The following is a 121,896-nucleotide window of genomic DNA, read 5'->3' as shown; positions in this document are numbered from 1 at the left end:
TCACATCCCTCACAAACACTCACTCACTCCAATGCTGTCTCTAACTCTGGCCTAGGCAGAGTTGCGGAGGCCGCAGGGCTCCCCTCTCCCCCCTCGGAGGGGGGGAAGAAGGAGCCCAGCCACCCCCTGGCCTCCCACACCTACACACAGCAGACACCAACAGAAGAGTGCCAACAGCTTCTGGTGCTGTGTATATATGATTTTGAGCAGAAGCGAACAAGACGAGTGGTGATTTGCCCTCCAGGGAACACTGCCCTGGCACCCAATCACCTCTGAGCCCCCGACTCCCGGGGGGGCCATCTCAAACTATGACACTTCTGAACTTCATCCTCTTATCAGCCAAAGAAAAATGTTGCGCTTCATTTTGCAGTATAATCTACATGGAAATTATAACTGTAGATGAATTGTGGAAGTCACAGAAATGTGCAATATTTTAGAAATTTTATGAGCAAACTATTAATAGGGTAAAATGAAAATATTAGTAGCAAAGCTTTACGTATCAGCTAAAATTTTCCTAGCAAAGTACTCCCTAATAACAAAGGACCAGCCCATACATCTCTCTGAAAAGGCACCCTCTGCCATCTCAATTTACTGTGAACCACATAGGTTCCTCAAAAATTTGTCTCTGCAGGCAATTCCAAAGGTTTTCTTGCTTATTTCTTAAAGATCTGATACAGCAAATCCTTAGGATTTTCTATAGCACCTCAGTATTTGTGCAGGGGCTGAAGCTGGAAGGAGAAAGCAAGATATGCTTGCCTATGGTGGGGTTCATGTATCTGCAAGATGAATATTCCCATTCTGTGGCTTACTCCTACAGTGTAAGATTTTCTAGGATTCAGCCTGTCTTTCTAGTCTTGTTTCTACTTATGGACATCAAAGGAAGGAGGGCTTCCCAGAAGGTGGGAAGCCAAAACTCTGTGAGCTGGTGGTTTTATTTATTTATAGATTCCAGAAAGACATACAATTGCTGTCAGTGGTGATTATATTGCAAGATACTGTATTGGAAAAACAATTTTAATCAACAATCGGATTCATCTCTGACTCCAACAGATTTCTAGTGCTCCTGGCTAGCAATGCCTGGCTGAGAGCTGTGCACAGAGGGGACAAGCTTATAGATGGGCTCTGCAGAGCAGGGTGGCTCCTGGCAGCAAGCTAGGGAATTACTAGAACAGGTAGTGTGGATGGATCAAAGAGTTGTTTGAGATTGAGTTTTGCTGCAAACAGACTGCTACCAGATATCCTTGCCTTGGTCAGCAGTGAGGGGACCTACAGCAGCTCATGGGTTCTTAGAATTAAAGATGAGTCACTTTAAGGTTATGGAATTTTCTTTCCTATTGCTCCACTTCCTCTGTTTTCTAAAGATAAATAAGAAATGAGAGCCTGGAAATTCTCTTGAGAGGTCCTGCAGCTTGTTTGTTTTGTAAAAATACTTCTTGTTATCTAATTTTGTTACACTTGTTAACAACAGCAGCAGCTTTCCCATAAAACTTGCCCCAAGTAAACTAACCACAACTTTGACAACTGAGCTGCAGAGCAGAGAAGATCATCTTGGAAACCTGAAGATGAAGTACTTTCTTCTGCCAACTCATTTAGCATTTCTCTATAGCTTTGCACTAAGTAAACCTGTCCAGGTGTGTCACTGCTCTGAGATGCTGAGAATTTACATTGCTGCTGCTGAGTTGCTCTCTCTTAAAATTAGTTACAAACTCCTACTGCTGTGATTCTACATGATAGAAGTCTTCTGCTATGGAGATGAACATGTATTAAAATATATGCTTTTTTTTCAGATAGCTACAAGAAACAATGACTTAGGTGAGTTTGATTGTAATTATTATATAAATAACTGCAGGTTTTGGTGGGGCTGGATCTATATACCTGAGCATCATTGTCTGGTACTTTTTTCTCTTTGAAAATGTTTTTTGGCATCAGTGGAAGGCAATTCACAGAATTCAAGTGTGTTTTAAAGTCATATTCAGTGTGATTATTTATGCTGTTTGGATAAAGAAATTAAGAAGACTTATAGAGCAATTGCTACATGAAATGTTCATTTCTATATGTAGTTTCAGCAAATCAGATTATTCTTCACTTTGTTTTCTTTTCTATGTGATATATAGCAGTTCCCTGCCTGCTATACCCGAGACTGTTGTACTTTTTTTGGCCTAATAACTGATAGCTCTTGTCTGTGAGAAATGTATTCCAAGTATTTTGGAGTCAGAATTGAGGTGGATGTCACAATGTCTTATGTCAAATTAACAGTTAACCTGGAAATTAATAGCTTTCATGCATTCAATATGCATGATAAAAATAGTAATTTCTTTTGTATGATTCATCTCATTTTTACAGAGGTCACTTTGATTTTTCTTTAATTCCACAATCTCTAATAAAGAGAACAATGACTTATAATACTTAGCAGTCCCCTCTGAAAGCTCCCAAAGCTTTTTAAGCTAAAATATATTTCGTCAGGACTGATTACAGCTGCACTATGACATCTATATTAATATTAAACTTTTCTACCCAGGAAGCAAGGCAAACCTAACCAGTCTTGGCATACTAATCCTTTCTCACATTATTAGGAGATGAACTTCAGTGAAAGAAATTTCCAAAAGCTTGGTTAGTGTGTACCTCTTGTCTCCCTTATTTATGTGTATTTACCTTCTCAGTGCCTTGTATGTTCTTTATCTTCTTCATCTGCCAGGTAGTGAAATAGCTGTGTATGAAGGAGACATCCTCTTGAAAAGAGGACGACGCAGTGCAATTAACTGTGAGAGTTGTTTATGGCCTAAGTCACAAGATGGACTAGTCAAGGTTCCAGTTAACATCTCTTCTGATTTCTGTGAGTGTATGCAAATGGATGCTGTAAAGTTATGTATATATACATATAACTTTATATATATATATATATATATACTCCCTGTTATTTTATTTTTCTGTGGCATGCACCAAAAGCAACCTCTGCACAAGTGAGAGTTTATTGACACATCTCTTTTGCTGTCCTTTATCCCTGTGGTAGTTTGGCTAAGACTCCAAACATTTCAGTTACAGACACTAAAATATGTGGTTAATTGGGCTGTAGTCAGCTGATTAATTGTAATTTCAAATATTAGCCCATTCCTGCTAACTACAATGCACTTTGATATTTAGCAAGTAGAGAAGAAAAGGCATAATTTATTCACATTATGAATGTATTTTTGTCAAAATTACCAGTAGGAGCACTTTTTTGAACTCTATAATTTTCTTTCAAATTTCTCATAGAAATATTCCCACACTAGAAACCCTGTAGAGGCAAAAATGGAGGAAAAGATATCCTTGAAGATATTTTTTTCTTTGTTAATTCCCTCTAGTCAGTCAATAGCTCTGTCCTGTGCAAAAGGCTGCAGGAGTGATGCCTTAATCTGGACTGGGGCTTCCATACAGACCCTTCTTAAAAGATCTTACCCAGAGAGAAAATGTCATGGAAGTGAAATACGGCCTGTGCCTGATTCCCGTTCCTCAGGGAAAGGAACTGAGGAAAGCCCAGTCTCTGCGTTATCTAGTCTGCTTCTCTGCCTATGTGCTGCTTCCAGAACTGTGGCATATACTCTTGTAGTTAGGTGAGGGTTATTTCCTTCTCTCCAAACTTTAAATGTTAGGAAATTGAGATACAAATCAGTCATAGATGATTCATAACTAAGGAAGCCAAATTAGGCCAAAATGTTCCAAAGTAGATAAACACTCTGATCTTTATTTGGTAGCTGAATAGAAACACCACATGTGATCATCAGAGCCTTGGCTGTCTCAAGTGATTCCAGAGGGGCTGTGGCAGGCATTTTTTTTTCTGATAAAAAATAAGGTTTTGGTGCTTAGCTACAGTCAACTGGCTCATTTGGGATATTTTAATCTAATTATTTATATCTGAAACTGTCTCATTTCTTCTGTCCTGTCTAATGGAAGAAACAATGTAAATCTTTTGCTTTCCATCAGGGGTTTCCTATAGAATATGCATATGGATAGCTGTAATTCTTATACCTCCCCTTAAAAGTCCAATCAACTTGAAGATCTCTGAAGGCTTTGTGCCCTTTTTTTACCATACTTGTAAGATAAAAAGCTAAAAAACGTTGTGAAGTTTTAAAGGAATGCACCCCATCAATGCACCTTGGTTTTTATTAACCAAGAAAGATTTGTCCTGGCCCCATTCTCTTTCTAGCCATAACAGAGAGGTCTTGGATTGTTGATGCTCTGCAAGAGATCTCCACACTGACCTGTGTGCAGTTTGTAAATCGCACTACAGAAACAGACTACGTGTATGTCGAACACGGGCAGAGGTAAGCTCCCTGTCTCCTGAGAGTGGAAGCACTCAAAAGGTCTTTCAGATTCCTTTCTGTTTTGTTCTGGACTTAAGGAATTGCCTTTTTTTTTTTTATCCTGGGAGTAAAGATTCAGAGAGCAGGTGCAATTTTTCATTTTTCTTCAGATATACTGATAGTTAAATCAGTTAATAGGCTGCAGGAGTACATGTGTGTGTGGACTTAAAAGTAACAGGGTGTAATTCAAAAATGAGACATTTTCTTTATTGTTGTAAAAATTTTATCTCATGCCAGTGACTATTTGAATGTCCCCTTCTGTGGCTGCATATCTAAAGGACCTTGGTGACATAAACAGTACATCTATTTATTTGTATTTGCTGAATATAATAATTTTGGTTATTGATTGCCTATTCTTAGTTGCTGGTCTTACTTTGGAAAAATTGGAGGACGTCAAGCAGTAGGCCTGGTGAAAAATGGTTGCATGGATAAAGGAGCAATTCAGCATGAAATGAACCACGCGCTGGGTTTCATCCACGAACAGGCACGGAGCGATCGGGACAGATTTGTCAAGATTATGTGGGAACACATAGTGGCAGGTATGTCCACTAAATCTTAAGAGAAAATATATACTTTCAGATAAAGGAGAATGTTTGTACTAGGGAAATTTCTGTGGCTACACCTATGGTAGTGTGGAAGATACAGTCTAAAAGTAGCTCTACATTCCTATTCTGATTGCCATCAAAATACCAAGATCATCAGGAATGCAAAATGTTATAGATAAGACTTGGCCATGAAGTAAGACTAAAGGACTCTTAGCTGGGTGAAACATGACATTCGAGATCATGGTGGGGAATCACGTAGCAACTCTATCCTGGGGAAAATCATGGAAATAGGGGAAGGCAGCAAGTAGACATCTTGTCACTGGCAGTGAGTGAAATGCACATATCCTAAAATGTATATGAACGAGAGACTCAATACTGAGACAATGGAAGCACATGCAACCACTAGCATGTGCAAAATTCTGGGACCTGGTGTGACGTGAGAGGAATGACTGCAATTATTTCCTCCTTGTGGACAGAATAATATACGCTCCCATGAAAAGAAGGAGCCATGGGGAGCAATCAGGATAGGTAAATCTATAGAGGAAAAACAAGTGGATGTTATTTAGGTAAAGGAATGCAGGATAAATAGTTTGGGCATGTGCCCATGGTCTGTGTGCTGAAAACGTGGGCTCATATACACACCTCCAGGGTCTGGGCAATAAAGGGTAGAGAGAACAGCAGGAGATCAAAGAGAAAGTGAGAAAGTGGTACACAGAAGGAAAATATCAGAAGAAAGTATGGAGGGAATCACTTATCTGACAGCTGTGAGAGAGCTGGACAACTCAAAACAATTGTAAAAATAAAATAGTGTATTTAGTTCATTATAGAAAATAATAGTAAATGGGGCTGGACAATCAAATACCAAATTCTCATACACCTCTTCAACAAATGAGTTATTCAGCTCTTCACTGTCAGGCACAGCTGAAAATATATCTATCTTTTTCTCCAGATGGAACTTGATTGTTTTTATTGAAAATTCCTAACACGCTGTTCTCCAAACTTTTTTCAGCTATTCCCATGATATCCTAAATAAATTCCATTTGTGCTGTTCTTTATTAAGGTTTCAGCTCTAGTGTTAAGGTATAATTTTGCTGTGAGTTGTTTGCCACTGTACAAGGGTGTGCCATGTTTGAAATGCCAGCAAAGGATATACTAGAAAAGAGGAATTGAAAACATTAAGTTATATATATTAGACACACAAAATCTTACACTAGTTTTGCAGAGGGAAGTCCACAGGTACAGATGTCATAATTTCTGAAGGATAGAGAATCACAGACTATGCTGAGTTGGAAGGGACCCAAAAGGATCATCAAGCCTTGCACAGGACCATGAGTGATACCATGTACTTGAGAGTATCATCCAAATCCTTCTTAAACTCTGTCAGAGTTGGTGCTGTAACCACTTCCCTGGGGAGCCTGTTCCAGTGCCCAACCACCTTCTGGGTGAAGACCCTTTTTCTAATACCCAGCCTAAACCTCCCCTGGCACAACTTCAGGCCATTCCCTCAGGTCCTGTCACTGGTGTCCTCCAGGCTGAACAGACCAAGTGACCTCAGCTGCTCCTCATATGGCTTCCTCTCAAGGCCCTTCACCTTCTTCATTGCCCTTCCTTGAACACTCTTTAATGGCTTAATGTCATTCCTATGTTGGGTGCCCAAAACTGGACACAATATTCAAGATGAGGCTGCACCAGTGCAGAGCAGAGCAGGACAATACCCTCCCTCGACCACCTGCTGATGCTTTGCCTGATGCCCCCCAGGACATGGTTGGCCCTCCTGGCTGCCAGGGCACTGCTGACTCAGATTCAACCTGCCTACAACCAGGACCCCTAGATCCCTTTCCGTGACATTGCTTTCCAGCATCTTATTCCCCAGTCTGTACAAACATCTGAGGTTGCCCCATTCTGGGTGCAGTATCCGGCATTTCCCCTTGTTGAACTTCATATGGCTGGGGATTGCTCAGTCCTCTAATTTGTCAAGGTCTCTCTGCAGGGTCTCCCTGCCTTCGAGGGACTCAACAGCTCCTCCCAGTTTTCTGTCATCTGCAAACTTGCTTAGTATCCCTTCCAGTCCTGTGTCCAAGTCATTTATAAAGATGTTGAAGAGCACAGGGCCTACAATGGAGCCCTGTGGAACCCCACTGGTGACAGGTTGCCAGTGTGATGGTACCCCATTCACTATTACCCTCTGTGCTCAACCCCTGAGCCAGATGTAACCAAGCTCTGATTCAGGCACAGTATCATGAAAGGATAAATGAGGGGAAAGACGTAAAGAAGACAAGACTATGCAAAAGGAGATGGGCTATATCTTCAGTGTTTTAACAGTGTTCACCATGGGTGGAGAATGAGACGATTTGTGTGACAAGGGAGTTAGAATGCAGTGTATGCAGCTCAAGCACTGTAGGGAAAAATGCCAAGATATAAAGGGGAAAGGAAATAAAGAAACACAGTTATGTTCATGAGGACTGTTAGTGTACATCTCCTCTAAAAACATGCTGCAGTGCTCATAGCAGAGCTCCTCCTGATTTTGGTGGTGCAGAAGTAGACCTCAAGACCTTTTGCAGCTTCCCAGCTCTCTCACACAAGCTGTTCTCTTGCCAGGACTTCCGTACTGTGGATGTTTTCTGGATTTTGTTTTTATCCAGTAATTTACGTTGGAAGCCATCCTACTTCTTTGTTTTGACAAAATGCAGCCCGATTGGTTGCTGTCCACTTAGCTACTTGAAACTCAGCTTGTTTTTCCCAAACTTTTGGGGAAAAAAAAATATTCAGAAGAGTCATTACACTTAGATTCTGGCAGAGGTAGATTTTATTATTTTTTTTTTAGAGTGGAAAAGATAGGGTAAGTCCCCACACATGTGCAGGTCTAGACAGCCAGATCTCTCTGGCATGTGATGAGGGAGATGGTTGTTTGCTGGCAGCACCTCAGTCCAGCCAGGATGCCATTACTTTTTCTTCATTTAGCAAAAAAATTCAGCAAAGCACTTCTGTGCCAAACAGTAGCCACATGCTCAGATGTTCACTGCATTTGAACTGTGTTCTCTGTTCATCACCTCAAAAGAAGCTGTGCACTTGCTGATAATTCTTTCTGAAGTCAGTATAGCAGATAAGAGGAACTGAGATTAAAACATAGTCAGGGGAACCAATGCCGTTGAGAAACAGTTTAAGCCTTAATGAGGCTTTGATCTATGAAAAGCTCCAAAGTTGTGTTTATCCCCAAATTTTATATGACTGAGGATTTTGAATCTTCTTTTTGCATGTCTTTGCCCTCAGCCCAGGACCAGCACTGGAGGGCATTACTGGCTGAGATTTCCTCTTGTTGCAAGCCTGCTGAGTTGTGTAGGCTGCAAAGATATCCAGTTCTGAACTCTTGTCCAGATGGTCCGTGGTTTACAAACCACATTTACGGTTACAATAACGGAGTACAGAACTGGAAAGGAGTGCCCAGTGGTTAGGGCTTTAGCTTCAATGCCAGACTGACTTCATTCAGCTCCCTGCTCTGACAGTGCTTGCTTGCCTGCCTGTCTTACCATGGCCAAGAGACCCAGAATGCAATTCATATTCACGCTCTACAGTCCATGGAGAGAACGAGGTGTCTTCTTCAGACAAAACTCCCTCTAACTGTGTCTCTCTTTCTTTCCGTCTCCTCTGACTAACCTGGAAGCCTTGAGGAATAGCTTCAGTGCCTAACTTAGAGAAATAAAGCTAGGTGACATGAATTCCCGTCTCTGTCCCTGGTCCCCAGTCCTGTATCAGTGTAACACTTTTTTTATCTCATATTGGCTTTTTAAGGTTAAACAGATGAAAAGCAGCTATATTCAGACAGAATTTGTTTAGCTGAGTTTCTTTGCTTCATGTGAATCATATCTCTCACTGTAGTCATTGCTGATGGGTTTGATAAGAGACAAGGCCAGAACATGACTGATAACATGGCCTCTGGGGCAAGGAATCCCTTTCTTTTGTGGTCTTATAACCCTGTGGTGAAAGGACTCAGCAAGACCCATGCATAGCTCTGAATTTTTTACCTACGTGGGTAGCCAGATTTCCCTCTAAAGGTATGGATGCAGCTTTGGAGACACAGGTTGGATGTTTATAATATTCAAGATAATGCTCTGAAATGTATTCGGAGACATTCTAAAGAAGATGGACAGATGAGTAGTTTTGCTTGAAGAGTGTAATGGATTAACTGATTATATCAAAACTTTGACTTACTTGATTCACTTTATATTCTGAAACCTACTAGACTGTAAAAACGGATTCCCATGGGCTTCAAAAATCTCAGGTGGTTTTGCCAGATCCGAGATCTCATGAGAACAAGTATTAGTATCCAAAGTTGCTCTTAGGATTATGACAGCAGGCAGTGTACTATTAGAGCAGCAATAATTGTTCTGACTGAAATGTTGCTTTCCTACCTTACAGGGGAACAAGGGAACTTTGGAAAAATGAATTCCAGAAACCTGGGTCTTCCCTATGACTACTCTTCAGTGATGCACTATGGCGCGTAAGTTGTTTTCTGAAATGTCTTTTCAAAGGAGCAAACAGCTTTCGGATCTAGGAAGAAGCAGTTGCTCTGTGCAGGGAATTAATTTGCTGTTCATTTAAAATTGAGTGAATGGACATAATTAAGAGCGAGCATACTTCCTTTGTCAGCAGGAGTCCTGGAAAACAAGAATTGATATGGACAGAAGAAAAACATAGGACAACATTTTCTTTCACTGTACTCCTGCCTCTTGCTAGCAGAGGCCTTTGACATGGCTGTGGTCCAAAGTCTAACTGTTTTGAGTCACTGATCTAAAGCAGTTCTGAAGTCTAAATTATTTCATTAATATAGTAACAGCTGATCATAGACAATAACATTTAAGTATAGAGGCAAGAAAGATGGATTTATTTTTTTATATCATTAAAATGTTGTATGCTGCCTTATACTCATCTGGGAGCACTGCCTAAGGCTGCATTTTAGTCCATAATGTACAAGCTTATATTATGTGCCTTCTCCTTTATTTCCTTGAGCAAGTAACAACTTCTGAACAAAACTGTGAAATAAAACTTGCTTAGCCAAAAGCAGGAAATTGCAAACAGCAAATAGGCAATTAGTAACTGAGACAGAACTACTTCTGCTCCTCTGCCTCAGGAACCAAGAATGTGGGATTCAGTTCATTTTGGCAGGACATTGGTGAACTCTCTTGACTCAGGACAGTGCAGCTTTTTCTGCTTCCTTGCCTTCAGCTGCTGCACACTAAATGGCTGCCACACTGATCCTCTTCAGGGAAGACGAGCTGGTCTCTGAGAAGCTTCTTGTCCTTTTCCATTCTGTTCATGTGGTACATGAATATGATTATGCAGTTAGAGAACTTCACTGTCTAGGAGAAGTAATCTAGAAATGTGATTTCCTTATTCCTACAGGTACGATTTCTCCAGCACTCCAGGGAAACCAACTATTGTACCAGTTCCTGACCCCTCTATACCCATTGGGCAGAGAGAAGGGCTGAGTAACTTGGATGTAGCCAAAATCAACAAGCTCTACAAGTGCAGTAAGTGCTGTAGATAGAAGGCATGTGAATCCTTATACAGATGATGTCTGTGGGCACTGACAGACATCCCCCAAAGGAACTCAGCCATCAGTCCCTTCAATACATCTCTCCCTCACTCTACAAGAGGAAACAACTATCCCTGTGCCAAACCCCTGCCTTCTTGGAAAGGACAATTTACTTTCAATAATTCACTGTCATTCTGAGGTATCCTCACCTAATCCCTGCTCTTTGACATAAGCAAAATCTATTAGAGAAATCACGGGTGCTACTTCTGTCAAATTCTAATTTCAGGAGAGCTTGGAAGGTTGTAAAGCATGTAACCTCTCCTCAGCCATGATTATAGCTTAGGGTCATGTGCCTCAGTAGTCCCAGCAGGTTTGTGATTTCTCTCAACTAGAAAATGACTGAAGGGTTGTAAGTATGGGTGCCATTCAGAAATCTCTTTGAGGAGAAAACCACAGGCTTTTTGTATAGCTATCTAATTCCTCGCTCCATCCATTTCTTAACTCATCCCTGTGGTATCTTAAGGTCTAGAAATACCTAGCATTCCTCTGTAAGCAGGAACTCTTCAGCTGAGATGCACAAAACAGGTATAACATCATGCTCCTGTAATGCATGGGTTTTGCCTGAACTCCCAGTACACAGGCTAATTGATTTATATGGTATTTGACTTTTATGGCATGTTATTCAATTAGTTTCCACCAAAACAGGAAGAAACATTAACAAGGCCTAAATAGTAGTGTACTAAATTCTGCTCTGAATTGTGTTAGAACTTAGTTAAATAATTAGAAATTAGAAGGAAACAGCTTTCCTTCCTTTGGATAGTTAGGTACAGAAATCATTGCAGAGAGTGATTCCTCCAAATCCTAAATTTCAGATAAGACAACTTTACAATGGCTGTCATGGTCTCAAAGATAGTGATAAAAAATATTTAATTATATTCATTCTTGACAGTGGGACTGGGAATGAATCACACTTCAATACCATTATTATGTAATTTCATAATTAGATCTGTATGCTTGGAAGAACTAAATTAAATTTAAAAAAAAAAAGAGAAAAAAACTCAGGTGCAAAGCAAAAACCAAACACGAAAAAAGTCCAGTTGTCTAAGGAAAAGCAGGGAGCAAGAGAAATATGTCATAAATTCATATGATCAGATGTCATATATTCATGTTTTGTAATTGAGGGAGTTACACATAGTGCAAAAAATGAAGACGTGGAAAGATGAAAGACAGATGAGATCGGACTTTGTATATCAGTCACTAGGTCTGTTGCTAGACTTCAGTGCTGTTACTATTTTCCCCCAGTGACTACCCCTCTTTGATTTGACAGTGTCTAGTTTTCAAGCTTGATTTTTGCATACACACATTTGCTGATGGGAATTGATATACTGATTTCATTGAAACTAGTTCCGTCATTGAGGTTAAGGAAGTTCACAGCTGATCCAGGCCTTTTTCAGTAAATTAAAATGTGAAAAGAATGAAGCCCTACTATCTTTAAAAATCATTAGTAGCTGAATCAGATAAGTACTTTAACTACCTTTATTTCCCTTGCAGTTTTTCAATAACTTTCACACTAGGAACATCAACACAATTGTAACCATTATAATTAATTTCTCTTTTGCAAGCTTCATTGATGCAAATGGTTGGAGAGGCTTGTCAGGCATTCCGGGAAGATTTCTGTGCAGTTTTCATTCTCTTCAACACTGTTTGATTCTTCCCTTCAGATTGCTGTAGTTCTGTGTTGCCTAAATCCAAAGGCTCATTCTCCTCTGTCAATTACCCATCTCCATATCCGAACAACAGCAACTGTCTGTGGTTGATCCGCATCCGTCGAAGTAAGGTAACTTTTATTAGGAGAGAAGAGGTTTGAACCTCAGTGTCTGGACTATGCAGCATTATTTCATTATCGTGAGTACCCCCTGGGAGTCAATTTCATGGATCAAGACATTTATTTTGTTATGCAGTGAATGAAAGACAGTCTCAACAATTTTCATAAGACTTAAGACTATGAGATGCCTTATTTAACTTGATTTTTATCCAGTTCAGATTGGATGGCTTTTCAAAGACAAGCAACAGTGAAAGATCAATCTCCGGGAGCTCAGTAATAGGATAGCTAGGTGAAATTCTATGCTCTTTTAATAAAGAAAGTAGAGTTTCAGTGATACATGGATAGTAAAATAAATATGAAGTTCTGGTTCACTTAATAACCATTAGATGGTTTGAGGCTTTCCCTGTGGATAGCATTAAATCCCACATCTGCTTTCTTGTTTCTCAAGGTTTTCCTGCAGTTTGAGGCTTTTGATCTTCAACCCTCCCCAGACTGTTCTTCTGACTATATAAAAATTTACAACGGAAACAGCAGGAATTCCCCTGTCTTGCTGGACAAGTACTGTGGGAAGGATTCATTGCCCTCCTTAGTGGCATCTGGATCAACAATGCTGGTAGAGTTTGCAAGTGATGAGAACATTACAGCCACAGGATTCAGAGCCTCCTACAACAGGGGTATGAACACTCCTTCACAAAGTTTATAGAACAGCATTATTAGTATTTGTATGTAAGAATTTAAAATTTTTACTATATATTCCAGAGTAGGTCTCTGTCATACTTTAGACTTTCCCAGGAATTGCTAATGCAGGAGGCCAGGCAATGATGGGTCTGAAGTCTCATAGGAAACACAAAATGGGATGTTGCATGGATCTCATGTTAGTAATCCTGAGATCCCACTCACATTCTTCTGAGAGCCTGTGTTAGGCTTCTTCATATCTCCAGAACCATTTCTTTAAATAAAAACAATGCAATGACTTTAATTAATAGGAGTGGTGCAGCCAAAGAGCACAAAGACTGCAGAACTCAACAAGAGATCTCAACCAATGAGATATAAAGCCAGTAACCAGGAAAGATGTTATGCAAGATTTTGTAGGATTTTATGCAATGGGAGAGGTACTGACCTTGGGTAACTTACACTTTCTGAATCAAAAGCTTTTGTTATGTGCATGAAACACAGTGCTTACTGTAGTCACTTGAGGGGTGTCTGTTTTGCGAACGCACAAATGCATTATGGACTGCCAGACAAAATTCTGTTGTGCTGCAGCATGCTTTCAGTTAGGCAGTAGCCCAAATAACTTGCTGCTGCTTTGTTTCAACTGAAACAGCATAAATTGAAGAAGTCTTAGAAATGTGTCATTTTTACTCTTTTTGCATTATTTGATGGAGTCATTTTTAGAAAGCACTAGATCTAGCTTGATAATGCAATCTTGAATACTTGAGCTAATTCTTTTCTGAAGTGCAGGTAGGGCCATTAGAATGCTAGGCTAATATGGTAACACTCAATTTTAAAGACAGATACAGCTTTAGATGCAGCTGTTCCCTGTTTTCCAAAGGTTATTTATCAGATATGTTTCTAAGTTCCTTCAGTACAGCTGCTGAGACAAATATTAAGCAAAGAAATAAAATATTTCAGCAGTCGATTTTCATGGTAGTACATTTTTTTCTTGGCTTGAAGAAATAATACAATAGAGTATATGCAAGCTCATTTCTACTGACAAAATGCTCTTGTTAATATATCTTTCACTGGTTTTCACTCTTCAGTGAATTGTGGAGCCACTTTCAGAGATTCAAATGGAGTTATCACTTCTCCAAACTACCCTAATAAATACCCCAAAAACAGAGCATGCTTCTGGATCATCAGTTCTCCAGTAGGATACAAGGTAAGACACAGATGAATTCAGTTATGGGTTTCATCACTGTTCTCTGATGCAATGTGTTTCCCTTGGAGAATAAGAGCTGTAATGTCACTTTTTCAGCAGGCATTCTCAGAGTAAAAATCTGAAAGCAAAAATTCATTTTAAGAACTTATACTGGATCTTGGAATCTGAAGTGCTCAGCAAGGGAAAACCTTTACATGTGCATGTGAACTCACGAATTTAGCTTGTACCAGTAGGTACAAGCTTTGTTCAAAACAATCCCTAAGTAAGAGTTCCCACTAGAAAACTCAAACATTGCACAGGTGTTGTTTTTATATTTCTCTAGAGAAAAGAACATAAAGCGTAGAGGATCAATCTTATCCCTTGCTTCTTCTTCCAATCCAAAGACTGATGAACTAAGCAAATAATTTGATACTTATTTGCATTGCTGTATGGGATCAGGATGTGGTGCAACCACAGAATAAAAAACAGTGCCTGCACACAAGGATTTTAGATTATTTGTCCTTGTTAATACAAAGGGTAAGAGAAAAGGCTGTAACCTGGAAGCAAAGTGCTTTCTTTGTATTTTCTCCAGATATCTCTCAAAATGTTATCCTTTGAGCTGGAATATAGTGACAGATGCACCTATGACTACTTGCTCATACATGATGGAAGCCAACCTACATCACCTGCAGTTGGCCCTTACTGTGGGACAGAGAAGGTTGCAGACTTTACTTCCACTGGGAACTTTGTGCTGGTTGAATTTCACAGTGATATAGTTTGGGAGTTGCCCGGATTTGTGATGAGTTATACATTTGGTAGGTAAGTCCTATGGATGGGGGTTGAAAAACACAGGATGAAAATAAGAGTCCAGCTAGCCAAAGGTAAAAGTCAAAATGCCACCAATTTCAGAAAAAAAATATAGCTCCCTGATACCTTTCACAAGCTTGAAGCTTGGTCTCTTAGTCTTACATCTGCAGTGATGTAATTTGCATGGTGAATCATGGACAGAAATGTTCCTGCCCATGGGATGCTTCTGTCTGAGATTGTAGGCTTTTTGTTTTACTAATCCCATTGCTGGTGTTGCATGGCCAAATACAATAGCAGAGCTGAAACTATGTAAACAGATTTTTAAGAACTTCTAGTGGTAGAAACTGTGTCCATAAAAAAATCCAGAATATGGCTATGTAGCAACTTTAGCCTGTATTCTGGTAAATGTTATTACCCAACTCTAATTTGCATTCCAGCATACATAACAGAAAAACCTTCAGACACATACTTATTTATGCTTTGAAGCCAAGATCACTTACACAGTTCCTATAAGTACCTGAGCTTAACCTAGAAATCACCATTTTACACTGAAGGTGCAAACTAGGATGTTTGTACAGCATCTCAACTTGAAGAATTGCACTACCCTCTGTGAGATGAATGAGGTCAGGGAACAAATTTAACTAAAGAAACAGTTAAGAGTGGCAGGAACAAGCAGTGAGGGAAAGGAAATGGAGTGAAGCACCTATTGTTGCCACTTTGCTGTGGCCTGAGTCAGGTATTGAAATTGTCCACGGGGTATTACCAAAATACTTTTTAAAAATGAGGCCTGAAAACTTAATGCAAAGTGCATTTATTGAATGTTCTCTTTGGAGAACATTTTAGGTGTGAAGTACCTTGTCTGTAGAGAGAAATCTTCCTCCTCTGAGAAGACAGCTGAAGAGGAGAAAGAAATCACCACCATAAACACTAGCACTTTGCCTTGATTTGATGTATTCAGAATTAAATGCTAATGCCAAACTGAGAGATACCAAAATGTAATAAATAATAAAAGTTTTTGCTGAAATTATGCCTTTGTGAAGAAGAGCATGTGGAAAATGCCAATTTGCTTTCCTGGTGCTAGGAAGCCAGCCAAGAAAATTTTGAATTATGATGACTTTTTTGTGTGTGTGTGGTTTTGGGGTTTTTTTTAAGGATCTGTAATGTCTTGCTTTTTAAGCACCGGTTAATTTTGACCCACGGCAGACTGATAATTGATAAATTATGGACATCAGGGTCTAGAGCTTTCTTGCATCATGGTAGGAAAGTGCATGCATAGCAGGCAACAAATACTTGTAGTTCTTACAAGTTCCTGTCTTCTATTTTTAACTTCAACTTCAGACTGTAAAAATGCTAATTCTTCTCTCTGAGTCTGAGGACTTTCATGGAGGTGCAAAAGTAATAACCCTGTGACAAGTCTCATTGTATAACAATGTTGAATGAATCCCTATTTTAAATAGATAGTGCTGAATGGCTTTGTAACTTGAATATTACTTTAGATTCCCTTCCCATGGCCTGATGTGGGGCCCTACATAGGTCCAGTGTTTTAGGTGTTCACCCATATTTAGTAAAAGAGCATGAACAACATGTCTAAACAGCAATATACCACATATAGGAATACTGGTCTTGCAATTTGTTCCTAGAAATATGGTTTTAAGTAAATATGGCAATGTGACTGATGCCTTAAGCCCCTAGTGGTTTTTTATTTTTCTAATATTTGTAAGAATTGTAAGTTTTAAAAAGCAGCAACCTTCCTCCCCCCACCCCTTGTCCCTTGTTCCTTTCCCTTATTTACATTCCCTAACCCTCTTACCCCATTCTATGCTCCCCATATCAAACCTACCCCTGAATTCAGTGGCAATGTTTTGTCTTTTGTCAAGGCAAGACCTAGACTGTTTAGAGAATAGCATATCAGGGCCTGAATAACAAAACGGAGTCAAGAATTAGGTAACTATGTACCCTTTGTGCTCTGAGGATGATGAGACTGATGAAGTAGGTGGTCCCAAAAAGTCCCCAGACCCAATTCTAAGGGGGTGGGCCCAGGGCGGACCAGAGGAAGGGTCGCAGGGTGGACACATCTGGGATTGGATGGATAGTGTTATAAAATGTAACCTCTCAGGCACGGCAGGTGCCCGCATCATATAACATCTTAGCCTTGGCAAATAAACCCGTTCTTATCTCACCCCTAATTAACTGCTCTGGAGATTTTTTTTCAGCACCAAAATACACCGGCAACATGACGATCAGGGTGCTTTATTTGTAAGCAAGCTCTTCAACAGTAACAGTGTAGAAACACATTCCTGAATGTGCAGACAGGCTGAAATATGATGAATAAGTTCTCTCTTTCACAGAAAAGACTTTTCAGCTTGAGATCTAAGGTTCTTCTTTTAATGATTTCTGTTAGGGGTCCTTGCTAACTGCTTTCCTTAAGGGATATGCACATTAGCTGGAGCTTCCACACATGCTCCAAACCACCTCCCAACCCTCTGCAGATATCAAAACCTCTCATTATTTCTAAAATCTCTGGTTTCCTGACAGTAGTCTCTACTTTAGGTTTCCATTACTCATCTATAAATCTGTGGCCCACCAAACAGGAAAATGCAAGATAGAAAACATCCTCATGAATGGCATCCTTCCTTCTTAAAATGATGGCCACTCACCTTGATCCACAGTTACTTGTGAATCAAAAATGGAGAAGCTGTAGGATTCACAAACCTTCCTAACAGCTTAGGTGTAACCCAAATGCACAGTGTAAGGGGACTTGCATCTAACAGACAATAAATCCTTCCACAAAAGGCATTGCCCATATATATATAAACATTATATATAAGCTTGCTCTTAAGATTTATAGTCTGAGATGTATGAATTAAGAGTAACCAGCCAGTAGAAACAATGGACAGTATAGCCAAAAGCTGAGGATTCAAATACCACCATAAGAGGATTTTCAGAGGTTCTAATGAAAGTTCAGCACTCACTTAACACACTTTTGAAATCTAACATGTAAGAAATTAACCTTAAAAACCAGAGGTATCTAGCAGTGAGGAATTTATATATGTATTCCCATAGAGGTACATACCTCATGGCACAAACAGGTATTACCTTAATTGCGTACAAACCCAGACCTATTTAAAGAGAGACACGCTTCCAGAAGCCTGTGTGTGTAGAAGAAACAAGAGTGTTTGTGTCCATATGTTCTGCTCTTACCAGCTTTGAGACTGTCCTGGTTCCTATCCAGGAGGCAAATCAGAGCCTTCAAGTGTTATGCTTTTGTAGTCTGTAAGAATCAGAACAGTGATCTGTCAATTACTGCTGTAGGAGAAAAACAGCCTGGAATAAAGCACTACAAAAACACACAAAAATGTGCTACTCATAGGCCCTTTTTTGTGTTTAATTTAAAACACGTTTGCCTTACATAAGTAAGTGACTGTGGTTGAGACGACACTTGCATGACTACAACCCTAGTCATTGAATCATAGAATCATAGAATAGTTTGTGTTGGAAGGGACATTTAAAGGTCATCTAGGCCAAAACTCTGCAATGAGCAGAGTCATCTTCAACTAGACCAGGTTGCTCAGAGCCTTGTCCAGCCTGACGTTGAATACTTCCAGGGACTGGGCATCCACTGCGCAACCTGTTACAGTGTCTCACCACCCTCACTGTAAAAAAAAATCTTCCTTATCTCTAGTCTAAATCAACCCTCTTTTAGTTTAAAACCATTGCCCTTTGTGCTATCACAACAGGCCCTGCTAAAATGCTTGTTCCCATCTCTCTTATAAGCCCCCTTTAAGTACTGAAAGGCTACAAGAAGGTCTCCCCAGAGCCTTCATGTCTCCGTTGAACAACCCCAACTCTCTCAGACTTCTCTCATAGGACAGGTGCTTCAGCTCCACAATCATCTTTGTGTCCTTCCTCTGGACCTTCTCCACCAGGTCCATGTCTTTTCTCTGCTGAGGACTCCAGGCCTGGGCATAGTACTCCAGGTGGGGTCTCAGCAGACAGAGCAGAGTCAGAATCACCTCCCTCGGCCTGCTGGCCACACTGCTTTTGATGAAACCCAGAATACAATTGGCTTTCTGGGCTGCGAGTGCACATTGCTGGCTCCAGCTTTTCAACCAGTAAATACCTCAAGTCCTCAGCAGGGCTGCTCTCCTGTTCACCACCCAGCCTGGACTGATACCTGAGGTTGTCCCAACCTAGGTGCAGGACCTTGCATTTGGTTTTTTGGAACCTCATGAGATTCACAAGGGCCTACTTCTTGAGCTTGTCCAGGTCCCTCTGGATGGCATGTCTTCCCTCAGGCACGTCAACTACACCACTCAGCCTGGTGTCATTGGCAAGCTTGCTGAGGGCGCACTTGATCCCACTGTCTATGGCATTGATGAAGATATTAAACAGTATCAAACCAATATGGACCCCTGAGGGACACCACTTGTCATGCATCTCCATCTGGACATTGAGCCATTGACCACTACCCTCTGGATATGACCATGCAACCAATTCCTCATCCACCGAACAGTCCACCCATCAAATCTATCTCTCCATTTTAGAGAGAAAGATGTTGTAGGGGACCATGGCAAAGACCTTACAGAAATCCAAACAGACAACACCTGTAGCTCTTCCCTTGTCCACTGATGTAATTGCTCCATGATGGAAGGCCACTAGGTTGCTCAGGCAGGACTTGCCCTTGGTGAAGCTGTCCTGGCTGTCTCAATCACCTCCCTGTCCATCTTAATCACCTCCCTGTCCGTCTTAATCACCTCCCTGTCCCCATGTGCCTTAGCACAGCTTCTAGGAGGACCTGTTCCATGATCTTCCCAGGCCCAGAGGTGAGGCTGACAGATCAGTAATTCCCAGAGTCCTCCTTTTTACCCTTTTTTAAAATGTGCAGTGTTTCCCTTCCAGCCACCTGGGACTTCACCTGATTCTCATGACTTTTCAGATATCATGGAGAGAGGCTTGGCAACTACATCTGCCAATTCTCTCATGTCTCTGGGATGCATCTTCTCAGTTCTCATAGACAGGTATGTTCAGATTCCTCAGGTGGTCACACAAACCTGGTCTTCTCTTCTGGACTTGGCTCCCCCAGTCCATGTCTTGCAGTCCCTCCACTCAAGAAGTGCAGGAAGAGAGGTTGACAGTGAAAACTGAGACAAGAAAAATTTTGTTGGGTATTTCAGCCTTCTCCTTATCCATTGTTGTGTTCATTAGAGTCGTGTTCATTGGGGGCGATGCTTTCTTTGACCTTCCTTTTCTGGCTGACATACCTGTAGAAGACCTTGTTACTATTCTTTGCATCCCTTGCCAAGTTGAGCCCCATCCACACCTTAGCCTCCCTGACCCCATTCCTATACAACCAGGCAGCATCCCTATGCTCTTCCCAGGATACCCTTTCCTGCTTCCACTGCCTGTGCATTTCCTTTTTGCCCTTTAGTGTCAACTCAGCCATGCCAGTCTCTTGCCTTCTTTTTCTGATTTCTTACACCTGGGGATCAAGAGCTCTTGTGCTTTATGATCTACCAGACCTTAAAGATCTACCAGCTTGGTTCTGGTCCCTTGTCCCAGAGGGCAGTTTCCCAAAGGGTCCTATTAACTAACTCCTTTAAGAGCTGGAAGTTTGTTTTCCTGAAATTCAGGGTCCTGACTTTACTCTGCTTGATCCATATCACTCAGGACTGCAAACAATGTCTGACAGAAAATAAGGGCAGCTTTTGATGGGCTGTAATACAGTTGGTTCCTCATCTAATAGAAGAAAATGAGCCTATTGCAACAGCAAGAGAGTACTGAAACTCAGTTTTCAATTTCACTCTGGTGATGATCTGCCCTATTTCCCACACTGAACTGCAAGGAAAAACATTACAGCCTGGGAGACTTAGTAGGCAAACGGTCACATTTTTACTTAATTTAAAATTTTTCAGATCCAAAGCTTTACTATAATGTTCCATTATAGTAATCAAGCCCCAAGATTATCAAGGCCAAGTCTAATACACTGGGGCACAGTTTCACAGCGAGTTAGAGAAGAGCACAGCTTTTGCGGCTATAACTGTGTAGGACAGAGAATGCAACAACTGAGTTTGGCAAGGAGAAGACACATGAACCAAAGACAATTTAATCTCTCCTGGACTTCAAATAGAAATTGAAAACCTTACAGGCTAAGTTGTCACATAGGATTTTATAATCGAGTTCGCTCTATCATGGGAAACATCAGCGGGTAAGAGAAGAAATAAAGGAAAGCTCCTGCTGTTCCGTTGCCAAATGGCTTTTGGTGTAGGAGCTGGAGAACTGCGGGGGCCGGGCCCCCTCTGGCGGACACCTGCAAGGGAAAGGGAACGGGAATGGGAACGTATCGTACCTCTTCTCCAGACACGGGAGAGTGAGCTTTTCTCCTGCCCTGGTCACGGCGCTCAGTTCCATCCGGCAGATTTAGCCGAGGCGTTTCTCAACAAGGATGTTCAGTTTCTCTAAGTTGCTTCCTCCCGTGCCCCTCTGTTGGTGGTGCTGTCTGGTTAGGAAGGTTCTTTCGTTCACTGTATTTTTGTCTTGAGCGGCATTCCAAATTCCACCTGTCAGTCGGTAGGTTGCACTATAACATTAAGATTCAAACTTCCTCTTTTCCTATTGATCAGCTCAATAGCAAAGACAATGAAGTCTTTTGTTTGAGTTTATATTTGTGTCGATTCCCTGCTTTATGCCTACGATACGTGGAATTTCCGGGTGATCTCTAGCATAATTGCTGAACAGGTGCGAAGTTTAGCTTTCAAGTTTGATACAGTCGTGTTTCCAATGTTTTTTGAAAACAAAAAACCAACCAAAACCAAACAAAAAAACACCCACCTAACTAAAACAAAAATACAAACAAAAATTAAACAAATCAAAAATAAAAAATTGAGAGGGGAAACCTCCACTGTTTTTTTCTTTAAATTTAGCTTTGTTCAGGTATTAACAAGTCTTACTTCCTTGAATAAATCAGTCAGTTTCCTAATTTAATTGTGTAGGTTTTTACTTATATATTAAACTGAAAAGAATGCAAAATGTACCTGCAAACCCACGCGGTTAGCGGGATGACTCATAGTACACTCAGTAACTCTTTCTGGAAACCCTGCAGGACATTCTGAGGGCACCTAGACCAACACTGGCAAGGATGGGCTGGAGATAACAGGAGTTTTGCAATTCAGTCGATTCTTGCTGTTCTGAACCAGGATCTCACCACAGGTTTAAGACAAAAAAGACCCCAAAACCAGAGTAACTCGGGGGCAACCCTGTCAGCATTAGAGAAGACACTTTTCGGTCCAATTAACACCCACGGCTAATGTCCGCCGGGACATGGCGCTGCCGGCGGCACCAGACTACAGGTACCACAATGCATCGTGCGGCGATGGTGCCCTGGCTGGTGGCCCGGGCGGCCCGGCACTGGGACCGTGCGGAGCCCTGGGCAGTGTAGTTTATCCACGGAGAGCTGCCCGTCGGCTGGCGCCGAGAAGGGCGGGGCGAGGGACTACAACTCCCGTCGGGCTGTGCGCCCCCAGCCCCGTGTGTTGAGGACGGGCGGGCGCTTTCCGCGCCTCCCCGCTAGTGCCAGCCCCGATCGTCGTCGACCCTCGAGCCTGAGGCAGCCAAGGGACCTGGGGGGAGGACCATGGAGCTTGCCTCAGCGGGCGTGCAGCGCCGCGCCTGAGGCTGGGCCGCGCCTCCGGTAGCGCCATGGATAGCCGGTGCTATGGATGCGCGTCCAAGTTCTCTGTCTTCAAGAAAGAGGCAAGTCCGGCTGCGGGGGGTCAGGACCGGCCGGTCCCGGGGGTGACACCCCACAATGCGAGGGTCTGAGAGGGGAACCGGGAACCGCCTCGCCCTGCGCCAAGACATCTTCCTGGCCAGCATCCCGGCGTTGGTGTCCTTGCTTACTGAGCTATTGTGGTGCCTAATTGCAATATGTCTTCAAATATGGGAGATTACTGACAAAAACAAGAAAAAAGAGAAAAAAAATCATCATGTCATCCCTCTAATCCAGCATTCGGTCATTGTCTCAGACAATTCCCACGCACACACTTTGTTATACTATGGGATGAAGTGGTGACTCAGCTCCCAGCAGGAGTTACGTGCTGGTTCTCGAAAGTCTCCATATCTTCATCAGCAGCTGGCGATAGAGTTCTCTTACAAAAAAATCAGCACGGCCCCAGCGTTATTTTGTGTGTGCCTTGTCACGGGCACTGTGCCTGCGTGCGGCCGGGCGGAGCGGTGGGGGTGTGCGATGACGGGTTGGTGAAGCCCTGCCCCGCCCCTCTCTCTGTCTCTGCAGTGTGGCTGCAAGAACTGCGGACGGTCGTTCTGCTCGGGCTGCCGGAGCTTCACTGCTGTTGTTCCCCGCTGTGGAAACACGCAGCAGAAGGTGTGCAAGCAGTGTCATGAAAAACTAACTGGGTAAGGCGTGAGTGCTTCTTCACCCAAAGACAGTTTCCTGCTTTGTATCTTCAGTTTACATCCCAGTGTTGTGTTGCAGATTTATGCATGAGAGCTGTGCCTTCCGTTTGTGCACGGATGCTGCCTGTACCCTGGAGTTTCAAGCCAGGCTGTTTCTGAACTGTTGTTTTATGAGCTGTGTAGTCCAAAGATACGAATCAGGATTTGTGCCTGTTTTCTATTATGACAGAGTAGTCAGAAGGAAGCAGGTTTAAAACTTCACAGAAGGACACTGAATTACTGTGGACATCTTAGCTAGATGAGCCCAGGTTAAGCCCCACTGTGTTTTTGCCCAGAAATCTACACCCCTCTAAAAGCACTGGCAGTCTTTTCAGAAGTGTAGTAGTTTAATGGGCTGACAATAAGATTTTCAAAGTGTTATTACCTCTGTGGGCAGTGACACAAATCGTCAGTGTTGAGGGGTCTCTGCTACACATAGCCTGAAGATTTAAAATTTTGTAGCATAAAATCAGTTTACACAAGTGTACACCAGAATCCCTCAGTTAGCCAATTCTTTTGTGTCCTCTTCCTTCTCTTACTCCTCTTCTCCACTTCTCTCATATAGCAAAGAATTTTCACCAATTAGTGGGGAATTTTCTGGCTCTGCTGGTGTCTAAAGGAGAGGAGCCTCTCATTAGCGAATGTCTTCATCTTCACTGGCTCATGGAAACAGTGAAATACAGTATTCAGTCGTTTCAGTTTTGAAATTTTCTGATTTCTCTTTACAACTGCAAAGCCATTAAAAAAACAGGGCAGCCTTTCTCCATGTTTCTTGTGGGCCTTTTTTTCTCATCATTTTAATATCAGTACTATAGAGTTACAGAAGAAAAAAATTCTCCCTGAGCAGATAGCAGGTAGATCACAGAATCATAGAATGGCCTGGGTTGGGAGGGACCTTAAAGACAATCTCTTTCCAACCTGCCTGCTGCGGGCAGAGGCACCTTCTGCTAGACCTGGTTGCTCAGAGCTCCCTCCATCCAACTTGTCCTTAAACACTTCCAGGGATGGGGCATCCACAACTTCTCTGGGCAACCTGTGCCAGTGCCTCACTAACCTCACAGTTAAGAATTTTTTTCTAATATCTAGTCTAAAGCTACTCTCCATTTGAAAACATTCCCCCTTGTCCTGTCACTACATGCTCTTGTAGGAAGTCCCTTTCTGTCTTTCCATTAAGTTCCGTTCAGGTACTAGAAGGCCGCAATTACGTCGCCCTGAAGCCTTCTCTTTTCCAGGCTGAATAATCCCAACTCTGTCAGCCTTTCCTCATAGGAGAGGTGTTCCATCCCTCTGATCAACTCGGTAGCCTCCTCTGGACTTACTCGAACAGGTCTGTGTCCTTCCTGTGCTGGGAATGCCAGCCATGCAGCATTCCAGGTGGGGTCTCAGAAGATCAGAGTAGAGGGACAGAATCCGCTCCCTAGACCTGCTGGCCACGCTGCTTTTGTTGCAGCTCAGGACACAATTGGCTTTCTGGGCTGTGAGTGCACATTGCTGACTCATGTCCAGTCTCTCACCCACCAGCACCCCCGAGTCCTTCTCAGCATGGCTGCTCTCGATTTGTTCATCCCCCAGTCTGTGCTGATACGAGGGGTTGCCCCAACCCAGGTGCAGCACTTTGCACTCGGCCTTGTTAAACCATGGGACCCATTGTTTAATGAGAGTCACATGGACCCACTTACTGAGCTTGTCGAGGTCCCTCTGGATGGTGCCCCATTCTGTAAGCTGCATATGTTGTTATTCACGCAAATAAATTTCAGAACTGAAACCTTAGAACCGGAAAACAGTTCAACAATGTTACATTCATTCATTATTATACAGGCCTTAGCTGTGTTTGCAGCTGTTGCTTCCAAGAATGAGTGAAATATGCCAACTACAACTACCTCACCTAAGTGTGTAGTTTAGCCCCTCAACCTGAATACAGTGAAGTAGAAGATAGTTATACAATATGTGCTTGTGGTGTGCAGTGTTCAAGTGTGCTAGAAGATGTCATTATGATGGCGGTTATATAATAACTTCTGTAACATTTTGTTTTGGTTGTGCATTATATAATTCTGTTTTTGTTGCATGCCCCAGCTACTTCCAGAGTGTTCTGCTGCATGGAAGCTAGTTACACTGGGAGTCTTACCTAACTACTGTCTACCTGCTTTCTGAAGTGGGAGGTGCAGGCTGTGGGAGGCAAGGGTATTTCAGCCCCACCTCCTTTGGATCACTGGTGACTGTATTAAGTCACAATGCAAAACAGTTGGACCAAAGGACTAGAAATGAAGTCCCCTGCTGTCCCAGGCAGTTATCTTATCTTAATCCAGTTCATAAGCTGATTGCTCTCAGTGTTAATGAGGTTATGAAAGGGGCTGTATCAAGAGGTCAAGAAAAGTCTGCTGATTCCTCTTAAGTTGAGAGACTAGGTGATTGAAGTATTGTCAGTATTTTGAGTTCAGAAAAATCATTGGTTTTGTCTTTCAGAGAGGGATCTCAAAGCAGTTCAGCAAAATGGTCACCACCAGAAAACTACAAAAAGTGAGTTGCACTTGACAATCAGTTGTTTCTGCTGCGGAGTAGCCTTTTAGGCCTTCCTTTTCCCCTGTGGAGACCTGCAAAAGTGGGTCTTTTGATGTGGGTATTTGCTTGGATTCAGAATTAGATTAAGGATAGAGCTTCTGTTTTGTTCTTTGGATTGTTAGTTTGTTTTAGGGGTGGGGCATGAGCTCTTTTGAATAGACTCCTGAAAAGCCACCTGCCTGCAATTATCTGTGACTGATCAGAGCTGGCTTGGAAACAGGAACCCGGTGGTGAAATGTTCCATATCTTCTGGGAAGCAGTGCCAGGCGTGCTGCTCCTGTGAGCTAAGGTTTTCCTTACTCTTAGCAATACCTCACTGTGCTGATGTTGGAGAGCCTGGTATGAGAGAGAGTGGTTTCATTTCTGTTGGGTTCACAGAGGATGTTTTCATATCTCCAGGTTAAAATTCCTGTTCTCAATTGTCATGTCTTTTTTTCCATCCTTGTCACAGGCATGTAGCAGCTTTTGAGGCTAAGCAAAACCAGCTGAAAGAGCAACAGAAAGCGGCTGCAAAACCCCCAGGTCGAGCAGGCTCCAGATACCAGGGGCTCTCAAAAGAGGATAGAGCTATTGCAGAGAGACTGGAGAGGCTCAGGGAGGAAAGGAAACCGAGTGAGTTGTAGAGAATACTGTAAATACCTTGGGTGGGAACACTGCTACTTGGGAAACATGGAACCTGGAGGGAGAGGGGAGTTCTGGATGTTAAGAGGCTGCTGTTTTAGGGAAATGAAGGCTTAAAACAGGACAGAGCATCCAAGTACTGCTGCCACAATGGCCCAGTTCTGCAATGAGTTTAGGTCAATGTTCCAGTTTCATTTTGCTTCTTGGTGTTTCCCTTGAAACTACAACTCAATTTTGGGGCAGTATCTAATGTGTAAAATCACTTTCTCATTTCCTCTTTGTGGGGTAAAAGCCTGTGTCAAGGCCGCTTGGAGCAGAATGAAATTAAAGTCTTTGGCCAAAGTATTTTTTAGAAGGTTTCCTGTGGGTCATTGTCCTGGGTTCCATTCTCTGTGGGACTATATTCTGGCTAGCCTTGTCTCGCAGAGAAGGAAAAGGATTCTCATCCCAGTCCACAGCTGTCAGGTTCTGGGATAGCCTTGAAGTGCTTGCAGGAGAATAAACTATTTTTAAAATTATATGGGATCCCTAGAAGAGAAAGAACACACTGCAAAGTGGTTACCTGGTTATTACAGAATCATTTAGGTTGGAAAAGGCCTTTAAGATCATGAAGTCCAACCATTAACCCAGCACTACCAAGTCCACCGCTAAACCATGTCCCTAAGTGCCACATCTACACATCTTTTGAATATCACCAAGGACGGTGACTCAACCACTTCCCTGGGCAGCCCGTTTCGGTGCTTGACAGCCCTTTCTGTGAAGAAATTTTTCCTAATACCCAATCTAAATTCCCCCTGGCACAATTTGAGGCCATTGCCTCTCGTCTGTTACGTGGCAGGGGAGGGTTTCAGTCTGATATATGTCTAGGTTGGCATCAGGAGATGGACTATACTGCCTAAAAGACTCTTATTTCTCTGCCTGTCCCTAGTATTCAAAGTCAGCTGATTGCCAAATGATGTTACCCTAATACTCACCTTATGGCTAGGAGATAAACTGTGATGGAGGCAAGGACTCTGAAGGCAAGGATAGCATTAGAGTAGTCTCTGAGTCACTGCAGTATGACCCCTTATTCACATCAGGGCTGAGGGAGGTTTTTGTTCAGGTGTTCAGAGTCTGATTCCAGAAAGAAATACAATTTTGAGAAAAAAATATTTGAAGTGTTTTGTTTTCATTAACAGGATAATCTCTTCTCTTGGGTTATTCTGAATTGCAGAGTCCATCCCTACTCAGGCTGAGATTGAAGCTAGGCTGGCTGCCCTGAAGGAGGATGGCCGGGGTCCTATTCCATCCACAGAGGAGATGGAGGATCGGTTGGCTGTCCTGCAGGGGAGAGATCCTCCTTCCCAGGCTCGCAGACCTGTAAGATCCCTCAGCTCTTTAGTCAGCAATTTATTGTGAGCTGACACAGTAACTGGTGTCCCAGCATGTTAACTGTTCTTCCTTCTTCGGGTTTTTTGTGTCCAGGTAGCTTAACTCAAAAATCTCTGTTTCCTGATTGTGTCATTGCTTCAGAAGCAAATGGTCAGCCTTTACTAGTTCGCTGCCTCAATTTGAATCCAATGTGCTCCTTCATGTCAGGTGTAGTTCATGTGTATATTCTTAACAATAGTTGCTAAGTTTTTTACTCTCAACCCGTTTGTATACCTAAGTGGTCATAGTATTTCAGAGCTGTTTGTCTGTGTTTGGGGCTTATCAGCCCTACCTTCTAATTGTATCTGGTAGTCGTTACTGCACACCAGCTGGGCAAAATCCTGTTAATTATTCCAGAAATTGAAGTTCAGCATGATTTGTCTGAAGTTGCAGAGGAATCAGTTGGATTGAAAGCCTATGGGAATTATCTTGTCCCCAGAATATCATTTCCTTATGGTTCTTTTTTCAGCTGCATGCCCAGACGTTATTGTAGGTCTTAGTGGGGCTGCTGGCTGGCACTGTTGAGAACGGCACTTTGTTTGAATTGGAGGTAGTGACAGAGCTGGGATTGGGACCCAGCAGCGTGTACTCCTATGCATTCAGCACCACTTCGCATTGTTTGGGTGACTGCTCTTAGAGCTGTGTGCATTCAGCACCTCTAAAAATGAAGCCCTTGAAAGTCTTACACCACATAAAGCTGTAAGCTGAGATTCTCAATATCAGTGGAGGCATCTTTTTATGCTGCTTCCATCCAGGGTGATCTTGGTTGCCAAACTTTCCTTTGATTGAGTTTGCCACTTTCCTCTCATTTGCCTTTTCCCACACCCCCCTTGTTTCTTAGGTACACCAGCCTCCTGATACCAGAAGTCTGGTCCAGCAGACAGATGACCTGTTAACTCAACTATCTGAGGAAGTTGCCATTGATGAGCATTACAGACCAAGAGTTCAGCCTCAAGGTATTTATTTTGGCTTCCAAAGACCTGTTTATATGTAATAATGTATGTGCTATATTGAGGAGGCAATATGTGCCTCCCTATCTAGCTTACAGGTGAGCTGGGTGTCCAGTTTGTCCATCTCTCCCCCTTATGACTACCAAATTGACTAAGAGCAGCCATCTGGCTCCATACTGGGTCTCAGTGTCTTTGCCTGGAGATGGTTCCTTGTTGTCAGGGTTGTTGTACACAGATCGCTCCTCTATTTCTCTAAGGTGACCCTTCCCTGGGGAGGAGGTGTTGCTACTCCTAATGCACATGTGCACTGTTACAAAACACTGGAATCTGGCATACCATTATCTTCCTAGCTGCAGTACTTTCTCTGTAATCTCACTGTAGACCACAGATTAGCTCACTTCTCTTCATGTACAGTGAGGATCCTACTGGCATGCCTTCTCCTATTATTACCTGGATTCATGGAGAGCAGCAAGCTGTTCTCAAAGCATTGCTTTCGTTGAGTTTTCTGTGCCCAAGGAACATTGCTGCTGAGTCACCAGCATGTTCTGTGTGTCTGCCTGCAGCTGTTAGTAGCCAAAGTTTGAATGATCTCAATCGAGAAAGTGAAGATTGTGTTTGCCCTGCAAATCTGGACCCAAAACAGCTAGAGGAAGAGAAGAACAAACTTCTGGCAGAAGCTGCTGCTGAGCTGCAGGAAGAGAATACTAGGCAGGAGAAGATCTTACAGGTTGCCAAGAGACTGGCAGCACTCAAAGGCGAGGACCCAGAGAAAGGTGAGCAGCAGATGAGAATACAGTGCCAAGAGAGGAATCAAGTTGCTGTGACAGAGTAATTTCTTTTCTGAGAAGTGTTTATCCATTTAATTCCTATGTTCTGCAAGAAACAGACTAAGATTTGATTTCATCTGTAAAGTTGTACAAGTTGGTTCATTGTGAAATCAGTGTGAAAGATCTAAGTTGAGGGTAAAGGCTGGAGCTGTAAGGTCAGACTGCTTTGTCTTGCACCCTTCTCTGAGGTAGTTCTAGCATGCTCTGGTGAGGTTAACAGAGCTTTTAAAAACAAAGCTCTGGGTTTGGTGGGGATTTTTTTCTTCCCTCTTCCAGTATTAAAACCAAACAATAACACCCTTTTTGATGAGTTTGCACCTGAAAAGGATCTGTCTGTGTCAGAGCCAGAATGCCAAAACAAGCTCACAGCACAAGCAATTGTCTCTGGTACATAAGGGGCACAAGATTTGAAGCAGGTTTGGGTTACAGTCTCCCATTTCTTACTCCTACAGTTACACTGGAAAACTATAAACTTCCTGACAGTGATGAGGAAGTGGCTGAGGAGGAAGCCATTCGCAGAGTGCTAAAACAGGTCAGAAGTGGCAGCTGTGGCCTTGTTTATCTTCCTCTTAGTTACGCCCAGTGTGTCTGTTACCTGATGAGCATACACAAAGGATGTGTTTGTGTTTCTGGGAAGAGTTTCACTCCTTCCCCTCCTAATGCTTTCCCAATGCTAGCTCCCATGGGCCATTCAGCTATTTTGGCAGGCGACTGACAACAATGCTTCTAGTCTGTCACACTGTCTTTCTCATTCATGCTTAGTGTCTCTTGTGGTGTGTGTGTCTTCTTTACAACCCCACTCTGCTGCTACTTCCTTACTTCTTGTTCCTTCTGCTCCCCTATCCAGTTAGAACATGGATGTTGACATGTGTGCTGTGTAGCACAGCTTATTTCTCTCTAAAATGTCTCGGAATTGTCTTGGCAGGCAGACCCGCATTTGCTGTGCTTATCAGACAATTCCTGTGTCTGATACATCACACACGTGTGATTAGCATGATGTTGAGGGTCTCCTGATAGTTGTGCTGCAAAGCAGAGTGTGTTTGCTATAGGCCCCTGCTGCTGCACTGACTGTCCACAGTGTACACACAGTGTTCCTAGTGCAGAGAGCGCTCACATCTGTCTGGATAACACAAGATGTATTCAGACTTCTTATCTCCTGTTATTACATGAGAGCAAGAAGGGCAGGAGGTTTAGGGCCTAGAATGAGGATCACAGCTGTGTTTGAAACAAGAGGCTTCTTGCTTTCTCTTGTTACCAGCTCACAGAGGAAGCAGCCCTGGATGAAGCAAGTGGATTCAACATTCCTCCAGATCAGACCACCCAACCAGGACCCTCACAACAGAACCTGTGTAAGAAAGCAAAGCAAAAGGTCAGTGAGCTGGTCCGGATCTCTTGAATTGATGTATTCCAGGGTCTTAAGAGAGTACAGTTTTGCAGCAGAAGTTTGCTGTATCCTAGGCTTAATGCAGAAAAGGAGTAACCAACCAGTTTTTCCAGGGCAGACAAGCCAAGCAGCTTCTGCAAGGCTGACCAGCCCTGAGCTCAGCTGTGAATCATCCATTTAAGAGGAATTGCTGCCTGGAATACTATTCCTTTCAGGCTGGCTTTCTGTTGAATGTTATGGTGTCATCTAAATCTGGAGAAGTTAGCAGAGACTTCACAGTATGAATATTAGAGAATATACATATATATATGTAAAGTCAGGCTGACAAGGCCACAGTCTAGTACCACACATCCTGAACCTGAGTAAATGGGAGGTTTGCTGGTGCTTTCAGCTTGTGCAGAATAGAACCTCTAGGAGGAATACAATGTCTGTGTTCTCATATAATATCAGAAGAAGGAATTAGTAGCAAGATATCCTATGCTCAGAGTGGATTCTGGCCTACTATGGAAATACAAACATGTTCTCTAATGTATATTACAAGAATTAAATGGACCTGTGACTGACAGTCACCTGTCAGGCCTATCCCCCATGGAAGAAATTATTTAATTGTAAGCATTATTGAAAACATCCATCTCATAGGTATGCCACCTTGCGTTTCTGGGATTACTGATGTAAAAGATAGTGTTAGGAAAAGATTATGTTAGAAAGCTGCCTTTGACAGTGTCCAGGCACTGTGTCTCAGTGTGTTTATGACTGTTCAGTTTCAGAAGAGTTCTCTGTAAGGGAGAAGGAGACAACAGTTTGCCTTATGGATATATTTAGATTACGATTTCAGAAGATCTTTTTGTCCCAGCCACAGGTACAAATCAATAGTAGAGGCCTTTTGGCAAATCACTTCCTTTGTCCCACAGTTTTCTTTCTATAACAGGGAGAAAAACACACCCAACCTCCCATTACTTTCCCTTCCCCCATAACTGCTTTCAGCAAAACTGCTTGATTGCTTGCTTTTACAGCAGGAATTGTGTGTCACATGGTATTGTTGTGGTGCCTGCCAGAAGATCTGGCCTTCATGCCCTTAACACAGTACAATGTGGGTGTGTATTGCTGTAGACACCAAATGAGGGTGAATACCTGTTTACATTCCAAGCAACATAGTTTCACAACTAAATTCTAGCAAGTACCTTGGGGTTTTATTCAACAATCTAGATGTGTATGCAGCCTATCCTTGGGCTCTGGGCAAGTTCTTCTCACAGACTTAGCATCAGCAGAGAGTACACTATGGACCATATGACAGGTCATTGTGGCCATCATGCATTACAATGAAAAGTCCTGTATTTTCTCTGCTGGGGTTTGAACTCTGTGTCTCTGTTTTCTTTGTGAATTAGGGCCAGACTCCAACCACCACAGCTCTTGCCAGGGCAGATAGTGATGAGGATGAGTTACCCTGGTGCTGTATCTGCAACGAAGATGCCACTTTGCGCTGCCATGGCTGTGATGGGGACCTCTACTGCCAGCGCTGTTTTCGGTAAGTCTTGCAATTCTTGGTCTTAGAGGCAGGTAAAAGGATAGCTTGGCCCCTTTTGTTTGTTTTTCTTGTTGGGCAATAAAACAGGCAGTAGGAGGGAATATTTAAGGAACCCAGATCTGAGCTGAATGCTAGTTGTTATGGAAATACTTTGTGTGATAAGTAGTTATCCCAGGCTTCAGGGACTAAACTGACCCTAGGCAGGAGTGTTCTGCGTGTACCGCCTCAGTGCATGTTTGGGCACATTGTCTGAGTGTTCTCTGGAGCAGCTGGTGTGCTGCATTACGTGGGATGGGATAAATGAGACTATTGTTCAGTGACTCCTATGGCTTGTTAATGCCATTGATGGATGATCTGGGCTGCGTTCCCTTAAGAGGGGAGATCAGATAGTATAAACTTCTGAAGCTTTTCTTAGGTTGAGACTTTGCAATATTAAACTATATTAAAAAGATCTTTATTGAAATATGTATGTGTGAACCGTTTTTCATCAGTCAGGCCTTGCAGCAGCTGTAGTCTTGGTTCTTAAATGTTTCTAGCTTGATTTCTGAAAAATATTGCATGTCTCAGATTTGGAGGGTTAATTCCTTTGAATACAAAGCTTTTCCTAACAGTTTGTGTGACTTCTCTTTTTTCATGCCTCAAAACTTTTGGGTAGTTGGCTGGAAGACATTTAGACAGCAAGTTGCTAAGAATCTGGTTGGGATAACAAGAGATGCTTTTGTGTATATTCTCTGATTTCCTTCAAATGTTTTTGTAAAGAAATGGAAATGGAATGGGAAAAATATGAAAATGTTAAGAAAGTATGTGATTGGCTGTATTAGATCATTAAGAACAAAGCAAACAAACAAAAATATCCAACAGCAAACGTCAGTAAAAGCAGAATCAGCAGTCTGGAAGGTGAACAAGTGCATAAGTTGCTCCCTGCAGATGCAGGCTTGTGTCTCAACACTGCCCGCTGCTGAGCATGGTTCAGACAGCTGCCGGTACACTGCGTTTTAGCCACAACAGAGCTGTGCAGAGCAGACCATCATTTTGTCTATTGTCATAGGAGTTGCTTGTATCCCTGGAATCATAGACATAGTGCTGCAAATGAGCCATCAGTTAAGTGAATCTCTCCAAGAGGCAAAGAGACAGAGAGATCTGTTGTCATTTTCGAATCCATCAGGCAAGGCTGAGCAGACCTTCCCACAAAGCACCTCAGAGGTTTCTGTTACAAGCAAATACCTTAAGTAGTCAGTCCACGTGGCTGCCAGTCAGGTCCTCACAACTTATCTCCCTTGAGATAAGTTTCTAGGTAAGGGCTGCTGGGAGATACCTTGTGCAGTAGCTAAGGGCGAATTCCCAGCCTGGGTATTTACTTTTGACTGCACTTTGTATTTGCTTCTCAGGGAAGGCCATGATGAGTTTGACCTGATGGACCACCACACCTCCCGCTATCATCTTCCTTGCAAGCAGAAGTGATCACATTCTTCATAAGCAGTAAAGAAGGTGGAGAATGGGAAAACAGAGGAGCCGGCCAGATGGGAGGAAGAGTCCAAGTGGATTTGCAGCCAAAACGGGTGATGTTTTGGACAGTTAAAGGATGTGCTGCAATCTGAGAGAGGTTTGGAGGGCATATGACTTTGTCCTCACAAATACTCCAGAGAAGTGCATGGTTTGCTGTGTATGCTTGGGAATAAATGAGGAGGTGGATACGAGTCCATAAATACAGACGGTAAGGCAATGTGGGTTGCAGTAAAGATGAGTGTTTAAGACAGTACTGACTGGCTGATAAGTAACTTCCTGCTTTTGCTAACAGCTTACACACTGGTTCAACAGGCAGCAAAGCACTTTGACTGAGAAGACTGTCTACTTTGTGATCACGTGTGTGATGAGAACTTTCAAAGTGTAATAAAAATTATTTACAGAGGCCTGTGGTTAAAGTCTCTCCTGGAAACGCCTGATAGCCCTTTACAAATTGTTGCCTTCTTATAATGGTATGTTAGTCCTTGTGCCAAGTGGCTTAGGGAAAGAAATGAAGAATCATGAAGTCATCAAAAATGTTTCTGTGGTGTGTTTGGAAAAGGTGCAGGGGCTACTCTGCCTTGATGGGCAGTGTTGCTCAGTTGAAGGATCCTTTGTAAAGGATACGCTGATACACAGTGTTGTGATCTGCATTGGCTGTGCCAAGGTCATGTGGTCTGTAAGAGCAACCTATCAGTCTGGAAGAGGTGTACATTAGTCTGAAAGCAGGATTTAGCTTTGTTAATTATTTGTTCCCCTGCTAGAATAATTATGTTACCTGGGTGATGCTCTTTCTCTGGCTATGAGAGAAGCTCAGTTGCATATGTTCATATCCCTCCCTGGAGACAATCCAGATGCAAGTGGCACTTGCCAATGTCCAGAGCACCCAGAATTGCTTCAGATACCCAATTAAACTTGCTGTAAACATGCTTTATTATTCCATCAGGATGAGCCCTTTCCAGAGTAATGTGAACTTCTGAGAGAGCTCTCTAAGGCTGACAAATTCCAATGGCAACAAAATAAAGGATTTGCCTTTGACAGGGAATTTCCAATGAATCTTGCCTGTCTGGTTTGACACTGCCACTCCCAGCTGTCTGCCCTGCCCCTCTGCTTAAGGTCACTTAAGTTCACCTCCAAGGTGAACTTACAAAATAGTGTTTGCTTGCACCTCTGTCACCCCTGGTCAGAGCACAGCAAATTAATTAAGCTGCTGTTGAAGCTGGGTTTGTGCTAAAGTGCTGCACTAGCTCAGGCCCTTCAACAGAAACCTGATTCAGACAATGTAGAATAGTGATACTGCAGGGTAACACACTAAAAATTGCAAGTGTATGCAGCAGTGCCATCAAAACCTTTTGTTAGGAAGGGGTGGCAAAGCCTCGCTTCTGTGGAGGATCTTCTTTCTCCTGGCAGTCCTTGCTTCACCAGTGCCTGTCTCTTTGGGACAGGTAGATGGGAAAACTATTTGAGTTGTTCTGATGTAAGAGCTCACAATGAGCCCTGCGTTACACAAAATTTAGATAAGTTACAGCCCTGAGAAGCTTGCAGTCTTAAAAAAAAACCAAAATGCTCTTCTGGATCTGTGTCACTATAGGAATGACAGTTTTTCATTGCTATTTGACATGGATAATTAGTCTGGTAGTAAGACAGTCCAGTTCTGTCTTAGGTTAAATCCTTTGTGTTTTGTATATACAAGGGAAGGTGCAAATATCTGTTCTTATATCTCTCTTAAGACTGATCCATTCCTTTGGGCTTCAGCCTCTTGATTTACAGCTGCTTCTATTTTTTTAAAAAACTTAGTATGAGCTGGAGTGCTACTTGCAACATTTTGGATGCTTCATCAGCCACAACCAAACTTTGAGCTCCTGTGCAGTTAGGCAGCCTGTGTCTTGTAAGCCCTGCCCTGTTCACATCAGTAGTAATGGAGCAGGTTACAGCCGGAAGCAGTTTAATTAGATTCCAGATTGGTTTCTCTGGGGCCATCCCAAGGAATTCAGAAATGCACCCAACCCAATGCCTGAAATAGAACTTAGTCACACATGGAGGAGTCTCTTTGGTCATACACATGCTGCTGCTTTCCTTGCAGCACTAATGGACATTTTTGTGGCTGCTGCACTTTCTGCATGTAATTGGCTGTTTTAGTAGCAGCTCAGTCACTTTCCTCTGAAAAGCCTTCCCCACTCTAGCTGTTGCCTCAGTGACCTCCACGGAGGAGGGGTAAAAGGCTATCCAGATAGCTGTCTGCAGGAAGCACACCTAGCTGAATCTGTTGTGTAAGATGAATGCTGCATGACCTTTAAGTGGGCAGTGCACTTTTGGCTGTGTTGCTTACTCCTCATCCTTGTCTTTGAAAAGATACTGGTAAACAATCAGTTCCTGATAGGCCAGGTCAGCTTCAATTATAGCCATTCAAGGACTGAAGACAGCTTGGCATCTTCCAGAAAGAGATTCACCTTCTTTGCTTCTATCTTTGTAGCATGTCATAAAGGATGAGATTTTCTTTCCCACTCAAAATGTTTTTTATGTAGGCTTCACCCCAACAAGAATTGAAATTAGAAAAGCACATGAACTTTCATACATTCTGAGTTATCTTGGTGTAATCAAGAAGGCAAAGTTCCTTTAAAGCAACATTCTTGCACAGTATGTACATACTAAACATTGCAGCCTTATGCTAGTGGTGGTGCTGAGAAACAGCAAAGTTAACTGGAAGATATTTGTAAAAAAAATTTAAAATGCTGATTTTAGTCCATACTTGTGGTCTAGGGTGAGAACAGCCAATGTGTAAATAAAAGCAAGTATGAGTTACTACTGTTTAAGAACTAAACAAAAACCAAGTTGCTCTAATTGCCTTGTGTTGCTTTTTCTTTTGCACCAGTGAGCTGAGAAATCATCTGCCCCTGGCCACATGTTGCCTTGTTCCCAGTGAACACTGTGCTCATTTGAAGTTCTCTCATGCAGTGCTGGTGTCCTTATGGATCGGACCCAACTGCACATCATAGGGGCTGCAGCTTACTCCTTTCCTACTTGCAGAGTAAGCACAAAGACAACTTCTGTCAAGCAGAGTTTTGAGAACTTCCTTTTTCCTTGGTTCTAACAATGTCTGCCTTAATGCATAGACAAAAATTTTCTTTGCATTACTCCATATTGAGGAAATATAGAACAATGCCCAGGGGAGAGAAGAACATCTCTTTTGGGCTAGAGGAGAGGCGTGTCAGGTCTTTGTGCTGTTGCTGCTCAGCAGAGTAAAACAAAGCCTCTTGGTAGGGTGTGTAAGTAATCGGGACTCCTATGTACTACTGTATGTAACCAGTTACATCTCTAGTTTAGGACACTCTGCTCGTGGCCTGTCTACCTAGATCTTCTACCTGAACTTCTGTTTGATCCCAGTCTGTTTTTAACTATGCTCAGAGCTTTTTTGTCTGTGTGCTGCTCTCGTCAATCCATGATCAGTGCCAGATCTACAACCGTTGCAGCTCTGGATTTAATTTTGTTGTTATTTTACTTACAAAGCTGAGATTTCAGAAGGGCAGGCATGTCCTATTAGTCCCTTTCTAGGTGAAAAATGGCCTGTTCCCAGGACTACCATAGATATATATTGGCCCTGATAAAGGAAGACCATTTCTCCAACCTAGTGGGTGAGGCTTAGAGCATCTTGGAGCAGCCTTAGAACAAGACATGATCTGCATGGCTTGCAAACTTCCAGGAGCCAGTCAGCTACAAGAACAGCATTGAAGGGAAGCAAGCCCTTACATCACAGTTGTTACTGCAGCTTGGATTTTGTCCTCTCAGAGGACAGGGCCCACAGCTTGTTCACTGACACCTGGAAAATAGGAGGGAAGCAAAAGGTAATAGTCATCACTCTGCTACTGATAAAGATGGAAAGAGTAATGTATTTAAGATATTACTGGTCCAGCCCAAGAATTCTTGTTTGTGTTTGTTAGCTGACCTGCATGTCCCTCCTGTTCCAGAGTTGGTCCCTTCTGCCCCTGTCTGACAAAAAAATAAAACATGTACTCAAAAGCTGGCCTTGAATGTACTGGTACATAGAAGCCCCTCTGGATGTGACTCAGCAACTCTTGTGTTTTGAGTGGCGGGCATGAGTGGAGGGGCAGGCATAATGTCAGAGTGCTCTGCCTAAGCAATCGGCCTCCATTTGCTACCTTATTTCCTAGTCACATGTGTCAAATTACTGACCTGCTGAGAGGCTGGATGTAGTTTCCTCTGTACTTTTCCAGACAAACATTAGTTGTTGCCAAAAGAGTTTGTCCAGCAAGACAATGTGTCCTACTTCACTGCTCATTTGTGAGACCTACCTTGTCTGTAAAAGACTCACTCTGAGGTGCTCCCTGAAGGGAAATTGGGAGCAGATATTTTTTTACTTCAGTTTTTTTTTAGTACCTAAAGAGAGAACAAAAGCAAGCAATGCACGGCTGGTTTTCTCTGGTTTAATATACAAAATAAGTATTTTTACAACATCTTTTTAAATTATGAGATAAATCATTCCCAGACCTTGCTCCTTTAGAAGACACTTCTAAATCATTAAGTCTTATAGAAAAAAGACTTAGGAAAAAGACTAAATCTTAGCCTTTTAGAAAAAAAGAAGATCTCTTCCATTAGCCTTAGCAGCTGTTTCACAAACTTCCCCTTAAGAAGACCAGGTGCACTTGACCATTTTCCTTCCATCATACTGGATATTTTCTGTCCAACCTTCATAAATAACAGAGGCTTAATAAGACTTACAAAGTAGGTGTAATGCTGTAGAGTCAGGTACAGCGGTAACAGGCAGGAGATCGCAGCTGGGTCCCAGCCAGACTGAAATGGGGTGCAGCTTAACAGTGACTGATTTTCCATGTTGATGAATGAGTGATAACCAATGCCTTGTTTTTCTTGCAGCGGACAGAACAAAAGAAGTCTCGACGAGCTCCTGAGAATTGTATTCAGTGCTCCTTGGCCAGCATGGAAATTCCTAGAAGAAACTAAAGGAAGGACACCTTGTCCTGTTTCCCAGGCTAACATGCTCTTTAAGAATCAAGAAGATGTACACTCTAGCTGCCTGCTATGTGTGTAGATCTGGAAGCAGTGGAGACTTCAAACCACTGGTACAAAGTTCACAAACTTGGTGATGTTTCTCAGTAATAAGTCCTAAACATATTCAGAAGTGCTGTTGCTGATCCTGTTTTTTGTAGAGAAGACACACGTTTCCTTGTGACCAAAGCTGGGTGTTCCATGTGAGCAAGGTCATTTCTTCTGAGGATTGGTGACTCTCCGGAGACCTTTCAATCGACTAAGCAATTCCGTAATGAAGTCCTACAGTAAGAATTGGTTAAAGAAGGATGTCATATTAATTCCAGTGCTCACCAGCCCAAAAAGTACTATGGCACTTGCATCATTCCCACATTTGCCTTTATGTTGAGCAGAAACCAGAATTTTGACATACTTTGAGCAAACCTATTTTTTAGCTTAGGAAAGGAGACCTTTTGATGGATCAAAAGGATCTTAAAAGCTCCTCTACTTCCCTTCCCCTGTTTCCCTCTGGAACAGCCATGTTTATTTTCTCCCTAGGAGCTAGCCTGCCCCTCTTCATCCCAGATACCTGCTTTTTCTACCTTGAGATGACCTCAGGATGCTGTTGTCCTCTGTTAGGTTCCACTGCTTCCTGTTGCCACCATAACCTCCTGCCCACTTCTTCTGCCTTTCCAATCTAGGGCAAAGCAAGCTGTTCCTCTTGTTGAACCTGTAAAGCTCCATGTTGTGGATTGCAAACCATCTTGGAGCTGTGCCAGCTCTACAAGGAAGTGGCTGGCAGAGAAGAGGTGGAGCAAAACACATGTAGGACTAATGATAACGTTGAGCAGGGGTTGAGGGGAGGCAGAGCAGATAGATGAGCAGTTAATGGAGATAAACCCTGAATACTTTGCTGACACAGCCAAGGACTATGAACTAAACTGGACCAACTGGTTATTCCAAGCAGAGGGCAATGTGCAAACTTTACTCTCTGCATGACAAGTAACATCACCATAAAGAAGTGTGCAGCCTTTCTTCACCCAAAGACATAGCTACATGTCCTTGTAATTAGGCAAGGTCACTGGAACTATTGCAGCTTATTAGCATTTGTGCTGTGTGGAAGCCCAGCTTCCTCACTTCAGTATCAGACGTTGCCACAACTTGCTCTGGAAGTAAATGCCTAGGATCATTCATTCCTTTTCAGTTAGTCCTTTCAGAGGAAACCACTTTGTTTCTTGTCTGCCTTCTGGAATTAGGTTGCTGAGATCTTTCAAGAGGATTCAAGATCACCAGGGTAAAAGTACATGGGTTTGCCAATGGGGTAGCAGTATCTGTATTCAGCAGGTACCCTGCTGCCCACAAGACACCTTTGTGGCTTATGAGTCAGTAGAGCAAACTCTTCAATTATCACTCAGGGAATGTGGGATTCTTGCCTCAGATCTGAAATTCACACACTCTGAAAACTATTTCTGTATTGCCAGCTTTGTTGAACCCCTGCTAGGAGACTATCTGTAATGATTGCTACAGCCCAGTTTAATTTCAGTGATAGTCATGCATTCATCTCATTTTCTATATATTCATCACTGTACAGCTACATAGGCTCGACAGGATGTGGAGTCTGAGGAACGATGTCTGAGCACAATGTTCACATGCAATGCATGTGGCTGAAGCAGTGATGGGGGACCCCATTTTGCACAGGTATTCAATGCAGCAGGCAATTCCTCTGTGATGCATGCACTACACTGCATACATCACTACACAGGCTCCACTCCTCTGGACATTGTGGCTGCTTGTGGGACTTTTTAACTCTCTAACTCAAGATCAATACTTGTAAAGTTCACATGGGGAAAAGAAACCCACATGTATAACTAACTTACATGGCAGTTATCTGCCCAATCCAACATGAAGACCATCTTACATTCTTGTCATTCATAACCATAGAGTGGTTAAAGCTAAGAATGCATTTAGTTGGCAGTGTGCAATGTTGTTACGTGAACTGTGTTGCTATCTATGGCTTTTCTACACTGAGGACCAAATAGCAACTCAGCCTAGTCATTCCAAAATTCCAAAACATGGAATGAATGAACTTTCTTTGGTTGTAAAGCATAATTCCTTATTTCCTCCAGTGCTCTGCCTTCAGCTCACCCATGTAGATTTACATGTAATTTTGTAACACAGCAGAATAAAGTGGCAAACACCTCCCATTAGGATTAAATGAATCTACAGTACAGTAATATCTTGGCTATTCAGCCAAGCAGCAACAAAGACACATTGTAGCAGCACAGTATAATATATAACTAACATACATACATGTGTATGGTGCTTCACTCACCTCTGTAGGGCTGGAGCACTCATGGAGGATTTCCTAAAAAAACAAGGAGTCACCATTTTAGTATTTTTGAGTTGATCTAATCATCTCCTCTCTACAAAAAATGTATATAATCTTACTACCTCTGACAAGTGAAAACACAGGGAAGCATCATACAACACTGGAAACACATATTCTCTACCCCCCACACCACTACTCTAAGAAGTCCCTAATCTAAAGTCACCAAGTCTCTCTATCTGACCTGTAGTTTTAATTTCTGTTCTTCATTAGGGACCTCCAGGAGATCTTCAAGATCAATTTGTGGTTCAGGAGCTGCTGTCTCTGTTTCTTCCCTTAGCTAAAAAGAAAAAAACCCACCACAGTTAATAAACCTTCCAACATCTAAGAAATCTAGAGTCCATCTTTAAAGAACTGAGCAGCTGAGTTACAAACTGTGCTGCAAAATTGAAGTCATGATATAAATCATCTCAAAATAAGGAGGTTCTTATAAAGAGGGCACAGATTCCAGCCCTTTTGCGTAGTCTGCTAGAACCACACCTCCTGATGTACATATTCTTCATCTTTTCCCACCACTGCACTGCTCAGGGATCATAATCCATCATGGAAAGACCCTTTCAAGAGTATCCAACAGCAGTGCAATTTAAGACAGCCTGTGACACCCCTCATCTATGAAGAGTTCACCAAACAAATCCAGCAGGCTTAGTGTTTGAGAGGCACAAATAATACAGGAAGATTTTAGGCTTTTATGCTAATTACATTCATATACTTTGTATTTATACTAAGGCTTTTTGCAGCAATGGAGAGAAAAACAATTATGCTGTTGAAAGACCTAACAGTATTTTGCCAGCTTTCTCTAACAGACATGAGTGGGACATAATAGTCTTCTTTAATGTAAGAGGGACCCCAAGTTTTGGTGACTGGAGTAATAATCTTGTACTACATCGGGGTGTTAGTTGGAACATTTGTAAAACTTGATCCCAGACACATTAAAGCTTCAAAAGTCTCTACAAGTCTTTAAGGAAAGCAGGTTGTGGTTTTCCAGTGTATTTGCAAAATGAATCTTTCACAGCACAACACTAGTGATATTTTGACATAATAATCAGCAGAGTAAGGATACTGGGTAAACAGCACAGTACATGATTGCGAACTAGCATTTACAGATGTATGTGTAAAACATTAAACATAAAGGCAATACTTACAGGAAAAAAAGAAACTTTTTCTTAGCAGTGTCTGATATTTCTCTGTATGCCAGAGAGGAAGTAGAAAGCCTTTGTTTAACTGTGATATGCAGCTAACTTAACAATAAATAATAAACCAGAGTTAAATATATTGCATTGTGACCCACACAGCATTTTTTTTTAAAGTAATAGTTTCCATGTAACTGTTTAGAAAGCAGGTGTTGATCCAGTTCAACTTTGTCTCTGGCTGAGAAGCTAAATAGGCCAGGAAGGTGAGACAGGTTAGTAATTCCCTGTGGCTTTTTGGTCCTAGTGTGGATGCTGTTCTGGATTCCATGTGCAAGGAATCATTTTGAAAATCACCAAGTCTTAGTTTGGTTGCAAAAAAGCTTCATGATAGTAAACATCATAGCATTCATATTACTTGTATCAGGAGGTGATGTTTGAACTAACCTTGCTGGCATTTGAATGTTTAGAAGACACTGAGGAACACTGCACTGCCAAGGGCAGGTGGAGCAAAGTAAGAGGTAACAGAAAATGGTAAATGTAATGGAAGTTGATGGACACAAGGAAGCTCAGAGTAGCAGGGTTAGCTAAATACTCTTGCTACAATGCACAGAGGAGAGCAGGAGGACCTGCTGGACACCTGGGTGATTATAAGCAATTACTGTGACACATGTATGTATTTGAAAAGATCCTATGTAACCCCCCCTGTTGTACCCTATTAATAGTCTGACCTGGCACACCATCGTATTATGTAGTTCCTGGTAGCAAATCTCTTAGGCTGGTCTGAATACATCAGGAAGCAGGGAAATCTGTTGTGCTGGAGAGCTGCTAGCAAAGGCAATCCACTGGCAATCTGTTTCTGTAAGGGCATGGCTGGGTTTCTCACTTGTGCCTGCTGGCATTTTGTAGTAGGGAAAAAAATGTCCCCTTTGGGCAGCTGCTCTGATGACAGTAAACAGATCTTAATTTTCAGAAGAGCAGAAGTGATAACGTAAACTGACTTGTTTTTCTTACACCTGGACAAGTGTAAAGGTCTATCTCGCTAGACTTCAGCAAGTAAGAGTAGCACATGGGGAGCCCCATCTTGGGTCATGTGACTGGTGCTACGAAGTGCTTCTCATCTGTCTCCAAAAAAGTCCCAAAAACTTAACTCTTTAAAACTGCAGTAATTCCCCATAGGGGGAATTTTCAGAGGAGCCATTCATTTGCAGCAGAAGGAAGGACCTTTTCTCCATATTTGTTTTCTGCTGCCTGTTATTTGCCTACGGCATAAATTCAAACAGAAATGAACTATTTTTATCTCCCAACGTGGCTTGAGAATCTGGTACCTTCCCACAAATATCAAATAGGAAAATTCACACAGAAAATTGTGATAATAATGACTACAATAGTAAAAAACAACAGCAACAACAATAATAAAGACAGCCCTGAGACAGTTCCTGAAGTTTGGCTCTTCAGCTATGGAGTTGACATTGTTCTATGGCTCTCAGGCTAAGAAAATCACCCTGGGCAGGCAAAAGTTTCTCTGTACCATCATGGCATATAGCACAAAAACTACCTTTCCTGGGCTGTGCTAACACATCCACTTCCATTGTTGATTGCAATTTGAAAGTGCTGATGCTCGGAGTGGAAGACTCTAAGCAATCATCAACTCTTTTTTCCTTAAATGTGCTTAGCACTGTGCTGAGGTGCAAATACAGAAGACAGGACAGAAAGGCCTTGGCAGTTCATTTAGTCCATTTCCATCCAAGACATGAATAAGCTGTTTTACACAAGTTTTTAGACTAATCTATGTCTTCCACTGAAGATGTACTGGGCTGTGAGTCAAGAAAGCTTTGTTCTCTTACCGTACTGGCCATTGCCCTACAGAGTAAAGAAAAACTCTTAGTCAAGCTATTTAAATGGGTTTAAGGTCATGATGTACAGTGTAGGAAATCCTTTCACCTTTTCCTGTACCACACTCCAAAGGAATGGAAAAGCACTATCACTTATGAAAGCACCCAGCATAAGAGCTATCCATCTAAGCATAGTATATGCACAGAAGTGATAGTACAAGGTTAAAATTTCAGGGTACACAGCCAGTGCTGGAACTTGACTTAAATGTCACCTACCCGATAAAAAACTGTCATCTACTCTGCAACAGCTGAAATAAAGACCCGCACCATTCAGGTGCTGGACCTAGGCACTCCTGGATCTTTCTTAGTGGGACAACTCTCGGGTAGGCAGAAAGAATTTAAGAAGGACTGTTCCTGTTGCAAAGGGAAGTTCAGGCAAGGAAGACGGCTCTGGGGATTTGTGAACAAGAAGGCATAAGATCTACACATTTGTGCATAGGATTTTTTTTCCCTTCTCCTTCTGTCAGTAGTGTGTCCAGACTCAGCACCTACAGATACAGCATTATCCAAAGTGTCTCTTTCAAACAGCAGGTAGACCCTCACTGTTGTGTCAAAAAGGAACAGGGATACACTGATAACTCTAACCCAGCTAGCTTAAATACTGCTCGCAGCAAAGCCACTCACCACATGGAGTGCAGCAACAAGAAGCATCCTGGGTTTATACATCTCTCCAGGTTCTGCTACTCGTGCTGAACAATAGCTACATCCCCTCAGTGGGTGCAACGCCAGGCAATTTAAAGCTGGTTGGATTGTATCAGTGAAAGCTTCTCTGCCTGCCGACACACCAGTCAGAGAGAGGACTGCAGCAGGTGGCAAGGAGATACCTACTGAAGAATGAAGATGAGAAACTATTTCCAGTGAGGCAGAGTAAGCAAAACTCTGTCCCAGCACACAGGATCTCTAGACCCATTTACCTAACAAGCTGATTTGCCCCAGCTACTCACCCGGCATTGGTATAGCTCCTGCAGTTGGGCATTGATCCATTCCTCCAGGTCTAGCCAGCGCTGTAGGTCTTTGCGGTTATACTTTATGGTCAGCTTGCCCAGTTTCCTGTGTGATGATTCCTCCCCAGGTTTCTCCGGTGTCTGGAAGGTTACCCGGGGCAGTGCACTGGGGTTGCTGGCCATGCTCACTGCTTCCTCCTCTGACAAGAGGAACTCACCTTCCTGTGGGCTCACTCACACCTTTCCTCAGTCTCCTTTAACCAAAGCCTCTCTGCAACAAGTGTCTCTCAGTACAAACTACTCAAAGACGCCAAAGGTGGGATGCATTTGTGATCTCAGGAAGAAAGTTGGGGATGACTATAGGACTGGGGCAGCAGCCAGGCTCTGCAGGCAGAGTTACAGCTGCAGATTCTTGGGTTTCACCATTGGCTGTGCTGGCAGAGGCAGGGAGGCAGACAGAGTTGTTGTAGTAACGTCTGTTGTTAAAAGAAGCCAAGTGAACCAGGGAATTGATGAACCAAGTTTGTTAATATTTAACGTAAGTCAGCTCCAAGAGGCGGAGAAGAAGGAGGTTTTAAATTACTGTTTTCCTACAGGCATAACTTACATGCATGTGCAATTCCAGAGGGCTGATCCATACATAATGCATTGAATCCTGCTGCAGTTCATACTCGACTCTGTAAACTACTTTGCCTGCAGCTACAGGGTTTAGCTCCCATTGAAATGGTGTATTTGGCATTTTCCAGCTAAAGCACTGGACCCATCACACACATAAGAAGTGGTCTGGAGTTAGGTGGCTACATCCACTATTTTACAATAGGTCAGGAAATGACACTGCAACCCAAACTTGGGCTCAACAGTTTCGTTTTACATTGTTCTACATTCTCTAAGTTTATTCCAGCTTTCTCAAAAATTTCTGTAGAAATCCCAGTGGCCTGAATTTGAAATCATCTGAGCAAGAGGCTTCTGAAATAAAAGAAAATATTTGTGCTCCTATTAGAAAAATAGTACAATGTTGACACTGTACACATGATGACACTGCAGGGGAAAGCCTGATTCAGGATATAGCATCATCTCTTTCCATAGAAAAGTATTGTTCATGGTAAACAGGTTCACCTGCTGAAGTATCATAAACTGCTATCAGACTATATATTATCATTGCTTGGTTTACAGTTTCTTCCTAACTGGAATACAGGTTAAAGGTCTGCAGCATTATTGCCCTATACCATTTAGAAGGATACATGTGAGCAGTACAGTTCAGAGGAACAGAAATCAGGCTGGCTGTGTTTACAGGGTGCCAGGGCACTGGGACACCTGTGGTCCCTCCAGATGCTCTCACACCTCTTTATTCATCTGTTCCCAGAGCTTTCCAGCAATCTGCCCAGGGAGCTGCCCCACTGAACAGAGAAACAGGCTGAGACCCTCCATCATGGAGCAGACTGAACATCTCCAGTCTCATGATTCATGTGGAAAAAGCAAATAAGCCTCTGCTGCTCCTGACAGCCAAGGTATTTCCAGTTTGGAGACCAAGAGCTAGATAAACCAAAGGAAAAACAACCAACCCTTCTCCCACTGATAGCTGCTGCCAGGCAGCATAGGACAGTCTGCAAGGGGGCTGGTCTCCTTTGGAAGTCTTACCCAGTCCCTCTGCCACAGTTCTGTCCACAGAGGGATGGTGGTACCGCCAGCCAGCAACATCTCGTGCACAGGGTGATAGAAAAATGAGCAGGGCCATTACAGTCCTTCTTTTCATCCTTAATGTGAGCAAAAAATAAAAGCCTTTTCTGATGGGAAATTCCACAAAATGCTGCTTCTGAAACTTGCTTTCACATCAGTGAAGAATAAAGTATTAAAGTATACCTGAAACTGATAATATCTCCTCTGCTTTTCAGACAGCCTAAAACTTCTGTTCAGAAGACAATTGTCAGCTATTTACTTTAAGCAGCTTTACTCATTTTTCCTCACTGCTTGACTATATCCTTCCTCTAATCTCACTCCTAAAACTGTCTTATTTAGACCAAAAAGTCTGTGTTGTGAGAGGCTCAGAGCCTACTCAGTGAGTGCAGATTCTTCAGAGATTCTTAACTGTTTTGAAACCTTGCAAAACCCATTAAACATCTCATAATGCATTTACAACTATTGACATTTCAAAGGTTAATATGGCCCAACACAGGCAGATTTTCACAAGGTAACTTGTGAAACAAGGAGAAACACTGTCAGATGACAAGTTCCTGTCTCCAGTTGGAAGTGCTCTATTTTGGTGTTCAAGGACTGACATACTTGAAAGAGGAAAACATAGGAAAACAACCTATATTTCCTTGTCCCAAGGAACTCCAGAGAGGCTGGCATTAACAGCAGAGAAAGAGGACGAGACTTACAAGGTGGCAATATAGAAATCAATATTTACTGATAAAGTAGACCTCCTCCAGTAGTAAACTATTTCAATCTATGATTGAAGCAAGAGGAATAAGCAAAAACAGTGCAAGATCAGTCCTTAAGTGTGTGGTAGAAGTTCCTTCAGGAACAGGACTGGGTGCCTCATTCAGAGTAAGGGATATTGTCCCCTTGAATGAGGCAGCATCTCCTATGGGTGCACCAGCCACCTGCCAGTGCTGGTAAGTGCCAGCTGCTACCAAACAAGAAGCAGCTGCATGACTCTCTTCACAGTGCAACACCTCATCCTGTCCTTTCCTCGCATCACAGCAGATTCACGTGGCCAAAGGGACAGAAAGACATTCCCCATTTTGTTTGGACATGCACAGCGGAAGGATCTCAGAGATCTCAGGCATGGCTGGGAGATGTCATCTTATTTTCAACCTAGTTATCTTTCCCTATAGCCTAGGGCTATACAACCTTGCCCAAAACTTCTGGAGTGGACACACATACTTGGGCAACAAAGTCATCTAATCAGACAACCTGTTTTTTCACAAGAACTGCAGATACATAAGCTCCGGTGGACCTCCTGCTGCAGCTGCTTGTGATTGTGTCCTCTGCAAATCTGCATATCATTTATGTTGGTGAACAAACGGGGTTTAAGCGTGGTCAACACATTTGAGTTGTTAGACTGAAACATTGTGCCTCAGTTTCCATGTGTGTGACCTAGGGTTGCTCTTCCACCAGGCTTGCTCTAAGAGTGAGATGCCCCTGAAAGGAGCAGGAGGATTCAGTGCTGTGGAGTTGGACTTTTCTAACTGTCTGTGATGCCAGAGAGGCCCACCAAACCAAGCCAAGCATGTGCATCATAGTGCCAAGCAGCTGTGACACTGATCAAGGCAGCAGAGCATCAAAGGGCATGAGTCAGATCCAGTTACACTCCTCTGTTCTTAATAATCTCCATCCTGCACCTGTGACCTAAGCTGGTGCTTCTCTTTCTCTCCGAGCTGATGGCTGTGGTGTGTACTTAATAATTCAGCAGAGCCCCAGCTCATCTTTCCAGAGAACCAGGCTGGCCCCTTTCCCTTGAGTCCCAGCCTAGGCAGGAATGTTTCCCTTCAAGACAGCAGAAGCCACTCTCCACCTGCTTTAGAAAATAATCACTTTCACTGTGGTTACAAACATGATAGTTAACACAAATTAAACCAGTGAAGCCAGCAGAGGTGACTGTATCAATACTACAGTGACACCACAAGGTAAAGAGGTTCTGCAATTTCCTGTGAGCAGGAACAGGCACAGAAAAAAAAGTTGTGCAGATCAGAAAATGTAGCCAGGACTGGAGATTCAAAAAATCCAGAGTCCCAAGTAAGCAATACCAGTACACCCAGCATCTTGATATCCATCATCCACTTCCCTTATTTTTTGGTGTCTCCATGGGAGCATTGAAATCAAAAAGGCTGCACCATTGCCCCAGAGTTCTAACAAGGGAGAGTGTATCATCTCTCACCCTCAGCTTGTGGAGACTTCAGGAACACACAGGGATTTCCAGCTCAAACAGTCCTCACCTCTCACTTGAGAAGTACGACTACCTTCCCACCAATATGCAGAGAGGAGCCTATATATTCTTCAGTCAGATGTCGGTAATCAGACTTACTCCTTTCTGCCGACAGTCTCACCTTTCACAAGGCAATGAAAGGGCACTGAGAAGGAAGAATGACAAGTGACAGAGGAAAATATTTCCCAATTTAGTATTGGACTGATTAACCAAAAATTGCACCATTTGGCACTGCCTGAGGAGATAGACAGGTCTCAGCAATAACGAGGTCAGACAAGCTAGCCTGCCCACCTGCCCTGCCTCAGGCCTCCCTTACTGAAAGTCAAGTGAACCATAAAGGCTAATGGCTCAGCAGCAGCTGAGAAGGGTAAATAAGAAATAGTTTTACCTACTGCTTTGGAACACCACAGGAGGAGCAAACCCTAGACCCTCTCCTTATTCAGGAAAGTAATTGTCCTTATCTGTGTCCATCCTCAGACATCCTGTAGTGAAATAAGTAAGCATCTCCACTGAGGAAGAAGCCCTCCCTTCCCCTTGAATACTTAGGTGAAGCTGACAACGTGAATTAGATGCCAAATGGATTATTTGGGGAATCTGTAAAAACCTGCCTATATTGTTTTATTGCTCTCTCTCTTTCATTGTTTTGCTGTTTCCCTACAGAAAGAAGCCCACAGCACTGATAGCATGATCAGTGTTTTCATGTGGCACAGAGGTTTCAGGAAGTCTTTGAAGGGTAAAGACAAGAAAAACACTGGCTGAATAGTTGAAGGGGATCTTCCTTGTTTTCCAGCCTGCTTTCAGCATTTCAGGCTTGCAGACAATGTACAGCTCTGGCACCAAGAAGTTTATGATGACCTGATCCCCTTGAATGGATGCAGTTACATTTGCAGGGACTGTACTGCTCACACCTGCAGGGAAATCTTTTCCACTGGCAGCTGGGCTGGAGGTGCTGAAAGAAGGTTTCCAGCGATGCTGATGTTGTGGGAAGTGACGGAGAAGGAGAGACCACGGGGAACCTCATGGAAAATCCGATTCCACTCACAGGTGCTTTGAAGAACAGCTAAAGTTGCCTGTGAAGTGTGAAGTTCAGTGGGAAATGTAAGTTTATTCTAGTTCCTGCAAATTGAAGGTTCTTTGCTTCACATTTCCATACCTATCTCCCTGTAAAAACCTAGCATAGACAGGACAAAAGTGCAGATACTTTCTCCATGTAACCAGTTTAGACACTGTTTCCCCTTCTTCCTTTCCCAGTGCTCTCGCCCTTAAGGATTTACCTTGGTTAGTAACATTGAAATAAAAGCCAGTGCCATGCAGGACTGTAGACAAGAACTTCTCCACAGAAACTACATACCTCCATTGTACCTCTCTTCCCCAAAGCTACCCTTGATGCAATGGGAATGGCTCTCAGGAGGACTCAGCAGCCTGTCATCCTTTCTCTTGCTTTGTTCCACAGGACCAGTGATTAGTCATAGCCTGATGAGATCCCTTCCTGTCTCCTTCCTTTGCCACATCTTTGTGCTGTCACTTGCATCCGGGTCTCACCCCTAAACCACACCAGGATGTTTAACCTGAGGCAAATCCAACAAAACAAGCAAGCAAGCAGACCTGTCTCCCAAGCATTAATAATACATGGAGTGGTTCCCAGGTAAAACGCAGCAGAATGGATTCATCTGTAGCAGCCGGTGGGACAAGCTTCTGTGAGGAAGTCATTGCGGGTGGTGATGCCAGGGAGATGGGTTGTACAATGTGGTAAAAGGGAACCTGAACCAATTCATCTTTATTTTTCTGCCTGTTGCTGGAAGGTGAGCATCCAGCTGCTAACAGGTGCTGGGGTCTCAAGAGTGATCATAAAGAAAGAAGGCAGGTGATACACCAAGCTTCTTATAAGCCATGTGTGTCTAAGAGCTCTTTTAATCTTAGTCAAATATTAAACTATGGTGTGGCTTACCCCCCTGAGTCATCTCCTGCAAAGTTATTGCCAGACTGAGAGCAGACACTTGAAAGACAGGCAGAAGCTAACAATGACTCACTGTTTCAGGACCCCTTAAAAACACTCCCAAGTTATAAAATCACACCCCCTACTTTCCCTTCACGCTAATATGAATAACATGTCTCAGCTGAAGTCATGGGAATTTATTAATTTTGCAGAAGATGAGGGCTGCAGCGGGGTTTCTGTGTTAGAAGAGCAAAAATTGAGTTAACGAGTTGGGAGAAAAGCTGCTGCAACAGAGAGTAGAAGTCCTAGTAGAAGTCCTTAACCTCAGGACTAATCTCAATTAAAATCTCAATTACTGAATCCCTCCAGAAGCAACTGGGCATATTTAGAAACTATGCTACTGTTACTAAACATATTGAATAAACCCAAATATAAAATAACTATAAAGACATTTACAGTGAGCAGCAGAAAATTTTGCAACAGAACATTAGCACCGCTTTCTGCTGAGAGCAAAAGCTATTAAAACTCTAAAGGCTAGGCTAGAACATCTTATGAAGTGCCTCATCTTTTCATAAATGTTGAAAAAAAAGGCAGGGAGATGGAAGGACACACACACAGACACACTCTCGAGATGCCAGTCAAGGAATTCTCCCAGCTCTGAGCTTGTAGGAGTTATATTATGTGGCACAAGAAGAAGAGATGTCATGTCCTTCACAGTTGCAGGAAACCTTTGACAGATTTTGTAACACAACACTACTACTGAGGTAGGTTAGGTAATTGCCAGTAAGACAAAAATACCAAACCAGACTGTTTAGGGCCAGATCTGGCAGTGTGGGTATCCAAACATGGATGTGGATATCTGCCAGTGTGGATATCCACCAGTGTGGATGTCCATGGCTGGTTTGCTGTGGGGCCAACTGAACACTTAGCTCCCTGGTCTAGTGCTGGGAACTGCACTGAGACTCACCTGGCTCCACATGGGAGGCTTTGAATATTTATCCAGGAAAAATCTCCTCCAGATTAAATACAAGAGAGAGCCCCCAGCAGAAAGCCTCAGGCAGTTCAGAATACAAGAAGGAGACAACCTTGTTGTTTTTATTTCTCCTGCCCGTATTTGGAAGACGTTCAGGACAGCAAGGTCAACTCCCTCTTTACTCCTTGCACAGTCTGTAGGCAGGTCCAAAAGACCTGGTATAGAGATGGGGTCTGAGTATGGAATGAGAGGCATCCATGCTTCTTCTGACAAAGATTCTTAAAGCCAAGTAGGAAAACAAACATCTCTCTGCTTTCTAGATGTGCATGTTTCCTTCTATCCACTTTCACAGGTTAGGTTTTGCTGGTATTTTTTTTAATACACTACCATAGCCAAATCAAAGCAATTTCCTTTTCCAAACAGAAGTCGGTACTATACACAAATGTCAGTGTCAGGCCACAGAAGATATTTTCTTAAAACTTTTCTCATAGAAAGTCACGAGAGGTATTGAAAAATAATGTTACCACGATATTATGTTCCCATGGTGTTTGTGACAGTCAGGAGGTGGTAAACATTTCTCTAAGGACTCTCAACAAATTCTATGAAGATACATGAGACTGGACCAGAGGTACAGAAAGAAGCGGCAAGAACTGAAATGGTGGACACCAGAATGATCCCCAAAGCCAACTGTTGTTTGATACATAGCTGCTGCTCACCATCTCTTTGCAAAGACATACCATGAAATGCCATCTCACATTTGTTGTTGTTTTAAGTGATGAAATATTTCATTACAAATAATGTCTAAGCAAATTACCAGCACTCCCTGCTTTCCTAAGGACAATGACAGAGGGATAAGAACAGTTTGCCTGGGGCCTTTAGGACTGTTTACAGATGGAGCGGGCTGATGACACAGGTGTATCTGTTGAACAGAGGAATTTGATCATGGACCTGCAAGCAGAAGCAGAAAAGGAAAATATACATGGACAGGCAGCCTTTGTGCTCCTGTGACCCCAAACATCACTGTCCTGCAAGATAACGGCAGGACATGGGTGATCTATATGAGATTGAGGAGAACAGTGAAATGCTGGACATCAGTGGGGGGCGATTACTAAAAGTTTTCACTGCTGCGGTGGCAGGGTTCCTGCCATGCAGGCAGCCTCCAAATATGATCCCAAGTGCTTTCACTCAAACATCAGAGCACAAGGGCAACTGCCAGAGGACACAGACCGCCTGCTCCCCGGCTTTCAGTTCCTTTGAAGCATCCTTAGCACGGGGATGCAGCACGCACCCGGCTGGTGAGATGCTCATCTGAAGTGGGTGGCCTAGCCCCTGCGGGAGCTAATGAACCGCACTGGGCTCTCCTCCAACAGGCGAGAAGATAGTATCAGCTTGTCTCTCCTCCCCTTCCTCTTACGCAATTCACCAAGCAGGGGAGTGACTTGATTTTTTTTTTTTTTTTCTCTCAGGGAGTTGGTTTTCACTTCCTGCGCTCGCCGTGCCTTTGTCTCCGCTGGACGCAACGGGAGCCACACCTGGGGGGTGAAGGCGCAACAGGACGAGGGGGACGCCCCCTCTCAGGATCAGTTTCACCGGAGACCGCCCAGGTGGGGGGCTGACAGCACATGCCTGGGGATGAGTTGCAGGGTCGGGGGACACGCTGGCTACCCCAGGGACGAGCTGGAATCCAGAGCGCGGCCTCAGCCGTGCTCGGCTCCCCTCTCGCCCCAGGGTGACATACACTTGAACACCGTCCCTCTTATCTTCATCTGTCTTCTCCCTTCCTTTAGGAAAGGATTAAGGTCTCAAGACAGTGGGAATCGGGGCGCCAAGATGGCCAGAGGGAGACCGGCTCCATGGTTTCTATCGTGGATATGCTTCGTGCTGGCACTGGATTTCGGCGAAGGGCAGGAAAGACCCTTCGGTGAAATGTGCCTGGAGGACTTTACGGCAGGACTGCCAGATTGGGTGCTGGATACAGATGCCTCTGTCCAGAATGGAGCCACCTTCTTATCGTCCCCCATGGTCCGTCGGAGCAGGGACTGCGTGAGAGCCTGCTGTAAGGACCCCGCTTGTAACCTGGCTCTCGTGGAGCAAGGCTCGAACACGGAGGAAGACCATATCCGGGGCTGCTTTCTCCTCAACTGCCTCTATGAGCAGGCTTTCGTCTGCAGATTTGCCAGGAAGATCGGCTTTCTCAACTTCTTGAAGAAGGACGTGTATGATTCCTACCTGGCAATGCAGAATCACGGATCCAGTGGTAAGGTGCCCATAAGGGATTCCTGCAAAGCGGGTCTGGAAGAGCATTAATGGTCACTGGTGCCAGCTCCTCCAGCCATCATTTGTGCAGCAATGCTGCCAAACAGCCGGGATAAAGTGATGCTAAAGATGGTGTTTCTGTATGTTTCTCTGCCACAAAGGTTTTCCCCAACGTTGATACTCATTTAAAATCCGTGCCTCAGTTTACCTATTAGTAAATGGAGAAGGAATCATTCTTTAACCTATTTGAAACGGGTGGAGTGTGATTACCAGATGCAGTCTGAGGTTTTACTACTTGGCAATGTAGAAAAAGGTATTGTTTTTCTTCTCCCTCCCCGTTGGCCTTTGAGGTTGGAAAGTGAAATCCTCTGAAAATCTGCACATCACCGGGTTTTAAAGGGCTGCATTAATCTCTTAATTGCTCAGGGGCTAGAGGCAGGACGCAATCCACTTACCTTTAACAGCACTCTGGGTGGTGAGGTGTCTCAGTATGCTCTGCTTGTTGGGGCTGGTCCCTGCTGCTGAGGGAGAGATAGGAGCAGCTGGGGGAAGTTGGTTAAAATTTCCCCTTTGGAGGTGGGTTTCTCTTCCCCAGTCCCTGTTTCCCTAGTCTGAAAGATTGCACCAGGACTCAGAGAACCAGGTGGAAAACAAACTAACTGGAAGCTGGCCACTTGCCACGCACTCTACTGTCCCCAAAGAATTGCAGTGTGTTCAGAAACACTGAAAACACATCAGTCCTCCTTTTACCTCCTTCATTGTTTTGGCTGAAGCCTAATGAGGCCAAGATGTTTCTAAGCCTGGCTGGGTCTTTGGCAACCATAACCAGTTTATTATTTGTTGAAGCCTGGGCAGGGCTATTAGGGGATATCTGTACTGGTAATCCTTCTCACACCCCCTCCCAGCCCACCTGAGGGAAGGAAAGGATCTGTGAAGATGACAAGGGGAGCATCCAGGTGGGCGCAAGGGCTTGGGCTCAATGATGTGAGCTGAATAGGTCTTTGATCTTCTGCTGGGATGTAACAGCCTGTGAGCCTTCTGGGTGCTGGAGATGGAAAATGGCACCAAACCCATACTGTCCACTTCATCCATCCTGAGTAGCAGTGTGGGGGTTTCAGAGCAGGGCATGACTTCTCCGGAGCAGCCCTTAGGTGTTTCTGGTTTGAACAACAATGTGGAGGAAGTGGCCCTCCTGTCCTCTGTCCCTACTAGTGGCTTCCCACTGGATTTTAGGACCTTGGGGAAAAAGGTGTCTCACTGTTGCAGTAGTTCTCCTGCACCTCCATCTCAGGCTCAAAATCCTTTTTGGGAGCTGCAGTTAGGGAGGAACTGAAGGCCACATCACCAAGACTGGAGGTGGCATGCTAGCAGCTGTCTGAACTCCTATATGCTTCATTGTAGGAGGAAAGGGGAATGCATCATCTCCAGAACATCCTGATTTCACAAGATTAGATTAAAATACAACGTACTGTTGAGCAATTCAGTCTCTTCATCTCTGCGGACCAGTGCGCATACCAGGAGACTGCAAACTCCCCCTCCTTTGGCTGGTCCCAGGGCTTGGCATTGCATGGGTGCGAGTCTTTAGAGTGTCCCTGGATCACTGACCTCCCTGTGTGACCAGCAGTGATGTGTTTGCCAACCTACAGCACCAAGCTGCAGCATCCCAGCCACCAATAGGCAAGTGCTGCCTTGCAAACCCTAACGCTCCTTTCACAGATGCTGGGATGGCTGTGGTGGAGCAGGTAGACCCAGGAGGACTTATCAGTGAGAAGTGAAAAACATGACAGAAATGCAGTTCAGGTTACTCTGCCTGCCGAGGCGGGCATGCCCCTCCTTGCTCACTTGGGGCTTGCGCCATGGTACCGCTGCAGGTGTAGGAAGGGCTCAGTCTCTTCTACACCCCTGTTTGACTCTTGGCGGGTGCCAGGCAGGTCTCCAGCTGTAGCGACAGACACTGGACAATGTCTGTGTATTTGGATCAGTTGCAGTGTTCACGCTGTGCTTTGATAGGAAACACATTTCCTTTCTCTCCTGAAATTTTTAGGCATTGTCTTTGACTGATGCTGAATCCCCTTGAATGATGTCAGAGGGTGGCAGGGAAAGAGATGAAGGGAGTTATTTTACTGGAGAAATAGAAAATAATAACAACGGTTAAATCATCTGGGCCCTCCTCCCCACAGCAGTTGATGAGACACTTAAGAATGCAGATCTCCATTTTGGTTCAGATGCAAACCAAAAAAAACCCAAACAGAGCCCCAAGCCCCTCCAGCCGTGATGCTGGGATTGGGTCCATGCAGAAGGAATGGGCCTGTCTGGGCAGGAAGGTGGATGCCTAGCTGTCACTGAGGGGGAAGGGGGAAGAGCACAACAGGACAGGTACAGGAGGCAGGATGAAGGAGGCTTCAGGCACTGAGTGTATCCACCTGGCAGCATAAGAAAGCTCTACAGCATCTTTGCTTCTGACCTTTTGAGAATGCCTGAAGAGGTAAGGTGAAACAAGGGTTAAGGAAGCTGTTTTTGCCATGTGAGGTTTTCCTCCCAAATGTTTACAGGTGAAAAATCTTGGCCCAGGCTTTGAACTGGAGACAAAATTGTGTGATTTTTCTTGCTGTTGTGCTGTATCAGTGTGAAGTTTCATGGCTGCTTGGGAGCCCAGGTTACTGTCAGCCTCCTGAGACTGGCTCTAAGTGTCTGCAGGAAGTTTATTTGCTGCTTTATCATTCATTCCTTTCCTGTATGTGCTGCTTGTCAGGTGTCCTAGGAACCTTTGCCTGTGGCAATCTTCGGACATCGTCTGCAATAATGAGGATTAAACCCATGTTTTTTCTAGTGAATAGTGAATATCCATTTAGTGATCCCAGTGGGTGGCATTAAACAAAAAAATCACATGTTGCAAGACCCACACTACTACTACAGGGAGCAGACTCGAATTAAGAGATTTATATATGTTCTGGAGGAGACTAGGTAACACTTGAAAGAGAGCGTACAGTTGGGGGGCTGCTGAATGGGCAAGTTTAGTCTTGGAGTGTTTCTGAAGCCTGATGGAAGTAGCTGAAATCTGGGAGAGTGCTATGGGAAAATTAATGTATATACTTGCACTGTTCTTGCTCAAGCATCCACAGCAAGACTGTTGGCAACTGAACACAGGGATGGGGTACCCATGCTCTAACCCACTGTGGCCATTGTTATGCTGTTATGACTTTAGAAAAACCTGTGGGTACAGGCAATAATAAATACAGCTGAAATCTGGTTTCTGCACATCATCTGAGTGTATTTTCAGTATTTGGAGAAGAAGAGCTTCTATTTCTCTATGAGCTGGTCTCTATGAGACAGCTTGGCACTGTCTCTTGCCTCTTCTAGCTAACGTACAGCCTGAAGTCTCTGATGTTATTGTTAAAAGGCACGATCTTAAATGATTCCCTGGCTGAACTTTGGTGCGAGTTTTCTGCCTGGCTCATTCGGGAGGGGCAGGCTCACCATGCACTTTATTGGTAATAATGGAGGCCAGTGTTTAAGTGACTAGCCCCAACTTATTCTGGTCTAGGCAAACCAGCTTTGAATGTGAAACTGGAAAATAACCTCCTTGAACCTTTGTCCATTTTTTGAACTGAACCTTTTGCGGTGGTTGTGAAATGCTCAGTAACACTCTCCTCCTCTTGAATTCAGGGCTTGTGAGTGGGAGATGGGAAGTGCTGGGGAACCGCAGGCTTCAGGATGTGTCTACTTTTGCCTCACTGTGGAGACAGATTTTCAAGCTAAAACTTTGGTAATGCATTCAAAAAAAGAGAGCTCCCCAAGTCTGAAGCTCATCCCTCCTCAAGTGTTTGGTCCCACTCTGCTTTCCATTTTGTGGGCACAGTGCAACTAAAATGAGCAGTGGTGGGATCCCAGCTTGTCTGAGACAGGCCTACCCTTGGATGATCCCCAGCCCTGAGCCAGCTGCTCATCCTCCAGCTCTCAGCTCAGACCAGAAGAGGGGGAGTTGCACATTTGGTACCCACACCACAGATTCAGAGGATAACATGTACTGGAAGGGCCCTGGAAGACCATATGGTCCAGCTCCCTGCTCAGAGTGGGTGATGAGCAGCTTCCCCTCCACTTGCTCTGAAACAGTGTTTGTCCTGCAGCATTTACTGAAGTGGCTACCTCATGTCTTGTCACTGGAGCTCCAGTCTAAAGAGACTGGAGGAACAAACCGATCTTTACTAAAATGGCACAAAGACTTGTGCTAAAGCAAATATGACTGGTTTCCCACACCCTGAGGAAGGATGGAGGGGACCTGGTGGTACCAGCAACTTACATTATTCTGAAAATATAATCTGTTCAGTCGTACTGTGTTGTTTTAGAGAGGTTAAGTTGACCTGCCTTGTGCACCTCTTACAAACCACTACAGAAACATCTGGGAACTAATGCTGAGAGCTGCTTGGCTCTGCATGAGTTGTTGGAAAACTGTATGGCTTTATCATAACTGTTTTTGCTGCCCGGCCAGGATGAAGCCCTAGAAAAAGAGCCTATATTTCTCTTTCTCCAGGCACTATGTTGCATTGCCTTGTTCCTTCTCTCTCTCTCCATCCTCAGGCAAATTAACACTGTGGCAGGAGTGTCATCCCTCATTTTGCTTATTGAAGTGGACAGTTTTCTAGTGTTGATGGGTGAGAAAGCTGTTTGCTTTTGAATGACTTCCCTGAAAGCAATGCAAGAGCAGAGCTTTAGCATTTGTGGGAAGAGCCACACTGCTGCCCACCTGCTTTTGCAGCAGGCAGGTTCAGCTGGCTTCTGTCACTTGAAATCTCCAAGGCTGTGTCTTTGAATGCTGGAATTTAGGTGGCCTCATTTCTGCTCCTGTCTCTGCTCTTGGCCTGATCAGTGGCTTTTGTCTCCAGTGAGGTCTTCCCCTTCTTAGTGCTTCAGTGTTCCCGGTGCAAGCCACACTTGTCACTTGTCACTTTGCAAACTGCTTCTGCAAAGGCAATCAGCAGGGGGCTGGAAGAGCCCTTCAGTCACCATGAGAAAGCTTTCTAGCTCTTTCTAGTGACAACCTCAAATTATTGACAGGTATTTTTAAGCATTCCTTTGTAGTCTCAGCTAATCAGGGTGTGTCTGCATGAGCCCTGGAATGGAGGAAATCTGGTTTTCTGTGGATTTGTATATTGAGGGCAAGAGTTAATATCCAAGCTCCAAAAGAGAAACCCCCAAACTGGAAGCTTTGCAAGTGCTTTCTGCCATGGGATTTCACTGGTGCCTGCAGGTTCGGATAGCAAGGTTCCTAGTGGGGTCTCTCCCCCCACCTAGATGCTTACTTTTGCAGCCCTTGTAGGAATTTATTATCTCTTAAATTCCTGTTCCCTATTCAACATTGGTTCAAGTTCACTCACTGGAGGTGAAGCCAGACAAACCACTGACTCCATAAGCCTTTAAACTAGATGAAATTTTTAAAAAAGGAAAAATCAGAGACTGAGGCATGAATACACTGTGAGTAATAAAAAAACTTTTTAAGCATTTTGGATTTCCCCTTCTGATGCATTCTATAAATGGAAGCAGAAGTTGTCACTTAATGATGTGACTCCAGCAGCACATGCTTCACAGTAAGGAGCACACTGCAGAACAGCATCATAAAGCTTTAACCTCCCCATTAATTACAGAGTTTTACAGCAGAAACTTTCCATAGTCAAAAGAGCATTACAGCAAAGGCAACTTTCATTTTACCAACAGTCTTTCAGAGCAAAACAAACTGAATGGAGAATCTCCCTTCCACAAGCAGTTTGTTGATACTCGCTCTGGCTCAGTAAGCACTTGTTTCTGAAGCTGAGGTGGACAACAGCCATTTGCCATGGAACGCTTCATATAGTCAGTGTGGCAGAAATACTCCAGTCACTGAGCTTTTAGGCATCCTAAGGAGAAAAAGGATAGAATTGAAAAAGAAGTCCTTAATTTCAAGTGAGCGTTCCTCCTTGTCAGTCACCACAGATAAGGAAATACTCCTGGCTGTTTTTCTGGAGGTGAGGAGAGTCAGGAAATTTGGCTAATCAGTGATGGAATCTGGAGAAATTGCTGACCATTGGTCAGAACTGAGCTTTTACTTCACTGTGCTATTCACAACGCAGAGTAACCGCTTGGCCTGCAATTTTTTGTTTAAAGTGTATGTGCTTAAAAATGTAAGGAAAAATATGATTTGGAGTCATGAGTTAATGATCAGCCTCTGTGTTGTTGAAAAGTGGCCTTGTGCAATTGCACCCACCTACTGGGTTCACCCTGCCAGGAGAGTGGGAGGGAGTAGGCTGCCTTTCTCCTAGCAGGCTCCTGGCATCATTTACCTGGCAGGAATGGCAGGAATGTCTCCCCTTTCCAGAGCTTGCAGTGCTGTGTACTACAAGGTGTTTGTGGGGCTGTTTGGTTTGGAAGGTGTTGCCAGCTCCAGTCATTGCTTTTGCTTATGAATGTTCTCATGAAGGCAAAATTCTATTGATCTGTCCTACTGGCCCTGCTCAAAACCAAGAGATGCCAGGCACTCTTGTCCCTGCTCGATGTCTTTCAGTAGTCTTTGTGCTTGACTGAGACAGGACCCATCATTCTGGCACACAGCCCTGAGGAAGGAGTGGTAGGGAGCTGTGGCTCACCCAAAGGTGAGAGGATACCAGGGTGGGCATCTCTGCTTGTGTCATCTTCCTGACCTCTTTCAGTCCAGCTTGGTCTCCTCTGCCTGTTTTGGTGGATGGATCAAGCTCAACAATATGAGCTTGATTCCATATTGTTCCCACCCAATACTTACCTGAAAAGGGAAAAGATAAAACCAGACTGCAGGGCTGCAGCTGGGAGCAGGCTGCATGAGGAGCCCCAGGGGACTGGCACTCCAGGGACTGGCACACAAGTGCCCTCCTTCTGCAGCCAGACAGGCTGAGTGCAATGCTTGGATGTGTAAACAGGTTTGCTTTCCCTGAGATTTTTTGGTGGCAGCAAAACCAGAATAGAATGAGTATGTCTTCATTTGGCAAAAGATAGCAGAAAATAGAAGATTCTGGGTGGGTTTGTGGTAACTGCTCTGGAATACTTCTTGCAAAGCCCTCTATCCTACTGCATTTAGTGACAAAAGAATTAAGTAGCTTGTTTTGAATGTCAGGTTTATTCATCTATATGCTTTATATTAAATGTCCCTTCAGTAAACTCCAATAAGAGCCAGCAGCTGGGATCTGAATCTAAATACACTCAAACAGGAAATTAGGGGCAAGTCTGCAACAGTGAAAATAATCAGCTAAGGGAGTAATTTTCTAAGGCGTTTGAACACTATTTCCCTTCTCAATCACAGTTGATAAAACAGTGTAATGGCAGAGTGATTTATATCTAGCTTATAAATGATGGTGAGTGCCTTTACAAAAGACTCAGGTTGAACTGGAACATTGAGACTTGGACTTGGTACAGGCGCTACCAGGTGGAGTTTTATGGGCTGAGCTATGTACTAAGCCTATGATCAGAGACATTCAGGCCAAAAGGAGTTATGAGTCAAGCTCAATGGTGTTATTGTATAGGCTGTTCTTGCTGGCAAGGCAGGGATCAATTTTCATCTCTTGCACTTACAGTCTGGAAAAATGTTTAATAGGTTGTGGTGGTTGCTGGTAAGCTAGTCCATAAGATGGTACAAAAATAACAACCCCATGAATGGCATTTTTATGCTGTTTTAAAGGCATGCATATCAGAGAGTGAGGTGGAAGATGAGCTGGAGGAGGGATATTTCCCATCCGAGTCCCACAGTGTGTAGCTCTGGCTAAATATACTAATGTGGTCCTTAGGGATGGTAGTGGGAATGATGAGAGTCAGTTCCACATTCTTCAGCACCCACATCAGGCCATCTCCCTAAGCGAAGGGTGGGAATTGCTCTGTGCTGTTTTGCGAGGATGTGGTTCAACAGTCAGAAGCACAATGGCTGTACCCACAAGGTGACCCTCTTATGGTGGTTCCTGTGGACAGAAGTGGCCAGGGAGCCAACTGACTCAAAGACACTGCCAGCACGGGTTGTGCAGTTACTAAATTAGTGAGTGCAGTATTAACGGTACTGATTGCCTGTTGCTTACTCAGGCTTCAAGGAGTACAGCTGTATAAAAGTGTTTTCCTTTCAGCAGTAGAAGCCTGTATTGATTTAGCCTGGAAGAATCCCCCTCCCTTGTCTTCCTGTAATGGAGACAAGGGCTGGACCCTTCAACCTCTTACCCATTCCTTGTTCTACATTTCTTCTGCAGATGACCATCCTCCAATAGCCCGCGCTGTCAAGGACATGCGGGTACAGCCAGGGGAGCCAGTGATGCTGAGAGGCACAGAGAGCACGGATGACCGAGGGATAGTCAGCTATGAATGGAAACAGATCCTTGGCAACCCTTCAGTGGAGATGAAGGTAGGGAGCTGCTGGAAGTAAGCAGTTTGCTAAGTGTCACCTGTGGTCTGCACTAGGTTGGGTGGTCACAGCCCTGACTTAGAAGTTACCTTGTCCTTTCCTCTTCAAGCCAGTCCACCAACGAGCCTGTTCCCAAAAGCTATGGAGCACTCCTTGTGGTTGCCCCTACACTCTTGCATACTACTTGGAAGTGGCATTTCTTGGCCTATCAGGTCTCAGGCTCCCTGCACAGAATGCTGTCTCAAACCTCCCTGAGCAACACCTGGTCTGCCTGGGCGGGAGCAGCTGAGAGGCAGCAGCTTCATTGAAAGAGCTGCCTCTGGTCCCAAGATCCTGTAGTTCAGTGAGGGGCCTGCAGTTAATTTTGCTCTGTCCACTGTGATGCATCTCCTCCTCTGTTTCTGAATAATCCAGTCTCAGACTCTGCTTCTGTTCTCCTGGGGCTTTTCCTGGACTTTGTCTCTCTCTTTAGAGCATAGGTTCTTCCTCCTATTTTATCTGAGCTGGAGCAAAAGTCATGTCTCCTGTCCAGATCCAAGATCTCTGGGGTGTGAACACTGCCTATTTGATAGATGTTAGAAGTGAATTGCGGCTTTAGAAGAGCTAATTATTTCTGTTAAACATCTACAAAATGCTTTGGAAAGCCTTGAAGCTCACATGGAGTTCTTGTGGCACCTTTTGGAAGAATTAGCAAATGAGTACATCAGGCCCACAGCTGATTTTGAACATCAGCAGTGACAAGCTCTAGAGTGCTAAGGGGTCTGTGGAAATCAGTAAGCGCTCCTTTCCTTTTCCCTTTGCCCTAACCCAACCAAAGCATCGTGAGGTGAGGGAGAGGGGGAAGAGTCCCCTAATACTACATTAAAATAGTGTATGACAAGGCTGTGTTCCTTTGAAATGTAACCAAAAACAGAGATAGTGTGGAAATGAAGGTGCAATTTTCTAGGTAAATATAGGGGAAAAGTTTGTGTCGATAATATTGTAGCTTTCTATTCTGACAAAATAATTAAATACACCTACCTTATTCCCTATATACTAATAGGTTTTATGTTTTAAAAAGGAAAATAAAAACTACAGGTATTTCAGTCCTCTCCAAAGAGGTTTTTTTTCCCCTTGTGCTTTCACAATGACTGAAAATATAAAATATCTAATTATGCTGTGGTACTTGTTCTCTCTGCTATTCCAGCTGGGTACCAGCCCATGATTTTGAGGGGATTGTGTAGCACTGAGACATTTTTCATGCCAGACATCTACTTGAAGGTTTCCATCCAAGCTCCTTTCTCCTTAATGCAGGAACATGGGCCTTGCATGGCTTCACTCACTCCTTCCTTAGAGGTACTTTCTCGTGCATAAGCCTTTCTTTTGCATTCTCAGAAGCATGAAGAAGACCAGGTAGAAATCTCCAACCTGCAGGTGGGGACTTACGTCTTCCAGCTTACTGTCACGGACACTGCACAACAGCAAGACTTCACCAACATCACCATCATGGTCCTGAACTCTGAACAGACGGAAGGTGAGCCTGAGCCCACAGAGGTCTAGCTGGAGTCCTTAAGCCTGGGTGCTGCTCTGGCATTACTGGTGCTCTTCTCGGAGAGGTAGATGGAAGAAGAGCACAACTAAGAGGCTGGACTTGAATGCCAGGTTTTCCAGTAAAATCCTGGACCAGTAGTGAAAGGTCTCCACATTCATAGTGGTCTGTTTTAGGGTTTTCACATACTCCTGCAGCAGAAGTGGCCTGCAATAACCCCACCCGCTCCGCCTGTCATTGTCCTCTGCTGGGTGACACCAGAGGGTCTGAAGCCTGGGTGCAACTGAGGGGGTAAAACAGGAGAACCTGAAAGGTCTTGTTGACTCTGTGATTTTGCTGTGAAATCCCTTGGGTCACAGGGTAGGTAGAGCCGTTTGCAAGACATTCAGAGTGTCCCTGGCTTTATTTCTATGTTTTTTCCTTTAATGGCCTTGTTTAATGATAAAAATGTTCAGCATTACAACTGCATTAGGAGCAAGGAGTTCGTGGACAAATAGTTGACTAGTAGCTAAGCAGGGGATTTCTCCTCTTACCACAGGTACCATAAAAATATAAGAACAGTCACGTCAAGTGACACTAATGGTCTGACCAAACTCCAGTACACTGCATTCAACAGTGTCCAGCAGCTGATACTTTGGAAAGAGTACAAGAACATGAGATGCGATCAGTATATCCCTACTATGCTTGACTAATCCCCAAGGATTTTGCAGCTGGAATATTTTTTTAAGCAGAAGATGGTGTCTTTTTGTTTAATAACCATGGATTAATCCCTTTTTGACTTCATATAATATTTGCACAGCAGCAACATCCTGAAACAAGAAGTTTCACGGCTTAACTATGTGCTTTGTGGAGAAGCAGCTCCTTTTGTTTTATGGATATGGCACCTTCTAGTTTGGTTTTGTGACCCTGCCTTTCATATTAAAAAATGCATTCCGTGATTCCCTACTCTACTTCTCCACGCTGCTCAAGATTTTACAAATCTTTCAGACAAGTCCTTTGGAAGACTTCCTTTGCCTTCACATATACAAAGGAGAAAGTCTTCCAAAGGACTTGTCTAACCAGAGCCTTTTATGTTAACTTTCTTGACAGAGCATTGTTTGACCCCTAAGAAGGTGGGTTGGTGTCGGGGATCTTTTCCACGCTGGTTTTACAACCCAAGCCTTCAGCAGTGTGAGGAGTTCATTTTTGGTGGCTGCAAGCCCAACAAGAATAACTACTTACGGGAAGAGGAGTGTTTACTCGCCTGCAAGAATGTTAGAGGTGAGTCTTCTCTGAAAATCCAGTTCCCTCTTTCTCTTAGGATTGGGGTGACCCTGTGGACAGGTATTGCAGCTTCTTGGCTGATGGCTAGTTAGAGCCCAGTAAGCTGAGGAGACTGGGCTAATTATGGATGCGCAATCCTTTTCTTATGCTGCCAACATATCTGACCCAGCTCCTGAAGCACTGCTCCACTGGACAGTGTCCCTGGTATGCCTCTGCCTGCAAAAGCCCTCACCAAACCTTTGTGTCATCTGAAACCTAAATTCAGAGGGCAGCATTGTGCTGTGGGGGGCCAGAAGTGCTTCACTCCCCAAATGAAATTAATCTCCCTCCTTAGTACCCTCTTGGCCAAGTTCTGAGAACCATAGTGCTGCCTCAGATAAACAGGCCCTTTGCAGTGAACAGCTTAAGGAGGGGGCAAAAGCCTTGGAAAAGAAAGACCGTTTGGAAATGGTCTAACTAGTGGTGGGAAGTTCTCCTCTGCTCTGTTCTGGTCCCTGGGTGGGTAGCATCTGTATTTCACCTTCCTGACCCATCCAGGGCTTTTTTCCAGAAAATATGCACTTCTTAGATGACATATGAAGGCAATATAATGCTGATATTGAGCTGACAAAATGATGTAGTGGTAAATTTATTTTATTTTTTGCCCTTGTCTCTTCAGGTTCTTTTGGTGGGCGACAACAACCAGGTGAGTCTCCTGTACCATGGTGTAATCCTGCTGTGAGCTTGGGCTCAGTATCTCATGTCCATTCCTGTGGCTCTTGATTAGGACTCAGTCAGTGTGGAAAGTGAGGCACTGGAGACTAGTTTCTTTAGTAAGCCTTTTACTTTCATGTCATAGGATAATTCAGGTTGGAATTACCTATGGAGGTCATCTGGTCCAGCCCACTACTCAAAATCTACCAGCTTTGAGTCACATTATGTTGCTCAGGACTGTAGTCATCCAGTTGAAGGAGATTTTACACTTTCTCTGGTCAAACTGTGCCAGTGTTTGACCCTCATTAAAATGTTTTACCCTTACACTGAATTGCTTTTCTTCTTGCAACTCCTATCTGTTGCTGCTCATCCTATTACTGCACCTCTGAAATGAGTCTGTCCTCTCCATAACCTCTGTGTTCTCCCTAACCTCATGCTAGGTCTTGTGCGTCAGGCCCTTGCTGAGTCTCTGCTGGATTCACTCTATTATGCCAGTGTCTTTTGTGCACTGGGGAGCTCAGAACTGGGTACAGTACTCAGCACTTGGGAATACCTCTGGAGCAGAGGGGTTTGAAGCTCTTGCAGTCCAGTGTGTAGGTTTTGGTTTGGCTTTCCTAATTTAATCCCCCATGCTTGGACGATGTCTTCATATTCTTCCTGAGTAGCTCTTTCTTGCTTCCACTGTCTGTGTACTTCTTTCCTGAGATGAAACATGGCTGTTCCCAGAGCAATGTTTCATTTATAATCAGGAATTTATTTTTTTTTTTGAGTCTAGGGTGGCACTGAGAAGAGACCTTTACCAATCTGCCTTGTTTCTTGTTTGCCAACCCTCTCAGCAGCTTTTAAGTTCTTCATAAAGCAGCTGTGTGGCAGGGAGAAACAATCAGTTTTAATGAGCTATCTGAACTGTTTCTGATGCAGTATGCAATGGGAACTGTCAGGCCCCCTTCTTCAGATGCAAGGATGGCTGCTGCATTGATGCCTATCTGGAGTGTGATGAAACTCTTGACTGTGCTGATGGATCGGATGAGATGTACTGTGAACGATGTAAGTACTTTGTAGTATCTGCCCAGGGATGACTGCAATGTAAGTTACAGGTGCTAAATCAATGCTTTTTGGTGTCTTCTGTTTTTATCTTCTGATACTGCATTATCTCTTTCTGCAGGATTATATTTGCAGGTTCTGCCATCTCCTGTATCTCTGCTGACTGCAAAAGATGACCTTCCTTCTGTGATGTTTCCTGCCTCTTAAATACTCTTTGACTGTCTTCTTTGCACCTGTCTGTAAGACTTCAGAGCCTGTCCTTCCCTCCCCTTCCAGTATTTTTCTCACTGAGTGACCTTACCTGCTCTCATAGAGTTGAGAAGTGGGAAAGGAAACCATGATTTCTCCCAGTCTGTCCAGTGACACAGTCCCCTTAACGTCCTCATGTTATGCTAATGTAAATGCATAGTGGTTAGATGCCTAAGTGCCTAAGTCCACACTCTCTCCTCACTCCCTCCATCCTTCCTCCCCTCTTGTGACAGAATTGCCATAATCTCTTCCCCATATTTGAGTGTTTTGCTGCCTTTTTAGGCTGCAAGCCTACAATTCATCTCTTTTGCCCTTCTTATATTCTACATTAGTGCTCTTTTGTACTTAAAACCTGGAGTGGTAGCAGTTTTCCCATACTTCTCAATGGAAAACAAAAGCAAGAACAGCCTTCATTTTCCTTAGTTATGTCTCTGTATTTGTGGAATGGAAATTGGGAATAGTTTCTCTTTATTACATTTTATTTTTCCCATGTTGCTCTCATAGCTTTGAGATATTTAAGAATATCAAATGATATCTCCCTTTCCCTGGCTTGTGATAGCAAAGGAATGTGTAGGAAAAGACCCATCTGCCCATGTCTACATGGATGGAGGCATTTCTTTTCAACTGCTGAAAGAAGTTTTAACATGCAATGTTTACTTCACAGATGCTCGTGAGTTCAATAGACTGCAGAAAATCAATGTCACACATAAGCAAGGTATGTACAGTCCAGAGCACATGGCTGAACCTATACCAGCTTTTGGTTTTTTCTTCGGTCTGTTGCTTCATGGTAAAACTACTTCCCTGTATAAATCCAAAACCAGATGTAGCATCTGGGTAGTCTTTGTATTAAAAATGAGCAAGGTCCTGTTCCCTGGCCTTGAGGACAGCTGTTGAGAGCAGGCTTTCGCTGTCCTGCCTAAACTTTTTCCACCCAAGCAGATCTCATGCATGTTGCCTGCTGGGCACAGTACATGGACTCTACAAAACCCTGCAACAGCTTTTTGGAAGTAGTGCAAACCAAAGCAGTGTGAGGGACACAGCAATGCCTGTGTTCAATCCCATACCTTTGCCTTGTTTGTACTAGTGTAGACAGTGGACCTGTCACTGGGCTAAAAGAGTATATTCCAAGTCAGCTGAAATAGAGCTTGCTTCTAGAGGAGATCTGAGCCAATCTGTGGTTTCTGTGTGTCCAGGCTCTTTGTGGACTGGACACAAGGAGTGTGTCTGCCTCCCAAGGAGGACAGGTCATTTCCGTGAGGGATTGAATCCAGGCTTTTGCGTAACTGCACACTCTAATGTTCCTTTTTCCTCCTTGCTAGTTGGGTTTATGGGCAGGTGGCCACTTGTCTTGACAATGCCAATTTGAGCAGCTGGCAACTGGGCAGTGGGGACCTGAAAGCCGCTGTTCTGGCTATAGTTTTCCTCTGCCATAGTGCTTGTGCTCTTTTGTTGAAAGCATGCTAAAACACCTCCCCCTTGCTTTGCCAGGCCACTGTGTGGATTTGCCTGATACTGGACAGTGCAGCGAAAGCATCCCCCGCTGGTACTATAACCCATTCTCGGAGAAATGTGACCCCTTCACCTACGGAGGCTGTGGTGGCAACAACAACAACTTCAAAGAAGAGGAAGAGTGCATGAAATCGTGTTCAGGCATCACAAGTAAGCATATATAGCGAGGGCTAGAGTTTTACTGATCAAACTGTGAAAATCCTTCAGATTAAGTTCTGTGGTCCCAAAGAGGTGGTGCCTTGGGAGCTTTCAGTCAAAGCAGCTCTGCTCTCAAACCCTGGCCATGACCCACAGTGACCAATGGCTTATGGGGAATGGTGTATCTACAGCATCTTTCTGCAATGCTTTCCAGCTCTGAGAAATTACAGATTGCATTTTGGGTACTGATGTTGAAAAAGAGACAAAGGAGGATAACAAAAGTAACCAGAGACATGGTATAGGTGGTCTACAGAGAATCTAACCTTCTAGCTTGGCTCCAGATCTCAAGTGAGAGGGGAGAAATTATGAAAATCCTCAATGACATATACTAGGCCGAAGTTTTAAATAAACAAGGGAAAGGTTTACACTGTAGAGCTTTGTGTGTGTTGCTGTGGAGGCTAACAGGAGGAATTCTGCCAAATTCCTCTAACTGTATCTGTTAGAGGCAAACTGTTGCTGATTTTCTGATTTTCTACCACCCTCAGCTACACTGTGCCTCATAGCCTGCCCTCAGAGCTCAGTACCATGTTTGTCAAAAAGGGATGCGGTATGCATTCAGTCACTTCAGAGCACTGGAAATATAGTCATCAGAAACTTGTCTTATCCCTTGTTGCCAACCTTTTTTTCCCCCCTCTGTGTTCCCAATTCAGAAGCAGATGTCATTGGCCGAAGATGGGAATCATTTGAGTCCCAAACTGCTATCTTAAGTGAGTAACAGTTTTTCCTACAGATCTTGCTTATTGCTTTTCCCTGTCCTGAAAAGTGCAACAGTGTCACCTGTGCCTGTGACTCAGTAGCTCATATAGAGGGTCCTGATTTTCTTTCCATCAACACGCATGAATGCTCCACTGTTCAACATCAAAAAATGGCAAGTAAAATTCTTCCTAAGGGCTAAGTTCACATGAGGACTACTAACTTCTGCAAGAAAGAAGGCTCAAGCAGATATGGCAATAATGTTGGGTGCTAGAATGTGAGGAAATGTGGCAACCCTGTACACCCTCTCTACAACACTAACAAATTCTACAGCTATTAAAATACAAGTTCTTTAAAGAATAGCACATGAAGGTTGGTGTCCTTTTACTGCAGAGCTGTAGGCCTTTTTCTTCAGTAGAAAACTCCTGAAATTATACACCTTTATTCTTCAATCCTAGAGATTGATTTAATCTTCAAATTTACACCATCTCTCAAATGCATCATGTTTGACTGTCTCTACTGATAATGCAGGAGTTTGTTTGGCTGGAGAAGAACAAGTGCTCACACCAGTGCTACAAGTGCATTCAGCCTATCCACCATAGCTCACTTCCTCAGCATTGTTCTAACCGGGAGGTGCCTTCTGTGACCACCCTTTGGTGGCCTGTTGAGGTATGACACAAGGCCGGCATTGCAGAAGGACTTGTTATTTCTACGGGTGTCAAATGGCCAAGTCTGCCGAAGTCTGAGAACAGCCTTTAGAGGGCGTGGTGCATCTGGGAAACACTGGGAACCATCATTTGGGAGACAGGCTGGCTGAACCTAGGCCATACCTTTATGCCATGTGGTTGCCATCTTTCTCCTTTCCTAGTTGTTCAGTGACCACCCTGCTGTCATGCCAGCTGTTGCCTAACTCTTCTCTTAGCACAATTTCAGCAGCGGTTTTTGTGCTTGCTTCCTCCTGACCACTCCTGCCGCATCAGAGCATCCCTCCTAACGTGTTCATGTATCCCTGCAGGTGCCTTTGAGGTAGTGATTGCTGTACTCCTTGGGATCTGCATCATGGTGGTCCTAGTGATCATTGGCTACTTCTTCTTGAAGAAAAAGAAGAACAGCCATCGCCGTCAGCCTGCCACTACTACCAATTCAACCCTCTCCACCACAGAGGACACTGAGCATCTGTTTTACAGCAGTGCCACCAAACCAGTCTGACCTACAACCTGTCTCTCTCCAGCTCAACACTGGGGCACTCCCCGGAACTTCTGGAGTTCTGTTTTTATGCATGGTCCTGTGACTGAAGGACTTTTTCTCTGTGAAGACATTTGTAGCATCAGGCCAAGATCTAGCCATGATTTGGCAGTACTAGTATTTGTGATTGTCTTGGCTAAATGGCTGCTCTGGAAAGTGAGGACCTGGGAGCATTCTGATGCTCTCTGATATCCATCCCTTCCTAACCTCAAACAATCCAGTGAAACTCTGAATTACATCTTTCTTCCTGCTTAAACCTGGAGCACTGTTCTGTTCAACTTCCTGAAGGACCCTGGGACTGGATCTGTGTGGCGTTTATGTTGGTGAATGGTGCAAGCTCACCAGAGCCAGCAATCTGTTTGCAGTGCCACTTTCTTCCAGCCAACCTTGTACTTTCCTCCCTTTCTCCCAGTCCTCTGCAAGGTGACCCTGCCTCACAGCAGTCTTCCTGGCCATGGCGAGTCTCTTGAGGTCTGTGGGAGTCACATAACCGTCCAGACCTGCATAGTTCTGTGACACTGCAGCAGTTCCTGTTTTCACAATGGATGGAAACAGAAATACCTGCTTTAATCACTAGCCTTTGCTTTTTAACAGAAAAGCACACCTAGGCTTTTTTCTACCTGGCTGTTGTGTTTCAGCCTCCTGTGTATACGACATGTCCACCATTTTCTCTGTGAGTTGCCCTGGTTGCTTTTCCAGTGTTCAGTCTGAACCCAGACACATTGAGAAAATACCTATTTATTCTCACATGAAAGGAAAGTAAATGTCCCTACTTTTCCTGCTGATGATGAGGGGAGGGTGGAAGGACCCAGCTGCCTCGCAGTTAAAACTTTGCCTCAGCTCTGATTTTACTGTGTGTTTCTCACAGCACAAAGCCTGACCTGAGTCCCTGGCACCTCCCAGAGCACAGGAGTGGACTGGATACCACCAGCTAATCTCTACAGGCTTCCTTGTTCCTGCTGGCTTGTCCCTCCCTGTGCAAGATAAGCCTGACCCTGGGAGGTCCAGAGCTCATCCCTGGCCCCAGGGCAGCATACCAAATCCCCACTTTGGCAAGGTATTGTGTTCCCCCATAGTCCCTTTGCAACGAGATACTTCCTAGTTCTGTACTGCGGCATCTCTGTGGTCCAGGCTTGTACCTCAGTAAGCTGAGGACTTCTGTTGGGGCAGAAGCAGCTATTTGTGAAGTGCCTGATGTGCTTTGTTGGATATGGGGTCAGCACCAGTCCCCAAACTTCCAGTGCCTGCTGCTCTTGGAAAACTGCTGTGAAGAGAGAGGAAACTGGTGTATATGTTTGCATATGTGTGTGTGTGTGAAAGAAGCATAAATCTGTGTACAGACTTTAGTTTCAGTGCTTGGACTGGTTCAGGGCCGAGGGCAGAGTGGCTCTGGAAGGCTCTGGTGAAGCCATGCCCAGCTCAAGACATGACTCAGGTCCTCTCAAGTGCAGTGCCAGGAGAGCTGCCTCCTTGGGCTGATGCCTGGGCTAGAAGTAAAGAAACCACTGTCCAGAGCCTGCTGGCAATCTGACTGCATACCTCTTCCTGTGATGGGCATCTGCCTGAGTGTCCCTGGGGCTGGTCAGATTCCTCCATGGCTTTTCATGATCTGTCTCATACCATTTCTTCCATCTTTTTGTTTTTCCCACAGCCTATCATGGCCTATGCAATAAACCTAGTGTCTTGATTTATTTTTTTTGTGTGTATTCACTCTGATAATAAAAAGGAATTGTTTGTTTTATCTGGCTTGGGAGTGGTGTCTGAGGAGCAATGACCTGCAGAGGGGGAAGGTACCGTTCCCATGCCTGCTTATCTCCCACCCTTTCATCTGCCCTGACTGCGGTATCTCAGGGAGAGCTGCAGGAGTGGCGGTCCCATGGCTTGGGGAGGGCTGGGAGTGCAGGATGCAACATATGTGGATATCTGGAGAGGCAACTACTGCATGAGGTGTGCTGGGAGCGAGATCATTACCCACTAAGTCACCCAGAGAGCAAGGCAGGGTGTAACCTGAAACTGGGTTCCAGCTGGTCAGACTGGTTTGGGCTTTGGGTCTGAAACCAAAAGCAGACACTATTTTTCAAACAGGAGTTGTTCTAGCTGTGTCTCCAGGCTGGTGATCGCTCAGGCACTGCAGTGTAAAGTCAGCTAAATCTAACTGGCTAATCGGCAGTGGGTATGTACAGGAACGAGGCAGACCTGCCCTGTATCACTGACCTGGCAGCACTGGCTGAGCCTCCAAGCACAGCAGGAGTGCTTTCTCCCTGCACCCTGCTCTGAGCTGTGGGCTTTGCTCTGTCATGACCACCCACACTACACAGGTCTCCTGTCCAGCGGTCTCCAGCTGTTTCTAGGCATAAGTACAGACATTATTCCCCTTGTCCTCTGAAGTGCTGCCCCAGGAGCAGCTCTGCTGAGCCCAGCTCAGCTTAGCCGATGGGGTCACCGCTCCCAGAGGGAGCCTGGCTTGGGAGTGCTGCCTGAAACCATGGCTGCTTCTCTTGACTCTCCAGAGAGAGGTGGGTATGTGCTTGGCTGTCTCTTTCACTTATAGCACACCTTTTTGTCCCCTGGTGTTGGACACGGTCCTGCTGGAGGCTGCAGGTCCAGCCTGAGTCTTTCCCTTTGCAGTTTGCAGGCCTGCACCCCCTAAGTCCCACCTGTCTTCAGCCCCCATACTCCCTGCCTGACGCAAGGGCTTCTGCTCCCCAGGAAATCCCAGGTCCGGAAAATGTGTTTGTTTTTTGGACAGGAACGGGAGCCCAGAGTTTGAAACTTTCTGCAAAATGAGAATCCCACTCCTCAAAGACCAGCGGTGAAGAGTGGCTGCCTCGCTGCCCACTAAGCAGGAACACTGTTGAGTGAAAGCTGAGTTGCCCCATTCTGCTGGCTATGCCAGACAGGGAGCACATCCTCTATATGGATCCTCTGTGAGGATCCTCTAATCCTCAGCTGTGGCCAGGAAAACACAGTTGTGTGAAGCCGTTGGATGGTTTGGGGCAGAGCTGCTTCTCCTGGTGCAGAGCTTACCAGTATGTCCCCCCACAGCTGCTCTGCAGTGCAGGAGGCTCCAAGGTCTGGAGCTGCCCCTTGTCCTTGCAGTGCGTGCAGGCAATGCCTTCCCCACGAAGGTTAGTGTTTTCCAGGGGGTTGTTTGCATGCCTTGCAGAGGCAGGCTCCTGCCAGACCCTGAGAGCTGCTGCCCTCCATGCTGCCCCACCGAGCAGAACCTACTGCCCCTCCACAAGTGTCCAGTCTGGCCTGTTGATGGTCTCCATTTCTGCAAAAGGATGACCACGGAGCCTCTCTGACCTTCCTGACCAGCAAAGCTTTTTATCCACCTTGCTCTGACTGTCAGGAAAGAGGACTTTACCAAGCTTTTGGCTGAGATAATCCCAGCAGGCTGGAGGGGACCTCACATTTGTGTGGCTGGGATGCAGGAAGCATCAGCTCACAGCTGAGTATTGGGTGTCTCTGGCTTCCCTGTGGCACAATGGCTCTGCAACTAAACACAGTAGCTGTCCCGACCTGACAAGCGATGGCCCCACTGTGGCAGGCTCCTACTGCAGTGTGCTTGGAGCTCCTAAGTGGAGCAGATGCGGATTTGAAGTACCATGGCTAGTCCAGCGGTAGCAAACACTGCTCACTAAAGTAGTGCCTGTGTGAGAAATAACCTGTGAAAACTTTCCAGAAACTCTTTTTTCCCCCTTTTTCTCCCTGAAGAAATGGAGAAATTGGAAATATTTTCTCTTGTTCATCACGTACAGAACTGTAATGTTACCGTAATAGCTTATAGTCACAGAGAAATACAGTCAGCTCCAGAAATTCTAGCAACTCTGATCTCTTCTGCAGTATGTAACAGGGCTTGGAAGAACCTTTCTGCAAGGAAACTTGACCAGTAAGTATTTCCTGGGCAAGGTGCCACCTCAGGCGTGACAGTTTCTGTGGCCCTCATTCAGTGGTTTCCTCTCCAAGATGTCCTCATCTCCAGCTGTGTCAGGAGTTTTGAGACTAACCATCGGTTCCTGTAACAGCTCTAGAAGATTTTGCAGGGGCCAGATCCAGTGTTTCATTACCATCTTTGCTAATTTGCCCAGAGCCAGCCTACATGAGAGGATATACAAAATGATGACAGGAGATGCAGAGGCCAGGAGTCCTGCTGGAGCCAACCAGGCGCTCCAGTAAGAAGAAGAGAATTTTTTCACGAGTCTCAGTGCATGCAAAAACATTTGTGTCTTTGTTCTCTGCCCTGATACACCTGACCCACATGACAGCTGCTTCAGGATTGTTAAAAAATACTTGTGACCAGTTGAAGCAAAACATTGGCCCAGAAGTTTGAGCTGCTGGGACTCCATCAGTCAGAAACTCTTCTTTAAATTAAACGATAGTGTCCCTCTCACATAGGCGTCGTGGGAGTCCTTCCCTCCCCCAGCTGCACCCTCAGCTGGAGCTCAGAGCTCTTCTGCTTGCCTCCTGCCTCTACCAGCAGCTGCAGACTGCACTGCTGCATTTTTTATTCAGTATGGAGTATTGTTCAGCCAGACCAGCTGCCCAGGGTGGTTTGCCGGCTCCTTTGAGATGTCCGCAAGAGGGGACAGCAATATCTTAATATCCCACTGGGGTTGCTTTGGACACTGTACTGTAAAACCAGCAGGGACATTGTGCACTGCTGGAGTTGGTGCTCAGGTGTGAGATGTGGGCCTCTACGAGCTCCATTAGCTGTGAGGCCCTGTTCCCTTCTTCCTCATCTGTGGTAATGTTATTGTCCATATTCCCATACTCCACAGGTTCTCGAAATATCATAATCACCTGCAAGACAGGAGGGAGCTGGTACAACCTTCAAAAGAACAGAGAATGGACCTAAGGCCTCCCAAACCTCTTGTGGGTCCTCTGTGCCCTGGGTCTGCTTCCCCTTGGTTTTGTATGGGTTACCCCAGATACTGGGGTCACCAGTCCAACCCCAAAAACTTTTCAGTGAGACTTTGAAAAAAACAAACATGTGGGTGCTTTTATCTATTTGTGATTGCTCTTTATCTTCTGAATAAGTTTCCCAGATTTTTTTGCTGACTTCTAGTGCTCCCAACGTACAGACTACGTTTTGAAAGAAAAAAGAGATTTTTTTTCCTGTAATCAGAGGACTTCAGGCAGTAGAGTCTTCATTAAAACCCAAGCAAGCCAAAACAGTTCTTTTGTAGACTGTCATCAAATTTGGAAGCTGGTAGCTATGTCTCCCAAGCTTCATCACACAACCCTTCTTTGCCTTGGAGGCAGCTGCAAATCTATATTAGAGATGGAGTGGCATTTGTGACACAATGAACAACAGAGGCAGATGCTTTGGGGAGCTATGGGGTCGTTGCACGGACCATGTGGCTCCGCAGCTGAGCAGACGGGAGTTGCCAGAGAGGATGCAATGCTCTTATTCTAATGTCCTCTCTAGAGGTTTTTGGTGCATGAAGTTTCTGTTAAACCAGTTTGAACTGGTTCTCATATTTAGAAACTATCCCTGCTTATGCTGTAGAATTACACCCTGTCAACAAATCTTCCTTTCCCTCTCATCTTAGTATTTTGGGACAGGGGAAGGTCTTTTCCCCTTTACCCCAAAACCTGGGCTAATCTGCTTTAAATGAAAAACAGATTTGCCAAGGAATCGCCTCTTGCCTGCCATGTCTTCTGCCAGCTGATTCATCCACCAATCCTATGCTGCTCAGCCATGCTGTTTTTATCCTACTTCCACTTATCTCCCCATTCAACTACTAAGTCAGAGACAGAGTCAGAGAACAACCCCTTAGATAAAGGGAAGAGCTGGCACAATGTGTGTGCCCAGTATCATCCTTCCCATCACCTTGTATATTCGTGTTCTCAGCCAGGGAGGCTTTATCTTCTTCCTTTTTTATTGCATTGTCATCACATTACTGTCTTAAACACACAAGACTGTAAAACCCATGCAAATACCTGGCCATCAGAAAATCAGTAAGCATCTAAAGGACTGTGCTTGGAAATAGTCAGTGTTCCAAACACTGTCATTTGAATACCAAAAGCATTGTGTACTGGGGGAAATTCCACTGTTGGCCAACCCTGGGGCAAGTAGTCCAAAGGGAAGCCCAAGTACCAAGAAAATAACTATTTGTTTTCATCAGTGTTTTTTCACCACTAGGCTCCTCTTCCTCCACAAGGCCCTGGATGCAAGGAACTGATCTAGGATCTCACATGCTGTACCTCACAGCTGATGTTTCACAATCCACTGCAGTTTCTTCCTGATGGCTGCACACATTTGTCTCTGCACACTGGAGGTGAGCTGGGCTCTATTACACAGGTGCTGGTCTTCATATCGTCAAGTGCCAGGCAAGTCCACTTGGTGGGACATTCTGTTTCTCTGCTGGGTGAGTTTCCTGCTAGGCTGGCCCAGGCCTCTCTATGGTGGGAGCCTCCGGCCAAGGGTGTAAGACAGGGCAGGACCCCTGGGTAAACCGAAGCCTGCAGAGCTCATGGTGAAAATTGAGTCCAAAGGAGTAGTTCAGCATTACAACTCATTCTGTCCTGCAGCTAGCCCTAGCTGAAGGAGTAGTCCCATGCTCAGACTGCTTTCTTCACATTATCACTGCTCCCCCCAAAACATTCTGGCAAAAAGCTATTCACTTTTCAGGGACCTGTTTTCTGCTACTACAGCTCCTTGAACCAACTCCCCAGGGCATCCCAGCTCTTCTGCCACCAGCACTGGCAGAAGAGAACCTACAGGAACATGGCTTGGAGAGCATCTCTGAGGGAAGCTACCCAGAAACATCAACCATACCCATCATCCCCAACATCTCTCCTAGCCCTATATGCCCTGGCTCCACAGCACTGGACTGAAGCTCTAGAAAACTGCATCCAGGTGCTGCCTGTTGGCCTGCAAGTCAAGTCCCTGCTCAGCGTATCTCTTCATTGGCAGACTGTGAGTAACATTGCCATCTCACCCCTTGGCCCTCCCCATGGTTCGGAGTGCTTTACCCTGCACCCCTGCACTGTTTTCAGCAGGGCTGGTGTCTGGGGCAGGGAGCTCACCTGCTGTCCTGCCTTGGCCCACATCACTGGGGCTGAGAGGTACAGAAGCACTTCCCTAAACTGCCCTCATCTGCTCTTTCACATGGACCCACAATCTCATGAAAGGCTCATTTGTTTCCCATGCCTCCAGGCTTTCTGTAAATTGCCTCATCCAGCTGCTGAGAAAAGGGGGCTTTCCCAGCTTTCATTTATTCCCCACTATGTTCAGTTTATGTTTAATTGTTTATGTTAATTGTGCATGATTAGCCAGCTGTGGGCTGGAAACTCTTCTGACAGTCTGTTCCAAGGAAGCCATTAGGAAAGAGCCAGGAAACAGGAGTGGTGAAACATGCATGTAAAACTGCAAAAGCTTCTCCCTCGAGCCTGGATTTCTGCAGCAGGATGAGTGGGCTACAAATGCCCAGGAGTGTATGGTCAAGTAGAATCTGTGACTGGGGCAAAAGGGATCAATTATTTTGCATAAGTCACCTGAGACAGCAGGCCAAGTACTTCTTGGCAGGCTTGTGTCTGTGACCATCAGTAAGTCAGGGGAAAAGCCTCTCCCAGTTAGGAAGGGATGCTCTGAACCCTGGCTGGCATGGCCTGCATCCCTGGAAGTGCACGCTCCGAATTTTCATCCACACAGTATCACCCTCTGGGTGGGGGGAAAAAAAAAGTGGTAGTAGCAGTTTAATTTGTGGGGGGTTTTTTGTTTTTGGTTTGTTTGTTTTAATTATTATTTCTGTAGCCCTGAAGAGCTCAGCAGGTTTCTAGTCTAGAGGTAATGAAGCCCCTTGTCCCTGCTCCCCTTCCTGAACTCCAATGAAATTCCTCCAGAAGATTTTTGTGGCTGAGGTGCTCACAGGCCTCAGACAACCTGTAGATTGGGTACTCGAGCCCCCCTTCACTTGTTCTCTTTAGCAGAAGCAAAGCAGAAATGCATTGGAGTTATCATCTCCAGACCTTAAGAAGTAACCAGGGAAATGAGGATAGCAGGGAGCACAGGATGCCTGTCCTTCCCTGGGAGATAACTGTTTTTCCTGACTCTGCCCAACTAATGCCCTTTTTACTTCATAGGTCCTAATGACTTTTCCTCCTGAGAAAAGAGAAAAAGGCCTAACTGATAGGTAACTAATGAAATCCAAAATAGTATGTTGTTTCTGTTTCAAACTGCAGAAGGGCTTGTGTGCCCAGATGGTTTGCTGTTTTAATTGAGTGCTGCCTCTTCTTACCAAGCTCAAGGCTTGGCCAGATCATTACACTGTGTTGGGTAGGAGAAAGGAAGATGTTTTGGATAGGGAGGGTCATGTCTCCCTAATGGAAGAAAGGGGGGATCATGTTAAGCTGTAATGACTTGTGAATATACCTAGTTCTGTAACCAGGGTCTCCCTTTCAGCAACCATATGAAGCTTGAGGTGGGCTGCAGAGATCACTGAATCCTCCTCTGTCAATATCCACTTGCTTCCCAAGTCCTGTAATAGAGATTTTATACGTGGATCAGTGTTTCCTCTCCAGAGCCACTTCTGGTTCCTGCATATGGACCTGTGGCAAGGGCTGCCAGCTGACTGACACACTCACTGAATCATGTCTCAGTCACCTCTCCTCCACAGGAACACCACCAGCAGACAAACCCCATGCTCAGTGCTGCTCAGCAGCCCAGTTCCCACTGAAGTCATTGGGCAGACTGGGCTGTGGTCAGGCAGCAGACAGGTAAAACTGGTACTGGAGTCATGACTGGGCTTGTTCAAAGTCTTAACTTCCTATTGCTTGTTTGCCCCCCTCCTCTTCACTTTCCCATAAACTCTACCTTTGTTTGACTCTCAGCACACCCTTCTTTCCTGTCTCTTTGGTTTTTGCCCCAGAGACTTCTGATACGCATTGCAAGACGTCTGGAACTGCCAGACCATGTGGCACAATCCAAGTATCACAGCATCAGGCAGGAGATAGCATCTTTCTCCAATCACGGAAGCACTGTATCTCTCTGTATGTTCCTGGACACTGTAAATGTTCTGCACCAGATGTACTGGTGTCAAGAAAGGAAGTGGTAATAGATTTTTCCAGTTTGAGTGACTAAGGAGATTTTTGACACTGTTCAAAGCGCTCCAATAGCAGTTTGGGTGGGATACTTGTAAACCTTGCAGAGAGCATCATGGAAGCCCTAATGATTGAAAATATGCTTGGCTGAAAAAAATAGTGCCTCATTCCCAGAAAGCTAACTTCAGCTGAGTGTCCTACAGCAAAATTCAAGATAAGGAACTGTTCACCCCAGTGTATCCATATGGGACCCATGCTCCTATCTGTGGGAGATGTCCAGCAGCTGTGTGAAGGGAAAAACAACCTGGCTGTCTTCTCACCCAGCTTAATGATGTTTTTCAGCAAAGATGAACCAAACTGTCCTCTCCAGGGTGCCTTTCATCTTCTTGGAGCAGAGCACAAAACAACTTCTCCTTGAAACATTCAGAGCTTGACTAGCCACCTCCTTGTGACCAGACTGCTGCCTCCATGACAAGGGTTTGGGGCTGTCTTCCGAGATGCTATGCTCCTGATGTCTTGGGTGGATTTTTGTGAGTCCAAACCTGTGGGTGACTGTGGGGACAGAGTTCTTGTCCCAGTCCAAGCAGTAAGGAAATCAGTTCTCTGCCCAGTTGTCTCTCAAAAAAAAAGTGATGATTGGAAGGTCAGGCTCCTGACTCTGTTACAAGCGAAGAGATGATGCTCAGTGCATCTTAAAAGTGGCCACTGAAAGCAATGAGACAAAGGATGTTTGCTTCCTAACCGAATCTATGCTTGTCTGTGCTGCAATTAGAGTGGAGTAATACATGTTGCACATAGTATGGTCCAAATTTCTGAAAAGATGAGTGTTGTGGATCTGCACAAAGCACAGGAGCCATCCCCAGTGTGATTGTAATTGTAAGGTACAGCAGTTCTCTGAAACTGCTTTGAATACCAGGCTGGAAAGGGCCTCCTGACTCACGTCCACTTACCTTATATTTTAGACAACTTTGTCATCACAAACAAGACATGCTCAGTCTCCATGGGGAGGAGTTTGTTCTCACAGTGTTCCATCTGAAAACCTCTCCAGAACTTCCAGGCTTTGTGACCAAAAGAAATCTGCTTTCTAACCTGTCTTGAATTTTGTCCTGTTCACACTCATTTCATTTGTGCCAAAAATTTTTCTTTTCTTTAAAAAGCTTTTTTTCTACCCCTAGCATGAGCAAGCTGAGTATCTCACGAAGAGGCTATGCCTCAACCTCTTCTTACAGTTCATCCCACATATCTGATGGTTAGAGTACTGGATCTCCTGGCTCCATAGGATTAGCAAAAATCTCACAAAATAAGAGAGATTTTAGAAATCCTTAGTGTGTCTAATGAAGCTAAGATTGCTGATTCACCCTAGGACAAATCAGAGGGACTGCCCTGCTGCCCAAGCATCCCTATTCCTCCCAGGTAAAGGTAGATGTCAAAGAGGATTCTGCCATGACCAGTGACTAAGTCATTTGTTTGTCAGTCATGCTTGGCCAAAGTCCAGACAGGGTGTGAGGAAAGCAAACCTTTGTGTTTTCATGACAAAATGTATTTTAGCATAGCAAGATCTGTTTGTTCATTTCGTTTAAAAGCCCCTCTGTTTTCAACCTCCTGAAACTGCCAGGAAACACTCCTGCACCTTTGCAGTGCCTCTCCAGTCCCCACGCCTTAAAGCCTTGCCCGTTGTCATTGCTGAATTGAGGCAGCTATTTAAATAAGGGGTGGGGAATTCATTGATGCTGTGTGCTTCACAGATACAAAAGAAAGAGATCAACCCAGCTCTGAGGAGTTTATGAGCTGATGCAAGCATGACCCCATGCCATCTAAACCTCCTGGAAGCAAGTCAGATTGATGCTCCACAGATAAACATATCAGCAGCTGAGGAACTGTGCACAATGTGGCTCCCATAATTACTAACTCTGGTTCAAAGGCTTTTATGCAAAGGAACAATGGGCACCAAAACAGCGTTGTAGCCTGTTATACACCACAGTGTTTTGCTGTGATGGAAAGGCTTGCCCTGTCAGAGAAGCCTGCTTTCCGTGTCCCTGTCCTCTTCACAACACAGAGGTAATTTCTGCTGGTAAGGAGGCTATTGTCCACCTTTTAAGAACAGGGATATATATTCTGGCTAAGAAGATGAAAAAGGGTTTTAGTAAACAGGGAAGAGCCAGCCCAAAAAAAAGGCAGAAGACATTTGCACTTTTGCCTCATGTCCATTTTTCCTCTCTGCTCACTGAGTTGAGGTTCTGCCTTTGAAAATAGGTCAGTGTTCAGCATGAACAGGTAAACTGTGGGATGTGAGCTGCTGTCCAGCCAGCCCCTGCCGGTTCAGGGTGCTTACAGAGCTGCTTTCATCAACTTCAGAACCATCTTCTTCTTGGCAACTCTGCAATCAGCGATGCATATTATGACTGGGAAGCTTCCTTACATCCAGAGCAATATTTATTTTGCAGGGGAATGCTTTGCATAAAGCATTCATACCCTGCTCACTCAGCACTGCTGAGACAGGACTCTGCGTGCAGCACCCTACATGTGGGCTGAGTCCCCCACAAGGAGCTTTCCAGCCCTTGTGAGAGGTAGGCCCTTTTTCTCTGGCCCTTCTACACAAAACTGGATTACCTCTTAGTATTTTTCATCTCTTTACTGAGATGTGCTTTATTTTCAGTCAGTTGCTTTCCTTCCTGCTCATTTTATCTTCTTGACCCCAGAATACCAAAGCAGTGTATTTGCACAGAAGCACCCCAAAGCCAGATCTACAGACAGAACATCCACATTATTTCAGAACAGCAGAGAAATCTGTCCTAGCTGGTGGGCTGCTGGGAGGGGAAGGGAAGAAATAAAAGGGCAGCAATCCTCATGCCATTATCCTAACAGGCCCCTAACACTCATACTTTTCCAACTTCATTTCATAGCGTGGCAGGTGTGATGTGAAATGCTCTGCTCCCTGACGACCCAGAGAGTTTGTGCTGAAAGTTTGTTCCCTTTTAAATCATCAGATTTCTTTTGCTCTCCTGCAAACACTTGCTTGGAGCTCTGGAGATACATGCAGGTTGGTGGGCCAGGGCCACCTGAGTGTTATTTGCAGTCAGGATCTCCATGAGGTTGACGCAGGCTTCAGTGGGAAGGGTCTCTACAGCCAACACTCAAGAGTAGGTGTTGGCAGGCTGAGCTGAATAACAAAAACATTATTTACTAAGTAGTAGTAACATTAGTGGTAACAAAGTATCTCTTTCATATTGTGCATAGTTATAATTTTTCACTTTCAAGTGCTACAGCTTGCTGGAACTCCATTTTTTCTCTGGGACATATGTTTCTACTACTTTGGAATATTCCTAGCAAACATTCCAATGTATATTTTTCTTGTGACCCACACTGAACCCTGGGATTTCTGTAGGATGGAAAACTTTCCCTCTAGGAAATCATGAGTTCTTTCTCTCATAAATGAAAGAAGCGGCATGGTCTGTTCACCTCTGAGGGATCTCTCTTCCCACAGAAGATGCATCAGAGCTGCAAAGGTTGAAGGTGCAACTCATTTCTTCTCAGCTAGAAGGCGGGAATCCTGGAGATGTCTGCATCAGGAGTGGTCAGTGTGATTGGGTTCCTCCAAGGTTCATACAGACTCACTGCTGAGAACAGGCCTGTGATCCAGCAGCCCCGGCTGCATTGATATAGGTGGTCACCAAAACAGGATAGTTCCACCCAAAAGTCCCTTGAAAAAAGATAATCTATCAAAATGTGAAAATGTTGTTTAGATAATTCCTGGCCAGCATCTGCCTGTAACCCTCTTATCAGTTCCACCAAGTGAGATGAAAAGACAGGGATGTGGAGCACATGAGACTGTGTAGTAGTTGGGGCTTGTTCCTTGCCAGGAGAGTTTCCCAGGTGTAGAATGACCAAAGGCACCAGCTGAGGTCTTCAGTCAAAGGAGATGTCTGGAAGAACCTTAGAGGGGAAAGCGATCTTGGGATGAGTCACTCTAGGCTCAGGTCTGATATCCCTGCCTAAAGAGGCAGAGGTAATTGCCTCTGATTAATGCTGGCAAACCTCTGTGAACTCCAGTGAGGATATGAAAGGACTGACATGCCTCTTTGAGATGGGGGTAAGATAGAGTACAGCCAAGTGGGAGAAGAAAATTAAGCTAAGATGTAGTTTTTAATTACCAATGAAGCCATGCTCTAGGATGGAAGGTTGAGAGCAGAATTCGGTCTCTTCCTACTAGTTTATGCTTCTTGATGTATAGAAATTACTTTAGGGAAGAGTAAACAGGGCTTGCTGTAGAGTCCCATTTGTAAAATTTAAATGCTCATGCTGCCCCTTCACCCTTTCTTGCTTGGAGGATGTAATTATTTAGACCAGAGATGTGGCCAGAGATTTCCAGTAGGTGCCAATAAAATACAGAGGGGCAGTATCAGTGAAGTCAGCACTGATATTTAGCAGAAGCAAAACTTCCTCTTTACTGGCTATGTATCTGGATGAAGAAGAAGGAAGGCTGCACTCCGGAGTGTGCCATTCCCTCCTGATGAACACACTGTCAAGGTGCTCTGCAGCTCCATTCTGGTCTCACCTCTGGAAAAGGGAGAGAGAAACCGTCCAATACATGCCTGACAGCAAGTGTCAACAGGAGAGTTTTGTGCCCCTCAAATATATCTTTTTGCACCTGAGAATCTGGCTGTACCTTAGTTGGGAGGCATGATCAGAGTTTGGTGGTGGTAAGCTAGCTTCATCCAGTCATGTATCATGACAGCCCAGCAACACATAATTCAATATGGGTTCGGGCACACCTGCCTGGGCCATCAGCTGCTTACCCAGAGAGCTGGCCTGGGAAGCATGTGCTACTCCTGTCAGTTGCTCTTGTCTACTAAGCTCTGCAGAGGTGTCTCAATAGTCAGAATACCTCTTCCTGCTCTGCCCATCCTAAAAATGATAAACTCAGAGTGGGATGCTCTTTCTCCATCCTTGATTAAAACTAGTTCTCAGTCTTGTTCAAAAACAGTTCTTGCTGCTGCTGGGTCCCCAGACCTCCTGTGTGGTGTTGTCTCATCCGCCCTGGCTGTGGCTATGCTCAGATAGTTCTGCCTGAGCTACAGATATCAGGTGGAAGCAGCAGAGCAGACCTGAATTTCCCACATTCTGCATTTTGGGTCCAACTCTTTATTATTCCCTGGGGACTTTATAGCTATATAAAGACACTGTGTTTCAGTCTTCCTCCTATCCTACCATATCACCAAGGTGGCATATGTACTATTTAAATAGCAATAGGTATAGGGCTTTCTTTTAATCACCTCCTAATTTTGCAGACTACAGTTTTTGTGTTTCCTTCAACAGCTCTAAAGGTTGGAGACACCTGCTCTAAATGAATACTGAATTTCTCCCTTAATTACCTAAACCCCAGATCCTGAGCTATAATCAAGAGAGTTTGGTTTTCCTGTTCTCTCTGGAAACTCACAGAAGACAATAATGGAGACAGGTGTCTGGACACATTTCAGAACCTTAGTCTCATTTTGAGGACTGTGTGGAGAAGTGCTCTGATATTCCTGGCAATAACCCTTATCCTGCTATGGCACTCCATGAATATCACACTATGGAGGGCAAGGAACTGTCTCTTGCAAATGGAAAAGGGAAAGTCATTCCCTCAAAACCACACAGGGAAATGATGTTAATGCCTGGGTCTGCGTTTCCAGGTTTCTGACAACAAAAATTATATCTAGACTTACCCTCTCTACAATACCTAATGCAGTGTCTTTATAATCCAAAAAGAAATGTCTGGAGATGGTGAATAAATGCACTGCACAGAAAGAGGTAGGATACTGCTGTTACCGGCACTTATAAGGCAGCCAGGCAGGCACTACAGGATGTCCTCTTCCTCCCAAGGTATGGTTGTATTTTATTGGTTAGCATACAGTCCCCATATTTCAGGCTTAGCATCCTGTGAAAGGAGTCTTGTACATGTAAGACTTTACTGTTAGATGCTAATAACTTGTTATTCTACAAATCTATCCGGCTTACAAGAAATAAACCAAATCATCCTATAGAAGATATCACAACATTAGATATCCTCTCCTACCCTCCCTTCAAATTATACACTGCTGCCCAGATAATATTCCAGGGTGGCTGACGTCTTTCATCTGCTCCCTTTTATTAAAACCCCTTAGCAAGTGGAATGAATATTCCTCTGTGCTATATATAGCACCATGTGTACTACTATCCACAGCTGGGAGTACAGCTTGGGTACCCACACTTGGATCTTTATGGTTTGGTTTTTGTAAGCCTTTTTTTCTCTGTGCCTGCCAAGTCTCTGGCTGGCTGGTGGCGTTGGTGTTCCGTGAGAAGCCTGCTGCTCTTCTTTCCTGGCAGAGGTTTCACAGGGTTTCAGTGTCTCCCTCCAGTGCAGTTATTAAAGGCTTTTGTTTATCTTGTGAAATCTGCCCTGTGAATGCTGACACTGACTGAAGTGCTGGGAGAGTTTCCCTGACTCTTCCTCTCGCTGTCTCTCACGGGTCTATTCCCATGAAAATGATCTCAGGTGTGCTGTGCGTCATCAGCCCGCCCCAGGCGCTCTCTGGCTTACTGGCAGGGAAAATGAATGCGCTGTTTCTGAAGCCCTGCTGGGTTGGCTGCTCCTCCTGCCTCAGCGCTGTGAAGAGCCATCCCAGCGGTTCTGGCCACAGCAGGCACCAGCCGTCCCCAGGCACACGCTGCTCCCCAGGCAGGGGGCCCAGCAAAGGGCTTTGCTGCAGGAGAGCAGCAAGGATCCTGCAATACCATCAGAAACCCATTTTCACTGCTTGGGCAGCATTTTCCCAGCCTCTCTCCCATCCAGCCCTGCAGGGATGCAGTCTGTGACGGGAAAACCAAATCCTCCCACAATGAGCCCTGCTGCAGCACGTGATGCTGACTCTCCCTTTCGTATGAGAAAGCACCTCAGTCTCCGGGGCTGAGGTGTTGAAGCATCGCAAGTGAGTTCCAAGTTAGATCCCTGACAGATCCCAGCTAGATCCCTGAGTCCCTGCTGGCACTGAGCTTTGTAACTAGGTCTTTCCCTGGTGAAGCAGAGGGTTAAGCTCGGTGGCAGGGCAAGATGCTTATGCGGATGGTTGAAGAAGGGGCAAGCCCACAACTTGAGTGCCCTGAGCTCCCCAAAGTCTAACATCTGTGCTGTTAAACGACCGCCACAAGCAATTACATGTAGGTAATTGCCTGGAAATCAGCAGTGCTGCCCCTACCAGAAAGCCCCACTGTATCACCAGCACAATGATGGCAGTGCAGCCATTGGGGTGCCACGGGCTTTGCTGTCTGTGCCTGATTCGCTAAACTGCATTCTCCCACTGTCCTCTTCTGCAGGTCTATGGAGGTTCCTCCATGGGAGGTCAAGCTCTTCCACCCTCACCACCAGCAGAGCCAGGTCCCGTGGGTGGGCCCTGGGTGCTAGCTGGGAGCTGGGGGAGCAGCAGGTACCGTACCCTGGCCAAGAAATCGGGCCTGACTCTGAGGCTGCCACTGCAGCATTTCCTGCTGCACCAAAAGCCTGGGGAAGGTTTCAGCAGAACCTGGCTTGCTTTCTGAGAAAACAAGGAAAGGGAGCTTTACCCTAGACCCTGGGAAGCCCTTGTCTTTTCATTGTATTTTAATTTTAAGAGATTGTCTGCCCCGCCCAAGATTATCTCATGGGAAAGAAAAGCCTGGCTCAGTGACTCGTGGTGAAACTTGTCTGCAAGCCAAATTTCTCTGCACCTGATGTTCCTCCATAGCAGCAGAAACCAGAGTATTTCAGTTCACAACACTGCCCTAGGGGCAGTGCTGGGGATAAGGGGTTGGAGGGGGAGGATGGGACCCACATCTCCTCCTGCTCCTCCAGAACAAGTCCAGCAAGTTTGGATGCTGAGCAGTTCAGTCCAGGAGCTGGAAAGGGCATGGTGTCACCCTGGGAATGGGGATCACGTGGGTCTGCAGCAAAGGCAACCTGTCCCAGGGATACGTTGAAACATACCTTGCTCTCTTGTGCAATAGGTCTTTGCAAGTAAAATGCTGTATTTATACTGTGGGAACAGAGAGCCCAGGGCTGGACTCAGCAGAGTCATGAGTAAGCAGCTTCCAAGAGGGCCAGGTACCAGCTGGGCCAGCTCTGTGATTCCTTTTCTGTGAGAAGATGCAGACTAGGTGCTGGGTCTCAACCAACATCCTCCGGTACAGCGAGAATAGTCTTGGAACCATACTGTAAAGTTCAAGTGGTTTCTTTGTATATCTGCTTTATCTCCCAGCCTCACTACAGAGTGATTTAGCAGGGCTCCAGGAGAGGAAATGCTGTAAAGGAGAGCCAAGATGTATAAGCAGATCATAAGGACAGCATATTGGGCAGAGGGGACCTCTCAGCAGGATGGAAGAGCAGCAGTTCTATTAACACACCGTCTGTGACAGGACAAACATTCCTTGTGATGACAGTGTCTGTTTAAGCAATGTCTCTGCTCTCTCCTGCTCCTCTGGTGTTCCCATGCTGCTCTTTGAGAGGCTGCAGAGAGGACCACAGGAGGGGGCCAACCTAGCAGAGAGGTATTAAGAACAAAGGTGAAGCAGATTACTTAGCTGCCACTACAGCTGAGAAAAGTCAAGCCAGACCCTGCTTCCAAGCTGGAAATGGTTGCTTAATTCATACATAGCATTAAACTTGGAGTAATCTGAAGAAAAAAGCCGGTTAGCACCTGAGGATTATATTGAGGGGTGTTAAGAAAGTGATAAGGTTGTTAATGCAATCACACCCCTCTCAGGAAATGGGAGAGGATGCCATTCACAGGTTTCAGCAGGGTTCCTCCTGCTGGACTCTCGTCAGCTCACTTCATAATAATTCAGCCTGTCCCTTCAAAGTAAATAGGATGTAATTTACAGGGCATAAAGATCTCCAAAAGGACTTTTAGACCTGCCCTTCTGGTGCTGGAAGGAGGCTGTGCTGAGTCAGACGAAACTTGGTATTATTTTGGGGATTAATTCTCAGTCAGGGTTCAGTGGAAGCTCAGGAAAGTGTTGCCAGCTGGGAACCTTCTTGGCATAATTAAGCCTATTTAAGGTGTGCTACCTACTGAAAAAGGAAACTAAAGGGTCCTTCCTTTCCATACTGTGTTCCTACCATTGCTGACACCTGAGCTCAGCTCCTTCGGAGATGGCAGCTGAGAGTGGCAGCAAGCACACCGGCTTTCATATGGATTTATACAACATGGTATGTACCTGAAGTACTTGCAGTGTTGCCTATGCAGGTGGGAATCCCTGATCAGTTACTCTGCTGGATGCAAGGACTGTGAAGAAGTCTGCTGTCCAGGATCCAAGTTAGAGTCCTGAGAAAGAAAGGAGGTACTTTTAACATCTGATGCTGAACATGCTCTGATGGAGCAAGTCAGATCAACTAATCATACAGATCCTTTCTGGTATAAAAGTAGGCATCACTTGTGAGGAATTGTGCTGGCCTAGTAATGGGCTGAGCTAGCTTCATCCAGCTTGGTGGGGCAGTTTGTGTTAGCAACCATATCCCAGGAACTCCCCTGTGCTCCCAGCAGCATCTGAAAATACAGGATGGTCAAGCAACACTGCAAGGCAGAAACAAGTCCAAACTACCAAAGCACAGATCCAGTACTGCATCACGGAGAGGACTAGAGCAAGGCTTTACAGACACTTCAGGTGGCTTTAGTAGGAAACTCCATTTAACGAGATAGATTCACACCCCCACCCAGGAGTTCAGCTTTGTTCACGGGTTTCAGGGAGTTTTAGAGTGCTTATTGTGCACATGACAGGATATGGCTCAGTGGAATGACTCACTCCCCAGTAAAGTTAATTCACACTTTGCTGCTATTTCCATTCACAGGTTCTTCTGTAAGCTTTAGTGCCAGGAAGCTGCAAAGCTGGGAGCCTGTTCCAAATATTCCCACAGGTTACTTCACATCTAGCAAACAGTAGATCGCAGGAGGACAGTGTGATCTCAGACTTTGTTAAACAAAAACAAAAAACCAACCAAAAAACCCCCCAACTACAAACAAACAAAAAAACAATCACAAAACACCACTACCCCCAAAACCCCACAACAACCTCCCCACACAAAACACAAGTTCCCCAATCGTGTTTTGTTGGCATTAGTTTCCTATTCCCTTCTAATTTCTGAATCCTATTTGCTCATTACCTCTGTGACATTTTGGGGGGTTTGTCTATTTTCTCTCCTAGCTCTCTGCTGAACCACCACACTGCACCCTCAGCAGCCTCATTTCCCAGTCCTCTGACTTTGGAGCAGCTATGGGAGCCCAGATGTGGACAGGCAGGGGTCTTGACCTATCTGTAATGCTGAAGATGGGGCTAAAAGGAGGAGTCCTGTGAGCTGTCTTGGATAGAACCTTTGCATCCTGTGTGACACAGGCAAAATTTTTCAGCACTTGAACAGTGTTTAACTACCAAGGTACATTAAATAAAACTGGTTGCTAAATTACCCACCAGCCTAATGACAGAGCAACATGCTGTTATTAAGGCTCCAAATGCAAGTCCTACACGGGCTTGATTCAGAGTGCTGGGAGGGCCTCCTGACTGACCCCTGGATGGTGGCTTCTGGGGAGAGGCATTGAAAGCTTTGGATGTTTGCTACTCCATCCCCCCCAGGAACTTTCACCCTGACTGGCTGCTGAGGTAGAGAAAGATTAACTGAGGTGACAGAAGGAACTAGGAAGGTTTCAGGTATGAGGCGATTTTTACCATTGCTAATGGTGGTTAGGACATGGAGTGAGAATTGAGGCTATTTTCCCTCTTATGCTATTGTCAGTAAAATGGAATAACTTTTCCTCCATGTTAAAGCCCAACTTGATTTTCAGTGACAAAATTACAAACACAAATTGTGGACATTAAAAAAAATTTATTTGACCAAATATTAGATGCAATCATAGAGGAAGAAAGTAGCTCTTAGTACAGTTTCTTTTCCAGAATGAAATAATCCAAGCTACTGCAGGACAACCCTTGCTCTCCTCAGCAGGAGAGAGGTTGGTGCTCTTTCCACCTGTGGATTTTCTCCATAGGGGTATGGCATGCTCTTTGGCAGGTCACACCACAGCTCCCGGTCTCACAGGCTAAAGAAATGTGTAAAGACCCAACAAACCGAACTAGTCATACAGCAAAGGTGCCTGTACAGGTAGGAATACATGCAGGGATGCATTGCTGAGGGCTTTGTTCAGGAAGTGGTGTCCTACCTAAACCTTTGTCAGACATGTCACTCCTAACTACTGCCTCTATACTCACCACCTCTTAGGACTCCTCCTGAACCTGAATGGCATTTCAGTAGGAGGAGTCCTTTCAACATTCAGCTCATTTTGCTACACCATCCTTTTCAGGTCTCGAAGCTTTACCCTTCAAGTAGCTCCAAGGCTGTGGGCAACTTCCCTTCGCAGGAAAACTCATCCACCTCTTTCATCCTGCAATACTGCCCAGGGAGACAGCAGTCTTGTCTCATGTCCTAGGGACTACGTGAGCTGCACCACAAAAAGAGATAGTTGTGAGAGATGTTTGCAGGCATTTCTTTAGAGCCAGACTGCATTACTTGCATTTGTCTTTTTACAGGCTCACTAGCTCATGTAAGCTTGCTTTTGGACCAGGGCAAACCATCCATAGCTATATCTCTTTCTGTCACATCACTCCAGAGCATTCCCAAAGTGATTGGTCATGGCCAGATGGAGAGAACCCCCTGAGTATTGAAAGTATTGCTTGACAGACCTGTCACACCCTCTGCTACATAAACCAAAATGAAATGTCTCCGCAAATGAAGATTTAGAAATTGATGAAAGTTCTGTAATAAAATGTGAATAGAGCCACAAGGATATTAATCCCCTGAGAAACAGGTGAGAGGGGAAGGGAGCAAACACAGTGAATGTTTTTCTCCAGCAGAAATTTCATGGATTGCCTTTGCTTTTGATTTCAGCAGATAAAGCAGTGACTTTTAAGAAATGGAAGCACAACAGAAATAAGCCCTGTACCCTCCCTTCCTGTTCTGCAGCCTCAGGAAGAACTGTACAAGGTAAGTTCTGTTCTCTTGTGTAGATCTGAAACGGAGGATTTTACTGATGAAGAGGAACTCTCACTACAACATCCTCCTTTTGATTCTGAACTGAATGTATGGATAATATTACTTTGAAATTGATACCACTAGCAAATTTTTCAGGTCCCTAGAATATTCCCTGAATATTAGGATCTCAGCTAAGTAGAATCACAACTTTCATTTAATAACATTCATTCTTCTTTCCTTCTCCATCTCCCTTTCTCCATTCCATCTTTTTCCTTTTTATTCTCTTCTTTTTCTTCCTTCTCTGTTCTTTCATTACATGCATGGCTCTCCCTCTACATTTCATCCCCTGGTAGTGTTATAAAGCCTTTGCTGACAGTTTTGTCGCTTCTAGACAGAGCCGTTCATCACCGTTCCTCACCTGTTCTTTCTCCCAAAACACCACACACACAAAAAGCCTTTCAAAGTAGGTCCCCAAGTTCACAACTATCTCTTAAGATAGGACTATAACACTGGCCCCCAGTAGACAGTCCTCTCAAAAAAAGTTTTGCTCAAAGTATTACTATAGCTCCCAGTCCATTTTCTCTTCAGCCTGCTAATGGCATTTATTTAGGAAATACCTTCTCAAGGGTACTCTCAATAGAGGGCCTTTAAGAAAGAGTGCTGCTTTTTCACAGCCATGTAACTTCTACCTACTTAGGCAAACGGAATCAGAGGGGGAACCCAAGTCTCATGTTACAAACTCTGCAGCCCATGTCTGACCACATTGCAGTCGCCCCTGCCCTACTCTCTGCCAAGCCTGTAAATCAGCCAAAACACAGGCCGATTTCAAAAGTCCCCCACATTTATTATGCTGCATCAGAACTTCAAAAGTGTGTGAGCTTCGACCAGGAAACTGGTCATTTTGAACAATGTAAGGAACCTGCCTGTTCTGGGGTACTGAGTCTTCATGTATTAAAGGCTCCCCTTAGTCTGGGACACTACAGACATGTCCAGCAGGTATTATAGCTGCCTGGACCATTCTACATCTTGGCACAGTGGCAATCTAGTTCATGTCTCCCAGGCATCTGATACTGTACCCAGCAAGACACAGGTTTCCAAGCCCAGCAGCTTATCATACCCTCCTTGCTGGGGCCATAGGAGCAGTCACTCCAAGAAGGTGCAGAGCCAATACTGGCTTTAGGTGCTTCTTTCCCCTTCCTTTAAAGCGTCTTCAGACAAAGCAAAAGAACTTCTTCCAGCGGCACTTGGAGAGAGTCTTGATGCCTTTGGCAGTCATCTTCTTTTCCTGCCGTGCTTTGTGCTCAACACCACTGACAATGGCCATGTCAAAAACTTCTTTGAGGTTCTTTTGAGTCAGTGCTGAGCATTCCAGGTAGGCTTCAGCCCGGATTTTGTCAGCTAGACCTTCTGCCTGAGGCCGGGGCACAGGCTTCACATGGTAGCGATCCAGGCTGATGAGGACATTGACATCGTCCCGCAAGTCTGCCTGAGTCCCCACTAGCAGCACTGGTGCCCGGGGGTTGTGAGTTCGTATCTCAGGGATCCACTTCTCAGTAATATTTTGGAAGGAGCTTGGGTTTACCACACTGAAGCAGACAAGGAAGACGTCGGTGTCAGGATAACAAAGAGAACGTAAACAGTCAAAGTCCTCCTGTAGAAAAGGAAGGGGGGAAAACAGAAGAGGGGGGGAAATAAAAAGAAGTCTTCACTGGACTGATCTTCTAACAGCATGATACTTCAGTAGCTTTTTCACATGTTAACTAGGATAGAAAGACCCTCAGAGGCAGAGCATTGTGCTGATTTTGTGGCCATGCCACGTTTCAGACACAAGTTTCAGAGCCATTCACCAAATGGCTGGTGCTGGGCTAGTGCATTTCCTTTCTTCCCAGTTCAACACTGCCTTCCTCAAAGCCTGCAACAGTCCCTGTCCCACAGGATCAGAACTGGAATATGCTTTGATAGAGCTTACCTGTCCAGCAGTGTCCCACAGCTGAATCCGGACAGGGGCTCCATCCACAAGGACCTGCACTGTAGCAGAAAGAGAATGAGGATGAGTCTAAAGCAGTTGATCAGCATTCACACACACACTTTTAGGGGCCATTCCCAAGCACTGCGGGTCGTATCCCATTGAACAGACTCACTGAAGTCACTTAAGTCTGTCCTCCTAGCTGACTGTCCTCCCAAACCTTCCTAAAACAGCTGAAGCTTGCACTGGGAACATTAAGAGACCTGCAACAGACCTTCTGATTTTGTTGGCTCTCAGGTGTTTTGTGTACTTGTCCAGTATTTTGAAAGAATAGTTCCACATTACTGAGCAACTGTTCCTCTAGAAAAGAGGAACCCTTAGCCAAACAGTGTCCTCATTAACAACTCATCCTTCTTCCACAGCACAGGAAAGAAGATAAGGATAAAAACAAACTGAGAACTTCAGCAACTTGCTCCTAGCTTCTTGGCCAAGGAAACTCAAATCACTCTCAAACAAGCTATTGAGAGATTTTTCCCATTCAGACCAGAAATCTGGCTTTTAAAAAAAAATTCTGTGAGTGTCCTAGCTAAGGAAAAACAAAGACCTAAACCCATCTTTGAAATGAAGAAGCTATTAAGGAAACAGTGATGAGTGACATCCCCTTTAGAGACTATCCACACACTGAAAACTGGAAAACTGCTTAGTTACCCATGTAAAGTTTGCTCCCATTTCACTCCCTAATCACAGTAAGCCTTCATGTGGTATCAGCTGACTCAGACTGAGGGCTGGCAGGACCTCTGATGGAAATCTGGAATGAAACTGTTAGATGTTTAAGCACATAGATACCACAGAGACTGGTTAGGAATTGAGGAAAAGGAGAAAATGGCTAGGGAGCTGGAAGTCACTTGAAAGTCCAGACAAAGTGGATGGGGTTGTGGTTGGGTGAATAGAGGCAGACATTGAGGCTAAGGTGACAATGGCTGGCACTTGACACGAGCTAGCAAAACTCCATTTCTCTGTGCAAAGAGGAGGTTTTATTGTCTTCTTCATTAAAAACAAAAGCAAAAGCAAACAAAAAAACTCCCAACCAGAAGCCAGATCAAGTTTTTGGAATTCTTGAAGTAATCAGTCAGGCGAGAAAACTGATAGAAATAACTGACTCAGAGAGTTTAACACAAGCTTCTGAAGGAGAACACTCCTCCCTGAAAGCAGTGGGGGGGGGGGGGGGGGGGGGGGGGTGGGGGGAGGAAGAGGGAGACACAGACAAAAGATGGCCTGAAGTTTGGTGGGAGACTGGAGGAAAAATGAAGGGGTGGGTGCGTCCACCACAGTGCCACTCCTCACGGCATAGCTGAAAGTCATTGCTTCCTTGTGACTGGGAAAAAGTTGGGTTGTTACCATATCTTTGCCCCAGAGGAGGAAGAGAAACCTGTCCCTGATCAAAGGACCTGCTAGATCCTGACTTGATCTTCAAGGCAGCAGGCATTTGCCTTTCTAGTATCTGGTTTCCTCTGTCTCATAAGTGCATTGAGAGAAGGAATTAGCATCTCTGAAATGTTTTGCTGTCTTCAGAAGACAGGCACCACATATATTACCTACTGCTCCAGTGTTTGCACGAAGTTTTGTCATATCTCCTGCTAGTCTGAGCTACACTAGCAACTCTGCAACAGCCCTCCAAATACCGCCCTCACAAGGTCCGCGCCCTCAGGATGAGGATGGATCACGGTACAATAGCGAAGGGGCCGGCAGAACAGGATAGCCTGGTGGAGAAAGGTCACTGAGTACGCGTTTCACCCAAGGCTGCTCTACCTGGCAGTGACACCCAGCAGGAGGTAGCACCCAGAGATGTATGTGGCTGGGTCACTGTCCCAGAGCCGTTTCCCTAATAATGCAATACCTTGCCCTATCTTGTTATTGGCATCACAGTCCCATGACCAGGATTAAAGTCAGGATGTAAACTGCTCAGTTCTGCTGGCAGTTGCAATTGCAGGTATTCCCCAAGAGTGGGAGGAATTGGGTTGAAATTTCTGAAGTGGATCCTGAACCATAATTTTTGAATTCAGGAAGGGACTTTCCTCAGATTTATTCAGGTTAAGAGCAGGGGTGGGAAGGGAAACTTATCTATTCTCCCATTTCCTCACAAGAAGCAGAAACTGAACTTCAGAATACCTATTTTTAATGTTTTTGATTTCTATCAGTAGCAAATCCTATGCACCTCTGAAGGCAGGCTTAGTACTTGGGACATCCAGACTGGGGCTAAACCCATGTGCAGCTATTTTCAGATTGCCTATTGCTAATGTGGGCATCTCTGCACTCATGCTGCCTTCACCTTTCTGGATAATTTTATTATGGATTTGCCCTTTCAAAAAAAATGTGCAGGCTAATAACAGTAATTTTAAGCCTCTCTTAGCCCAAACCATACACTCAACATTTCCCAGTATAAAACTGAGCAAGTGGGGGGACATTCAGACAAACAAAACACTCCCTCTAAGCACCCTGAGACTATGACACATTAGATGTCTCATTCCTGGTCTGACTCGAGCACATCTCTAATCTACCAATCTGTATTATCAAGGACTGTTGTGTTTTTTCATATCAAATAAAGATAAGAAATCATTCAAAGGGCTTTGTATTCTTCTGGGGTTTATATTAGAAATCGGAGCCCAAAGGAAGAGGAATGTAGAACAAGAACAAAGATAGCATTTAGGAAAGTGGAAACTAATGAGAGCTCATCAGCTGAAAGGGAAGGCAATTCTAGCCTGACTTACAAAGCTCTTCAACTTTTTGCCAACTTCTCTTCAATGCTAACTTCAGCACTCACGTGGGGAATAGGATGGTTTTCCTGAATGTCAGTTGAAGCTACAAAGCCTACAGTGCAATGCTGTGATATTTCTGAAGCTAAAACCACCACAAACAACAATAACGAAAAAATTAAGCCCCCATCTATTTAGTCATAACAACACCACAAAACCAGGAAGGTGCCCAAGGTCATGGCACTTGCAAACCAACTCGATACACGCTGGGTTGACACAGAGCTGCAGAACGCAGGACCTCCATCCGCTAAACCTCGAAAATGCCCGAAGGAGTCGGTCCGAGTCACAGAAACGCCCTCGGGCTGTGGGCCCCCGGGCTGCGCTGGCCGCAGAGCACCCGGCGCGCAGCACCGCCGGCAGCTGCGGCACTGGGAGCGCTCACCTCCGCCCCGCTCGTCCCGATGCCGCGTCGGATGGGGATCATCCCCCGCCGCCCCAGATCCCGCGCAGCCCGGGAGGGCACCTACCGGAGAAGGTGTCAAGGGCGGTGGGCTGGTACTCGTCGGGGTACCCGTTGGTGGTGTAGCTGACCACCAGGCTGGTCTTGCCCACGGCGCCATCGCCCACCAGCACGCACTTGATGCCCAGCTCCGGGCCGCTGCCCCGGGGCGGGCTGTGTCTCCGCAGGGCGGGTGCGTAATCCAGGAGCTCCTGGGGAGGCATGGCAATTGCAATGGCACTGGCAGAGGAGGCTCCACAGCACTCAGCGACGGGAACAGCGCGGCGAGGTCACTGCCATCCCGTGCGAGCGGGCCGCTGTCGGGGCTGCCGTGCGGGGTCACCTTCTCCAGCCCGCCGAGCCTCGCTCCTCATCACTACACCTGCCACCCTACGCACAAAACCGGCCCCTATTTCCCTAGTCCCGCCCCGGTCCGCCCCGTCGGGAGGCGGCCTGGCTCACCCCTGCCCGGCCCAGCCGCCTCCTCCCGCCTCGTCCCGCGGGTGAGCGCCCCGGTCCTGCACCCCCATCCGCCGCGATGCCCTCCGAGCAGCTCCTGCCCTCGGAATTTCGGTGGCTGCCACGCCGTGCTCTGTGTCGTGCACACACGGGAAAGCTGCACTCCATCCGTCCCCCTCCTGCTTCCTTTTCAAAAGAAGCAGGGCCATTGCCCCACCTGGGGCATCTGTGATTTCTGCCATAAAATCAGGACAGGAATAAAGCCAACAGCGCTGGTCAATATTCCGAGGGACAATGAAAAACAAATGCCCGAAATACATCACATCTGTTAACTGTGTGACTGTCATTACAGTCATTTATCTGATCCAGCCAAGCTCTTGCTTTATGCTGACAAAAGCCACAGAGTGTATTTTTCCAGCTGCATGGACATGTGCAGGAGTTCCCAGCCTGCTGCCTTTTTTCATATTCACCTTTGGTAGCTCACAAACCACACTGTGCCCTTGGCAGCTGAGAAGAAGGCTCCACCCCTGCCCTCAGGAGCCTCCTGTCTAAAGAAGTAGGACTAAACAAACAGAAGGTTGGGAGCACACCACTTAAAAGGAGAGATGTGGCCACACTATCGCAGCAATCATTGCACACCAGCCATAGCACCTCCAAGTGATTGAAAACACTAGAGGGAAAATATTAATGCCTGCAATACCCAGTATTGCAACATCAGCTTTGAACATGGATCTGTGTCCTAATGGAGGAGCTAAACTCCGGCTGTCTATGAACACCACTAATTTAGTTACCATGATGTCCTTCATGGTGCTCTCAGCAAGGGAGACCTGTCTGCACTAGGCAGGTTTGTGCTGCAAGGGGCCTCTGATTAGCAGTTCCTGAGCTTGTGTCTTGCTGTGGTTTGCATCCACACTGAGAAGATACACAGGTGTTTCACCTGTATTAACACCAAACTTGAGAAGACATCTTTAAGCCAGGCACAGTCTAGAATGCTTTTCCCTATGGTTGACAGAAAGTCACAAGAGCTGCAATCCTTCAGATTCAGTGGACAAAGCATAACCACTCTTTGGAGACAGCCCACAAGCTTCCTGGGAACAAGAAGGAAGAAGGTTTTTTCTTTGCAGTTTTCTCTAGCAGTTTGCTTTAATCAACCCCTTCTGTGTTTTTACTAAAGCACAGCCTTAAATTTCTACAGCCACAAAAAAGGGGGATGGTATTAGAAATTAGACTGCTGCTAAAACATGTGCCAGATAGTCTTACTACAGCAAGTGGCTGCAGTCTCAAGGGACTGGCTTGTATTAGATTAGCCTTTTCTGGTGCCATGCTCTTCAGTGCTAGTTCAGAGCCAGGTGACAGCTGAACTGCTCCAGAAAAGGCAAAAAGTGCTGCAACGTGTGAGGTGTGGCTCTGCCTCCAATGAGACAGGCAAGGACATACTACCCCAGGGCAGGCAGCACATCAAGTGAGGACCTTGCAGAGCTTTTTCGGTGCACTTCAGACACAGGCTAACATTCTGTGAACTATGACATTTCCATTCAATCAGAAGAAATGAGTGTAAATGAGGGATCATTCACCAAATTGTTCGCTGTTAGCAGTAGCAGGGGGAAGAGATGAAGCTGACAGTTCTTGTTTCCTGTATACTGTTTACTTGGGAATGGATGTCCCTTAAGAAGATACACTGTTGCCCCACTCTACTTTTTTCTCTCATTCCTCTCCTAAAATTTCTTCCTTCTGAGACCATGCTCTGAGACTATGCTCTTTTTTCCTTGCAGCTTCTGACAGCCGTTGGCTGGCACACACAACTTGTCAATGAGCTTAAGTGATTTTTAATCTATATTTAAACTAAGTGATTAAGCAAACAAACAGGGCAGCTCCCATGGGTTCATTTCTCAGGTCTTGCCTTGCTCCTGACAGTGAACTGAAGATGCAAGTTTAATTTCACAACACAGGGAGGAGTCAGACATTTTGGGTTTTCTAGATTTTTTTTGTACAGTTTAGGGTTTTTTGCAGTGTAACTCTGTCCCATTCCCTGAGCTGCTGAACCGACAGCCACAGGGACCAGCTCTGCCACGTAGGTAGCAGGCACAGCAGGAAAGCCCCACTGCATGCTGCTTGCCTGACATGCTCCTCTGCCAAAATCAGCTGTGTCTGAGTGGGAAATACACAGTCTGCAAGGCTGTATTTGGCCTCTCTCCCAAGAATTATAATTAGTACAAATTATGATGGTCTTTCTCATGATGTGAATTCCCATCCATCAGGAATTAAGTGCAGAAGGTCAAACTCTTTTCAGGCAGATCAAATATAGATTTCAGGTACTGTTAACGTTTAGCTGTTACTCAGCTGAGCTGCACTATCACGTGTAGCTTCTAAAATGAAATAGGAAAGCTGCTCCATTAGAGTACGAAGTGATTTACAGTGGAAATAAATCTATATATTTAGGCAGTGTGTGATTGTTACCATCAAACAAACTTTACACATCTGTACAAGTCTTGTTTTTAAAAGAAACAATCATTTAGATGAAGACACTTCCTTTTCTTCCCATTTCTAATAATTATAGCCATTTTTCTCACTGCTTGTGTGGAAGGAGAAATTCACCTATTGACCAAATTAAGACCAGTACATAAACCAATTTGGATGAGGAGGAAACTAGGACTTGTCCCTTGTGGGGATAAAACTATGGATCAGCTCAAACTATTCCACATAGTTTCCCTTCTGAAATGCAGTGTTATAATTTTGGGAAATTGTGACACTGGGCTTTTTTTGCAGGACTGGTCCTGACTTCATGGGCTCCTGAGAAATATTTCACCTCCAACAATCTCTTAGTCTTCACCTCTGACAACGTTGTCTTCTGTGTACCTGGCTTATATTCTGCTCCCAAGTCTTATCTGAAAGTCACAGACTGGAAGCCACTATTGTTTTTGCAAAGCCTACCGATCTACTCACATTGCCTCAGAAAAAGTATCTCATGTTACGGGAGTTGGTAGAACCCAGTTTTAAAAATATTAGGGCTCCCTTCTTACCAAGAGAGAGGGAAAAAATTATCAGCCGCTCTTAACACAGTAGTGAGCAAACACAGCCTTCAGTGTTACTTGCATTTGTGCAGGTGGGCTGCGTATGTCAACGTGCTTCCTTTGCAAGTGGTGCCCTTGGATCACATTTCTGAATCCTTTTGTGGTGCTGTGCAAGAAAAACCTTAAATGATGAGAAATGGGGGCACGGTGAGAACAGGTGACAATGTCATTGTGCATTGGGGCTGGTGAGCGGGGATCTAAGACTAAGAGCGGGGCTAAACCGGAGTGCAGGTTCCCGAGCAACCCGGGTCCCGCGATGCCAAGGGATACGTTGAAGAAATCAAGATACAGCCGCTGCCCAGCCGGTTGCATTCACAGTCATAAGCAATGAGACAACCGGTGCTGAGTCACCCAGTCTTTTGTCATGCACCTGAGTGAGTATCCTCCCTGGGAAAAATCAAGCGTAATTACCAGTTAAAAGAAGTGACAGACAAAAGGGTGAAGACAAGAGCCTGAGCCCAGTTTTCCCTTGCGGTGTGCCTTGTCTGGTCACTGCAACGTGCAGGAAGTGATGTCAAATGCTTCTTCGTATCATTTTCTATCAACTTCACAGAGACAGAAACAGCCACAACACAAGTGAAAAATCAGGCTGTGGTTATTGACAGAAAAATTACTACAACTGAAATCAAAGGAAAAAATATTCTAGTATTTGCTTTCCAATATAGAGTTCTTGATTGATAGGAACTCTGTAGTTTCTGAGTTCACAGCAACAAAAATACTTTACAATTCTAGAACAGCTAATGGGTACTTCTGATGTGAACTGGAGATGCGTGGGTTTGAAATACCTTTTGGGAAAATAAAACAAAAAAAAAAAAAGGTAGAGAAACAACATTTAATGCAGCTCTCACTATCCTGGCCTTTGAATTACCCTAGTGCTTCTTCAAATTAAAAGCATGCTATGGGAGATGCACAGAGATGTTCTGGTTCATCTGTTCACTGCCACTCTAATTAAATGGGGAGGCAAAGAGCCACAACAATTTAAGACTACAGAATAATAAGTTTAAATGACATGACAATGTCACTAGCTCAGAAAATATTTTCTTACATGTTCCAAGGAAAGACAAGCACCTGTATTGCACTAAGCCCCGTTCTCAAAGAGAAATTCATTTCCCATATGACTTGCACAGGAACGAGTCCTGCCTCTCATCTGTTCTGTAAATAATTTAGAAGTGTGTTGCCATCTGCTGGAGAAGGTACATCTTTTAATACATCAACTGATAAATGTGAAAGAACAGGCAAGATTTAAGGCACTCAAAGCCCTTTCTTTAAATCTGAAAGAGAAGCAGCAAATTTCAGACTACAGACAGGTTGGGAGAGAATGGTCTGAGCTTAATTTATTATTATGTCAATCAATTAGACACTTTATCAAAAAAGAGGAGTTAACAATTAACTGGAATGGGCGAGGGAATTAACAAGAGGAAAGTGATAAAGTTCATACCCTCACTGTGAAACAGGGAAAGGCAGGCAGTTAACACCAAACAGTGAGGAGCTGGGTTGAAGAGGGATTGTTAGGAAAATCATAAAAAGCTGTAAGACCACTGTCTCAACCAAGTTACCAGTTTCAGCTCCCAAGTTTATCCTTTATGGATCTTCCTTGAAGATCAGAATTGAGGGATTAGCTACAGGGTCTTGGTGACCAGAAAAACGTTCCTGTCCTTTTTATCCTCATTGTAGGACTGAGAGGTTACGCTCTAGGTTTCCATGGGGCACTCAGTGGGCTTACAAAGGGCAGAATGATCTGGAATGCATATGTAGCATCAACAGACCTTGGTAGTTCACTTGTGGGAGAACTTCTTAAGGCGTCAGGGTATGCAAGCCTGCAATTGCTGCTCTGGCATAATATGGTTCCACCCAGCGTTTACCAGTCTGCAGGAAGTCTGCTTCTGACAATGAGTTTGAGGAGCTTGGGAGGTTGGTTAATCGTTAGGAGGTGGGCTCTGGCAAACTCATTGTTAGCTGTGATCTCTTTCAGGATAAATTATAATTGTTGTATGGCTCCCCATGTAGGTTCCAATTCAGGTTCTCATGGGTAACTGTGATACCCATGGGTACACAGCCATTGCGATTTCTTTTACTGCATTAATTTGTACATAGCATTCAAGTGGTCACTCAAAACCACTCTCCCTTCTCCTGGGAGAAAGTCTCTTGATTGGATGGGAACATAGGTACCTGCAGCACTATCCTCAAAGCAGGTACAGGAGTGTCTGAGAGCCTGGCTGTATCTTTGTTGGTATCTTATGGAGGCTGTTGGATTCGGGGAATTACACCTATTTGCCTATGGCTTTTATGAATGCAGTGTATTTTTTATGTTGATCACAGTGAAGGAATATTCTATATAAAGTGAGGTGGAATGATGATCAGTACTGCATCTGTAGTGGAAATGTAAGAGGAAGTCCAGGGTTTAATTCAAATTATAATTGTGTCACTAGGTTCTGCCCTTACCTCTTCCCACAGCCACATCTTCCGGCTGTCTCCTCTGCATCAGCACTCATGTTCAGATTGTGGATCACATACTCATCTGCTGTAGGGCAATGAACTGTCTCACTCTACAATCATACATGCCCTGAGGTGCACAAAGTGTGGGCTGGACAGGGCAGCCAGGAATGACACAGACAGTGTTGAGGAAGCCCAGATTCAGACAGGCTAAATATTCTAGAAGTCTGGACCTTGGACACATTATATGTTTGTCAAGACCATTATCTAGAATCTGTTCCTCAAGACAGCTGAAGAGATTAGCACGTCATCCAGCATCTGGATGTTGATAGCTGTGTCCATAGCTTGGAGAAAATGTTAACTGCGTACGTTAAAATTACTGCAAATTACTGCAGCTGTGACCACAGTCACACCAAAACAAGACCAGGATTTAGGTTTCCAATCCAAACATATCACCAAAATCACCTAGGTTCTCTCCCACAAGTTCCTCTTCTAGACTTATACCACTGCTACACACAAAATGTAATCATCTGATTCTCCACACATTCCTGGTGAATCAAAGAGCTGATAAATCTTTTGCCTGCAACCCTTGCTCTCCTCTTCTTTTCGGAATACCAAATCTGTGAATGTAGCACTGGGATATAATTATTGTATATGTTTGTAAATTAAATAATCACAGCAGATGATAGTGCAGATGGACAGAGCAGGATTGTGGGCCCGGATTAGCTTTAGGCTGGTGTTCCATTTCCAAATAAGGTGAGAATCTGGCTTCCAATTTAACCACACTAAAATCAGACACAGGTTTCTCATTAGCTATCAGCCCTAACAGGCTATAACATCTGTCTGAATAAGAAAGAAAATCTCTTTCATTTCTGGATGTGACCAAGAAAAAAAATTATAAAGATATGTCCTAATCTAGGCTTTGAGTGGAAACAGCCCATAGAGCTGGACACTGAGAAATTTGTGCAAAATGTCAATTTAGCCTAATTTCTAGATATATTTCAAGACAGTTTATTTCCCCCTTACCAAATAATCCTTCAGTCTTCTACTGCTAAAAATATGACTAAGAAGAGAAAAAGTATGAGCATCATTGTTGAAGGCAACAGGGGGAGACCTCACCTGAAATGAGGGGTTAAACTATGCTCAGGCCTGTTACATAAACATAAGCTGAAGCTACAACTGATGCAGAGAACTACTTGGATGCTCCAGGAAACTAATCACCTCATCTTTTTAAGATGAGAAAGGCAGGAACTTCTTGATAAATCCTGGATTTGGTACATCTGAATGAAGGCTATCATTGGTTATGACTTTTGCAGAGGAAATGAACGCTCTCAGATGTCCTGTATGCTAAAGGACAGTGTTTGAACAAGAACGAAAGGATTCAGACTAGCCACAGCTTATGTTAGGCTGGAAATCAGAGCTTGAAATCAGAGTTTGAAATCCTGAGAGCATTTGGAACAGGTACCTGCTGGAGCAGTTGGGGGAAAAAATACCCACGCTCTCAGACAGAGCTTGATAGGAATAGAGAAAGCACTATATGATGTGGTATCTACAAGAGTGGGAGAATGGATCTGATAGTCCAAGTCCCTTCCTAACTCATTACCCTAAACCTAATGTAATTTGTATGTACCTTCTAAGAAGCTGAAGGAGAACAGTTGCTGCTTATGATGATCAGGATGATTAGACAGCAAAAGAATGTGGTTTTGTTATTTTGGCTCAGAGCTGCCACATAAAGAGGCTAAAGAGCAGAAGCTGGAACTGGGTCTTGGCTCCTGCCAGTGCTTGCGGGCAGGCAGAGTCAGCAAAAGCCATGTTCTGTTTTTAGCGAAGCAGGCAGAGGTGACCCTGTGGAGGCATACCATTGGAGCCTCCAGGAACCCTGCTAGCGTGGGACCTGCATATTTGGCTAAGCACTGGGGAGAAGGCCTGAGGCTGAGTGATGCAGACCACAGCTCTAGTTTATGGGAGTGAGGTGTCCAGTAAAAGACCAGAGAAAAAGGAGATATAACTTTGTGCAAAGGCAACCACATGCCACTGCTGCTAGTGGCGTCTCACTGCCACCTGATGTCCAAACTAAGTTTGGGAAGACCTCCTCGATCTTGTAATGGATCCCTCCGTGTTGCAAACTGTCCTGTACCCTGTGGGACAACATTTCTCTGTTCTTTCCAGAAAGTGAAAATTACATCTAATATACAGTATAAACTCACAGTATAGTATATAGCATACATATAGTATACAGCATACATATAGTATACACATAGACATCTCTATTCATTTTATATAGCCTGGAGGAGACTGAGGGGAGACCTCATTGCAGTCTACAACTTCCTCATGAGAGGAAGAGGAGGGGCAGGCACCCATCTCTTCTCTATGGTGACCAGTGACAGAGCCTGAGGGAATGGCCCGAAGTTGTGTCAGGGGAGGTTTAGGTTGGGTATTAGAAAGAGGTTCTTCACCCAGAGGTGGTTGGGCACTGGAAAAGGCTCCCCAGGGAAGTGGTCACAGCACCAAGCCTGACTGAGTTCAGGAAGCATTTGGAAAATACTCTCGGGCACCTGGTGTGACTCTTGGGGATGGTCCTGTGCAGGGCCAGGAGTTGGACTCATGGATCCTTGTGGGTCCCTTCCAACTTGGCATACTCTGTGATTCTGTGAAACCCAAAGGGTTGTATAAAAGATTAGTCTTTTTGTTAAAGCCATTGTTATAAATTCCGCTAGTTTAATCTAGCAGGTAAAATTGTAAATAACAATTGTTAGCACACCAGAACAAAAGAAACCCTCAAGTTATAAGCACTATTTAGCGATACAGCTGAGTCCAACACATTTAGTCTAGAAAGCTGGGATAAATTTGCAGAGCAAGTCCAGTATAGTTCAAGAACAGCTGGATCCCCATATGCTGTGCCTCAATCATCATTATAGCAATAGAGGCAAGATTTTACCACTCAGTACTACACAAGAGCCACAACACAGGAGTTTTTACAGGAGTATTTAAAAACAGACAATCCCTAGTTGCAGTAAGTAGAATCACTATGAAATACTGTGTTTGTAGGACCATCAGGACTGATTCTAGTGCTGCACACTGCTGCACTCAGAAGGGATTTCTCATGCACACGGTGCACGCAACAGGACAGCCTCACCGAAAAATGGGAAAGAAAACTTTCAAACCAGAGCTACAGGTTAGAAAGCCAACATTACTTTGTTACAGCACCAGGTACATGGGGGGTATCTCTGCCTATCAGGCACATGGAGATTCACATTTCTATTGCTTATATCCAATTTATTGTATGCATACGTATTTACACCTCAGAAGTTTACGCCTATTTCCAAGAATCTTTATTCATGTTAATCAATTACATAGATCTTATTACACATGCACACATATTTGGGAAGGGGTCATTTGAGGGGTCTCTAGTATTTATTTGGGATGGTACCCTACCTCTTTTTATCGTTATTTGGTCACAAATACAGGTTTTCAAGTTTGGCATGGTTCTATCTTGTTATATTCAGCAACGAAACCAGACTGTCCAACTCCCATAGAGGAACTTCTGGTTTATTACTGGCATAAAAAACTGCCGATAAAAGATCATCTGATTATTACTGACATATAAAACTCCTTTGTTTATTCGAGCAGGCCCTTTCTTATTTCAACAGAAGCTTTTTGGCATCAACGGCAGCGAGCAGAAGCTGCGGGCACTGCACGGAGCCCAAGGCCTGGAAGCAAGGGTACAGGACAGTTAGCCATTCTCGGGGGAAGGTCAGGGACACGAAGGTCCGGGATGCGAATACAGCCCTGACTAATTCCAGCGCCATTTTGCGGAGGGAGCGGCCCTTCCCGCCCGGCGGGCCCGGCCCGCAGGCGCGGTGCGGCCACGTGACGGGATCAGCTGAGCGCGGGGGAGCGGCCGGCGCGGCTCGGGGGGCGCCGAGGCCGGAGCCGGGACTGGAACCGGGGCCGGTGTCGGCGTCGGCCATGGCCTCCATCCTGGACGAGTACGAGGATTCCCTACACCGCTCCGCCTCTGTGCAGCAGAGCCGCGCCAGCGTGGGCATCCCGCACTCCGGTAGGTGTCCTCCTGCACTCGGCGGGGCCTTCGGTATGCGGGTCTTCCTGCTGAGAGCGAGGAGGCGAGTGGGCAACTCTGGGTGGTGACTAGGATGTGTCAGGCTGTGGGGAGTGCTTCCAGGAAAAGGTGTATCGCTGTGTGTGTCGCACAGCTTTCAGCTGCGATTTGATTCTCCGTTGTTTGCTGTGTGAAATGCTTTGACACAGGGAGCACCTGATTGCCGGTGGAGCAGAGGGGTGATGCAGCGCCTTAGCAGAACTGAGGTGCTGCTGTCTGTGGGAGGGTCTGCACGGCCCCTGTGCCCTGCGGTGCGAACACGCGTGCACCAAGTGGCGTATGCCTCTGTAGTCACAAGTTATAACCAACCACACCTCAGCCCTGCCCCGCTCAGAGCTGTGGTAGCTGGTTGAGAACATTTCATCACTTTGCTTCTTTTTTTATCTCCTCTCTGAGGAAGCCAGCTGTTACAGTGTTATGGATGTGTGCACAGCTGTACCTGTATGCAGTTAGTTTCCTAACTCAGGGGCAGTTTCCGAAGACTTCGTTTCTTTCGAGTGGTTCCCTTAGGCTGACTACATGATGGCAAGGTTACCAAGAAATCAGTCTGTATCACTATTAAACTTTTCTGTCAAGATCTGTGAAGCTTTGGTATACGGTCCTATTCAGGGAGGTGTCCAATTGATGTAAAGTGATGGTGTGATCCCCAGTCAGTTGTTTCTTTCCTGTGAGAGAAAGCAAACAAATGGCAGGAATATTCCATGATAAATTCAAGCTTTATTAGGTTCAATAACCATTCCCTATTAGATGCCACCATTCAACATTTTGTTGGGTGTGGCAGGGAAATATAGGTTATGAGACGATTCTGTTCTATCTGGTATTGTCATGGTAGTACCAGCTGCTGTGCAGAGCTGGCTTTTTTGAGTTACAAGTGTGGAAATATGTGGACACATTCTTTCAAATTTTTTCTTCATATGGTCTTGCCCACTGTGAATCTTCAGGGAAACCAGGTTATGAGGTTCATATATGCAGTAAGAATTGATGAATTCTGTCATGCTGTGGATATTATTGAGTGCTGGCAGAATTACTCTGAGCCTAAGTACTGAAGTAGGTATGTTCCTCTTGTTTGTTTCGACATAAATTGTTATTTTGTATTGTAATGTTAGATAAAGAATAAGTGGCCTGAAGAGGTGTTGTGCAGAACAGTGTTGGGACAGGCCAGGTCACTGAAAATAAATTTTCAAGGCCTCAGCTTTTCTTCTTGACTGCTGCAACACCTGTCTCCAGTCACGGCTGCTTTACAGTTGAGAAATCTGCCTGTTTGCTGACAGTTGATGTTGGCAAAGGAAGTTGGGGAAACTGGTAAATGGCAAAGGCGCAGCCTAATCAGCATTTTAATTATTCTTAAATCAGACCAGACTGGCAATTTTTAATAAAACTTGGGCTGGTAAAACTTGTGGGCAATCTGAAATTTAAGCAAATTTATTTTGGAAAAAGATACAATAGCTAATTTCCTGAAGGCAGTCCATAAGGTTAGATTGGAAATTTTGGAAGATGGTGAAACATATTTCTCAGTTTCAGTTAGTTGTCCCCTGCATTTGTTAAACTGCAGGTATTGTTTCTCAAAGTTGTAGATAACCAAGCAGTGACACTCTATCCAACCTAAAGTCCTGCTGAGTTGTGTATTGAGTGTGCTTCAAAGTGGTGCTGGTAGTCCCAGTTTAGAGAATGTTAGGCCTATGCTCTGTAGGGCAGAAGTAGTGGGGTAGCTTCTATGGTAGTGTCTGCTCAGAACCCTCTTTGTGCTGGGTAATACCAACCATTCTTTCCTGTCTTGAACAAATAAACTGTCAATCAAGGAAAACAAATTATTATGTGATTCTACTCTCATTTTCAGCTCTTTTTGCAGTTTATGTGACAGTTTTCTGGCATCCCCTGCAATTCGATGTGCTTTCAAATTAATACCTACGACAAGTCTGCAGTTCTGTGACAAGACAGTAAAGCATATTATTACTTTTCTTTCCTGTTATACATATCTACATGAGTGCTGCTCTCTGTGTTCATGCTCCATGGAGCACCCATTTTTCAGTAAAACTCGGAGCAGGCAATGATCCTTCTAGTCTTTTAGGTTGGATTTTGATGCAGTATGGGATTATTGTTGCGGTGTTTTGTCTTATTTAGTTTTTAAGTGTTCGCATTCTTTCTCCAGGCTATGTGAATGCACGACTGGAGAAGGAAACACCAATATTTAACAAGCAAAGGATTGATTTTGCTCCTCCAGAGAAAATTAACAGCTTAGTGGTCTCCTCTAACCAGCTCTGTATGAGCCTTGGCAAAGACACCATTCTCAGGTAATGCTGCCAGAGTCCTGAAGTTACTGCTTGTTTTCCCCTATCTGTTTGGGTTTTTTTTTTCTTAAGTTATTAGAGAACTTATATTTGCAAACTGGATAAGAAGCCATGAGCCAAATATGGAAAACAGGTAAGGAGTTACATGTACATGGCCTTCTGTTGGAAGCACGCTTTCATGGTTTCTCTTTGCAGGATTGATCTTGGGAAGCCAGATGAACCTAATCAGGTAGAGCTGGGACGCAAAGATGAAGCCAGAGTCTACAAGATGTTTTTGGACCACACAGGTGAGGCAGTGGACCATATATATATACAGACAGTGGTCAGTGGTGCAATTCAACATGCATAACAAAGCTCTGGTGAAGTTTGCTTTCTGTTCTGTATATAAGGAGAACAGGTCAATCTTCTGGGCCAGGCTCTGTTGCCCAGGGACCCTGCTTACTGATTTGCCCTTTTGCTAGTAGTAAAACACTGGCTTGTTGTGTCTGTGTTGTGTTTCAGAACTCTCTAAAATGAACACATGCAATTAGGCTGTTGTAAGCAAGGCTGCTAAAGCCAGTAAAAGGAAATTTCTGGCCATCACTCTGTGCCGTATGGTTTATATAAGGCTTTTTAAAAAGGACCATAAAACATCTGCAGTTTGTAGCCTTGACTGATTTTAAAAAAACTAAATGAAAGTTTGGAAGGAGATGCTTGTATCTCACCAACTCCCAGGTGTAGTAGGGAACTCTGGGAACTGTTTATCCTTAGGACACTTATTGAAACACAATACCTTCTTGCTAAAGCATCTGGGACTAGTAATGTAAGTTTGCAACATATGGACTACCATTCTGATCCAACGTGGAAATCCCCCACATTCCTGTGAATGCCTGGGAAAGTGTTGGAGTAAGTATGTTGATATTAGAATTTATCAAATGTTAGGATTAGAAGCCTCAGGAATTTGGCTTGCTTAGGCACAGTCTTAATTTGTTCTCTCCTTCTCCTTCCCATACCCATCTCCTGTTGGCAGGCTCCCATCTCCTGATTGCTCTGAACACCAGTGAATGCCTTTACCTGAACAGAAGTGTTCAGAAAGTGCGGGCACTCTCTCGCTGGAAAGGACACTTGATTGAAAGTGTGGGCTGGAACAAATTTCTTGGTTCAGAGACCAACACTGGGCCCATCCTGGTGGGGACATCCCAGGGGCAGATCTATGAGGCTGAAATCTCTGTCAGCGAAGGAAGCCTCTTCAGCACTAACCCTGACCAGTACTTCCGACAGGTCTACACTCTGGAGGAGGAATCAGGACCTGCCCCAGTCTGCTGCTTGGAGATTGAACGAGGGATAGAAGGGAAATTTTTTATTATCGCAACCACTAGGAAGAGACTCTTCCAGTTTGTTGGCAAAGTGCCTGAAGGAACAGAGCAGCAAGGCTTCAGCTCCATATTTGCTATGCATGCTGACCATTTGCCCAGCTTTCGGGAGTTTCCGGCCAACTTGGGATTCAGTGAGATAGCCTTTTACACTCCAAAACTGCGCTCCAACCCACGCTCCTTTGCCTGGATGATGGGAAATGGTGTTTTATATGGTACGTTGGATTATAGTCGTCCTGATTCCATTTTGAGTGATGAACGGGTCTGGGTTTATCCTTCTGATATTGACATAACTGTGAACAAGCCAATATCCATTGTACTTACCCAGTTCCACTTCCTGTTGCTGCTGCCTGACCGGGTGAAGGCTGTATGCACTCTGAATGGGCAGGTTGTTTTCCAAGATCTCTTCCTGGAGAAGTTTGGCCTGCTGACGTGCATGATCAAAGATCCCACAGTCCAGCAGATATGGATCCACACTGAGAAAGTAGTGTTCCGCTACCATGTCCAACGGGAATCTAGAGATGTGTGGAAGATGTATATGAATATGAACAAATTTGATTTAGCTAAAGAGTATTGTAAGGACCGTCCAGAGTGTCTAGATATTGTACTGGCAAAGGAGGCAGAGCACTGTTTCCAAAACAAGAGGTATCTAGACAGTGCCAAATGTTACGCACTGACCCAGAACTACTTTGAGGAAATTGCTCTGAAGTTCATTGAAGCCAAGCAAGAAGAGGCCCTGATGGAGTTTCTGATTAAGAAGCTAAGTAACCTAAAACCTTCAGAGAAGACACAGACCACTCTGCTGACCACGTGGTTGACAGAGCTGTACCTGAACTGGCTGGGTATATTGGAAGGAGATCCCTCACAGCGAAATCTCTATTTAGATACACGGGAGAAGTTTCGCACTTTCCTGAGCAGTCCTAAAAACAAAGACTGTCTTTTTAATAATCGGGCATCTATTTATGAGCTGTTGGCAAGCCATGGAGACACAGAGCACATGGTGTACTTTGCAGTCATCATGCAGGATTATGAGCGTGTAGTAGCTCACCACTGCCAGCATGATGAGTACGATGAGGCTCTAAATGTGTTGTCCAGGCACAGAGACGAGAAGCTGTTCTACAAGTTCTCTCCAGTTCTCATCCAGCATATTCCCAAGAAGGTAGTTGATGCTTGGATTTCTATGGGCTCTAGACTGGATGCCAGGAACCTCATTCCAGCCCTTGTTAACTATAGCCAGAGTGCCAGCACCCAGCAGATCAATGAAGCCATTAGATATATGGAGTTCTGTGTCTATCAGTTGGAGGAAACCCAGCAAGCCATTCACAACTACCTGTTGTCTCTTTATGCTTTATGTCGGCCAGACTCACTGCTATCATACCTGGAGCAAGCAGGAACCAACCCAAACAGGATCCACTATGACCTGAAGTATGCATTGCGCCTGTGTGCAGAGCATGGGCACCACCATGCATGTGTCCATATTTACAAAGTGATGGAATTATATGAGGAGGCTGTGGATCTCGCTTTACAGGTGTGTGTGTGTGTCTGTGCATGCTATGATATACAGCAATGTAGCTTATTCAAGTTACCTTGAACAATGGAGCATTGAGAGGAGCTGGACAGACTCATCAGGATTGAAGCTGTGCAGCTAAGGCTAGGAGGAAAGACCTGTCTCTATTAACATACTTCTATGCTTTCACAATTGTTTTAAGTAGACAGCTGACTGTTACAAGCCATAACTGAGCGTAGGGCCGTGGAAAGCACAAGGGGGAGTACTGTCTGTCTTAAGCTCAGTCTCTGACATAAAATACCTTTAACATATCTGCCTTTATGCAAGACTTGTATAGCTACTGTTAAGGATTCTAATTACTTCCTGTTCCTAGCTGTGAAAATTGTCACAGAAGAATGCCTTCGTCAGCTTAATCTGACCTTCACTGAGATGCTGGATTTTTTTCTATTGGCCTTGCTATGTCTTAGCTGAAATGTGTGACCAGCAAAGATACTATAACATGGATTTGCCCTTTTTGTGCTGGGCTTTGTTCTCTGTTGGGTAGCAAGCAAATCATCATGGGGGAATACTAGTGGAGAGGAGAGATGTTTGACATGTAAACAAGGAGCAGGCCTGTAGTGCAGTCCTAGGCAAAGAGAAGTTTTCTGTTAATTCCTCCTATAATGGACAGCAGGCTTTGAAGTTGAATGGTGGATAAACAAAGAGGGAAACTTAACTCTGTTTCCTTGTCTGTCCAACTTCTAGGTGGATGTTGATCTTGCCAAGTCCTGTGCAGATCTTCCTGAAGATGATGAGGAACTCCGAAAGAAGCTGTGGTTGAAGATCGCTCGGCATGTTGTTCAGGAAGAGAAGGATGTCAAGAAGGCAATGGCCTGCCTGTCCAGTTGTGCCCTGCTGAAGATTGAAGATGTGCTGCCATTCTTTCCAGACTTTGTCACTATTGACCATTTCAAGGAGGCAATCTGTAACTCGCTGGAGGACTACAACAAACACATTGAGGAGCTGAAAAGGGAGATGGAGGAAGCCACACAGAGTGCCAAGAGGATCCGAGAGGACATCCAAGAAATGAGAAATAAGTATGGGTCTGTGGAACCTCAGGAAAAATGTGCTGCTTGTGACTTTCCACTTCTAAACCGCCCTTTTTACCTTTTCCTGTGTGGTCACATGTTTCACTATGACTGTCTCCTCCAAGCAGTTTTCCCAAACCTTCCTGCCTATAAGCAGGCAAAACTTGAAGATCTTCAGAAGAAGCTGGCAGCTACCAGTCAGCCGTCCAAGAGCCACCATCGTCCCAAGGATGCAGATACCATTAGCCTGGGGAAGGGGCAGCATAGTCGGGAACAGATCAAAGCTGACATTGATGATATCGTGGCAGCAGAATGTGTGTACTGTGGTGAGCTGATGATCCGATCCATTGACAAACCTTTTATTGATCCCCAAAAGTATGAAGAGGAGATGCAAAGCTGGCTGTAGTTTTTCCGAATCTGCAGCTGTCAGTGTGTGAGAGTGGTTTTGTTCACAACTTGTGAAACTTCTGTGGTGGCAGTATAACCTCCAGGAGCAGGAATACGGTGGCTTCTGTGGAACTCTAAGGAGAGTAGTGGGGTCTTTTTACCAGGATTACAGAGAAGTAGTCCTGAAAAATGGGGAGATACAGCTATGGCTGTTTAAGAACTTGAGCAATAGTTAGAACTAACTTACATCCTGGAATATATTTAGCAGATGTTTGCTGCTTGCAGTTCTTCTGAGGTTCTCAATGGGAAGCTAATGGAGTGTCTTGTTGTCCAGAAGGAATTGAGAATAGCCCATGATTTGTCTTCCCTGTTGTGTGGTATTTGTTTTGGTGAAGACAAGCTTAAAGGGAAAGATAGTGAAGGACGCTAAGCAATGTAGTCTTCATTTATCACTTTCAAAGCTGGAATTGTCATCTGTTTCCTTTTTGCTGAGAATCTTTAACCACATACATGGGAGGAACATGAAAGGACAAATGCTCTTGCGTATGTATTTTGTAAACATCATGCTACACAAATACATGTTTCTATGCAATGGCGATGTAAGAATGTGTATAATTCTCAAGCAGGAGTGTCTCATAATACACTAAAATAATTTGCCTGCAATTCAAGATGTGTAATTCTCTTTCTCACAAGCTTTATGCACAAGCCTATCCATTTGAATTTTCTCTAGGTATTGTTTCTGGAAATGCTTGTTCACCCATTTCTCCCTCTCTCCATGCTGTTCCTACTATGACTGCCTTTGTATAGCGTGTCTTGGTTTTATCTTCACCCCAAATCAAAATTGATATATGCAGTAATAAGGTTTCAACTGATGTTCTGCAAGCAGAAACACAACCTGTTTCTATTATCCTGAAGTGGTCCTCTTCAAGCTGCACTTGATACTAGACTAGAGATCTAGTCAGAGTTTCACTCAGTCGTAGTCTACGGAAAAATTCTGTGGTGTGAAATTTTGCTTTGCCCTTTAAAGCCAGTACCTTGCGCTTAAAAAGTCTTTTGCCTTCCTGGTAGTATTTGATACTTTCTGAAAATGGCTGTAAGTCACTGCTTCTATCTATTGCTCCAATTTGGAAAATTCTTCCCAGAAGATAGCAATCACTACTTGTGAGTGAGGGAACAAAATATTTTCTTTAGAGATTTAACAAGAGTTCCTTATTTATTTAAAGAAAATACAATTTTAATTAAGTTTTGCCATTTGGGGCTAAATCACAAAGGTAGTAATTGACAGAAGAATTGAATGTTCTAAAAGGAGAAAATCATACTCTTGTAATTAAGACAATAGAAATTACTGTCTTCTGAAAAACCTTTTCAGTTCTTTCATATGAATGTGCTTGTCTCTCAGTCTCCTAATCTCCCTGTTTATAGGGTTGTAGAAATGGGTCTTCATGTTAGTATAAATTGGTGTCCTCAAGGATCTGACCTAAGAATTATGGTAACAATTCAGAACTTCAGAAGAACTTCTATGCTTTTATTTGGAGCTAGCCCGGAATGAATGAATTTTATCTGTGTAAAATGACATGAGTAATAAAGAACAGATCTGACGGTAGGAAGACCTGAGGTTTTGAAATCCTCTTTCCTTTGTCGGAGCCATGGGATAGGCAGTCTTGTTACCACCTGATGGTGTGTGTTTCTTGGCTTATCAGAAACCACTGTTTCAGTGGTTCCATTAAGAGGCGCCTCAGAAACCCCCACGTGTAGTTTTCTTTGGCTCTAGGAGTGCGCACCAGATGCATATACCACAAATCTCATGCTTCCTCACCATTGTTAACTGAAAAATCATTTACGTGATTTGTTGTCAAGGTTGTGGAGAGTGTTACTGCCAGCAAAGACTGCAGCAGTGATTAAATGACTGGTGCCAGTGGTACAGGAAGCTACATAAAGGTATCTTTTGAACTTTCTTTGCATTGTCACATGTTTCAAAAGTTTCAATAACCACTCGTGCTTCTTGGCAATTTTGCAGTGTCACTCAGCGAAAAAGGTAAGAGGGTTTATTTTCTTGGGAGGCAAGTGGGTATGTGGTGGTGGAGGGAAGTGAACTGCTTACTGTTCTCCCATAAATCTAATCTGCAAGGTCTTTCTCTTTGCTTTCAGAATAGCGTTTTTATCTTTTCTCCTTGTAATTTCACCATAGTTACATTTTAGGACTCAGTCCTTTGTTTTTTTAGCTATGAATGAACTGTATACCAGCTGTTACAAATGGTGTGGCCTTGGGCTTTGTCCTTGTCTGTGTGAATAACCCCTACCATTTAGTTTAATGCAGCTAAAGAACAGCATAACCAAAAAGGTGGTTGGGACCCCCAGCCCTGTGTACCCAGAAAAAATACCTGTAGCTCAGGCAAGGCCTAAAGCAAACTTGTGCCTACTACATCACCTCTCCTAGGCCTTGAACCAAGGGATGGGGGGAAATACTCAGAGTTGGGGGAGACAGTGGTGAGTGTGTGTGTTGAAAGAGTTTGTAGAGAATTTCAGGTGCACTTGCTGTTGATCTGTGTTGTTGGAAGCAGCTAACTGAAACTTGGAGAGCAGTGTGTTCTGTCTCCTTTCGAAAAATGAATGCCCAGGCTGGAAATTTAGAAAGGCAAATTCTTAACAAGCCACTAGATGTCATTGCTGTCCATTTAAATACTGAGGTTTGATGCATAGAGCTACAGGTGTTCTGTAGCAGAAGAAAGAATAGTACAAAAGCGAGGAACTGAACCAGGATCCCAGCGCCTTTGGAGGTGTGTGGATACAGACCTGTAAGGTGGTTACTGGAGGTAAAAATGTTAAAAAATTGTCTTTAACTAAAAGGCAATTTTGTTCCCAGATCACTTTTTCAGGTTTTGAGTATCAAAAGATGCATTTACTCTGTTAATTAAACAAGTATCATAAAATTGTAAAATCATTTATGTTGGAAAAGATCATCAAGTCCAACTGCTCACCCAGCACTGCCAAGTCCACCACTAAACCATGTCCCCAAGTGCCACATCCACATGCCTTTTAAATACCTCCCAGGATGGTGATTCTGTCACTTCCCTGGACATCCTGTTCCAATGCCTGACCACTCTTTCAGTGAAGAAATTTTTCCTGATATCCAATCTAAGTCTCTCCTGGCACAACTTGAGGCTATTTCCTCTTATCCTGTCATTTGTTACCTGGGAGAAGAGACCAACCTCCCCCTTGCTACAACCTCCTTTCAGGTAGTTGTAAAGAGCAATAAGATCCCTTCTAAGCCTCCTTTTCTCCAGGCTAAACAACCACAGTTCCCTCAGCCACTCCTCCTAAGACTTCTGCTCCAGACCGTTGTTACTCTTTGGACATGCTCCAGCACCTCAATATCTGTCTTGTGGTGGGAGGCCCAAAACTGAATACGGTGTTTGAGGTGCAGCATCTTTTGTTAGCTGTATTGTAGTGTAAGTTCTCTACAGACCTAGTTGATTTAATAAACTGTAGAGAGATCATCCTTGGGCTTGGAGTTGCAGTGTCTGGTGGCCTCGGGCCTGGCCATTTTTGCTTGCTTCCTCTTCACTTTGTCCTGACAGCAGATGCACAGACTGTGAGCCAGCTCCTTAGTTGCCTGAGTTCACATTTAGTGTGTCTTGTTAAAAGCACCAGTAAAGCTGGATTTGTAATATGATATTGGACACTGGCTTGCATAAACAGGTAAGTTAGTATGTTTGCTTTTGCCTCTGAGTTGGGGGGTCATAATCCCAATAAAACTGCAAGTGTGGGAGTAAGTACATCTTGTACTCCATCAAAATAAGATGTAGTTTGACTCAGACTGTAGTCATGCATTAGCATGTATTTCTTGGAATGGGTAGTTCCCAGTCACCACTGTACTGTCAATGCAAACATATAGACTGTCTTTGTTTACAAGTGCAAATTCTTAGTTTCTAGTGGGGTTTCATTCCTTGCATCACTTCATGCAACAAACCTGTACTGAGCTGTGGGAAGGCAGAATAAAACTAGGCCTCTTCCTTGCAACAAGTATGCTGAGCTGAAATGTGAGGTTTGAAACGTACAGGACTTACAGTGTTTTTTATTTTTAATTTGTTATCATTCAGATGCATTAAGTATTTTTACCCAGAATAGATGGAGTACCATGTGATTCACTGTGGTATGTGTAGTGTTCATGGGAGAATCTTAAGGCATCCGCAGAGAGAGGCTGGCAAGGATCTTCTGTCGTTTTTGTACATCAAGGAAGGGACGCCGTAGAAAGGAAGGGGAATGGTGGTTTCTGTAAAACAATTTGGCCAAGCTTTATGTATCTGACTTCAGGGAAGCTTCCCCAATGAAACTGTCATATTGATGGATCTGTACTATTCACACTGAGGTACTGAGGAAGAAAAAAATAATTTCCTTTGGAGTAAGAATTTTGATAAAATTGAAAAGCTTAGGGCTTGAAAGTGGAATATTACAGGCATGCCCTAAATTTGCAGTGAATTATGTATGGGTTCAACTCCTAAGCTGTCTGCTGTCTCTGAGTGTGCCCAGTCCAGACTTAACACCTTTTGAACCCTCTAGGATTTGAGTTTCATGCCTGTACTGTGATTTTGGAGACGTGTGATACTTCCCCCTTGACTCAGTGTTTGTTTTTTTTCACTCCCAGATTTCATGGAAAGGCATCAGGCTACTTATTTAGAGAATAAGCTTTAAGGCAACCTGGCCTGCAGCTGCTTTCAGGTGAAAGGAGGGGAAAAAGATTAAACAAACTTGTTAGATCTACGTGTTGAAACTGGCTGGGATGGAGAGAAAAAGGGGCTCAGGCATTTCCTCTCTGTAATGGCCAAAGGTATTGGAGGCAGCTTGTTTAAGTAAGACTGGTTCCTTAGGAATAGGGAAGCTACAGGAGCACTCTAAAGTTACAAGTAGAGCTGTAACTGATCCTACACACTCTCTTTGTCATGGTGGGACAGCTCAGCAGAGGACAGTTTCCAACTTGCAACAAGTCAGTATTGGGTTCAGACTTGCCACAGAGCTTCACGACCCCTATGATGATGGTGGTAGAGCTGTTTGAATTTAACACTTGAGCCGCAGAGCTTGGCTGGTGCGGGAATAAGCACAGCTTGGTGTGTCTGTAGAACATCAGGCTGTCTCACTACACAGAGAGGTTTTCATCATATGCTTCCAAGCACCACATAAATATCCTTGTTTTATAAAGGAGCATACAGGCTGTACGTGATATGTGACAGATAGTAATTTTGGCATTTCCCTACTTTCCAGGAATTCATATATTCCTGCTGTGCTGCTGTGGTGGCTGTAGGCTGTGTTGTCTTCAGAAGAGGATTAGATCTAGCCTTTTGTTTGTTTAACACATGGTTTGTTTGCTTCACCTGAGCTCGGAATACTATTTGTTGGTAGAGGTTTGTTACAATTGAAAGTATTCAGGAGAAGCTGAACCATAGCCTAGCCCTCATTTCATATTGAATGGTTCATTGTAGGTGGTGGCTTATAGAAAAAGGGTTGAACAACTGGTTTGCTATCCAACAACAGGTATTCTCTACTTCATGCAATTCAATTCCAAGTGCCGGTCACTTGGCATGGGGCATGATCTTCAGAACACAGCCTGAACTTGGAGGCTGCTGGACTCTACTTAAGCAGACATCTGTGTTTCCCAATTAGTCAGTTATTCAGCAGTCTTTTTTCATCTCTTTGTGTGTACATACTGAATAGATTTTCTAATAAATAAGTTACTGCAGTGGAACTGGGTTAAAAATAAAGTTGTTCTTCAATCTACAGATTCTTCTTTTATTTTCTCACATTTATTAAAAGCAAGGTGCACAGTGTGGTTTTGAGGGATGTCACAGACAAAGAGCATGAGGGTTGATGGATTATTTCTTTAGGACTCTACATGACAATTATTAGCAGCTGGCCTGACTGGGTTAGGTGGCTGCTGTATTGTTTTTCACCATGTGAACAAGATACTCTCTGTTAAGAACCTGTGAAGTCATGAGTAGTAAAAAAATATTGGCTATTTAATATGATTTTAGCAAAATAGCTGTTGTCCAATTTTTCTCATAGTAGCTATCAACATAATTTTTATCTAAATAAAATATTCCACATGTAGCTGAACCATATGTTGCCATCATTGATAACAGGGCTGTAAACTTCGATCTGCTCATGCTGTTTGAGAGAGTTGAGCAGAATGTTGCTGGGTGAGGAGGAAACAGAGACTTGAGGCTTACTCTCCTAGATGTCCCAATTCTTTGTTTAATACTTGCCTGTGTGTCACAGCATGACTGTCTCAGATCGACATCTGCATTTGTGTTACAGTGATACTTTCTGCTGAGCAGCCTTTTTGGGAGAAAAACAATTCCTTATGTTCTTCAGTCTGTTTCAAACTTGCCTGCTTGCCCAGTTAATGAGATTGGAATTACTAGGACCATGTCATCTTTCTATGTTCTTCTGAAAGGTTGTTTATGGTAATCCTCAGTATATGCTTCAAAGACTTGCAGTGGCAGGGTTTCCAAAGCAAAAAATATTTTAGTACAGGAAACATCTAATGAAGGGGGAACAGAAATGTTCTCTTCTGTGAACTTGAGTGGACACAAATCAACAGTGATGATTGACATGTTCCTTTTTTATTCATTCTTCTGTCACTGGGGCAGGTACCATCTTAGCAGCCACCTTTGTCTCTAACTCACTTCTTTCACCTTCTCTGCTCATTGCTTTAGCAAAGAACTGTTTGATTCTGACATAAATACTAAATATAGAAAGAGTTAATATGGGGTGAGTGGTGAAGCTCCCTTCCACTAAGCTTGAAAACTAAGGAAGAAAGGAAGAGAATTATGTGGAGAAGGTAACAAGATGCCCACTGACTTTCAGATTTCAGAAGGATGAAACACAGGAGACAGACCAAAGCTGTGCCAGGGTAGTGAATGTAGCTCGCAGTCTTTATTCCAATACAGCAGAATAGTACAGGCTCTGAAAATTCTTGCTTCTGGCCAGTCTCTCTTGCCTGAAGTGTGTACCACTTTTCTCTGAGTCGTAGACAGGAGCATCACAAGGTTGTGGCCGAGAAGGCTGTGTCAGATTTTATCATTTGCAGCAGACAAGATGATGATCTACAAGCCTCCTATATTGGTGGAATGAGGAGGAGTTGGAGAGTAGGACAGTAGGACAGAGCATACTTTGGATTCAGGAGACTTCCTGATGTATAAACAGCTCTCCTAGATGCTGCTGAGTGTCATACCTGGCTTTTAGGTGGTTTTATTTCCTAAACTATGCTATCTGTGTATGGAAATACTAGGATCCTTAAAATGTTCTTAGATACTTACACAGCTGAGTCACTACTGAGGTGTCAGCAGGACAATTCAGTGTCATGTCTGAATTAATACCAACACTCTCTTGTTTGGAGTAGCTGTGCTGAGCTGTCTGAGCAGCAGAGCAATAGGATGGCTGTTTTAACAAAGTTTGATATTTAAATCTACAGAGATTGCCCACAGTAGCATGGTCTTGTTGAAGAACTGAGTCTGAGGTTTTTGAGTTTTTTTCCCTGCTTTTTCGGTGCC

At 44.4% G+C, this 121,896-nt stretch overlaps 6 protein-coding genes across 7 annotated transcripts; 4 read left to right on the top strand and 2 right to left on the bottom strand.

Moving 5' to 3' along the window:
• The first annotated feature begins 1,539 nt into the window (after positions 1-1,539).
• LOC114003336 (embryonic protein UVS.2-like) lies at positions 1,540-15,932 on the top strand. Its single transcript, XM_027750242.2, has 11 exons — positions 1,540-1,631; positions 1,788-1,812; positions 2,696-2,833; positions 4,184-4,301; positions 4,701-4,879; positions 9,302-9,383; positions 10,286-10,413; positions 12,140-12,255; positions 12,692-12,917; positions 14,004-14,122; positions 14,694-15,932. Exons 1-11 carry the CDS (start codon positions 1,563-1,565, stop codon positions 14,922-14,924), a joined length of 1,431 nt encoding a protein of 476 aa, XP_027606043.1. The 5' UTR covers positions 1,540-1,562; the 3' UTR covers positions 14,925-15,932.
• A 6,513-nt stretch (positions 15,933-22,445) lies between these two features.
• ZFYVE19 (zinc finger FYVE-type containing 19) lies at positions 22,446-42,797 on the top strand. Of its 2 annotated transcripts, none has more exons than XM_027750207.2 (12): positions 22,446-22,657; positions 23,199-23,320; positions 25,823-25,876; positions 26,370-26,530; positions 27,753-27,898; positions 28,791-28,905; positions 29,463-29,672; positions 30,179-30,258; positions 30,985-31,095; positions 32,496-32,635; positions 34,024-34,349; positions 39,029-42,797. In XM_027750207.2, exons 1-11 carry the CDS (start codon positions 22,604-22,606, stop codon positions 34,094-34,096), a joined length of 1,266 nt encoding a protein of 421 aa, XP_027606008.1. In that variant the 5' UTR covers positions 22,446-22,603; the 3' UTR covers positions 34,097-34,349; positions 39,029-42,797. The 2 variants fall into 2 exon arrangements, with proteins under 2 accessions (XP_027606008.1, XP_039244954.1); XM_039389020.1 differs by having other exon boundaries at positions 34,024-37,166; positions 39,029-42,486.
• Positions 39,206-45,683, bottom strand: PPP1R14D (protein phosphatase 1 regulatory inhibitor subunit 14D). The gene is made up of 4 exons (XM_027750208.2): positions 45,492-45,683; positions 41,710-41,805; positions 41,472-41,504; positions 39,206-39,442 (listed from the first exon to the last, which is right to left on the bottom strand). The coding sequence occupies exons 1-4, from the start codon at positions 45,672-45,674 to the stop codon at positions 39,374-39,376; spliced, it is 381 nt and encodes a 126-aa protein (XP_027606009.1). The 5' UTR covers positions 45,675-45,683; the 3' UTR covers positions 39,206-39,373.
• An 8,117-nt stretch (positions 45,684-53,800) lies between these two features.
• On the top strand, positions 53,801-73,130 carry SPINT1 (serine peptidase inhibitor, Kunitz type 1). Its single transcript, XM_027750217.2, has 11 exons — positions 53,801-53,932; positions 54,116-54,585; positions 62,816-62,967; positions 64,342-64,480; positions 65,585-65,755; positions 66,417-66,443; positions 67,373-67,498; positions 68,409-68,459; positions 69,233-69,403; positions 70,102-70,158; positions 71,160-73,130. The coding sequence occupies exons 2-11, from the start codon at positions 54,159-54,161 to the stop codon at positions 71,351-71,353; spliced, it is 1,515 nt and encodes a 504-aa protein (XP_027606018.1). The 5' UTR covers positions 53,801-53,932; positions 54,116-54,158; the 3' UTR covers positions 71,354-73,130.
• An 18,191-nt stretch (positions 73,131-91,321) lies between these two features.
• RHOV (ras homolog family member V) lies at positions 91,322-98,094 on the bottom strand. The gene is made up of 3 exons (XM_027750177.2): positions 97,694-98,094; positions 94,417-94,475; positions 91,322-94,098 (listed from the first exon to the last, which is right to left on the bottom strand). The coding sequence occupies exons 1-3, from the start codon at positions 97,887-97,889 to the stop codon at positions 93,658-93,660; spliced, it is 696 nt and encodes a 231-aa protein (XP_027605978.1). The 5' UTR covers positions 97,890-98,094; the 3' UTR covers positions 91,322-93,657.
• A 9,425-nt stretch (positions 98,095-107,519) lies between these two features.
• Positions 107,520-115,017, top strand: VPS18 (VPS18 core subunit of CORVET and HOPS complexes). The gene is made up of 5 exons (XM_027750175.2): positions 107,520-107,688; positions 109,898-110,039; positions 110,232-110,323; positions 111,046-112,916; positions 113,640-115,017. Exons 1-5 carry the CDS (start codon positions 107,598-107,600, stop codon positions 114,366-114,368), a joined length of 2,925 nt encoding a protein of 974 aa, XP_027605976.2. The 5' UTR covers positions 107,520-107,597; the 3' UTR covers positions 114,369-115,017.
• Positions 115,018-121,896: the final 6,879 nt, after the last annotated feature.

The sequence above is a fragment of the Pipra filicauda genome, unplaced genomic scaffold, assembly GCF_003945595.2.
Source record: "Pipra filicauda isolate LSUMZ 115617 unplaced genomic scaffold, ASM394559v2 scaffold6_size6359152_pilon, whole genome shotgun sequence".
Lineage (NCBI taxonomy): Eukaryota > Metazoa > Chordata > Aves > Passeriformes > Pipridae > Pipra > Pipra filicauda.
Note: the sequence above shows the minus strand (reverse complement) of the source record. Positions and strands in the feature narration are given on the sequence as shown.

Bases quoted from the DNA above. Each gene is read 5' to 3' on its own strand.
- ZFYVE19 (XM_027750207.2), top strand. From the start codon at position 22,604: ATGGATAGCCGGTGCTATGGATGCGCGTCCAAGTTCTCTGTCTTCAAG. The intron at 22,658-23,198 runs GCAAGTCCGGCT...CTGTCTCTGCAG, and splicing joins TCTCTGTCTTCAAGAAAGAG to TGTGGCTGCAAGAACTGCGG. The intron at 32,636-34,023 runs GTAAGTCTTGCA...TTTGCTTCTCAG, and splicing joins TACTGCCAGCGCTGTTTTCG to GGAAGGCCATGATGAGTTTG.
- LOC114003336 (XM_027750242.2), top strand. From the start codon at position 1,563: ATGAAGTACTTTCTTCTGCCAACTCATTTAGCATTTCTCTATAGCTTT. The intron at 1,813-2,695 runs GTGAGTTTGATT...TTCATCTGCCAG, and splicing joins TACAAGAAACAATGACTTAG to GTAGTGAAATAGCTGTGTAT. The intron at 9,384-10,285 runs GTAAGTTGTTTT...TTATTCCTACAG, and splicing joins TCAGTGATGCACTATGGCGC to GTACGATTTCTCCAGCACTC.
- PPP1R14D (XM_027750208.2), bottom strand. From the start codon at position 45,674: ATGGCCAGCAACCCCAGTGCACTGCCCCGGGTAACCTTCCAGACACCG. The intron at 41,806-45,491 runs GTGAGTAGCTGG...TTTTCTTTTTAG, and splicing joins AGGAGCTATACCAATGCCGG to CTAAGGGAAGAAACAGAGAC. The intron at 41,505-41,709 runs GTCAGATAGAGA...TTGTTTTTTTAG, and splicing joins AACAGAAATTAAAACTACAG to GAAATCCTCCATGAGTGCTC.
- VPS18 (XM_027750175.2), top strand. From the start codon at position 107,598: ATGGCCTCCATCCTGGACGAGTACGAGGATTCCCTACACCGCTCCGCC. The intron at 110,324-111,045 runs GTGAGGCAGTGG...TCCTGTTGGCAG, and splicing joins GATGTTTTTGGACCACACAG to GCTCCCATCTCCTGATTGCT. The intron at 112,917-113,639 runs GTGTGTGTGTGT...TCCAACTTCTAG, and splicing joins CTGTGGATCTCGCTTTACAG to GTGGATGTTGATCTTGCCAA.
- SPINT1 (XM_027750217.2), top strand. From the start codon at position 54,159: ATGGCCAGAGGGAGACCGGCTCCATGGTTTCTATCGTGGATATGCTTC. The intron at 67,499-68,408 runs GTAAGTACTTTG...TTTACTTCACAG, and splicing joins TGAGATGTACTGTGAACGAT to ATGCTCGTGAGTTCAATAGA. The intron at 70,159-71,159 runs GTGAGTAACAGT...GTATCCCTGCAG, and splicing joins GTCCCAAACTGCTATCTTAA to GTGCCTTTGAGGTAGTGATT.
- RHOV (XM_027750177.2), bottom strand. From the start codon at position 97,889: ATGCCTCCCCAGGAGCTCCTGGATTACGCACCCGCCCTGCGGAGACAC. The intron at 94,476-97,693 runs GTAGGTGCCCTC...TTTCTGCTACAG, and splicing joins CGCCCTTGACACCTTCTCCG to TGCAGGTCCTTGTGGATGGA. The intron at 94,099-94,416 runs GTAAGCTCTATC...CCTTTTCTACAG, and splicing joins TGTGGGACACTGCTGGACAG to GAGGACTTTGACTGTTTACG.